The following is a 144,179-nucleotide window of genomic DNA, read 5'->3' as shown; positions in this document are numbered from 1 at the left end:
AGATGGGTTGTGCAGTTCTCCCTGACTTAAACCGATTTGTGACAGAGCAAAGCAACACGGCTGTGAATTGCACCTGATGGGGGCTTTGAAGCTCGGCACCAAACACTGTTCTGCCAGTCAGGAGCCTCAAACGCACCAGTGGACTTCCCGACGAGACCAGCAGGGCTTCCATTTGCCAGTGTTGCTCTCCTCTATTTTATTTGCCTTTTTTTTTTTGTTCCTTACATCACTCCTTTCGAGCTTTGTGGTCCGCTGCTCAGCTCCGGCTCTGCAGCGTGTTTGAATTAAGTCAGGACTACGAGTCAGTCGTGGAGTTTCGGAGTGGATGACATCACTCCCACCACCTTTCACCCTCTCGGCCTGAAATGCTAATGCTGCATGTACAACCAGCAGTAATAAAAGTCATCAAAGGTCATGGTCATTACAAGGGAGTTCGGTCAGAGTGATTTGTACTCTAACATCTGGCGGAGAGTACGAGTAAACACGACAGATGTGTCAAAGCCAGTATACACGTGTGCTGATAGCATCGTCTTCAGTGGCCGTACTTCCTCACGCAGGTCCAAATTCATTTCTGCTATTTTTAGTCCTTTGTGTGTTCATCTTTTGTGAACAGTGTCACTGTTTAAATCCCCTTTTCATTTTTTCTTAGCTTGGTTAAGGTTTTTTTTTTTTTTTTTTTTAACAAATATTAAACATTTAAAGGACATTTTCCAGGGATCACATCCATTCTACTAGTTGGCGATGAAACGCATCTGAATCTTAAATTAAAAAGACATTACATTATGAATCTCGCTCACTCAAATATCGAAGCAGTCAGGTATCGCCGGTCGAAGCTAATATTGAGCGCTAGCGCTATGATAGCTGTTGAATCAGCCTTCAGCATCATGCTCAGTAGCTGTCTTCTTTTTAAAGAGCTACGCTTTCTGTCCTGAATAATGCATAATGTTTTCCCACTCTCCTTCCCTCGCCTCTGACTTGGGCACAAATTATTGATTGATGACAGTTATTGGCAGCACAAGGGCAGAGCACAGAAAGCAGCGGTGATTTGTGTTCTGTCATGCAGCAACACGAACCCGGAGTCTGACCGGACACTCTTTGTGTCGCCCTTATAATAAAGTGAGAACAATGAGAAACAACACGATTTGTGGTGCGATACATCTGTCTTGAACATTGTGATTTAAAGTTCCAGGAAAAGACTCGTCATTTGCCTGAAGTCACCGCTGACCGCAACGGTTCTTTATCCTCCCATTCGATTTTGAAAAGGAAAGTGAGATTCATTATAAAAGAAAAACACAAAATCTAGTTCTGTGACATTTTTTATTTCTCAAATTAACATAAAACAAATGTGAAAATCCCCTTTTGACAGATTTTTTGTTTTAAATAATTTCCTGATCAAGTACACAAATAGAAACTAAGCACAGTTTATTTTAGAAAATGTAGTCGTGGTAACAGACTGTAGACCTGTCCAAGACTCTCTTTTTATGTATTTATTTTTTGAATGTTAATCAACATGCTGACCGAGACTGGGGGCTTCATTTAATCCCTGCAGCGCTGCTTCCATCTGCCGGGCTTTGTGGCGACCCTTTGAATACGCGCCTCCAGGATCTCATGCCCGGAGAAGAAACGTCATTAGAATATCCCATCCTGCCAAGTCTATACGTTTGATAGCTGGACGCACAAAGAAATATCAGCTCTGGAAACAGATGGCTTTGAGTTGCTGCTTGACAAACATGGGACTCTTTATTGGCTGCTCTCAATTTCAATAAGGTCCTATTTCTGTTTGCATGAGGTTAATATTCTGTGTTTGGGAAAAGATGGAAACAAAGCCTTCATCTTCCTGTTTGTCAGTCTTTCAAAGCAATTGCCTCAGCTTGATTACCTCAACACCGTCCATCGGAGAAACAAACTGGATCCTTTGTGGACCAACTTGGGGGGGTCCAGCCCAACCCGCTCGATCCTGTCGTTCCTCTGATAATCGGTCGTCTATTAGCTGTCAATTAAGATCCTCTACAAACAAATAATCCAGTATGTTACCACCTTCTTTAAATGACCCTTTAAAGAATGTAATAATTGCCGGAAAAAATGCAAAAAAAACAAATTATCAAGCTAGAAACACACCTAAACAAGACAGTGAATATTCATTAAAGCCTGCACTCCGCTAAAGTATAAAATAAATTCTACGCAAGTGAATGAAGGAGTGTTTCTGGATCCTGTGTAAATATATGAGAAGAGAAACTTAAAAACATGTCATTTCAAAAAGTTAACGACAAGATCAGTGATTAATGACAAAAAATGAACTCACGCTTTCGCAGTTTATTCTCTGCCCTAAACGGAGGTTAGTAACCTTGAACATTACCGTATCATTAGAACCAAATCGCACTCTCATCTCCTCAAGATTAAAAAAAAAACAAAAAAAACAGAAACTCATTCATGTGGCACATCTCAGGGAGAAGATTTCCGCACTGCAATATTGCATTGCAGATCTAAATGGATTTCAAAATGCCTTCGCACACATCACCACATCTTTATGCTTTGTTTTTTTTTTTATGTAGAAAGCAATATTACTGCAGTGGAAAAGGGGTTGCGGAGGTTTACTGGTAATGAAGTCGCCGGTGGTTGAGTAATTTATCGCCATGTCCCTCTCTGTGATGATGGTGTTTTGCCCCGTTAAACCGCATCGTGTGGGCAGATATTTTGTGTTAGGGGTTAGCCGTGTTGGTTTCACTTGGGCTTCAGGTGATAATTTGCTCCTTCGTTCCATAAGCTTCACATATTGGCTTCCGTAACATACGGTTATGGCATCCGTAATTAGTTTTATAATTCATGTTTATTTTGCCTGCACATCAGCAATATCTTAACCAAAATGCAAGCCCGTTTTAGTCTGGCATCGTCATCATTGGGAGTGGCATTCACACATCCGTATTAAACAATGCTCCAAACCCAAAAGCAGGAAGTCTAATTCAATTTCATTATCCTGCCGGATAACCCATTAACCGTATCTTTAACCAAGCTAAGGGGCGGTCCTTAAGACATAAAGCACAGGTCATTACTTTTAACGGCGGCGGTGATGAATGATGGTGGGGGGGGGGGGCAGGTGGATAAAGTCGGAGTGCTGCACCTACCAGAGACCCTGTAGGCCGGGTGTCTAAGCTTGCTGGACAAATTCACTTCATATTCTTTAAAAAAAAACAAAAAAACTAAAGAAATACCCCCAGTATGCGACCATCTGCAATTATTTTGAGGCACTCAGTTGTCGCCATTTCCCCAAAGCCGTTGTTGTTATTGCAATTTTTTATCACGCCTGTCGGCATTTCCCTTTTTTCTAACACTTTAACGTCCATGATGTACTCTGTAGTGCTCAATTCAATAGTAATTTCATCAAATATGTGAAGATGTTTTAATCGTATATTCATTTTCAAGATGTTTCTATGTATTTGTGTATTTTATTTGAGGTTTACAGTATAATATACTCGGGATGGCAGAATTAAGTCACTAGAATCTTTATGGAAAGGCAGAATTTGTGCAGACTTACAGGAAACATGATCCCTCATGTTTGCAAATAAAGACTTTCATTATTACCGGAATGAAAACAAATTGGATTGAGATGCAAGATGTGTTGTGTTCTTGTACATATTGGTGTATATCGTAATGCGAATACAAAATACTGCAAATAATATGCGGATGTTCTTTTTGAAATGTGTGTAGGAGCCGTCTTGTTCTAACCCGAGATGGAACGGCAGCTATAAATTCTCCGGGTCATAGACTTCCTGAGGCGCCGTCACCCTGTGGGGGTAGACAGTTACACGATTGCGTAACCATCTGAAGTCTGCGCTGCACACGGCATCTCTTTCAAGTCGCTCTCACGTTCAAATGTTGTCGGAAAAGCCTTTCATCTCTCCTACAATTAACCTGTTAAATGAGTCCTATTGAGCGCTCATGCATATTAATCAGCTTTATTACGGGACTCGGTTCAGATCTCGATACAGAAACGAAGGTTTCGGCTAGACATGCTGCTGCTAGTCTGGTGTGGTGAATACAGACAGGCAGAATGAGTCGAGTGGCACCGTGTCATACAGTAACACTGACAGCGCAGACAGCCGGAACCCGGCATGAAATCAAAGGCAGCGATCGGGCGCTCAGAGACATATTGTTTCCAGGCCCACATGGCAGAGCAAATGGGTCATCAAGGCCGGGAAGCAGCGGAAGAAAGCTCGTGCTTCATGCACAGAATAAGAGACTTGGAAATTTGTGTCATTTAAAATTGCGTTAAAAAGAGTCATTTCTGTATTTTCTCACTTGAGTAGCTTTGACGAATCAGTAAACTTCTGCTTAATATTAATTTGCAACCATTAAAATTAAGCAAGTGAACAATTAATGCAGCTGGACCCGTGACCCGCAAGGTGGAAAGGCGGCTGTAGATGAGACGATCGTCTCAACTGCAAGACAATGGATGGCCATCATTGGCGAAACGTCCCTATAAAATAAAACTAGTTGAACCTTCTGCTGAAATTAAACATAAGTGACAAGAAAAATAAATAAATGCATGAACCAAACAATTAACATCTACTCCTCATAACCAGACTGGACACTGGCCCAGTGCGGAATAGGAGTGACAGTCAACTGTTGATCCTGTTTCACACGTTCATTGCTTTACCTTGATGCAAGTGGCTAATGACGGGACGTGGGGACAACGGACCAATCACAAAGACGTTGGACCACCGCTGTCATTGAAATGCTGCTGCTGGACCTTTATTGATTTATCCACCACAGACCGATTTCACTGCGTTTGATTGACTGCCACAACCTGCTTTAACGAGACTATTTGCCAGGTCAGTCAGAGGCGATCGAACAAACGGCGATTATTTTAGTATTGAAATGTGTCTTCAAATCAGATATTAGAGCTCGGGGTTAGAGAGCTTCCGTCATAACGCAGTGGAACTCTGTTGAGGTGCTTAGTCACGGTGTGATTGGCTCTTTTTAAACGACAAACCCAGCAGACGAGCAGTGGAGACATTTAAATGGGACAAATGACTGTGAGTGGATGTGTTGGCCGCTGATGGGATTTAACCTGTGACTTTCTAATTACAGCACATTATCTTTAAACCTCAAGGGCGTCCTGTCGTTACCGAGGGAAATCAGATTGTGTGGAAGATTTTCCTCCCGGTGTTTGGGAGGAGTTTCTAGTCCTCACTTGGCCTCCTTCCTCTCCGCTACATCTCCTCCTGCTTTCCGAGCTGCTTTGATGCTCCCAGGTTTGGGTTTCCTGATCCGCCCCCCCCGCCCCCACCCGGCGAGCCGACGGATTCTCTGACAACCGCCAGGATTAAGGCGTGCATCGCTCAATGGGGAGCACATCGACCTGATGCTGCCAAGGTGAGAGGTTCACAGTTGTGATAATAGTCAAATACAAATGACTGGATCGCTGCTATATTTCTGTGTAAACCTGCAGAATTCAACTTACAAATGAGTTCAGTAAAAAAAAAAAAAGACGATTCCAGGAAGTGTGACAAAGTTCACCGATTGTGAAAAAGATAAGAATGACAAATGAAGTTCGGTTCATTTGAGAAAGAGCAAGGATTTGTGATTTGCAAGGCTGACAGCAATCTGCGTCAAATAAATGTATTATTTCTAAAAATTGTCGGGAAGTTCAAAGATAATGAAACTATTTATTACTTGCTTAAAAAAGACTGTAAAAACTCCGGTCTGTGTGGCTTCTGGGAGATTACTGAACCATTAAAAAAGAAAATAGATGATTGTTGCGTTCGGAATCCTTGTTGTTTTGCAACAGAATGAACTTTATGCGACGCCATTATCTGTAGCCCATAAAAACGTTGATTTATGCTGTATAAAAGCAGAAAATGTATTCGACCACATGCAAACACCCTCCATCCTCCCTGTAATTATTATTCTCTCCATTCTCCGGTTCTATATTTGTGTCTGTCTCTCTGCGCGTTTCTCACTCAGGGAAAGTTATTGATTGTGATTACCCACTCCTCAGAGCCTTGGTGTTTCTGCACATCGCGGCGTCCTGCAGGACGGCGCTGTCTCGTCCACAAAGACATCCTCATCGGCGCCGCTGTGTTGAGAGATGATCTCCTGGTAGGTTTTCCATCCTTTCACACAGACACGTTGCTTCAAGACGGAATGAATTGTGGAAGGGTGGTTAAAAAAATAAAATAAAACATGGCACGTGAATGCTTGCACATATTCTGGTGCATCCTCACGTGTGGGGAAGAAATAGTTTAAATTAATAAATGCAAAAGGAATAGCCCAAAAGACATTGCTCATGTAAAAAGTTATTAGTCAAAAAGACTCTTAATTAGAATCACAGACATTCTGCAAATTAAAAACCAACCGCGACCACAAAGTTGATATTTTTTCCTTTTTTCACTGAATCTAAACTCTGTGCTTTAAGGGTGGGGATTTTTATGTCTTTTTTGTTTTTTTTACTAGCCTTGGTCTTGATTGTGCTTTTGTCATCCTGGGTTGTTTTATGAGGTGGTCTAGACTGGGAGGAGTTTCATAAATGACACAAAGAAAAGTGAAGCTCATGAATGAACGCGACAATCAGTCTGGGAAACGAGAAGACAATTGGAGGTTCATGGAGGATGAAAATGAGGCTGAAATATTACAGCGAAACAAAAGCAGAGATGAAGATGGGCGAAAAATGGACCGATGTAAGCTCGAAGTAGTAATTAAATCGACATGCCGATGAGCCATGCAATGTTCCAAGGTCTACAATATAAGTGTGAAACCTCAGCTGTGCATTGTGTCTCCCATCGCCACATCTCTGTGCCATGTCAAAAGCAGAAAGTGCATCACCATTTGCTGAAGGAAGGAACACATGCACACGGATATTTTAAGAATCCAGAGGCTCTTCTTTTTAGGGTTGAGTGTACTGCTTCGGAGATTTAATTAGGTTATATCGAAATATTTTGTTCTGTTTCAGATCTGGTGGCACTCCTTCTGCTTTTGAGAGAATAGTAAAAGACTGAGACGTTAAATGGGGACACGGAGCGGTGTAGTAAAGGCCCGCGGGACGGATTTCAACCCGAAAGGACTGATTTTAGGCGCAGGACTTGCATGTTTACCGTTGAGTTATCTTAGCCTCTCCGAAAAAGCCACACTGGGAGTTAGAGGATGAAGGAATGCAGATTTAGTTACTACATTTCTGCTCAATGGAATGTTTGCTTATTAACTATTGATGAAGCTCTTATTCAAGTATGGTTAGGATTTATATAATTTATTATCAACTGACCTTAAACTACATGGAACTTACTTAGTGGAACTACATTATCTATTTCTATTCTGAATCACATGCTACACATGCTAAAGAAAAATACCCAATTCTGTTTTTTTATTTTTTTTATTCTTTATCAGCACCATCTGGTCTTCATATCTTGTGTGACGTTGAATTGAGGGCATCATACATCTACGAGGAGACGTGGAAAAGAGGGATGTAGAGAATTGTGTTGTCAGCGTTGCATCTCAGCAGAGGTGAGATCCACAGAATCCAACCCGTTGCCTCAGGTGGCCGTTTCACCCACCGCCTGTGTCTATGTGCTTGAGTCTAAATGATATGAAAAGGCCGTTATGAGATCCCACGTCTAATCCTCTGCTTGAGTTATTCATATTGCTGTGTTGCCACGGCAGGTCCAATCTCAGCTTTCGTTCTCTTTCATACACGGATGGAGTGAGGAGAATAATGTTGCATTTTTAAAGCCCTCATGAAGACAAATCTGATGTGGATTTGACCTTTTCAACGCAGCCCCGAGGCGGGCGAGCGAGCCATGCGATGCCAAAGATAGACAGTCAGCAGGAGCTTGACGCCGCTGCCGCCCATGAGCAGGAGGGTCTGGACTCCGACGAGGCGTCTGGGGAACAGAGCTCTGTTTGTTCCATTAGTCTCCTCCCCCGGCACATCCCATTCCTTCTGGGAATTATCCTGTCGATAGGAATGTATCAAGCCTGCAAGGATGGGAAGGATGGAATCCATTTAACCAGCCTTTTGTTTCCAACAATTTTCAGCCGCCATCTGGAAAATGTCATGGCGACCTTATCAGGAAAGTCACACTCTGTTGAGTCGACAGGCGGCTTCTGAGAGATAGAACAGTGGCATGTCGGCTGGTGTTGGGTCCAATCGAGTTCACGCCTTTTACATTTAGCTCGTCCTGGCCTGACGGCGGCAGTGAGGGGGGGGGGGGGCCCTTGTTGGTTTGTTCATTCTGTTTCATTTCATTTGCACAGGTATATTCCACAATTATAAGTGCAGAAATGTTCCATTCAGTGCACTGAGTATGTTGCAGAGGTGGTTAAATCAATGGAAAAGGATTCCCAGGGGACCGTCTATGCTGACGAGAACATCGCACTCGGAGCATCTTGCTTATCTGTGTGCTGACAGGGCGTTGAACAGGCGTGGAATGGAAGTCAACACGATGTGCAGCTGTGTCCCTGTGCTGTGGATGCAATGCACGGCGTGTAGGATTTCCCCTGCGACGCCAGTGCTTGCAGGATCAGCAGATCCTGTGTTCGCAGAGTCTTGCTGAGTTCCCTTTGAAATGTTCTCCGGATTCAAAATTCTTTCTTTGCTGGTGCCGAGGGTTCTCGTCCGCCAGTATGAACGCCTGTACTATTATTTTATTTTTTGTCCAAGTCAGAGGCGTCAAACCTGCCGATATCTTGTGTTTCCCTACGCTCAAATATCCAGTTTAAGTCAGTGTGGAGCGATTCAGCTCCATCCAACGTCTTAAATGTCATTTTGTCTCGTATATAATTATGTTAATAATCAGTAAATGGATGACATTTTATGTTTGGTAGTGAATCTAGATGCTTGAGATCACCCATACATATTTGGAGGGGGACGAAGATGCCAATTCCATCACCATACATGAGAAGACGCCGTAGTTTTACTGCTCAGAAGACTTCTAACGCTACTAGAAGCAGCGTTCTGGCGGTATTACTCGCTGTGAATCAGACAGCCATGCTATCTGTCTTGTGCTGCTGTGCTTTCTTTTGTATAGCAACACTGTTTTTAGGGCTGCGCTCTTGACCTTTCTCATGCATGTTGAGGAAACAGAGGCTCATGATGTGTCTACTTTAACCAACAGCTCCCGGAGACAGCAACCCCCTTATTTTTTAGAGCGAATCCTTTCAGCAATTGCCGAATGTCACTGTGCAGCAGACAAGCAATTAGTCCACAAAGGCCAGACAATTACACAGACCGCAGCAATACTTCAAAGAGACCGGCGCATAAATCCTTAAGGGCGCAGCATATCCTTGCCGGTTTTGGCAGTGTGTGATTTTGCCTGCTCCTATAGTGCAGAAAGCTTGCTGGAATGTGTTAACGTGAGTCTCCGCTGAGATGTAGGCGAACTCAAATGGCAGAATAGTCCTGCGAGCACAGAGACAGAGGCCTGTTTGTAATGTCGGTGGAAGGTTGTGACTCGCACTCGGAATGCACATTTGGATGTAACTCAGCTGGCAAAAACGTCCAATCTGTTGCATGTGAAGCTGTTTTACTCATGGAAGGTGTTCAAGGGTGCAGCTACCAACGCGCTGTTCTTAAAGGCGAAGGTGACAGAAGCAGAAAGCGTGAAGTTTAGCTTCTTGTCTTTATTGCAGATATTATTTTGAAGCGAAAGAAAGCAGAAGTGTTCGTAAGAGCCAACATTTTGAGAAGCAGCGGCGTCGCCGGTGAGGAATCGCCCATCTTACGATGGGAGGAAAAAGAAAGACTGTCATTAGATTAAATGATGACCTTTATGTGCCCTCTGGGATATATGTTCAAGCATGTCAGGTGTTGTTTTTCACACTGGAAATCCAGTTTTCCTAAATTCCGTCCTTCTTCTTTGTGTGTTTTAAGAGTCAATCGTTAAAAATACCGAAGCAGGGATTAGAAACCTTGACGCGCAACAAAACATCCCTGTAGAAAGGTTTTGCATCGCTGGCATTTGTGAGACTCGTGTGAAAGAGCATGTCAGATAAACACACCTCCAGCTCTTCATTCACTTATGTGTGTCACTGGCAAAGCAGATGGAGATGGAGAGAGCGATGCTGCCTCGTTGCTATCCGGCATCCATCCTGTTGTGCGCCGAGAAACGGCTACAACACAGTCGAAAAATAAGCAGCGGGTTGACAAGACAACAAGCTGATGGTTCAGCCAAGCTCAGCTAGACTTTGACAGTTGCTCTGAAACTTTCTGAAATACATCCACAGATATTGGCCTCGGTCGAGATTCCGCTGTTAAGAATAAGAAGCATCGTATCAAATGCTCTGTATCCCAATCTGTCACTTCTTTAAAAAAAAAGAAGAAGAAGAAATAACCCTTTATTTCATCTCACGTCTGAGTAATTTACATAAATACGCCAACAATAAAAGCAAGCCGTGATAAATAACTTCATTTTCATCATATCCTTCATTATTGGAGCCTTAGATTTGCTATAACTGTCCTATTTCTGGTTTATTTAATTGCTGCAAAAATATTAATAAAGCAATTAAATACCAAGAACGTGCAGAAATTGGATGTAAATGTTGGTATAATAGGATATGGTATACACAGCTCCACTGAGCAAAACGGTTCCACAGTTTAAACAAACCTCAATTCATTTATTTTTCTCATCCATAAATTCCATTTAATATTGGAATATTCTTATCACAGAGCCACACATTTTCTAGAACCATCACCACCTCATCTTCCTGCACTGACTGCTAACCTCTTATCTCGGGCCCTGTTGGTCACCTTGTCCTCCAGGATGTTAGGTATATATATATATATATATATATAAACTGTTGTCTTATCTTTTTTTCTTCCTTGCCATTGGTCCTCCGTTTTTTAAAAAAAGGTAAACTGGGAAAATTCAGAAGGGTTAACTATTTCTTACGCTAAGGTAACAGCCACATTATTTTTGCTTGGTTGTAGCTTTACTCATCTGATTGGATTAATCCTCATGTTTGAACACAGTAAATGAAGGGTTGCTGTTATACCACCAAAAATATGGAATTATTGGGTCAGCATGATGACCCGATAATTTACTGGCACTCACGAAAAATTTATGAAATAAGACGGTGCAATACAAATTGACTTCAAATGCACAGACTCTGCATAAGAAGATCAAGTAGATGATGATATACATATTTAAAGTTGGTGACAATACACCAGTGAGGAAACAAAGAAGGAGGAAAACCTGGGCAGGTTGATCGGATCGTTGATAATCCCATTGATAATGATCCTGAGAAGTTGAGGAAATTAACATTTGGATGTTAAAAATGAATATATAAAGACTTTTAACATATTAAGATTCCGATATTGAACTTGCAAAGATGCAGCGATTGTGTGGAATGGCAATCCATAAGAAGCTCCATGATTTTGGCATTGGCATCTGATATATTTGGAGTGTGCTGTGGGAGTTAAGAGAAGTACTTTCGAATTAGCTTTAAAATACTGTTGTGCTGCGACTTGTTTGGCTCAGCATTGAAAGCAGCGTCATGCTAACTAACAAGCAAACAACGAGCCCTTGATGAAAGCCTTACCTCCTCCTCAAGGTAATTACTACAATTAATCCAGCTCATCCAGGGCAGATAACTTGCAAGGAAATTAAGACACTCCGGAATGGGAATCCCATTCGTCACTCTGGGGAGATTGGATGTTGACATTTGGGGCGGCCCCGTTATTCTGACCTTTCCTTGTATGTGATTCATCATGGGAAGTGCCTGTTGATCAGATAAGCTGTCTGCTTCAGCTTTGAAACATATATATCAAAGTTCTTTTTCTCAAATCACTGGAGTGCAAAATTACAGCTCTGGTTACCTGACAGAGTCCTATCAAGTTTGTGATGAGGACTCCAACCTCAACGCGATCCAATATCCGGCCAGCAGGCGCCCCCCTCCCGCTCCCCGGTTGATGATATGCCTCCTTGACATACAGATGAGTCATGTGTCAGTAATCATCTGTACCACTTCCATCAGACTGAGTGAATTCAAGGGGCAGGGCACCCGGAAACTAACCGGTGACATGCTCTGAATATGTAAAAGGAAAAGAAAGAAGTCTGCAGTCTTGCATCGCTGCATGAATTTTCAATATATTCACTTTTAGAGGTATTCTTGTCCGTGCCTGCTTTATTTCACTCCCGCACAAATTACACATCCGCTCCCCATTAACCCGCCGCTGCGTTCTCACCGATGCTACATGCAAAAACTGACCAGAGAAGCAGAAAACAAAAGACAATATCTCTGTCACTCCTATTCAAAGCTTACATCCGAGCACGGCGTTCTGCTCGACTGGATTTGTCTGCCAGCTTCCCTTTTGCCAGAGCCAAATATAAACTGAGTGAGGGAACGGAAAGACAAATTGAAGGAGAGACCAGGAAAGCTTATAGCACTGCCAGATGCTCACAGAGACGAGACAAAAGAGCGCACCAGCGGGTTCAGGGTAGCGTGATCATCTCTTATTTCGCTTCGTCTCATCTTTCTTCGATAGCCTTTTAAACTGCGTTGCAGGTTTGCATCTCCACAGGCTTCAGATATTAAAGCACATTTACTGTGGCTTTTGGATCCCCAGGCTCCAGCTAAATTAGCAAAATGCTAAAAAAAAAATAATAATAAAATCCAATTTGCTTGGGGAAAACCAAGATGGGGAGAAGTACCCAGGCAACCACTCTTTAGGAAAAGGAGGCGTCACACATTGCGGTTGATGATTATTTTGTAATTAAGCACTGATTACCACATGGGCCAGCTTTTAACAAAGCGGGCTTTCATTTATTTCGTTAGGGAACCATGCATGTTAAATGAACTGAAGGCTGTGCCGTCACTAGTAAGTTGCGCAAAGTCGTAAAGAAAGGCTGGATTAATAATTAGTTTTCCTTCTTTCTTTTAATGACTTTTCACAGAAAACCAAATAAAAAGCAATTATTGAAACCAGCTACAGTGAGTTAATAAAAAAAAAGTAGCAGTCGAGTCGATCTTTATTGGAAGGATGAGCAAACGTTTATCATCATTGGACCTAACAAACCGGAAACTTACCGGTTAGAATCTGATATCGGGTCTCCCGTCGGCCAACTTGCTCATGCAGCGCAGCAGTTAAGAGGGATGAGTCTGGATGACAGCAATGCTAATTAGAGCAGAAAAGAGGAGGAATAGGAAATGGGATAATGAGAGAAAAGTAGAGTAGAATCTGGGTCGGAATACTCTGGGAGGGCAGGAGACTGGAGTTAAAAATGAGCTGATCCGTTCTGTGGAACTATCAGCATCAGGGCTGCAATGAACAACTCCTGGTCAATAATTATCAACCAAAAATACAGTTTACTGTTCCTATTATTCAATTAATTACTTGGGTTTGAATATTTTCTCAAATTTCTGCAGGTCTTTTTAAGACAAACGGTCTCATTTTGCTAGCTTGAAATCCAAATGCTACTTAAATGATCAATCAGTATTGATCAAAGCAGCCGCTGACACTGACTGCAGCTGATGCTACTCGTAGTCATGCTGCATGAAAACAAAACGTTAGTCACATTAACGTCACTAATTCAGGATGATGAGCTCGCAATCATCGGGATACATATCCGGATTGGGAGACAAATGGGACTGAAGGGAAGGAAAGGTAAAAGGAAATGAAGGAACAAAGAGGCTCTGAGACTTTGGGATGTCTGCCCTGCTGTAGTAATGTTCCTCTGGCAGCTGAGACAACTCTGGGAGGGTGTTCAGGATGCGGAGATCCTTCACCATTAAGGCTGCTGCAGTGATGAAGAGGCGGGGTATCATTTTAATCCGGGTATTATAAGGTTGGTCTACAAATGAAGCTTTTCACTCAACAGTGCATATGTGGTTAACTTTCATTTCACAGGCATGAAATCAAAATAATCCGTCAGAGATGCTGCAGGCGAACATCAATCTCTTCGTCTGTCAAATCGACATTTTTCACGACTACTGCATCATTGTCAGCTCAGTCCGTGATAAAATGCATGATGAAAGCGCAGACTGACACCTGATGATGAATGCCCGGGCTGCTGAAAGCTGACTGACTTTTTTGCGACCGATGAACCTGATGGAAGGGACGACTACAGCCGGCGCCATCCTCTGTGTGGTCAGGCCTCGGGCGTGGTCGCACCCAGAAGTCAAACAAGTCCACAATGCTCACGACTTACCTTGAAAGTGGGATAAGCATCTCTTTGATTCATCAAGGCTTCGAAATGAGGTGCAATCTTCTTTCCAAAAGTTCTTCCCATTGTGTTCCATCTTGGTTCTGTCGGTTCCACCAATATGCGTTCCCACCGGGGTCAGCTGGGATAGTCTTCAGCCAACCTTGCACAGGAATTGAATCCGTATTAAATTGAAAAGTTAGGATCCCACCCTCCGTATCATGTCGGCAGGATAGAGCGTGTCTGTGCAGCTCATCCCTTCACAGCCAGCACGGAAACAAAAAAATGGCACGAAGACGCCAACATATATATTTAAAATAAATTATGTATTTATGCTGGGAAAGGAGAAACCTATTTATAAAGGAGGTTTCATGAATATCACAGTATCATTACACTTTAATGCGAAGATAAATAGATTTCTTAATTGAATGTGCTTGGAGGATAGATGGAGCCGCAGAGATGTATCAGTCCTCTACTCTGTCAAAAGAGCTCCAGAGTTGGACTGGATTCCAATTGGAATCCAGCTGGAATGAATTGGATCGAAGAGATCTGTGCAGCTGGATTTCAAGCTGATGTCTGTTGAACAGTGTGTGTGTGTTATTGGTGTGATTAGAATCTAATTTATTGGGAAAATTCCCATGTCCCCCCCCCCCCCCCCCATTTTGTTTTACAGAGGCTGTGATCTCTCCCGAAGATTGAGCGAGCATCTTAAGTTTCTTCATCATAACCCTGAAACCGCTAATGAAGTCGGCAATAATAGGAACGCGGAGGCCAAGTGCTGCGCCGGCTTCACATTAAGGAGGGAGTATGCATTAAATACCCAGCCGGGCGGATTAATTGCGGAGCTGCGATGAAATGCTTTTCTATTCTGATGCGTTCAAAATAATAATTCGGTGCCGGCCGTGAACGACCTGAGGATACGTGTGATCCTCCGTCTGCAGGATGAAGACACTGCGGACTCAGGAAGAAGTTCAAAAGTTAGCAAAGCTTTCATTATCATTGAAAACTGCAGCTTGGTATGCAGTAGCTACGAGATTTATGTTTATGCTGCAAGAAGCTGCAAGTATTTTTTTGCCCGTCATTCTCGTGAGAGAGTTTTCGGCCAATCAAAGCTTGCCATTCCAGTCATTCATTATTTTCATGTAAATCCCCCCCGACATGGTGAATTAAATTGGCTGAGGAAATAGGGAAAGTCAGCATGGCAGCTAAACCTCACACCTCAGTACACTGTAAGGCGTCGAGGGAGCAGGTCCTGCTTTACATTCAAGGCTGAGTGGGGCCATTTCAACCAAAGGTTATACACCTCATCTCAGTTTAATGAAGTGGGCAAGTGAAGATAAATGTCAAAGAAAAAGAGAAAACTGCCAAGATGGGTTTTTTTTAAAATAAAGTCCCAGCATGGTGCCAGATTTCCTATACGGCTTTCTGATTAAGAGGACGTCCAAAATCAATAAAGGTTTGTTAAAAGAAATATTAATATAACCAAACTTTTGTGCTATATCAATATCCGCTTTTAATATTCCTTACAAGCTGGAAATAACTCTTGGAAAAGCCTTTTTGTGAAACAGAAAGCCGATGATGGCTATAAGTGACTCAATCAATAAACCAATCAAGGAGAACCAAGTGGTTGGAATAGATTTAGAAATAAGTGAAAATAATAACAGAACCTTTGTTGCTTTCTTTATCCCTGATTGCATTTTTGTTACTCGCTATTATTCTTGCACAGAAATGAAATATCTATTTGTTCTTTCTGCCAAGTGCTAATGCCTGTTTACAGCCCTGAACCACAATGAAGTGTCTGCAAAGAGTAACTGCAAGAAAAGCACGTGATGATGATGCTGCCACTGTAGAAACACACATTAGTTCAATTTTTGGCTTTGTTGCCTGAAATTGCCTGCATTGTGCTGTAACTCACACTCGATTTCGGTTTGACCAATTCACATAAATTGCATGTTTTTGGAGGTGGGAGGAAACTGGAGAACCCGGAGAAGACACGTGGAGAACATACCAAGTCTGCACAGGCCAGGAACCCATTACCTTACTGTGCGGCGACACAGCGCCACCCGCTACGCCACCGCGGCGCCAAATCTGGCCATGTTTAAGGTAATTCCTTTAGAATTCTACAAAATGCATAAAAATCTTTTTATCTTACGCACTCATTATCATTCTGCCGCGTTGCTGTCCTGGAAAGTAGTTTTGTGGAATGATATCTGGGCCTTGAGGGCTGTTTAATCTTTTCAACAAGATGCTTGACGGTTGAGATTTTGAATTATAACTTTAATTTGCACGAAACGTCTTTATGCGCAGCCTTTAATCCACATCTTTGGTCAACAGTTACCAATTAAGGCTCCTAGTGCTCATGTGAAATGTGATATGCAGCTGCGGGAGGTTTCAGCTCTCTTTCAGCAGAACATATGGAGAATAAATGAATAGATGAAGTGCATCATTTGCGTTTGTTGCATATGGGCTTTAATGGGGAGTTCTTCTTGTTTCTTGGCCTCTCTTTCATTATCACTGTAAGTGGGCTCTCTGACTGATAATTAAATTCCGTTCTGCAGCAGAAAAATGTAAATGAATGGGGCAAGCAGAGCAACAAGTCTTTAGTAGCTCCCCGTGGACATGCCAAGAAATGATTCAGAAGCAACAGAGACGACAGCTTCCTGCTTCATAGCGGGAGAGGAGCGTTTCATTTTCTGCTGTTTGCTCTGTTGTTGAAGAACATGACGAACTACTTCACTTCGTTTTGTAGAGCGCCGGCCTTTGACATCTCTGTACGTGTCAAGAACAAAATTAACTAGAAACTTAACTAGAGAGAGCAGACCTCCGCCAAGCAGCTCATTCCCCTCCTAGTTTGATTTACACCATTTTAGGGTGTCAAACCTGTCCGGTGGAGGGCCGAGAGGCTGCAGGTTTTCTTTCCAACCATCTCCAGCAGCTGATCTCACTAATGAGGTCCTTCTCTCAAATTGGAGGAGGTGTTGATAATTAAAATCACCTGCTTTAGTAACCGGCTGGAAGTAATTGGGCTCATTGTCTATGTAGATTGTGTATATAATAAATGTTTGACAGATGCTTCACCTGCCATCCTTCTTCCGGTGTCCTGTGTGGTTACCGGTAATGAGCACGCATATAGCATGTGCAACATTGCACCGTGGATTCTCAAAGTTCAGTCGAATTCCTTCACACCAGTCCAACACAGCTGAATAAAATTACCGTGACCCTCAGATGATTTCCTCGTCCAGGCAGACCTGAAGAACTTGCCAATAATAAGTAATGAACGTGCAGCCCCATGAAAGGTATTTCTTTCTGCAATATATTCCCAGCAAAAACTTTGAAATCCCAGGAGAGGGAATAGCGGTGGGTTTCGCAATCAGGCAGGCTATTGGAAAAATGCTGCAGTATTTCCAGGCTTTATCTTATTCTGGGAAATATAAGGTGTCTCGCTCCATTGAATTTTAATTCCTTCGAACTCAGATGTGTGCAGCATTTCCTGTAAGGAGCAACATTTTTATAATTGTGCTGTATGCGCTATTTTTCTTCCCTTGACATATAAAAATAATATTATTGTCATATATAATATGCTCATATTCTTTTGCCATTGAAACAACTATCGCTTCGATCGTTAGCATCATCGGAGATGAAAACCTTGTCGATAAGACAAATGTCATTGACGTATTTGATTTGATTAGGTTAACTCCCACAATATTTGATTGTGTTATTTGAAATGTAAGCCTGTGAGTGGCTCGAGAAAAAGGGAATGTGTGCGTGAGATCATTTCAATTTTGACGAGCTGTAAAGGTGGGTCTCTAACTATGTGTGGGAGTTTCGGTGCACTCGCTTACGTTCTGGCCGTATGCAGATACATATGTTTGCAGTTCATGTGCGTTGCATCTGCATGTACGTACAGTTCCGTAGAAACGTTTGTGTATATGAGTGGGTGTTGGAGAACTAAATATATTTACTCCATTACAAAATTGCGGTCGGGTAAATGCAAGCATGTCAGGACAAGTCCGCAATGGATCTGAGAGGGATCAATGGAAATGTCTGACGATCAAAGGGTCTGCAAAAAAAGAAAAAAGAAAAAAAGATGACGGCATTTCAGTAAGATGTTCATGTCATACACAAAGTTATGCACGGCTTTTAAGCGAGTGTCGTGCATTTAAAGGTTAGCGGCGTAGAGATGTGCTTGCGAGCCATTCGGCGTTAAAGAATGAAATAGAGGTCGTTTGACTTGCTTTGACAAACAGCAGAACAGGCAGAATCCCAGAGGGCAGACAGAGAGCAGGTAAAAGCGACTGACACCAACTTATGACATGCTGTCATAATTAAAGCCATTACAGTGTCAGGCTAGCTTCTGTAATGTTGAGGTGGCATCCATATTCTGGATTGTACTGCCTGCTTTCGCTGTCAGGTAGATTGTGAACGGCAGCCTGCAGCGAGAGCTTATTAGCCTCGGGGGGCGACCGCTTAGATCTCACAATGACATTTGAAACTTGTGACCGTAATTTACACACAGCATCCCCTTATAGCCTGACAGGTTATGACGTATTGCGGAAGTCAAGCGTGCGCCTTGGACCGTGCTAAGTAGCAGTCAAAGTCGTACTGGAGCGAGAGGGCCGAGTAACTTGTTGATGGGCCTGCATCCATCAAAGCTTGTATGTATTTTTATTTTCATGCAGGTGTTCTTTGCTGTGTATTTGCTCCACACGACATTGATGTAAAACACTTTATAACCTCTGGATCAGCAGTCATATAAATAAAGTTTACTCGCTTACCTTACATGTGCCGCATTAGCTGATCGCTCTTTAACGAAACGCTCGGCACACTCGCTCCTCTCACGAGAGCTCTGCAGATTGGAGTCCCCGTCGGCTTAGAATCCAGAGGACTTCTCTATGCACTCTCTTAACAGCTGGCTTTTTGGCTGAGAGCCGTCAAGCTGGAGAGTGCTGTGCTTCGTTTCCTCTTGGCAGTGATGGAGCTGCTCCCTAGGAGGTCCCCCCCGCCAGTGCATGATGCATCTCTCTCTCTTTGGCAACCCAAGAGACATGCATCACATCTGGTCCTCTGCGTGGTAGCGAGAAGCAAATTCTCCTAATGACAGCTAGCTGGCCAACGGCTCGGTGCGCCACGGCCTGGGTGTAAAACATGCCTCCCGCTCTAGCGGAGAGAGAAATCCAAAGCTGGGACCTCCTGTGATTTGTGATACGCCACCTTTTAGGGGTTTACACTGAGTGCTTCAGTGGAAATAAGAGAGGTTTAAGCAGAGCATGTTGCTGCCTGTTCCACTGCTTAGTCTGACATGTCTTTCTGTGACCTTGGAGGAATCAGGCAGCAGTTTGGTTTGAGAGTTGAGTCCTGATGGACAGGACTGCTCCCAGGAAATCCAAAACGGCCATGATTGGATTATCATTGAGCAATATAGAATTTATTTTACAGATTAGAGGAGAGTAGATTGGTGGCGCAGTGCAAATTTAATCCGAGTGGTGTTGGATCCTGCATTAAATAATACAGGATCCAACGGGTCAAGGCAAGAAGCTTCAAAGATACATTTTGAAGACTTTGGGGACATAAACATTTTAATTTTAAGCGTTTAATGAAATGATTTTGACTGAAGCCATTAATGCCACTCTCATTTCACAGCTGCTTTATTTTTTAAGAGTGTGGCTGGCCTTGGATCGACCTGCCAAACTGCCTTGTTTTCAACACTCTTCGCTTCTGTAGTGAACATTTTACGTACCGGTAAGTGGAACTACCACGACACACACTGTCTACATTCCTCCCTTAATGTTCCTTGACAACGGAACGAGCTATCGCTGGAAAAGCAACCAATCCTTTAACAGCCATAGCTGTGCAATGTAAGGGGAGGTGGCGGCTCCTGCCACGGCTGAACCGTACGCTATCGGGTCGGGATCAGGCGGATGTGTCTGGATGACAGGCGTCCCTCGTCCTCAGCAACATCGCGGCCCACTCGGCATGAAAATCGGACGATTAAAGGTGACGATTAAAGGTGACAAGGTGTTCGCCGTCGGCACCTTCAACTATCCTGGGCTGGTGCCATATGTTCAATGTGCATAAAATTGTACCTGCCAAATGTTTGAAACATTTTTTAAAAATGAGTTGCATGATAATTCAACATCTCCAATCAGCGGTCTCCGAATGCAGACATCAAAGATTTACCGAGTGACCTTTTTAAAAAAGTTTTGTTATTTCCATTTACGGCCATCCGGATCGGTGAACTCTCCGAAGGATGGCTGAACACCGGCTTAATGAGAGGAAGCTCTAAAACTGCCATCTGTTGAAATCAGTCAGAACTGAGGGGAGGCGGTAATGAGCTCAGAGGAGACCATTTGGGGTTTGTTTCAAAAGTTGTTGTTTTTGCATGGTTCGGAGAGGAAACCCCACAGACATTTGAACTTTACGAAATCTGATAGAAAATGTTTGACACATTATAAAGGAGTTTGGTGGAGGTGCTCAATTGTTTCAAAATTACATTTGCCCACTATTTTGGGGTGTACCTCCTTTTAGCAAATATTAGCACGCTGACACAAATTCATATGTTGAGCAGAGAAGCCATTACACGATTTACTCGATAAACTCGCAGACAGGCAAAATCATTCTAGTTTATTAAGCGAGTTGAAATCCTTCCACATTTCAACTTTCCTCATGACGCTGGGACAAATCCATTCGGTATTTTAGGAATCCTTCTTTCCCTGAAGGGAAATCCATTTTTCTAATTGCTGCAGTCCACCGGCATGCAAAAACACACTGATTATATACATATGGAGAGAGAGCTGACAGGAGCATGCAGGAGGATAACCTGCAGGGAGCAGCCCCACCAGTGGCCTCAATCAGTCACTGGGTTCCTTCCTCTAGAAGGAGCAGAGAGGTTTCACTGTTGGCAGGACCCGGCGTTGTGATTAAGGAGCCGGCAGTATGATTACGCCGCTCATCTCGTGAATCGAATAATAGAAAGAAGCAGAGCCCGATGTAAAATTCTCCTGATGGAGGCGAGAGCGTGAAGGGGGGGAGTCTGCGCACCTCCCATGCGACTGGGAGAAGATTAAGGCCTGGCGATAAGTAATTAAGGAACTGCCAGCTCCTCATTCTTTTTACTCTCATGTCTTGTTTATTAAAGGGGATTTTCTTTAAAGGAAGAATATTAAAATAAACTTCCAGCCTGTGTCACCCTGAGGTGAAGATAAAATGAGACTGGAGGGGGGAGAAGGGGTGCATTAAGGAGCTTTTATGAGGAGCGCAGAGGCTTTGGCTCCTTTTGATCTCTGGTCATAATAATAATAATGCATTGGTATTTTATGGCGCTTTTCTGGACACTCAAAGATGCTTTACATTGTGCATTATTCATTCACTCCGTACTTGGTGGTGGTGAAGCTATAGCTTCAGCCACAGCTAACCTGGGTTAGACACAGCTGCCCCAGGGTAGACTGACAGAAGTGAGGATCGGCCCTCCTGACCACCACATTCACACGGGCAATGTAGGTGAAGTGTCTTGCTTAAGGACACAACGCCAGTGTGCACATGTAAGGGATTCGAACCTCCGACTTCATAGGACAACCCACTCAACCACCTTCTTGCTGTGAGGCAAAGGCGCTAACCACTGCACCAAGTAATAAGAAGCACACCAATGTGGATTTCTGCCATTTTTCTAATAGCACTTTGCAGTTTGACTTAATAAATTAAATGAAGTAGTTTTTGTTCCTGCTTAAACTAAAATATTACAAATGTGTAGCCATTATTGAGATTTTTGCAACCGTAGGATTTTTAGTCATTTATTCAACTCTTCCTCGTCTAATGTTAATTAAGCTGCTGGAAGACAGCAGAGTCTTGGCCTCGCTATTGATGTACGCTAACAGGCAATAAGCAGCAGACAGTCGCTTTTTCATGGTCTAGTTTTTATTGTCGGGTAAAATGACAAGTGTGTTTGTCTATATGAATAACAATCAAATGAATAGTAACATACAAGACGCGGCTATAATGAGAAGAAAGCAGTGTTGGTGATCACAACGTGCTCGGGTACAGGATGTCGATCATGGTGGCTGTGTTTGTCTTTACTTTTTAACAAGGACTGTGATTTCCAGCTTTGGAAAGGAAAACCTTTGTAAATCTATAAAGTGACGGGAAAGTTGCGCCTCACAGTCGGCCTCTATGTACAGAACACGGAGAGGAAAGGTTAGAGGTGTGAAGTCAGGTTCAAAGGAAAGACAATGGGACCCGGTGTCGGGGAAAGGGATGGCATGGATTACTTTATATAATCTGTACACCTCAACATCTGTACTGAAATGTTAGATCCAGTCCAGTTGATTAACAGAGTCAGAGTACCAGGGAGAAGATGCATAAAACGAGCCCAGCTAGGTTGCGCAGCCTTGTTTAAGTTTAAGTCTACATCGACTGCAGAACCATTTCTCCTAATCGAAGCTTACCCTCAAAGATCCTCTAAACAACACAAGCGCCACTCTCCCACACCCCTGCGTGCTAACTCATCGTTACTTCACATAAAAGCACCCACTTCAAGCTTGCTGTCAAACAGAGCAGACAATAATTCTCTGTGTCGCTCATCCAGTAATCGCACATGTTTCTTTTTTTCATTTTTACTTTTGGTCCAAGGATGTTGAAGTTGTGCGTTTTTAATCATGCACAAGTGCTCCATTGACTCTTCTCTAAGGAACATTTCATATTTCAAAATGTGTAGTGCATAAAGCTTGTGAAGTTTAGCGAACATTGCGACCGACTGTCTGTTCTCTGCTTTGTACTAAAAACCAAAAAGGAAGTGTATATTCAGATTTAAAAATGTTCCAACGCCGGCTGTAATTCTGGATCAAAGGTTACAGATCGCACAACCGTAATGAACCACAAAGTCTCTGGGACTGCACTTCAAACAGGATGGGATCACAGCGCGGGCCAGCTTTAATTAGACCGAGTCGGTCGCGTCGGGCAAAGAGCGAGAGAAAACACATTCACCGTGAACAGAGGGGTCAAAGGAAGCGGAGGAGTCTGCAGCCACACTGGGAATAAGTACACTCATTCCTCTGATGGAGGGAAATCTTCCTTGAAGGCACAGGAAAAAGTTGGGGATGGATTAATTTAAATTACGAGAGTTTATCCATAAACATACGGTGTATATATTTATATCAAGTGTTTATCGATTGACGCCAATTCACTTAAATTTGACTTGTTTCCAGAGAGTATCTAAAGCGTTCCTGCACACTAAATAAAACCAATGAGACAAATTTGCACAGATTTGAGAATTCATGCCACTTTTTTTTGCTGAAAGAGTTTACCAGCAAAGAACCTTCCTGTGGACTCAAAGGTGAATCACGTAAAGGAATGGATTTTTGGATATCAATTAATTTTTTTTTGGATGACGATCCCTCATCAAATTTGGTTTAAGAATTTGTGGCGTTCACTATTGTACTCCCACAATAATAATAATAATAATAATAATAATAAACACACTCTGCAACGGAATTCAGTGCAACAGTACCTTTGAGGAAAAGAAAGCTCATTGGGTCTTGTTGGATGACCTAAGACTCCCCAACCCACGCCACCACATTGCCTTTGAAGACGTCGGTGATCTCACAGTTGAGCTTGTTGAGCCGTCCGTCCAGGATAAAGAGGGATTCCCTAGACGGGGTCATGAGGTACTGTCCGAACAGTCCGCTGCCCTCCATTGCCCTGTTCCTACTGCTCCAAGGCCACTCGGATTGCTTGGTGGCCTCTTTCAAGCTCTTGATCATCTTGACTTTGCCGGTGCTCAGTTCCACAAACAGAGCGTCAGTTTGACGGCCAGAGCTTCCGAAGACATTGTACTGGTGGACTTCTGTGAAGGAACGCTGGAAGGCCAGATCGGACAGGTGGAGGTTGGTGTGGATGTCAAACGGCTCCTGGATTTCTCCTCGCTCTGAGATCACCTGGATTCTCATCAAGCCGTCGCCGTCGTCGACCGTGACCAAGTAATGACCGTCTGGAGACACGTAGGGCGCGCCGATGACGTTGTGGTTTTGCCCAATCACGGTATCTGTCACACTGTCCACGATGAGTTGTGGTTGTGTGGCGCCGGTGGAGTCGCACCTGCAGCTGACGAAGTAGTAGCCTCCGAGATGGGTGTAGGCTACCGACTTCGGGATGCAGTTATACTCCCGCAAGCTGATGTTCTTCACATACGACGTTGTCTCAAGGTCGATCTTGTGGAGAACAGGCTCATTTCGATGAAGAATGAGTCCGAATCTGTGGAACATATCAAGACAGAAACAAAGATTTAATCAATAACACATTTTGACATCTTGAAAACCGAAAATTATGACAGATGGTCAGTTGGTGCAGCACAGACTGAAATATATCAACAGCTATTGGACAAACTCCCGTCAGATTCATGGTTCCCAGAGGATGAAGCCAAATAACAATTACGACGGCCAAACCTAATTATTGCTCCATTAAAAAGTTCTAATTGGAAAAATAAAACTGCTGCAATTGATTTAAAAACATTTTACAAAACCGTAAGTAAGAAGGAGATACTTAATTCCCTTTGCTGTTGTGACGTCACAAACGAAACGCGTGCTGCTTGACATGTTTCAAAACACAAACGACGCATGACTGGCTGGATTGGTTGAATTTAGCAGCTTTTGGGTCGGTAATGACCCGAAACCACTAAAATAGTCGTGTAGAAACATGAGAAACGTGTTTTTCATTATATGTCCCCTTTAAGACTTATGAATTCTCAAGCAGAGGATGGTTAGAATTTCAAAAAAAGCCGCACACAGGTGAAATCGAACCGAAAGAAGAAATACAAATGAATTTGCGACGGGTGATTATGAGAACTGAGTCACCATAATATTAAAAACAAATTCAGGGGAGAAAAGTAAAGCTGGCTTAGGGGTGTATTTAAATGTTTCTACAGCCAAAGTCTGATTCTTTACAGTCCTAGTTTGGTAGTGTCGTCCACAGACCCCGCCCCCCACACACACACACACTGAAATGAAAGCAGTTTTATTTTATATAGGCATTGATCATAACATGCTCATCGTTACGACGCCCCAAAAAATCTGTTAATGGCATATTACATTTTAACAGCTGAACCAGGTGGAGGGGGGGGGGGGGGTCCAAGGCGATGGCAAGCCTCAATTAAATGTGAATAACGGCTGATTGATGCTGACAGGTGCTTCAAACTTGCCATCATTGATCCTTTTTTATGCCATTTAAACATCAAGCTGTCGCTACCTGCGAAGAGAAAATGGCTGTTTGAGACTCCATCATCCCCACAGAGGCGATTATCGATCCAGAGACTGTTCCGGGATTGAGCTCACAAAGGACACAATCCTAAGAGGGGATTTGGTATACATTTCACAAACGCTAAGCTAAATGAGTAGCTTTGCGCTTACATTCAGTGCATGTCGTGCTCAGGGGAAGTCAAAGTGTTCCTGGCGATTCATTTCATTTCAAAAGACAACAGCCATAAACCAGCCGACGGCGACGAAGCAATGTTCGACGTAGCATCACAAAAGAGCGGTTAGCGAATATTAGCCTGGCGTTGATAAAAGATGGGACTCGGCGGAGCGTCTCTGGGTACCTCATTACTTAAACAACCATGATCAGAGTTATTCATTTGCAACTGACGTATTGACGAAATGAACGCACTGTTTTTCAGATTTGGTCGTACAGATGTGAACATACGTGCCGTGTTATGTTTGATATCCAGATACATGCCATTTAGAGCTTTTTATATTTATCATTAAGTCAAACCGTGGTTCAGAGTTCCTGGTTTGTTGTTGTCATTCAAAGTTGCCTTAAATATTTTTTCCTCACATTTGACAGTTCTCCTCCAATTTGTGAAATTTAATTGTTAAATAATTCCGGCTTTTTTTTTTAAATAGCTCCTCCAACAATATACCGAAAGTCTTTATTCAGTGAATCCTTCCTAAAAGCTTAAAACTCATGAATTTAACCTGATTTTAGATTTTTAATCTTCTAATAGTTGCATTGGGTGATTACATTTCTCCAAATGTGCATTTTGTGTCTTCTGAAGCTACATTTAAGCTAAATTTAGACTTTAATTAAAGGAAGTTCTTCAACAGTGGACTATGATTAAAAATAAACTCCAAGGTGAGATTTGAAAGCAGCTTAATTATTTTTTTTTTGCGCTGTTTGAACTCGAGGAAAAGCATTTCCTTTTCCTCGCCCACTGTGAGACGCAGCTGGTTTTCGATCAATATTAGCACTAGCTGTCAAACACCATTGAGTTGTTTTATTGTGAATTGTGTTCAATATTGTCACAGTCGTCACAGATCAATGATGAGCGCACACAAAACACTGGAAACACGCTCGGAAGCTGAAGGTCAACAGTTATCCTGCAATGAGATTTTATTTCCAATGGCAGCGAGATACTTTTCACCACATATGATCAATTAATAATCAGACACTGTTTGGAATTGCCTCAATGTGGACACAGCTGGGTTGCCTCATTGTCAGACCTCGATTGCTCTCATCCAAACTGACAGCTGCTGTTTGTCATTTGTACCAATGATTAATGCATTAAAGCAACTCGCCGCTTCTGCACGACGGGATTTGGATCAGCTACTTCACATTTCATCATCTCATCCTTGTGTCAATACTTTCTATTTAGAGACGACGAGCATTCAACCCTTTTGCGCCGCAGTTCCGCTAAAAATCCTAAGGGTTCCAGAACAATGATCGTTAAAAAAAAAAAATCTACAGCACAGCAACTCTTGTTCCTCCATCCTCCAGCAAAAAAAGAAAATAAAAATACATCGAGTCATCACCTCACTCGGATCGTTTTGCCCAAAGGCAGTCTGGCAGGTTGCTGAAGATCTGGGCAAATTGAGAAATAACATATTTCTTTTTTTTTTTTCCTGCTGACATGCAGAGTTGTCTGACTTCAAGTCGATGGTTTTAATGAATGGCAAGCCAGCAGAAGTTTCTGCTCACTTTACAATAGTGGCTGAATGAATCCCCGGTCATTAAAGCATCCCCAGAAGTTGCTGAATATATGTCATCCATTCTTAGGCCGCTCATGCTGTTAAATCGACAAATCAATGCTGTGATCCTGCCAGCAAACAAACGGCTGAGTGGGTAGCAGATAAAAAAAGAGAGGAGCAAACCGCTGCCACGAGGCAGCAGTTGAATTAAATGTTTGTAATATCCGTGACAAAAACAGCTGTATGAATAATAAAAAAAAAAAACAAGGATGCTGACTTACATGAGTTTGTGACAAATCTACATTGAATTTGAATATTGATTTCATTCTTTCTGTGCTGCAGGCTCTGCTGAAATGTTGCTTCTTTGGTGTTTAAGTTACACTGCCACCTGCTGCCCTGGAGTGCATGGCTCTGTGTTGTAATAATCTTCGTCATCTTCAGCATCATCACGTCAACTTTGTCACGTTAATGTGGAACTTTTTTCCACACAAAGAGAAAAACTGCAATTTTATTGCACCCATAAAGAGGCCACGAGAGAAACATCAGTATTTATTATTTATGTAGTATATTTAAGAAGCGCGGGCAAAACTGGGTTAAGGCTACATACAACATTTAGTAACCACCCAGGTTGCTTAGCAACATAGTAAGATACATCAGCGAGGGGGGAACAGAGAAGATACTGTTTGTAATTCTATTCTGTGTCGCCTTAATGTTGTTTTTTCCAACCTTAAACTAACGATTAATTTCTTCTGCATTTAGACGGTTGGACAATAAACACTTGATAATGTGTGCAAGGGTTGGTCACGGGTCAGCCTTCACTTCACGGGTCGAACCGGGGGCTGAAGTATCCCCCCACTGATACGGGTCTATGCGGAGGAACGAGACGGCCGCTCCTGCATTAATGTCGTATAACCGGTTAGAAGTAGCTCTCGTGATGTTCTAAAGTTCACTTTGTTGTCATCCCCACTGACAGGCTCGGAGAACCAAACCTCTGCTAATTAAAACAATTGACTTTTAAATTCAGAACTAGAAAGTTAATTTCACAGCAGGTGTGTTTATTCTTAGTCGCTATTCCAGGTAATCTGCCGTGTTTCCTGCAGCGGAGCTGACAACCGAGCCTTTCTCCAGAACCCCCCGCCCCCCCACCCCACACACATACACACACCCACACACACACCCACCCACACACACACACACACACAAAACGCCCATCCAGCTCATTATTCCCCCCGAAGAGCTCTAGAGAAGGAAGTGAGTATGACGCCAATGGGGCGAACTTCTTTGAAATCAATCATAATCATCAATCCATCACAATTTGCATTAGGCTTGAATCTCACTGAATGTACCTGATGTGATTGACGATGAGGCTGGAGGCGGGAATGAAGAAGTCGTCCACCCTGTCGAAGCGTCTTCCGACCGGCTGCGTGTGCACGGTGTGGTGGGAGACTCTTCCGCTGGCCTGATTGATCACCTAGCGGGCGCCGATGGAGAGGGAGGTGGGTTTTAAACAGGGGCTTGATAAATTCACTCCGTCCTGCTGGTTTCAATCTCTTTAAACCTGCCACTCAGAATTATATGCAGCTAGTAAGCAGACTGCTTCCAACTGAAAAGCTGCGTTTCAGTTTCAATTTGAAGACAGACACTCAAACTGGCTGCGGCGCACGCTATGCTATTGTCATGCCTCATTGCTGAGATGTTCCGTGTGCTGCTGGCGTCCTAATAATAGCTGTGCGTGCACGGAAGCCTGCAGAGGTGCTGTCTGTGTGAAGGCGGGGTTGGCTTTGATTGTGCACAAAAGCAAATTGCCAAAGAACAAACTCTTTGTTGTGAAATGGCATACTGGAGATGACAAGCAGGGTGGTCACACAAGTGGAAAATGCGATGCTCATTCTGCATCAGAGGAAGCAAATTGTACCTTTAAAGTGCTCCGTCGCACGTATGCAGAGTGCATTCCTATACCCTGCTCTTCAAATCCGTCACGTTTGCATATCCCACAATGCAACTGTGATGTGATTTTGACAGTGGGTCATTTTTGCGCTGCTGATTGTGTAGTCGAGTGCACAGGAACTGGAATGCAACAGTAATGACGCTAAAGTGCTGACTTTTGAATTTAATGATATATACATACTGTTTTTTTCCATTTATAATTAGGTGAACAGTGTTGGAATTCAAATTTTTCATTGTTCCCCTGACAACAAAAACCTCCTTGCAACGCAGGGACCGGCGCTAGACAATTAAATTGGTCCGGTAATATTAATTATTGCAGACGATGCAAGTTCGCGGGAGGAGAAATCGTTCATTCTTATCCACCCTCCTCCCAGACCTCATGCAAACGTCCGGCACGTTTACATGTTGGGATAAATTCACTATGATGTCCACTTAGTAAAGACATTTCTATCGGACGGGCCACTTTGGTTTTAACCTGAGTGGCGCTCGTCCTCCTCAGACTTTCACAAGAGCATTCCAGTTACAACCGTAAAAATAATAAAAATAAACTGAAATGTTCTCAACAAAAACCACTGAAAATGCAACAAATCTTTAAATAATGCACCCTAAGGGGCCAATTAATTAATTTCCCGTCAAGCGAGACCAGAGGTCGAAGTGATTAACACCAAATGCATGCCACTTGGAACAAAAGGATGAGTTGGAAGAGTTTAAATTTCAATCAGCCTTCCCACGGAGTGATTATTAGATTATTCATAAAATTTATTTTGCTGAGAAACGGCTCTTTTAAAACCATCTCCAACAAAAAGCTGCTCCATTTTCACTCTTTCAGTAAAAGCACAATGTGTTTAAGGCCGTTTAGGCTTTTATTTCTATGCCTTTTTAACATTACAGAGTAAATAACATACATTTAAGCGCAATAAATGGAATTTCCAACTCACTTGCAGCGTAGGGAAGTTTTTCTCCATGTCTCCCCAGCTGAGCAGCCACACCTGATCGTGAGATTTGTCATAGTGAAGCTTCACTGGATGCGGGTCGGTCCTGACCGTCTGCAGGGTGACACACACACACAGAACCAAACTAGCCTTTATGAGGAGCAATGCCACACAATAATGATTCACACGCTTTAGAAGAGATCCCTCCTTTGATGTGCGGCAGCCGGCAACTTTCCCCCCGCCGACGAATGCATCCATCCGGGGACTCGACAGGAGCCAGTCTCATTTTTAACAAGGCGGGTTTGAGGTATTTTGGCATTGAGCTGTATTTCAAATTAAGTGGTGACAGACACGATTGCTTTACCGCGATGAAGGCATTGCTTTCGGTCTTTATCTGTTTTCTGACGCCCTCGCCCAATTTCCAAAGTCGTAACGACGGCTGATTTGCATGTGGCAGGAAAGCGCTCCTCTTGCGTTACGTCCACCCGAGTTCAGACAGAAAACCGGCTCAGGGGAAGAAGAAAGACTTCACCCGCCACGGCAGGAAGGAAAAAGTAATCATCTCGTTGCAAACCACAGTTCCCACAGTCCCTTTTGTCCGCAGCATTAACGTTTATTCATTTCCTATTGACTCCTAATAGCATTGTTTACCTAGGCAAAATATATATTGCTTCGCCGAAAGAGCACACCAGCTCCTGAGAAGATTACTGCAAATAAGACGAGAGTATTTGTAGAATCCGAACAAATCCCCGAGCATGTAGTCACCGGAGAAAACAGGTGTTCCTGTTGTTCGTCTTATCTCCACTAACAACTTGTTTCTGACTGAGGAAGATTATCAAGATCCTCAGCAAATTCCAACGCTGACTGCTGATCTGTCGGCGACGGAAACATCACAGAGGCGTCAAACGTTTATCGGTGTGCACTGGAATTAATTGGTTATAGAGCGCAAAATACAATCTGTTTATATATATATATATATATATATATGAAGGCCTACAGGAGTATCTTAATTGGTTAGAAAAAAAAGTTATTTCCACATTATTATTACTTTATGAATGCCAATCATATGAAGGATTCACAGACAGCAGGGAGAGTAAAACGCGCTTAATATTCTTCGTTGGTTCAGGTGGTTAATTAACGTCTGCTAATAAAATGCATTGAAGCTAAACCTCCAGGCGACTTAAATAATGAGCTTGTGACAGGTCTCTGGGACGGCAACTTGCTTTCTGGCAGGTCCCCGAGAGGCTTCGTGAGATGTAAACAGTCATCATGGTGTCAAAAACATCTGCAGTAACCCTGGATTAACCTCACACACCAAAACACGAATAATTGAACGCGATGCCTGGCGCTCAAAAAGTACTGGAGTCTGTCACGTGGGGATTCTGCTGCTTCCTGAGGCAGCCTTACAGAACAATATTCACTTAAACACACACACACACACAAGAAGGCACGCCATCTGTTTGTTGCACGTTCTATAAATGGTTGCCAGGTTACAGAATCCATGGAGAGGTGCATCTCAGGGTTAAGCTCAGCCGAGGCCTTGACTTACTGGAGTCAGTACGGAATGAGTCACGTAGGTGACGGCAACGTGAGAACGCTGATCTGAAAGCTGAGAAAGCTGTCAGTGCGAGTGACACAGCAGGAATGACGCACACAGCAGCGAGAGAGCTCTTTACAACGTGCGAAAGCGAGAAGGCAGTTGTGAAGAACGCGTGAAACCCGGCATCAAAACTAGTCGACCTACACTTATCGGTTTAGAGGCATTTAAATAAGAATGGATATTTGTTTTTTGTCGCCATACCTTGTAAGGTTTAAAGACATTTGGAAGTCAATAAACTGTTAGTTTGATTTGTACAGACTGTCGCTGCAACCTGAAGATATGAGGCGTCTGATCAATTTGAACAAAACTGAGACGAACAAGAGCAAATTGGGGATTTCATTTCTGAACTAGGATCATTATTTTATTTTTTGGGTGAATTTGTAAAAGTTCCCTCTGGACGTTCTTCCTGAAATTGATGTGACATTTAAGATAATTAGAGCCTTCTTGTTGTTACTCCTGTTGAATTTTCTGAATTTAGTCTGGAAAGCTACTATTTTTTAAGAAGATGAAGTACGGTACACCTTCCTCACCTGGGGAGCCGCCTGACATAGCATATTTCCATTTTACATCACCGTGAAGAGAGGGTGAATTTTTCCACCAAGGCCAGCCTGTAGCACAAACGATGGCGATGTTGCTATAAGGTCAATGCTTTACTGAAAACCGTACTTTGTGTAATAATAGCAGCAATTTCCTTCCCATTGTAAACAGGAAATCATGTCATCAACTTGTAAAATATCTTTAATCAAGGTTGCTCCCTTTCAGCCTTGAGATATTTTGCCACACAAGACGCTAACATAAAGTGCTTTTCACCGTTCGGTCTCAAATCTACCTGGACGGCCTTCTGGGACTGGATGTCCACGATGAGCACTCGATCCAAGGTTGGCTGCGTCGCGTAAATAAATTTGTCCTTGACGTTGACTGCTGATGACCACACACACCTCTGAATCTCTTCTCCTGGCGATGTGGGGCACACCTCCTCCTGGGGGGGGGGGAATCAAAAGTGTTAGCTAATTGTCTTTCATTTCACAAGGACACATCTTTCTTATCGCCCGTGCTGATGGGAGTCGTGTTATCTTGGCAGCTCAGATAAACGAGCTTTGCAAGGTCCTGACAAATCTGTAACCGCTCCTATTTGTCCGCCCGTAATCCACAGGACAAAGCTTTGCAGACAATCTGCGGCTGTTCAGCTTCCAGTCCTGGCAGCGCTCTCCTTCTTGTCCAAAGGGAACCTTAACTGGCAGCCTTCCTCCCCTTCGCCCCCTCGCCCCAACCTTCCAAGCCTCTGGACTCCGGCTCCCTTTTCTGTTCCAGGCTGTTTGGCGATTTAGGTTAGCCGCTGGCCTGCAAGGGTGAATGAAGGGCTTCGGCATGGTAGGATGAACCCCTCTCCCAATTTACAACCAATACAGGCGGTCCTTCTACCAAACCGGCTCCTCCACACTTCATTCAACTCTACCAGGAACAATGGCAGAGCTTTGATAGCACGTTTTATTTAATTTCTTCTGCCACACCCCCTGTATTTGATCCATAGAAAAGCAGGTTCATTTAAAAATGTCTGAAACAATAAAATGTAATAAGGAGGCAGGGCTCTTGTGTTATGGGCTTTGCAAGGTTTATGTGCTGTCCAGCTGCAGAGGCTTAAAACGTCCCCGTGTTCCAGCCATCCGTCAGTGGTTTCAATCTGAAGCTGAAGCTGGTGGAGACGCTGCCGGCTGAGGCAATGGTTATGAACCCTGCGAAACGCCTTCAGGCACGCGGTGGTCATTTTGTGGGACAGCGCTGTAAATATTTTAGTTATCACAGGTTATGAGGTGAGAAATCAAACATCTGATGCGAACGGGGGTGGTTGTAATCCCACCTGTGTTTACGTGTGGCTCGCGTGTCTCAATGCAACCACGTGTATGACTTATTTTTGTAACTCGCAGCTTCTTAAACAGCAGTCTGCAGAAATAGAACAGCATGTTTCATAGAACGTTGCAGCATTGGAGTCCTGCCAGGAACAATACAAAAACAAAAAAAACCTCCTGCAAAACATGATGTCTTCTCTTTTCGTTGGGCGAATGTGCTTGGCAGCGTTTAAAGAGCCGCGTTAAGAAATACAAGATTCTCCAGTTAAGCTACTGGATGATTTGTAGCGCTAATATATTTGTGACAGAACATCAGCCCTCTGCAGGGAGGGCTGCAGAAAACACTGAAGCGGCAACGTCCTGAGAGTCACAAAGCAGCGCTTTACAGAGGTATCGAAACACTTAGCTCCACTCTCTCCAGGTGTTTCTGCGAGGATTAACCCCAAACTGCTGCGCACCTTCTCTAATGCCAGGTATCCTTAGCTCACCTCAACCTTTTGAACCCAATAATATCACCAATCTGAGCTTCTGATTCTTCAGATGTGAAGGACTGTTGCCTGCCAAATGTGGGAATATTGAAGCAAAACGGATGAATATATCATGTGCATTTTTCACTGTGTACAGAATGTATTCCAAAAAAAGATGTATTTCCTGCTGTGCAAACTTGTCAGCATAATGCTTAACAATAGAGCAAAGACACTCCCTATGCTGTCTCTGCTGCATTTGGACGTCACTCTGATTCATCAGCCACCGCGTGTGTCACGGTAAAACACTCTGTTCGGTAGTTAAGGATAATAGGAAAGCTATGCAATTAGCAGAAACAAATCAATCAATGATCTTCTGGAATGTAAAAAAGTGAGCGCCACGCTGAGAGCTGCTGTGCACACAGCAATCCGTGAGGACAGCTGCGGATTGATATCCTGATATAAGCACGCCTTTCTTTTGGAATGATTGGTGTGCGTTCACGTTGGGTTTGCAGGGAGCGAACGCTCCCCTGAATTAAAACATCGGTTCAAGAACCCATGTAAATCTGATAAGTATCCATCACGCTTTCTGCGTGAATATTCAAGGATTCTGTCACACCTTGAGGCGGGCCTGTGTCATTCCACCAATACCTCTCCCTGTCTTCCCCTCCCGGTGCTCCTGCAATCAGTTCATTCCTGTCACCTGTGCTGCCGTCATCACCTGCACCACATCAGTCATCAGCCCGGACACTACATATACTCTGCTCACACACCACACCCCTGCCAGATCGTCTAGTGCAGTGCTTCTCAATTCTTCTCTGTCACGCCCCCCCCTAGGAAGAGAAAAACATTTTGTACCCCCCCCCCCCCAAACACTTTATGCAGAACCCTCGTTTTTATGAAAGAGCGTTCCATGTTTTACAGCTTAATTAATAAAAACTAATTTATAGTCTCACCATCCATGAATCTGCACTGCCAGTAAAAGATGAAATCAAGTTTATGACTCTATTGCTTTATTTGATGATTAATCTATTTTCCTTTAGGATTTTCTGAGATGACAAAAATCAGACTCTGTCATGTCAGTGGTGAAAAACGGAACCTTTATCTGCCTGGTTTCACTTGATTAAGATTATCAGCTAAATACCAGTCGAATCTTAATCGGCTGCTAATGATCGATTGCACTTGCTGATTGCAGGTCAGAGAACAAGGTGCTTCCAATGTTGCTCGACAAGACACGTGCACGAAATGCACAAGCATCACATCATCACGCACAACACATGGCGATGAGCAGGTGGCGTCTAGTGGATCTTTGTCGCTGTGCTATCTGCTGCAGCTGTCACTGAGATGTGAACCGGAAAAAAAGCTGAAAGACACAAAAACGCCTGAGAAATTCAGTCTGGTTATAAATCTAGAGGACAGGAAGTGGCTTTTATCTTTTAGATTATTCAAACATAAATTCAGTGCAAAATGACAGACCTGAGTTTGAATTAATAATCATGATTTTTATATTATTGTTAAATTACACCTTGTTTTCAATCTTAGATCATGAAATCCTGATCAAACGTAGTTTGAATCATTTCACTTTGTATCCATCCTGTCTGCACTTTACTGGTTGAGTCCCTCGTAGATCTCAGAGCTGGGGATCGCGGGTTTCGCCAACGGAGGGAAGAAGGTGACCTCTCTGTTGGGATTAATTGATATCTGGGAGAAAAGAAATCTGCAGTTCCAGATCCCTTAAACTTTATAGCAGGCAGTAAAGGATGATTTGTGCCCACAGTCAGGTCCGAGTGCTCCTCCTCACGGCTTCATCTTGCACAGATGGCTGATGGTCAGATCGCGTTCAGAATGAATCACAGTAAAAGTGAGTCATTGTTGGAAAGACATTCATAGCTGAATGTTTCCCGACTCACCTGCAGAGCGAGCAGCTTCTCGCTGGGTTTGATGTGCCTTTGAATCTCACATGCCACCGGCTGTATAACTTTAATTCCGTCTTCATAGAACACGTAGAACATGTTGCCAATGCCCAGACCTGCAGAGGAAACCAAATGTATTACTAGTGCACGCCCAAAAATAGACAGTGGAGATAAGCCGGCGGCGGCGACAGCGCTATCTATTCTCAAATCATCCAATCATTTAATCCTTCTCATCACAGTTCAGTAAACCAATTACAAAAAGAATTCAATTAACATGCATTAATGAATGCTAATATGAAGCCGGAGCGGTCTAGACGTACCTTCTTCTCGCCACAGAATGTTTGCCACTGTGAAGAGAGGGAGGAAAGGACGGTTGGAAATCAGTGCATGGATCGATGCGGTCCCCTTTGTGAGTTAAAACCCGAAACACTAACTGCTGTTGAGGCTCACAGGAAAGCAAACCACGGCAAAGTTTTAAAGAAACTGTCTCTCTGATGTCCGGCGCAACAAATAACCAATAGAGACCCCTGCTTGGATAACCTGCCTCAGATGGGCTCAGATGATGTGATGAGCCACCAGGAAGGGTGAATGTGCTTTTCCTTCAGTGGAAATAAACCGTTTGGTTTCCTGGAATATGTAAATGAGTGGTGTCTAATGGCATGACATTTTAAACTGAAACTATCTGGACTGATTTAATTGGAGACCTACAACACAGACTAGACACTGGGTTTCCAACCGGCCAGTTGCAACTCCGAGAATAGATGCGTCAACTTAAAATGCCATTGCCAAGGTGAATATTTCAGTCACTTAAATAAAGTTAGTTTCCACGCAAATTTCAGAGCAGATCCCAGTTCTAAATCCGTCTAATCCTCCAACCTACCAGCGGCACGGTAGACATTTTTTTTTTTTTCCCGTGACCTTCTCTCATTGTTCTTCTGTCCCGCTGTCTTCCCTCGGCTTCCACCCGATCTTCCATTTTCAGCCTACGAACCAATCGCCTGCCCAATTCACACCCGATTCTAATCTCGCCTCATTCCCACAAGCCTCTGGGCTTGGCTGGACAGATGTGGAGAAAGAAAAGGAGGGAGACAAAGCCAACTCGACACCGCTGCGCTGCGAGTCAGTCTTAATCTCTGGAAAGTGCTTTGTCAAGTGTTTCCGGCATGCTCTTGCATACCTTTTGTGCTCATTAAAAGTTACACAATAGAAGTGGGATCCATAGATAGAGGGGCGGGGATTGGAGGGCAAAACAAGAATGGAAAACAATGCAGTTTATTCGAGATGTGGCAAAAATGGAAAGTGGAGAAAATTGGAAAGAGGAGTTGAGATGAGATCTTGCGTGCCCGGGTCTTCACCAATAGTCCACGCTATTGATGCTATTCATCACTCGGCAGAGAGACTGTGGCTGTTCTGCACATACAAGGGAGCCATACATCAACTTCATCGTCCATACGGCAAAACGAGCTGGCTGCCACTGGAGGCAGGGAGTTCACTCTTTCTGGTCATAATAACTGTTTCCACGGAGGGGGGGGCGAGTAGGCAGGCCGCACTTCCTCCCCGTCAGCAAGGCTACATAAATTCCATTTGTTTACAAGAGCAGCCAAACAACCCGTGGTGCTCGCCACAGTGGCGTGGAGGACGACAGTGCATGCATAATACAGGTAGAGTAATCGGGGCGCAGAAATGCAGAATCCCCCCCCCCCACACACACACACAAACGCAGAAAGTCCTGCATCAAGCCGAAGCAGTGCTCATGTATGTTATCACCGGGTGGTGAGAAGCCAAGTGCCCCCGCAGCGCCGTAGGCATCGAGATCAATAAAGCAGAGCAGGGATGCAGCACAAAGGGAAGAAAATATCATGTTTTCCTTCATTTGCATTGAAACGAGGCCGGGCAGGTGCGCACGCACATTCCAGCAGTCATGCCAGAAAGATTATGCGTACGCCTGCCAAACGCTCAGTCCACTGTGGACCCGGGCCGGGATTACGATGTCTCAGGACTTGCCTTTGGTCTGAACCAGCGGATCGGCAGGAATCCGCCTTCATCAGCTGCTGCTTTCATAGATGTTCCCGTTTTCAAACGCTAATTCCCTTTCCTGTCTTCAATTGTGCTACTTCATATTTGGAGAATAAAATGATTAGAGTTGCCAGCTTCTTATTTTGTCCCGCCTAGTGATCAGGTCACGTCTCTAACCAAGCATGATGTCACGCTTCACATTTCCAGTCAGATTAACCTCTGTCCGTTTCTTTGAGATGATCAAAGCCCGATGGTTAACTTCGACAATACCGTCCCAACAGGACTGCAGAAATACCAGTAGAGAAGGAACGCATTTAAAAGAACGGCACCGACGGCAGTCCAAAGCCCGCGGCGAAGTGAAGGCCGTGTGATCTGTTTAAGAAGGAAAGGATTCAAAAAACTGAATTTTTGTAGAAAAATACGGGAGCGAATAAAATATTTTAAAAAACAGTTAACAGTTTCAACTGAAAGCTTGAAGTGCCGAAGCAAAATGCAAAATCGATATATCATCACATTGATCAGAAGTTATTCAGATAAATGTTATAGGTGAAGTATACACTAAAATAAACAATTATCAGTTTGCCTTATCATTTTATGTGCTGAATTGTGTTTCTAACGATCACTGTGTTTTTTATTACATCACTCCTTGACGGAATGCGTCGGCGGGAATTTTCATAAGATGCAGAACCAGGGCTTAAAGCTGTTTATGCTCACCACCGGATTTACAATTCTCATTTCAGAAAGCCTTAAGCGTGAAACACAGCTGACAGGCGGGGGTGTTGTGGTTGTGTGTGTGCCGGGGGGGGGGGGCTGTTTGCACTTAGGAACAGCGTCACAGTTGATGCTTGTGTCCAATACTGCAATAGGACGAAGTGCCAGGGTTTGTTTCTGAGGCAAGTCGGATTCTTTCTCACCAGTTACTAAAATCAAAAAACTGTGTGGCAACTTCGGCACCTCCCCAATATATTTGTTTTCACAAACTTCTGCATGTCAGCGCTTTAAATGGAGATAAACTCATGACGACAGGATGAAATAACCCTGCAAGCATTTATTTGTTTTTCTCAGCACCGTGACGCAACGATCAGATCTAGATGTCGGAGCTACAGAACAGGCTTGAAAGTTCTGGGACAACATCTTGCAGATTTCTCTTCAGTGAAATCAGGCGAAAACAACTTTATATGAGCTTCTTAAAAACGTACTGCTTTATCTGGTGACGTCAAGGCACCAGACGATGGAAATGTTTTCCCCCTCTCTCTTCCACGTTTAAAACTTTTAGGCTCAGCGGTGTTTTAGACTTTCTGTTCCTGCTGAGGTGTGTGAAGGTTATGTGTTACTCAACAGGCCTTTAAGGTGAGTCATGAAGCACTGAGTAATAAAAGCAGTCACAAACAGTAAAGAGTGTCGAGTCGTGACTCCTGAGTCAGGACCAGAGGAGGATGAAGCAGGGATAGGAACAGACGTGACGCTAGGAAATAGTAATTTACAAAATTACCTATATTCTAGTCTATATTAAGTGGATTATAGTCTGTTTTAAAACGGCCAACACAGTCACTTTGATTTACGGGTGACAATACCTGCATTTTTCTCTGCATTGACAACGACTGTTAATTAAGCTGTTAATTCATCCCTTCATCAAAAGCGATGAAATAATAGGGCTGCCAAGCCATCAAAATTACCTTTCTAATATTAAACAAGATTGAAATGAGCAAGGACACCGCAGATCTATAAACTAGCTGCTCAGGGTTATATAAAAAATGAGAACATTTTTATATCAGTATAAAAAACCAGAAGACAAAAGAGGTGCAAATAGAAAAAAAAACATTTCCTCATTAGATCCTGAAGGACACTTCAGCTAAAGAGGTCAAAGGGACAGACGCTTCGGTGCCTGTTGGATTTCCCCTATCCGCTGAATTTCCCATTATATTGCATGAAGTGTGGCCTAATTTGGAGTCATGTAGTCAAGAGACTAAAGCAACAAATGCTCATTCTCAGCCCCGCAGATCCTCTGACATTGTGAAAATAATTGCCACTATGGAGGAAGGCAGATATTTATGCCAGTTTAGCAGCAAACTGTGAGAGATTGATGGCGCTCCGCCCGCCGGTAACAAAAATCTGTGTTAAAGACATCGCAAAAGAGTGATGGCTCAGGTTTTACAAAGCAACCAAGCACGTGGGTAAATGCGAGAGAAAAAACTATTCACAGGAGAAGAGGTTCTGACCTTCGAGCGCCTCTGTGCCGAACCACACCTCACTCATCATATCATGTTTTTCAGTTCGTCTCTCGGTTAAGACCTCATTCAGCGCTTTGACAACTGGCTTAGTTACTTATTCAGCTCTCGCTTGTATTCCTGCATCTAAATAATAAGCCCACGGCCGATCATAAACACGGCGTTTACACGGGATGAGATCATCCCTCTTTTCCAAACTCAGATGCCTAAAGGATTCACAGTGCGTCGTCTCGATCTATGTCTGTCTCAGATCGGTGGTATTAGATCAAGGGCAGTCTGGGGCGGCGGCATCCCCATCAGAATCTCAACTCCTGTGTGGGATTCTTGGCCTACACAGTCCTTGATTATGCTACAAACGGTGCTTTCTTAATATCGAGCATGTCTTGGCCCAGAGCTTCAAGACAATTAAGTCAGCACTTGTGGACGTTGGATGATTGCAGAAAAAAAGATGGGAAACCATCCGGACTACAGATTAAAAAGCAACTGGGAGGACCAATTAGATGGATGTAATCTAGATCAGAAAAAGGTGTCTTATTTCGAAAAACAACCGGGTTTTATCCAGCGTAACATTCGGCTGTGAATTTGCTTGGTCAAGTGATACGTTACAAAAAAACAGCCATAAACTAGCAAGAATTTATTTAAAAAAAACCCAAAAAAAGGTCTTTGGAGAGCTTCTTTGCTAAGGGGAAAAGTCCAACTGAGGAGGAAGACGAGGAGGAGGAGGAAGAAGAGGAGTTGACGACCTCCAAGAAAAGAAAGCTTCTTTTAACAGACAAACCAGGAGTCAGACTTAAAACACGGGTTTATCTTCAGCTGGCTGGCTTCGTTAACGAGGCAATAAAGGGTTAAAAACTGCTTCACGTAGAGACCAAGAACCCTGGATTAAAACACAAGAACCCTGGATTAAAAAACAAGAACCCTGGATTAAAAAAACGAGAACCCTGGATTAAAACACAAGAACCCTGGATTAAAACACAAGAACCCTGGATTTAAAGATTGTTGAACGTATCCACATTCTTGTATCTCCGAGGTCGACCTCTAGCCCTGTTCCTCTCTGTCTGTCCTCTCTGGACTCATTATCACTCAGTAATCAATTTGCCTATCAAATTAACAGCGATGAAACTGTTTGCGTTTGAGAAAACAGCAAAGAGGAGGTTTGGTGTGAAAACGCCACCGCCTCCTCAGGCTGTCCTCATCGCTCCGCTCTGGCCTTAAAGGCTGATGTGTTGAGAGCAGCTGGCGGCTTTCCATGACAATATCACCCGACCGACCCCATATCAGAGAGCCCAATAAAAATATCTGTCCATCCCAGCGCCCAATCAAATGCCACGATAATGCAAATGAAAGGAGAGGGTCAGAACAGCAGCCGAGAGATTTAATGAGCTGTTGTTTGCTTCTCCTCCCTTTATGAGCAATGCTGCGCTCGTGTGCGATGTGCCGACGCGATCATCTGGTTTCATTATTTCACATCTTCTAAATATTGATCTCATTAGAATTGATTGTATCACTATTTGAACACGTCGGAAAAGGAAACATTTTCTTTTTATCAGCAATTTTTTCGACAGGCTGAAAACTCGTCAGACTCTTGACTGGACATAAAACACCTTAGAATCTACTGATGCTTTTACACCTCTCTGTTTCCACGACACGCAAACCCAGTTGTTGGCTGTAAACTTTGTGATTGCTTTGCCGAAGTACTTTCCTACTCATTCCATTTTTAAAGTGCGCTCCTTGTCTTTTTGTCAGTTCTGGGTGAAGGAGCTCATCATCTTGGCAAATGCAGCTGCGGGGGGGTGATTTCTAGAAGATTCAGTCGTCAACGATTAAAACCTTTGCTGATGTTCACAAAGATGCCAGCGCCGAGGGCCAAGCTGTGAATGTCAATCCCACGCCGACAGAGGGCAGAGCAAAAACAACTAGGACAGCCTGTGCAACCAAATGGGCCGGCGATGTTGACCTCCCATACCAGAAACCTCTGAGGGAAACCTGGGCGGCAGCGGAAAGGCAAAGAAAGCAGAACTGTAGGCAAAGGCTAGAATTTCATGAATAAGAATGAAGCCACCCTTCATGTTGAAGAGTGTTCCGGGCTTTGCTATTAACATGTCGACATTCATAGCTTATTCTCTGGTATTGTTTTTCATAATTCTACTCTTCTAATAGGGCGCCGTGCTTGAGTTTCCTGCCGTGCTGCACACAGTGGTGGGTTTGTTTTTTCCTCTCCATCTTCTGTGGACACGTCCGGCTGTCTTTTGAACCACTATCCTGTGGGGTCCAACTCCAAGTACCATTTTGGCCCAGGGTAGAGCTTCTAAAGCTTCAAAGCACAAGAGTGACTTCTGACCCCGCAGAACACGATCCTCTGATAGGCGGTAGGCGAGGTGGAGGAAGGGTTGTGCCGAAGAGATGTCATCTAAATGCATTGGTTTTAAGCGGGGGGGGGGAGGCGGCTAGATATACAGATGTGTGACTGGAGTGCAAAATCTCCAATTGCGCCTTTTGGAAAATCGAATTACGCACAGGAAAGTACAGGGAAGGGAAAAAAATGGCCTCGACCCCCGAAGACAGATTCTGACATTTCTGAGAAGGTCAGAATTAATTACTGGTTTGGACTCTTTGCAGTGGGCAGGTACAGGCGGGGATTGTTTGGCTTCGGAATTGCTTCCAAACAAACTCTGACTAAGAATCAAACCCTGATGCTACAAAACTGACAATTGATGACTTGCATCAAATACCACCGTCAGTCAATTAGCGTGCGCACGCTCAAAATCAATGGTGCAGAGCACGGAGGTGGGAGTGCTAAACAACAAGTCCGTTTATCACCGACAGAAAACAACAAGTTCGACTATGAAGGTCTGTAATTTATTGAGTACAAATGTCCAACCTTTACTGGTTCCACTGTGAGGAATTATTATTTTTCTTTGAAATTATTGATTGGTGGACACAACAAATGGTCTGAAAAGTGCCGTCCCAATTTGTCCCAGGACCAAAGATTGGATTAAAAGGTGTGAAATGATAAACACTCACAATTTAGAGGCAAGAAAAGAGGCGTTTCAACCCTGGGGTACCCCTTCATGGGGGAGATATAATTAGACTAAATTGAGAAAAAGAGATTTGCAAGAACTTTAAATTGTTTTCCAAAATAGGAAATGAGTACAAAAGGTGGTATCGCCATGAGAAAATAAATTACTTAGGACTCCATTCGGAAGTCTGCTCATCATCACGGCTTACGTACACGTTTTCCGAGCAGAGTCCTCCACAAATAGCGATGAGATGTCCTCGTCCACGCCTGCCTCGTTCCTGGCGATGCAGGTGTAGGCGCCGGTGTCTTCAAAGTGCACGTTGCTGATGTGCACCTCGCTTCCATTAGCTTTGAGCAGCAACACAGAGAACAGACAAAGAAGCAGTTGGCTTTCAGAAAAAAATATGTTTTTTTTTTAAACGGAACTTCCAAACTACCGTCCTCTGACTTCTCTAAAACGTCGGGAAGGAAGGTGAGAGGTTTGCTTTAAAGTTGAAAGCGAGAATGTGTCACATACTGTGATTGTGGGAGCGCCGGGACGGGGTTCTGATGGAGTGTTTTTGTGCGCTGCCACAAAGGAAACACATTTAGCTTCCAGTTCCTTTAAAGAACAAGGATTCCAGAGCCGTGACGCTTTCAATGGGAACATCTGAAGTCTGTGCCTGCGCTCATTTTGAATTATAATGGAGGTATAATGCTCCTTGGCTACACCTTTAAAAACAGATAAGTGTTTGATGCACTATATCAAAAGAGGTAAAGCATTATTAATATGAATCGCAGTTTCTTGTGACTGCTCGTTACCAGCTATAAACTCAGCTATGACTGACGGGGCTTAGAATATTATTATTACTACCCATGCACAGAACGTTGCATCACTATCATTCGTAGCGAGGGATCACACGGTGTCATTATGGATTATGGATATCATTCACATGCTACAGCAATCTATGGTGCGTCTTTGAACTAAATTTACATATTTAAAAAAATCACACTAACCAATGACCTTTAACCAGAGGTTGAACCGACCAATCGTCTTATTTCACTGCTCTGGAAATGTTCAAATGCACGCATTGACGTTTAACCCATAGAAACAGTAATAACAGTCAGATTTGCTTCACTGGCAACTGTAGCAGTAAATGTTTAGTAACTGCGGTCGTAAAAATGAAAGTGTATGTATTATCAGCGGTAAATCCGTTGGTTCTCCGTACCTTGCAGGGTGAGCTGCTTGGATATCTTGGATGTGATGTCCATGCCATTTTTCAGCCAGGACAGCTGAGGGCTGGGAACGCCCTCGGCATGGCATCGCAGGCTGGCAGTAACGCCAGGTTCCCGGGCTTGGCTCTCCGGGTACACTTGGATGACGGGAGGAACTGGAATAAGAGAGACAGAGACGAGGATATTTAATTCATGCGGTAGATCCGACACCGTTGTAGTGAGATGATATAATTTCATCCCATCACGCGAGTGTATTTGTGAATAACTTTAAGCGTAACGTGAATCAGATAGATAAATAAAACGACATGCTTGTGGACGATATTGACATTGCACGGTTTGCCAGTGACGTTCTTTAACCTTTTGTCAGGAAGGAGGTGAAATGGATAGCAGCAGAGAGCGCAATGCTTGAAAGAGGACAAAGCAGAAACGGCATGCCGCTGTGCCTTTGTACAGTCCTGTGCCACTGCGGTGCTGGAGTTTCACTTATTTACCCCGCAGCAAAAACAAACAAGCAAACTTTCTTGTATGCCGTACTTCCAAAAAAAACATAAATCAACATATTTAAAAGAAGAACTACACAATTACATTAATGCTATGCATTTATTCATTCGCTGAGTATATGCCATGAATTTTTCCTCCGTACCCAACGGCTAACTAGTTAAGAGTCTTACTCCACAAAACATAAAAAAATAATATGCCCCCCCCCCCAAAAAAAACAAAAAACAAATTTGAGTAATCCCTAAAAAGGAAGAATTCTACTCTGAAAACATAACAGACACGGTGTGTCTGTGGAGACTCTCCCACAGACACAGTGATGAGAGTTGGACAGTGGCTGCTTACAGAGCAGCATTGCTCATTCCACACCAGGCTGTCATGTATGAGGAGGAAAACATTGCAGCACTGCAAGTAGGGACGTCATCTCGTTTGAGAAAAATCCTCATTGCTTTTCGTGGCCTAAATAAGTGTTCCTCCTCCGAAAGGCTTCAGAGTCTTGGCGGAACCAGAGAAGACAGACATGCTGTAGAGACCACTTCCTGTGGGTGCTGGGATAGAGGAAGTCTTTACTCAGCATGGTGAGTGAAAGGACTGAAGACTGTGTGGCACGGCCATCTGGTAACCACGGCACTTCCGGGCTCTGGAGCTCACGTCACGTTGAGTGCCAACATGCCATTAGCACAGGGCTTTAATGGCCCCCGGGTCAGTTTACCAAGTACAGCTGCAGAAACACTGCAGAAACACTGTAGTTACACCGATGCCTGCAGCAGCATCAAAAGGGTGACTGAATGAAACCAATGGTGACGAACTGGGTATCCGAGAAAAGGTTAGGGTTCAACGTCAAATGCACAAAACGTTTGGTCCCGTTTCTCTTCATTTGAATATTTTGCTTTGACAAACGTCCTTTCATGCGCTTTGGTGCATAAAGGCAACGTGTGAGGACCGGGGTCGAGGTTGGGATTGAAGGTGGATTGGGGTCACGGCACACATGGCATCCGCATTTGTTTCCATCCCAGAACCCCAAACGTCCAATTAATCAACAGCCGTGTAGCGCTGGAACGGATCGACCGGTTTTCCCTGGAGCGTCTCATTAATAAAAGCTCTCAGGCAATCTCCCAGAGCTTGTTAATTAATGTGATGGAGCTAAATCAGAATAGATCTGCATGCCCTTTCATTCAGAATCAGCACCGCCACCATAGCGGGCAGTAATAGTAAAATCCGAGTGGGTTTTAGTGACACTTGAGTGAAAGTTTTCAGCGCTCACATAAAGTGCAGCATATAGTTCAGAGCAGTAAATGCATCCCTGCTGCTCTGTTTCTCGCCCTGTCGAGCCCGATGCATAGTTTTGCAGAAGCTTCAGTTGGAGAAGGTCATTTTAGATTTAAGGACTTTGTGAACTTGAAGATGTCTTCACCAGTTTTTCCTCCGAGAATGGCACGAAAACGGAGATATTATCTGGATGCGCCTCCGCCGCCTGCGTCCCAGAGGTGCTGTGATGGTTTAATACACTGATCTACTGAGCACGTTTCTCAGTAATTAAGTGAGAGCATCTTCACTCACCTGAAAAGGTATCGAAATATGGAATGAATTAATGCAGCATCTGGAGGGAATGGAATCAGAGAAGGACAGCGGATAGAGGAACAACCGACCAATCGAAGCTCAGCTTGCAGGATTGGTAATGAGGAATCCATGCCTTCAAAAGGTAGTGATGAAATCCTTTTAATCAATCAATTCATTGATTCTCACTTATTAAATTGGGACGTCTCACTGCGATGAAGAACTGATCTCCCTCCACAATAACAGTTAATTCAATTGGCTTGAAAGTTGAAGGCATAAGTCCCTTTCTGACCTTGGAGACTTTGACTTGACAATCACATTACTCTCTCTACTCAAAGAAAGTGAAAAAAATAGAGGAGTGATGGATCAAACTAAGGAGACCTCTTATCATGACACTGATAGCCAATTATTGATGGATAATATAATGACAAACATCAGCGAGCAAGACTCTTCACTAAATCCTGAAGTCCCGCCTGACTTCAACACAGCCGAGAAGCTTTTTGAAAAGCCGCTGCAGCGCAGTTTGGACCGCAAGTGTCCAATAGATTCTTCTGGCAGGAATATCCGATGTACTAATATCCACTGTCAAAGTGTGACTGCCGTCCATCAGTTACCGGCTAGCACTGCTGCTCAGCGGGGACGGGGGGGACAGGCAGCAATCAGGGACATGTAGGAGCCGAAAGCCAGAGGGGATTGCTGCAATCCCTGCTGGCAGCCCATAGAGATAAATAAAGGTCATATCTTAGTCAGAGGCGCGAGAAAAGTTCACGCCAATGAATTCTGCTGGTGGCTGAGTGGGAGGGAAAGAACTTCCAGCGAGGCGGCTTCAGTTCAGGCTAGTTTCCGGTGACGACGACTGTTTGGCAAATGGAATTATTTTTAATTAGATGACCTGATGTCACTGTTTTCAGGAGTGTTACATGTTGCTCGTTCACAAGACAACAGCCGGCTGGTCTTTTCAAAAGGTTTCACAATGGAGCAGATTTTCAAGCAATGGCACGTTCAAACATGCAAATGTGAACCGCAGGGATGTATAGTATCGATGAGCACAATCTGTAGTAAAGAGCGGGCAAAGTGGGTGACTGCTTGTAATCAATATATCCACGCGCTCGCTGAAAAACAAAGCCCACGCTCAAGCACTTCAAACGCAATCCCATCATGCATCTGTTAAATAAAAGATTTCATCGTTTTGTAAGAAGTGTTTAATTTTGCAAAAGATGCAAGGCGCCTTCTCTCTCGTGTCTTTGTGCAATGTTTTGTTTAAATGAGCTCTATTTTCAGAATCGCTCTTTCAATAAATGCTTTACCTTCCCTCACAGTAAATCCACATCTTCTGGCAGCTCCCGAAGAACCTTATTAGCTCCAGAGAACCGTACAATTCTTCTTTCCATCCAAACAAGACAAAACAAAAATATATATTCTGGGCTTCTTTGAAAATACCCACTTACATCCTCCACCATAGTGCATGTGTAAACTCAATTCCTCTGTGCAAATCTCCATTTCCTTTGGCTGGTCGTTCCGTGGGATTTTGTATTTATTTTTTCCCCCGCTCAAAACTCAATTCAGATAAGATGAGAGAGGAGTTGCATTCTGACGTGCCTCTGAGAGCGTCGGGAGAGCCACTGCCAGGAGAATGTGACGCAGCAGGGCTGACAGCTCCACCATAAAGCTCCCCAGCCGCTCGTCAGTCACTCAGCAAGGCCCTGGAGACGATGAGCTGCAGCACGGACCCAAACATGCACGCAAGAGCAAAGACCACACAAACACCGGTATGGCGCCGAACTACAAGGAGATGTCCAGGTGCGCCTGGAAGACGTCTGCAACTCATGAATGAGATTAAAGTTGGATCTTGAAAGAAAACGAAAAAAGGGAGAGCATTGAATCCACTGAATTTTGAGAAGTGACCATGCAGGTACCAGTGAAAAGCGCACACACACACACACATTTTAGATTTGAACTAGAGATAATGTTTATTTTAAACCCACAGAGCTTTGGAACTGATACCTCATATATGACGGGGTTCCGTATTTCAAGTTGTCGTCCTCTTAAACTTAGATCTGGGGCGACACGGTGGCGTAGTGGTTCGCGCTGTCGCCTCACAGCATGAAGGTAGGTTTCATTCCTACCTGTGCGGAGTTTATGTGTTCTCCGCGTGTCCGTGTGCATTTTCTCCAGTTTCCTCCCACCTCCAAAAACATGCAATTTAGGTGAATTGAGTGTGCATGAATGCACACACTATCTATCTATCTATCTATCTATCTATGCATGGCATCTAGATGTGCTGGCGACCTGTCCGAGGTGTAACCCGCCGCTCGCCCATGGCAAGCTGGGATAGGCTCCAGCAACTCCCGTGACCCGCAAGGCGGAAAGGAGGAAAAAGAATGGATGGATGGAAGAATTCTGATCCGGCAACAGAGATCCACACCAACATCTGTGCCAGGTGTGCCGGTGCCAGTGGTAGTGGTAATCAGGAAAGGCATCAAAACGAGTGTGCAGATGTGAGGCGACACTAAATCAGAGGCGATCAAGCTTAAAGGGCAAACGAAGAGCATAAAGAAAGCAGAGATGAAGTCGCTAATGACATTTTATCTTACGCTGTTTTATGACTGCTGGAAAAATGTTTTGGCCTGTGTGTTATTTCCATTTTCGTGGACCTTGGAAGACAAACGGATAAAATGGGCCGCTCTCTAAATCAGTACATGCAGAATTCCTGACAATGCTCTCATGTGTATCCCTACATCAACCCAGGAACTCTTGTGAACTCTGGAGATGCTGCTTTGCATCGAGGCAAGCTAAAAGACTATTTATCCACTTATTTGCAAGTGCTGACCCCCTTCCCTGCAAAAGTCCCAGGGATCAGCACGTCGCCCTCCACCTCCAGCTAACCTTGCAGGCTTACATGGTCGTAGTCGTATTGCCTCCTAATAAGGCCACAGGGGCTTAGGCTCAACCTCCAGGCGTATCGAATTTCTGTGTGTCCCCTTCCCTTCCCAAACTCCTGAGTCCCAAAAAATGGCCGTTAACTCCTGCGGCAGCACTCTCAGATTCACCAGGGGCAGACAAGAACTAGATAGATCCGAAACGCGTGAGAGCGAAATAATAGAATGGCATTGACAAAGAAAGGTGCACGCATATTGCATTCAGTAATCTTTGTGTTGCGTATCATTAAAAAGTTCCAACAACACTTCCAGGCAGAAGTAAACGCAGCATCAGGAGCCGTGCCGTCACATCTTACCCTTCAGGAATACTTTATGGTCCAAATGACGTGTTCGAAATAAATGCAACTTTCAAGCAGCAGAGTTTTCCGGCAATTTGAGCAAGACTTTCATTAATTTGCTCCAAACATTGATGTGTATTCTGCCAAAGACAGTGGACAAAGTTTGCAGCCACAGTACAAATTCGATGTAAGTTTATTGATCTGTGCGGGTGAAATTGGCTCAGTGCTTCAAAGAAAATGCTACAGATGATAAAAAAAAAAATGAGCGGATGCAATTTACAGAAAGCAAGATAAATAGGAATATAAATGAAGGTGAGCGTTTCAGACTGTTTGTATGTTTTACACAAGCACGTCCAAAGCTCCTCCTGAGGTGGCCTCCTGTCCAGAGACTGAATCTGTACCCTGTATCTGAGTGATAAACATCATCCTGAATTGACATTCTTAGAATTACACTCTTTAATTGGGTTTTGTAAAGTCGGGGTACCAAGCCTGGGTAAAAGCCGGTCCAGGGAGACTTGAGTCAGACCGAGAATGTGAAATTCACAGTCTTTCGTTAAAAGGTCATCCGGACGCTTCCTTATCAATTATATCCAAACGTAATTGGTGTAATTTGACTCATTCTGTTGCTGTAAACACAGTATTTTGGTGTAACGCAACCTGTGCAATCAAACTTGGAATAATCTTTCAGAAGAGTGATGATGAACTGCCAAATGTAACGAAGACGCGGAGCTTAGTCAACTCTGATACTGATAAGCTATAATGCCAGTTTTTGACGATGCAACCATACGATCACCTCTGTGTGGAACGCTAGACCCACTCAAGTTGTGACCAGTGTGTAGCCAGTGCTCCCATCATGCCCTACGGCTCATTTTACCAGTACCACCAGCGCTAAGAGTGCTGTCGCAGAGAAAACACGCTTTTCTTCTGAGTCAGAGCTCAAAGGGAAAACGATATTCTGTCGTATTCTGTCTTCCTCTTACCATTGACTTGAAGAGTGTGGGTCTGGAAGAGTTCCTCATAGCCATCGGCATGACAGGTATAGTTCCCCATGTGGGTCGTAGTCGCCTTGGTGATGTACAGCGAGCCGTCGTCCCCAAAGTCCTACCGGGTAGGAAAAGACAAAGAGAAGCAGAAACTTAAAGGAGATACTGCTGGCTGTACTACGAAGGTGCAGGAGTGATGGTTGAACGTGCTTTTTGAACGTGCTTTAAGTCTGCAAAGTGTAGATGAGAATACAAACATGCATCATGGAAAAGGAAATCAAAGAAATATTCCCCAAAAATTGCCCATTGCAGAGCAGAGCTCATCCGTCTCTGTCGGGCGTTAAAGCCATTTGGTGCCGCAGAAAACAAATTGGTTCTCCAGAAGGAAAATAACTGTCAAAATCCCAGTTTAGAAAAATAGTTTTCCAGCCGTTATCATTTTTCAATCAGATGAAAACAATGTGATGGAAAGTGACTGAGACTGTAATTGATTAGCCTGGAAGTTACACCGAGTTAGCTGCTTCCGACACCAAAGCAGAGGAACGGCGGAGGAGACACACAGTCAATCAAGATCGGTGTCCCTCAAACCGTGAGTCGCTGCCCTGCGGTTTCCCCATGCGTCACACAAACGCACACGGCATGGCGGCTTCCGGCTCTCGCACGGGGGGCCATGATCGGGGGCCATGATTTGCAAAAACGCAAAGGTGAGCCATGATCTCAAGGTATGCAGAGCCAACAAGGAACATAATGAATCCATGCTGCGGTGTGATTACTGGACAAGTGATCATGGACAAACAATGAATGACTCAGCTGTAGCACAGATAGAAGCCCCCCCCCCCCGCCAAAGCTAATGACTCCATCGATGGCGTGACGGCTCAGAGTGAATGTCTGCCACCTTATTAAGATCACACAGTGGCAAGAAGTCATCTGGACCAGTCTAGACAAACCAATTTGATTATTATTTTTTGTCCATTTTATGAAACATTGTGGTATTCCTCCAGTGAATTAACTGCATATAAAGAATGGGCCTTAAAGGATTCCTTAAGACGAAACAAAGCCGTTCCCCTTGTTCTGGGTTGATCATCTCCGACCAGCAAAAAGGTCATATTTTAGATTTGAATGGAAGATAAAAAGTAAAGTTTTTAACTCCTACTTTCAAAAGGAATAATGAGAGGCATCCATCAAGTTGTCCCATCATTAAATGGCTGCAGCACAGACACAGAGGCAGGCGTGGACTGCCTGAGACGCTCCTGCATAATATTGCTTTAGCCATAATGAATAATTGATGTGAAGAAATGTGTAATTCAGTCATTCAAAATATCCACTTTCCGAGCGATTCCATTATCTTTTGTCGTCGTGCTCTCTTCTCTGTTCAAACTTGTCTTTATTTTTCTTTTCATTTAATTCGGCTTCCATTAACCGTTCCCTATTTCTAATTTTGGGGCGAATAACTTCTCATATGCCCTACTCTTTACTCTTTGGTGCTGGCAGTCTTCCTTAACCCAAGTTATATACAAACTTTATTTATTTATATTTATTTATTTACTTTATTCCAAACAAAACATTTTTTGCATAAAAGCTTCTCTCCACATTTGGGTATCCGGTTTTGCTGGATCTCATTCACAATCTATTCTTGTCTTTGTTTTGTAGCTACACTTCAAATTACGGAAATGGAATTCCAGAAGATGAGTGCCTGGGTTGTTCTGGACTTTGACGCCGTGCTTCAGCCAAGGCCGTCCCTGCATGCGCCTGGGAAGATGATACCGACGGGCCGGTGGGCAGCATCCAGAAACGGAGCAGCCAAAGATCTTAACTCAAATTGCCTTTTGATGCCAACAGCATCCGTCTGCTGCAATGCATTTCATCATTGACTTGTTGAATGCTATCCACCCTGCTAAGCCAGAGGGAGCGTCGGCGCTTTACATCCTGGTCATACGACCACAGCGTGGCGATGGATTTCATGTCACATGCAATGCGTCCTGGACACGGCGGCGCAGCAGGAGAACACAAACCGAGGAGTGAACCGTTTCAACTGATGGATTTACAACCAGCGCCGATGGGTCTAACTTTGAGCATCATTCACGATGAAATCTCTCTTCAAGGCACTGATAAAATAAAATACGATGGCCATTTTAGCACATTTTTTCAAATTATTATCTGACAAACCTTTGGGTTACAGTAACAGGTGCTCAGCGATGCTCATTTTCTGCACTGCGTGCTGAATGGATTGAAGGTGCGTTCTTTCTCTATTGTTGCAGCGCATTATACAAATAATTCCGATATCTCTTTGTGCTGTAAACCTTAGCCTTTGAGAATATCCATGATTTGACCCATGCTCCTCATTTATTATAAGCGAATGCAGCTTTATTTCAGGAACAAAGAACAGAGTGCTAATTAGCAGTCCTCTTTCAGAGGAGTTCAGAGCATGAAAAGTGAATTTCTCATTAAATTACTTTTAATATTTCAATCATATTTTAATTTTTTGCTTTTTCCATCTGGGCATTCAGCCTCTCTTTAAAGGCCTCCAGACAAGCGAGGGAATTTAAGTAAGGTGCTTGCAAGGATGCGGAATGTTCATCAGTTCATCAGTCCCGGGTTCGCTCCGATCTAACCGACGAGCTCGGGCTGAGTGAAGCGTTAGAGCTTCAATAAGAGTGGAAACCCATGGCCCCTTGGACTGGGGTTGGGAGAAATGAAACTCAGAGGGGCAGAACGAGTCACGGCGGAGACCGGCGACATGATTCCCATGATCTCTGCACCCTCCTTTGACTATCAGCGGCTCCCAGCAGACTGAGCAAGGGGAGCGCGCGACCGGGAGGCAAGGGCAGGTAGAGGTTGATTTACAAATAGGCCATCGAGCTGAAGAAACTATAATTAATAAAGCTGTCGCTCCCAGGTCACCTCTGAATGGATATTAGGGAGCCACCGCATGGGAGGTCTGACCTCTGGCTGTGACGAGGCGCTTCGGAGAAGCTTCCTTCTCGGCTTGCAAAAATCCAACACTCGAAAGACTGTGAATCCCCACAACAATAAAGCATGTTTTAAAAGTAACTTGGAAGGATTTCAATCTTGATACGTAAAATATTTGATTTTTACTGTTCAATCTAGTCGAAGTTAAACATCACGAATGGAAAGCCGAGAGAATTTGGGAATCTTTGATGCTTTAAGCTCTGCAGAAATGAGACGTCACATTGTGTGTTCAATATAGCTGGACCACTGTTGAGGCAATTATTTTGCCTTTTTTAAAAATGTATTATATATTCCTGTACAGTATTTTATTTCTAGCTAAGAATGGACAGGTTCAGAGAAAGATAGATAATAATATTCTGGTTTGGCTATAAATAAGAAATAACTGAATGCATACTTCTAATTTTTTGTGCATTTGTTGTCATCTCACACACTTTGTTGGCTTTTGGTGAATATGTGATAAAAAAAGCAAAATGTTTGCTTAGGCATTAAGAAGAAAGAAAAACAGCCTACCTGGGACGGGATCTGTTGGAAAACAGGCCAAACATTGAGAAGTTTAGTTTAATCAAAGGGATTACAGCAGACAAAGAGATCTGACAGCGGAAAGGCCACAGTGCTGGTCAGAAATGAATCATATGATGTCACAGAAGCAAAATAATCTCCAACCCAGATCAGGATAACAGTTTAGAAATGTGGATTTCCTTCATCCCTTGAATACAACACGGAGGGAATGCAAACTACACAACGGCAGGTGGCGAATAAATGTGAAAACCCATATGGATTTAATGCTACATATGGTACATCTCCACAATGCACATATGGGATAATGAGATAGTGTGAACGCTGCCAGAATAAGACACCAAAGCGTCACTGAAGAGATTAAAAACAGCTACTCACAATGGAGAAGCAACTCAGTTCCCATTTTAGCACTTCAGATTTACTCCTGCTGAAGCTTCAAAACAAATGTTTACATTTTTGATGATCAGAATGATTTTTGCATTGAATGAGACACACGTTTAAATAACTGGAAAATACTTTGCAGTAAATATTTCCCACACACAGAAAGAAAAACTATTTTGTTGAAACCGTTTTCACATTTTCAAAATATAAAATGCATTCCAAAACAATTTCTGTGACCGCATAATCTTCATCCTCAAATCCACACGCAAACACACACACACACACACACACACACACACAGGCGTGCATGCAACATGACTGTCTCTGGCTCGGTCAGTTGGGGGGGGGGATTGAAATACTGACGGCCTCGGATGATGATGCAACGGCCAGCAACTGTCAACTTCATGGAATTACACTAAGCTGCTTTTGTCAAAATTCTGAGAGGCTCTGTTGCATTCTGGGATACAAGCGGACGGCTGGGATTAATGCTCGATTCACTCTGTCCGAATTTTAACAAAATTTCTAAAATAACCAAGTTCTCAATTTGAAAGGCCTGCGAGATTAGAATACATAACCCTCCCATATGTACTCACAGGAGTAGCACTCTAATTGAGACCGGCAGTGGATGCTCAACTTATTAAGAGCTAGCAATTAAACAGAAATTGGCTGCAAGGCAGTATATAATTAGTCTGTGGACTAAGTGCAGACAAAATTCATTCTCCTCACTGGGCGGAGCAATGTTTATTTGTTGGCGACTTTAGAGCCCCCTCCCCAAAAAAAAAGAAATAATTGAATATAGGGCGGGGGCGCAGAGGCTCAGTTGAAAAGAAGCAGAAATGCTTCTACTCAGGTGTTGCCGACCACAACGGAAGTGTAAAGTGAGAAGCTCGTCTGCTGACTGCAAATAGATTTGCTAACTTTTCCTTTCGCAACTTCGTTTTTCATTTTGCCCCAGTATTTTCAGAATCCGTGCTTTATTTTTTATTTTCCCGTATTTACAGATTTCCCCGTACTAATTTCCAGAGTACGGCGTACTGCTCAAAAATCTGATTTTCCCGTACGAAAATACAGGGAAACCGTATCAGTTGACAGGTATGCAGCCAGTTCTCAGTCCGGACGGACGGATTAAAATCCGTTGCTTCGTCACGGAGCTGCATTGGCAACATGCCGAAATGCTCTATATAGCATAGAGACAGTGGAAGTGTGAATTTATGCAGGGATATTAAATGGAGGCAATATAAAGTAATTAAAATGCAGAGTGTGAAATGAATGCCTTTTTTTCCAGAGTTCCATGGAGGGAAATCATATCTGGGTGTTTTCTTCAGGGGTTTTGATGGAAACAAACCACAAAAGGCCACGTTTTGTTTTCCACAATCACGACAAAGTAGACAAAACACGTTTAATTTCACAGTATCAATGTGGAAGTTACAACAAATATTAACACTGAATTATAATCAATATTGATGCAAAAATTAAATGTCAGTAGTCAAATGAGGCTGAATCTGTCACAAACAAGTAAGACATTATAATATATATAATATGCTGAATACAATATGCGATGATTGTATTGACAATGATCCCAGCGGGTCCGCACACTGAACCCTGTAGCACACCTTCAGACGATAATAAGGAGATGAAAGAAAGACTGCTATACTAAAATTGCAGAAACAAATAAGAAGTAAATTACTTCACTGAGAAAAAAACATATAGGAATGAAAAATACATTAAATCTTTTTTGACCTCATGCATGGCTTTCCTTCTCCATTATAATTTAAAGGTTGCATTTTTTTTGTTGCATCCTTGAACCTGTTTACAGTCTAAAACAGGAGCCATTAGAAGATGGCGTATCCCCCGGCAACAGTCGCAGGAGCAGAAATATGTTCTGTAATAAAAGCTTTGATAAAATATAACAAAAATCTTACCAGCCTATAATGATGCCTTCAGTTCGATATTATCCCACTGCAATAAAAGCATGGCACTGAAACTGTAAAAGCTGCGTCCTCGAGTTATTTTACTTTTACAGAAAATGTTTTATACAAACACGTGGCAAGTTTTTGGACTCATGCTCATCAACTACAATCTGTTCTTGTGTGTGCCAGACTAAATGTTGAACAAGGGTCATCAACATTTAATGATACATTCCCGGTTCCACCAGATCCCCTTTTATCATCTGTGACACTGGTGGCTTAATTATGCACAGCAGCATCGAACTAATGTTGGTGAGCCCTGACACAGGCAGAGGAGGACGGCCTTTTCTCTACCTCGCCACACAAGTGTACCTGCTCCTTTTGATGAGGATGAAAGTGAGGCAGAGGGGATGGCTGGGGCTGTGGCTGAGGATTAAACCACACACACACGCACATGCATGCATGCATACACACACATTCTTTCTCAGAACTGCAAAAGTAGGTCCTGAACCCCTTTGGAATACCCCTTTATCTTCTTCCTTTGTCTGAAATCCCCGTCCCTCCCAGCAGTCTCTATACACAGACGCCGAGAACACAAACTGACATCCCGGATTACTGTTAGACCTTCAGTACAAAAACCAGCGCCGACAGTCAAATAAAATGCGCTGAAAGTCAGAGCCGCCACTGCAAAATAAAGTGGAAAGACGACCAGGAAAAATACAGCATGAAATTATATGTAAATTTATAGCCGCCGCACAAAATGGGACGGCCGTTAAAATTGATGATGCTTCACAACCTGAAAACGAAATAATTAGACTGCAGGTGGCGGAGCCATTTGACTATAAATCCCTTTATGTACTCATCAATCAAGGAATCTATGCATCAACTCCTCGTCTTGTAATCAATATCCTTCTTATGTCCCCATTCATAAACAATGAATCAGAGCGGATGATAACAATGGGCTCTTACGTTGATGTCTTCCAGGCTTAATGAGTTCAGATCTTGTTGGTTTCTCTTCCACATGATGGGAGGCCTCGGCTCCCCGGCGATGCCGCAGGTCATCACGGCGCTCTGGCCGACGGTTATAGTGGTGACGCTCACTCTCTGGTCATCTGGGAGGGTGAGCAGGTGCACATCTGTCGGCGAGAGGAAGGAGTCGTTAGACGAGGAGGAGGCAGGAAGTTTCAAGACATTAAAGGGCACTTTTCAAAGCTTATGAGGAAAACTGTTTGAGTCCGAGGGTGTTCTATGTTCTATTTAAGTGAAATTTGGTGGATGTTTCTTTTTTAATTTCGAGGAACACGCCTGCCGAGATGCTTCACAATGCCAGAATTTGTGTTTTGCCCACATTTCTCTCTTAATGAAGCCTAAAAACAAGATGCAGGACTCTCTCAATTTCCAGCTGCTGTGAGACGGAGGCAGATGTTTTATTTTTTAAAGCTAATGAGGTAATAAAAAAGGAATTACGTTAAATGTTCTGTAAATACTTTGCATAATTTTGGGGAGTTTTGCTCTCTGTGGACCCCGGGTCCGCCGTCACGTGCAAAAGCAACGGTGCGGTTTGGAATGTTTTGAACAGGAATAGTCTTGAGGCAGGAGTATAATAAAAGTTAAGAAGGTTGTTGTAAAAGGTGAAGAGTGCATCCTTTCTAGCTTGAACTGCCTGTGAGGTTTCCCGTGGAAACGTGATGACACAGGATAGTGTTCCGCTCTGTTTTAACCAGCGACTCAACTACTGAGGCCGGCGCGGCTGCGGTTGATTAAAGACTTTTCTGGATCCGGCATTTGGATGAAACTGAGCACAATGCACATTCATCCATTCTTCCATGGTATTTTGTAACATGGCCTGCGAGAGAATGCGTTTTAATCCTCCTCTTATAGGTAATGAGTAATGAAGCAAAAGGAAACAGAAACTCAATTTGTTCTGCTCCTGAGGGCATGAAATAAAAAATGAAAGAGTGGGTCCGGCAGACAGCCTTCACTTTCCACAGCCCGGAGAATGAGGATGAGAGCGCCTTCAATTACAGCTCGACTCCAGTGGACCCGAGCCCACTGCCTCGGAATGCTTCCTTAACCTTCTCACTTATTTGCTGTGTCTGGTCCACTTGTTGTGTCTTTGACCTTTGAACTCAATAGACCATTAAATCCAGTGCAATCCGACCAGAGCCTGCAGACAACTTAGGGTTGTTTTTAGTTGGAGGCGTTAGGAGTTAAGACGTCTGATGTATCAGTTGGCCCTTCTTAAGCCTGGGAAAATCTCTGCAAGGATTAAAGTCAAATTGGAGGATTAATAACAGCCATTCATTCTCCAATGCACTTGGAGTGAGGCTGTTATACTCTCAGTGGAGCGGTGGACTTTGAGGCTGGTGTCGGGTTGTGTTAAAAGAATACTGACTTTCATTTAACTCGGGGTGCGCAATCATTTTTCCATTTCTGATAGAATATTCTTTTGTGTACTGAGCTTATCGTTGGATTATTTATGTTATAATATATGTGTATTATTACTGCAGCATCTACTGCCATGTATTTGCACAAGTATCTGAGCTTAAAATAAGTAAATAAAGCAATGAGAAAACTTCAGTAAAATTCATCGGGGAGCCAATCAGTATAAAATGTATGAAAAGCTAAAACAAGCCTTTTCCTGTTAATAGATCCATCCTGTTATACATAACCCATTACCTCCATCGTTCTGCGAGGCAAGGGTCTAAATGGTACGTGAAAAGCAATAAGAAACTTTATTGAGAAACGGAAACATTCCCCCTGCGGACATCGTAACATGACAAAAATAATACGAATTTGATGAAACAAGAACGGCACGACGGCATCGGTGTGGAGACACGAGACCCGACGCGGCCAGAGAGAAAAGTAATGAGTGGAAAGAAGTGAAAGAAGAAATGTTCCCCCATTAAAATAGCATTTTGTCCACTGAGGAAGAAGAAATATTCGTTTTGTTCAAGTTCAGCAGAACATTAGCTCTAACGGCGAAGCTTTCAGGCGCCGCTGCCCTAAAACTCGTCAGACTACCAAAGATCCTCGTAGCAACGGTGCTCTCTCTTGGCTGGGAGGTAGAGCGAAAGTCGGAAAACTGAATGAAGCGGCGTCTAGTGTGACATCACAAACCCTGACGAGGAATCTCGAGCAGACAAATATATTTTATTGGTTTGTCAACATTCATGCGCTCGTTTTCTTTGTTAAAATAACACACAACTGTTCTCTCTATATCGTCTCTCTCTATATGTATATGTATAAATCTAAGTTGTTCTGCTTCACACCACAGAACCGTTACATTAATTGGCTTTAGCCTGAATCGGAGCTGCTATTCCATCTTCCCAGCGTCTGAAGCGCGGCAGCTGTGAAGACGATAATGAGAACCTTTCTAGAATGGAATAAAGTGGTCGTTTAACTATCTTCCCTATATGGTGCCAGCTTTCCCTCACTCTGTCGTGTCTTCGTCCCTTCACTCGTCTCATTTGCTCTGCTTGAGCGGCTCACAAGTCTGCAGCATGTCGTAGTTTTCGGTACAGTTGTTGCTTCAAACCTTCCAAATCTAAAATCTTTTTAACGCTTCAGTCCTCCAGGGTAAAGAGCTTTTCCACTAAGTTTAAAATGTGATCTTAATTTCGCAGTTGGGGAACTTTTAGTTCATATTTTTAAGCATGACTTTTTACTGTAAATGGAATCCGGTCCTCTATTTATCATCTGAAAACTTTTCACGACTTCCTTCATGTCATTTTAGAGTTCATTTGTATAAAGATCACATTTTGCAGCATATCCTAAAAATATCAGTGAATCATGAATCAGTGAATTAAAAGCAGCAGAAGGTGAGGAACCACAGAAAGTGGATCTCCCACCAGTCACACATGGCTAATCCAGGATCCCCATCCTCTCCCAGGATACTGATATCGCTTGCTCAGCAGATCAGCACGTATTCCACCCCGCCAGAGTTCTTCGTGAAGCCGAGGTGGTGGTGGTGGTGGGTGGATACGCTGACAGAAAGCTCCTTCAATAATGCCCTCCCTAACCATTCAATTACAGCCTCCTTGAATCTCAATGCTTTTGAAATACGCTGCGAGCAACAAACTCAATTTGCAGCTGATCCCTCTTTGGGAATAGAAACGTGTCAAGCTATATGGGAGAATTTAAAAAAAAGACAGTGGGCGGGCGGACAGACGGATGGGAAGGCTCCCATCCATCCAGCTTTAGCTCCTGGAAGGAGGACGGCTGGGGAGGGGAGGAATGAAGCGAAGGCGAGTACCCGACCTGAATCAGAAACTCCTGAGGGAGATGAGAGTCTGGCTGTTTGAGCCAAAATCAAACACTTCTGAGGGCAGCACCTCTTCTGCGGGAGATGTATCAGAGCAGGAAGTGGCCTTGGCTCTTTTTGGTCTGCTTCCAGGCCCGAGGGGACTCAGCCCTCTGAGAAAGATCAACCTTCAGTGTCTGGCCTGTAATGAGTGATTAACGGTGAAGTCCAGACTTTTGATTGACTCCTCTCTGCTCCCAGAATGGGGATGTTGGTCGGCACCACAGTGAGAGCTAAATCACCGATTGCACTGGAGTCAACAAGCTTGTCAGGGAAAAGAGCATGGGCCTGCAGGATGCTGCGACGGACTGGCTGCATGAAGACAAATTGCACCAAGGTCGCTTCGCCAACCCTCCTTACTTCATCCTCTATCAACGCTCCGTCACTCTCTTTCTCAAACACACATTTGCCTGCTCTGTCACTCTTCAGCAACTCCCTCATTCCTCTAACGCAGTCTCTCTCTCTCTCGCCATGGTGTTCGGCTTTACTAGTGCTGAACAGATGTGTGCCCCCCCCAATTGCTTTGAGTTTGACATTTTGAAGTGGAGATAAAAGTGCCCCCCCATGCAGGGTATTCATCGCCCATGCGCCAAGATTCAAAGGAGGGAAAAATACAAGTGGGAAAAACAGAATACATATTCCTGTGAACATTCTCAGATCTCTCTTTGGGAGAGAGTTTTTCAACAAATCAATTCAACCATTCAAGCAGAATAGAGTTTCTGTTTTTAATACCGAAGATGAGTGACTCAGTGGAGTTGGATGTTTGATGGAGAAAGAAAACAGTTTGAATACTGAAACATACTCGGAGGGCAAAAAATCTAAAAAGTCCATGTTTACTTTTGACGTTGAAACTGCTGCCATTAAGTTGCACTGCTGAACAAAGAGGTTTCCTGCACGATAAGATAAGAATAAAGATTTGTATTCCTTGTAAAATAGACAAATGTTGACGGGGAGAGCTCACACCTTTGCACAGGCTGCATTTCTGCCAAAGCATAGAACTGAACCGTGAATGGAAAAAACATCTTACACATTATAATTTAAATCACGCAGGCTGCAGCTTATTGGGAAATTCTGTGGTTTATAAATGTATATATATATAAATAAACTACATAATGCACCGCAACCCAGGAAAAATGTGCACATTAACACTAGCAGCTCAAAGATGTTTAACTTTCAAACTTTATTTAGATTCATAAGCGGGGGAAAAAACAGTGATTTTGCATCTTTGCAAAAACCTAGAGACTTGCAGGTGTTAAGTAAAATGCACGGGGCTATTTATTACCCTATTCATATCTCCTCCCACAAACATTCCAAACATCAAGATGGCTGTAAAACATTAACAAATGGCCTTAGTAAGTGCATTACTGCAGGATGATCAGCCTCAAGTCTGTTTCCAAAGGAGCTGTTAAGACAAATCCTGAGGGACAGGCAGCATTAGTATGCAACAGAGTCTGAGAGGAGCTCTAATTGGATTAATTTTTATCACAGCTACCTTGTGGAAAACAAACTAATGAAAAATCCCCTATCTTATAGCTATAAGTAAATCATAGAGCACTTAAGTTATACCATTCAGGGAGGCTGTGATTTAATGGCTCCATCATATTCCACTTTGTATACTTTGAATCAGATGGCAGTGTTTATAATTTTACTGAAGGTTTAATGCTGATGGATATGTTTCTGCAAAGATTCCGAGTTGGGTAGGAAGTCTGCATTGACGTTTTTGTCTGGCAAAGGAGAAACCCTTTGCAAGTGCATCAATCCACGTCAGCCGTCATCAACCGAGAAGGAGGTGCGCTTGCAGGATGCTTCCCTCCAACTGTCTGCACAGCTGGAAACGGTGCAGGCCAACACCTTCATGCGGATGACAGGAGATGGTAAACGATGAGGAAAAGAGGATGGATGCAGAACTCTTTTTTACACCGAACTGCTAAAAACTCTTGACAGCCAGAAAAGCACGTTGATCCCCTCCGAGTCAGAGGGAAGCCAATGTAATCTGAGAGAGGGATGGTTTCTGCTGAATGTGCATTTAAACTGGTTGTTGTGTAAATATATTATTGTGTCATCAGTTTCAGGAAAAAACAAAGATACTCCTTTAAGAATTGCTGAGGAAACAACAACAACAATAAAAATAATATTCAACTATGTGGGAATAAAGTAATGTTAGAAAAAGAGAACCGGGAATCATGAAACCATTTTCACATTATCCCTCCCGGCATGCAATTGGAATGCTCAGCAGGGGTTCTGACAAGTAAGAGACTGAGCATCCGTTAATTGTTGCTGTGCCACGAGTTCCGAAACACAGCAAACCCGCCTTAATGGCAGGAGCCATCCCAGGGGCAGGCCGGCTGTTGGTCTGGGTGTCTAATTATATTCTTCACAGCGGTAGAAAGAGCTTGTCAAACTTTCTACAACTGTAAATTATGACAGATTTGATAAATAATTAATAAATAAGCATGAACGGAAAGCGAAGGAAAGAAATGAATCACAGCGGCGCAAGCCAATGTGACATAAAGCCTTAAATAGAGTACGCTCAATAGTTGTTTGGTCTGCTTGGTGACGGCGGTGGATGAGTCACCGCATCGCATCTCGGCTTGGAAGCAGCGACGTCGACGATGCTTCAGAACAAACACAGTTTGAGCATCTAGACATCTCCGATCTAAATGTCCAGAACATACAGTATATATATATATAAAAAAAAAGCAAGACCCCAACTTCAACTCCCGTAAATTACGCGAGGGCTGTATAAACGCCGTAACATGATGGATCGCACAATAGTCCATCTCGGTTTCCCACAGGGCCGTCAGGAGCCTAGCAGGTATAACGAGACATGTGGTCTCAGCAGAAATCAACGAGCCGGGTCTCCTGGATGTGTGTGTTAAGTCAGGAGGTGTCAGGGTTTCCGATCAATATCGGCAGCCAGGAAACAACAAGCAGCAGCTAGGGATGTCCCACGGCGCAGCACAAATAGTATTACCACTCTGCTTGATAGAAAAGTTCAATTACCTACAGCACACTGGAAAAACTTTACATTCAAGATACTTAAGAAAATTGCTGCGCACCTCCTCCAGGAAGACTTCTTTTTTTGGGGGGGCCAATGAGGATCTTGCCTGAGGGAACGTTCGGACAGAGAACTCATTCCGAACGCTTTTGCGCATTCCTTTTCACTGTTGTCTCCAAAGCAGCATGTGTAGACGCTTGCAGAATGCATTCAGCAGGTGCAGCCAGATTAATAACATGAAACGGCGTGATGCACCAGCAGAGCACCTCGTTACTGTCCGGCCAACTTTAAAGAGCCGAGGCGCATTGGCACGAAGATGCTGTCGCAGTCTGCTCCCAGTAGCAGCCTTGGAAATTCTTCATCTGAATGCTTAACAACTTAACACCAAGGTAACATTTAGACTCCGCTCACACAGGGCTCGAATGGCTGAAATCAAGCACAGTCGGCGGTAACTCGAACTTCAGGAGCGCTATGTTCAAGGCTCCCTGTTTTTTATATTCAGGTTGAGATATTACTTGTGGCAAGCTGTGAGCGTGACCTTTTCCGAAGTTCATTTCACAGTGATCACAGACGCCAACTGTTCTGGTTGTCTGCAGCAGACAAATCAGCCTTCATCCCTCTCTCCCTGCACAAAGGCCGTTTCAACTGTCTTGTTCTTTCAAAGTGCATGACTCCAGAGACAAAAAAAACAACAAAATAAACACATGTGAAAACGAGCTAAATGTGTTCTCGGAATGCTCCCGTGTCACGTTACCCTGAATGCCTCCTCGAACTAATGCTGCATTTTATTTGAACTAATGTCACAAACAACCATAGCGGCTAAAATCCACCACATTCAGCACAGTTTAATTTCCATTTATTGGAATACAGGGTCCATATTTGTGCAGCTTTACATCATCCGCTGAAGACCATTTAAACTGTAGTGTGTTAATAAGGATGCACGGATACTAAATTGTGATGCAGTGGGAGTGCTTTTGACTGCACTTGTAATGCATGATACTCAATGTCAACATCCATAAAACCTTACAGATGCAATTCACATTGAATTATATGTGCTATAACAGTCCTAGCTTTATCTTAGGTTGTCACTGCATGTTTAAATAAAGCGAGTACACGTTGATGGCTTATAATAATGTATGCAGTGAGTCAAAATGCAATAAATGTTCCTTTGCTTCACGTGTATTTATGTCTATGCTGCATATTAAGTGATTATAATGAGGCAGAAGTGTTGAGAATTACAAGTAGAACTTACCGACTTTGATAAAAAACCCATGCGATACATTCAAAGTTAGAAAACTAATTGCGTCAAGCTTCATTTTTACTATGGGAGGAAAGCAATAAGTTGCAATGAAGTATGCATTATTGAAGATGCATCAGCATGTACTTCATGGTATAAATAAACTTCATAAACTTTTATAGCATAGTAGCGCTTAACCACTTTTTATTGCTGAGATGTGTCTCTGTAAGACCTCTGAACTTATAATTCATTATAAGTGATGCCTATAATGTTTTATGACAGTTAAATGTTGTCATAAAACAAGATATAATGCACTATGAGCACCCGAGTAATGAATTATACAAACGGACTTAGGGGTAAAAAAATAAAAATAAAATGTTAGCGTGTTGGCTTCCTCATATTCTTTCATTGTGGAGCGATTTCTGTCATATGTTAATCTCTGCGCCAACATCCTAGGAAGCTCTCTGACCAAAAGTTAATGACACATTATGATAGATGACGCCTTATCTGTTTACCCATGATGCACTATGCCATCACTCGCCAAACTATTCAGCACTGACGAGGGCCTGACTATCAGCAGCGCGGCAGACATCAGTCACATCTGTAACATCATCTAATTAAAAGACATCATTTCTGCCAGACAGTTTTCTTACTGCTGTGCTGAGGCAAATTGATTCTCAACCCCCTTCGAGTCAATGCAAAGGAGTCATGAATAATGCACGGCCATTACAGTCTTATCTTCTGTCCTGACAAAAAATGTCGGCACGCTTTGAATATTCCACAAAGGTGTGCGAAGCCGTCTTATTAGCCGAGCAGCCGTCCAGGCGCCTCGTTCTCGGGGAGCCGGTCTGAATTTACGGCTGCTTCTTCCACACAGAACCATAATTCTGGAGACACGGGATCAGATGATTTACTTTCACGACTCAGCTCATTTAAAGCAGCGCTTAAGGTATTTGCATATATTTTAATAGCAGCCACTGACAGCTTATGGTGGCAATCAGCTGAGGAACTGTAACTTTGCCTCCGGCACAGTGACCACGGTGTCATGGCCTCTGCCGCTCTGACACCGTTCTTCCATTGTCTTGCCGTGTGGGCGTGGCCGCGGCAGGGCTGGCTGAACACCTGGAGACATGCCTGCCAGAAATGTTTGTCTAATATAAAAAATCTAATATAAAAAAAATAAACTACCGGGGAATAGTATTTTTTTTATTATTACCATCAGTTTCTCATGATGCAGCTGGTTGCAATTAAAAGCTTTTTTTTTTCATTCTTGTTTGTTAACTTTAATAAGATATTATATTACGTATAGCAGCTGCTGATCAGCCTGTATCAAATTCAGCATTTAATTTAGATTAAAAAAAAAAAACTGAATTATTTGAATAAATAGTTTCTGGTAGAAACACTCAAGCTCATACATTTGTACACATAAAAATCAAATGGAAAAAAAAAGCTACTCAGCCTGAAGTTTACATCATATTCACATAATTGGTCTCTTATATCAGCAGATATGATTTTGGATCGATGCTTATCTTTTATTTTAAAGCCTTTATTGACTGAACAATAAACGGACAAGATTATGTAAACAGGGAAGTCCATCACTTTGCTTATACTCAGTCCAACAAGAATCGACACCAGAATCCACAGCGGTCGTGCAATCTACTAAACCTCTTTTAGTTTCCCTAGTCCAAAACGTGCCTCTCTTCCCTTGGGACTACATGACTGGTGATGTATTGAATAATCCAGGTCGTTTGTGTCCTTTAAAGCTTCCGATTAGACTGCGATATATAAGACTTTGATAAATCCCTTGATTAGACGAGAAGCCTCAATCGAAACGAGGGGAATTGAAAGGTTCAATAACGTTACTAATGTCTAGAGGAGGTTAATTTGTGACCCTATTAGCAGCCATCCTTTCTCTGCTGCCTTTCGGGCCCACCGAGGGCCCGTACTTTAGGAATGTATGCATGCTATAGGTTTAACAATGAAGAAAAGAAGGAAAAGATCCACAGAGAACTCCACTGATCACCAAGTAAAAGGAGGAGAAAGGGCTCGACGTTCAGCAGCAACTTAGTGAAAAACGTGGTGCAATATAGGTAGAAAACTGAGATGTACGAACAATAGACAGTAATACCTGGACCGAGCTCGTAAGTCTAATCACTCGTATTTTATTATTAGTTTTGAGAAAGACGGTGGGGGGGGTAGTTTTAAATTATACCACTGGCTTTCTTTATAATATTGCTCGTGTCTTGCAACACTCGTATGCCGAGGCATTACTGGGATATTTTCCTGCTGGAGGCCTGCAGGAAAAGATTCCGAAACTGTAGTTGGAGGAAATATTTCAAGTCAAGTCTTCCGGGAGCCGCAGCGCTCCACAGACGGGCTTAGATTGGCTCCTTTTGCATGATTTGCCAGGAGGGGTTTGCTCCCACATTTGGCAGATTACGCGGAGACTCCTCTGCCTCTCCGACTGCCTCCGAGAAACGCTTTAAAGACAAAGGCCCAATGAGATGAATTTTGATTATGAATTCTCTCCCACTGCTAAATGTGTCAAGGCAGCCAAATGTCAGAGGACGTTCTGTCAGAAGATATTGAGCGGACTGAAAATGTCAGACGGGGAGGAACCTTGAAAGGGAGCATGATGAGGAAACAAAAGGAGGCGGAGGAAGCCGGCACACAAATGTTGGTGTGACCCAGTTAGGGAGGAGTACCTGTTATTATTAGGTTGCCTAAGAAGGAAGGATTTGTTTGGAACTATTGTTTTCACTGGTCTCGAATTTGACTTCCTTTGGCAACAACTTCCCTTAATCAATCGGAACTTTATGAAGACTGGCAATGAATGTAGCCGGCAAACATTTGGCTGGATGTCAAAAACTATTTATACGATTCACATTGGAACTGGTGTTTCCAACAAAACGCACAACTCTCAAAGGAACTTGCTGTGCAGATTTCAAAATAAAGCGTCACGATGCCAAAAAAAAAAAGGTTCCAGCCTATCAAATCAATTAGCCACAAAAGAGTTTAACAAATCATTATTTTTGATCGTTTCGAAAAGGAGAAAAACAAATTCCTGAATCCGCCCCTCCATTCCTCCCTGCCTGTCCAATACTCCCACCAAATATCCTTCCAGTAGTGTTTGTGTAATCCTGTTTACAGTCAAACAAACCAAAAAATGGTCGCTTATCCTCCCTGGCAGAAGCTAAATCAAACAAAGCAACCGGAGCACTCAGTTTCATCCCATGCCAGAACGGCTCCAGCGATTCCAGAGATATTTAAACTCTCGCTCTTAAAAATAATATAATTTACAATTTAAATCTCACAGGAGCTGCAGCTACTGCAGGGGGGGGGTTGTTCCAATGACTTAAACGTTTTGACTAAACTCACCAAAAGCTGCGTAGAACTCCTGCCTTGTCAGGCGCTCGTCGTCGTCTACGTCGTTGTACTTCAGCAGGTCAAACAATGTGCAGTCGGAGACGTCCCTGAACAAACCTTCTTGCTTGATGACCTTCAATGAGAATGGAATCATTTTCAAACACATAACTTACTTTTCACTTTGACATTTACATTTACACACTACTCATTTGTAAACGCAAACACCAGACAGATGCAACCTTCAGCTTAATGTTTAGGGGGGGGGGGGGGGGGTATATTTATGCCGGGGGTTTATCTGTCTGTTTGACGGTTAGAAACACAACTCAAAGAATTACTGAGGGAACTTGATGACATTTGCATTAAACCAAAAATTGAAATTTTAGCTTACATTGCACATTTTATTTCTCAATACCTCGGTTGATTATTGACCGATGTTTATGGAATTTGACACACCCATGTAGGGTGGGGACCTCTATATTATTGGATATTATCGAGAGTTTTCTAAAAAATGGGGGCACACTTTCATTTCGGCTAACGAACGTCGTGATTTCATCGGGATCATCATCATCGACATTTTGAATGACTGAACCGGTGCTTTCTTCTCAGTACCGTGACTCCTACTCTCCAGTGTTGTTGAATATCAAAGTTGAAGAAAGGGAGTAGAGATTTCTCAATAGATGGCGATAAGGCGCCGAAGCTGAGGATTTTCTCTTCATGCTGCTAAAGCCTGATCCTGTTCAACGCCCTCTGCATGCCCCCCCCCCCCCCCCCCCCCCGGCAATCCGTCATGCGAGCTCGGCTGTCACAATGCTGATTGGACGGCTTTATATATCATGTCTCATTTATCGGATCGGTTCACTTCTGTTTAGGAGTCACCCGTGTACCTGCACACAGCGCCGGTGTCTTTGACCCGCACGCCGTTCTCTTCTGTCTCATAAAAAGGTTCATCGTTTCTATTTGATATGCCTGGAAACGTGTCGCTTCTCGTATATTCACCTTTAACCTTTAATCTGCTCACTTCAGATTTCTGGCTCGGCTCCTCCTGCAGTGACGCTTTGCCCACAGCGAAGGGGAAACCGTGGATGAACTCACCGGCTCCCAGCAGACCATGTGAACTAAATGAACTGAGACGCATCAGTGTCTGGATAAACGGCTGTAATGTTTATCCGTGCTTCCGCCTTTTTCCAAATCTAAGCTTGAGCCATGCAACCAATGGAACATCGGCTGCTTAGTCAGATAAATCACATATTTCACAATTACCGGCTGGAAGGCTCGTTTTGCTACTGGTGCTTCCTGCTGGTCGGACGGCAGAGGCATCATCTGCATTCACGGCAAGCGGCAAAATGGTGAGGAATCTTACAGCGCCTCGTGAGTGGGTGTTGTCAATGATCCTGTCAGTCTTTATGGAATATAATACCGATTTGGTCCAATTTTCTGGTGTATGTGAGGATATGAACGGTGTCAGTGTGAACGTAGTGGTTTCACTTGAAAAAACTTGCACTTTGCACAAAATCTATGTCTCTGGCTGCGAAGATAAAAATAACGAGTGTGTGGGGTGGTAAATACTGGTACCTACATGTGACTAGCAGGGCAAGGAGATTTGATTCTGTTACCACATAAGTGAAATAAACCAGGGTGAGGGATTTCCATCCAAGACGTGGGAGCAGGGAATGCTCCAGTTATAAAATAGTGCCATAGGGCATGAGGGTGGCAGCCATGGTGTTTTGGTAATTGCTGCTTTCAAATGGAGATGTGCTTTTTGAGCGATTCTTCACACCGTAATGTAATCTGCATAAATCTTTTTCCTGTCTTGTTGCTCTCCGGTTCTGTAGAAGCTAAAGCAACCGAGGTTGAGACTAAGAAGCTTATTGCCCTGACTGAATTTCAACTTGACCGTGAGGTGCAGGAAGAGGCATCCGAGGTGCATTCCTTTAGTCCTGGAAGACGTGCTATTGGTGTAGTAATTGTTGTGTGCACTTCTTTCTAATGTGTATTTTGTAAGCTAGATGCCCCATCCGGATAATAAAGTTTATATTAAAGTAGCTGATCTCTATCGTAGTCCCATCCTTTGAAGGAAGCAATAAATAAATAAATAAATAAGCAATTAAGGAGCTGAATTTATCTAAGATGGTATTTAACACAGCGACATAAAAAGTCATTAAAAATGCGATCCATAATTACAACCTTTGTTGGGTCAACTTAAACCCGCCTTTGTTTCGTAAGTTATTGATCAGGCTGATTGGGCCGTTCATCAGAGACGCTTATCATGAAACTTCTTTTTTTTTAATCTAAAAGTCAGAGCAGACCAAAAACAACACCCATAAACCGTCTATTAAACGTAAAATCCACTACATGCGTCAAGGATAAAATGGGGAGGGAGGTGGAAAGCGGGCGCTCCTGTCGCCATCTGGATGCTAACCGACTGGTTTGTGTCGTTCAGACGCCTGTAGTCGGGTCGAGCGGTACGGCTCGGCCCGGCGTCGAATCCAAAGCATTCCCAGAAAGGTCTGGCAATCTGCGCGGAGCAATATTCACTAGGTCAAAAGAGCAAATTCAAATTCACACTGATCGTGTCAGTCATGGCATTCATTCTTCTGATATTGGCATCATGCAGTTGTTAAAACATGTAAATAATATGTAAATAATATGAGACCATGGGAGAGAACATTGCTGTTTTTTAAGCAATCATTTGAGTTTTGAAGTCGGAATAACAACATTTATTCAAATGGGTCCGACAGCTCTCATATCGGGACGGGGAGGCGCCGACTAATCAAGGTGACCCTGTGCAGAGGGAAAGACTGGATCAGCAGGAAGCTGACAGGAGAACAGTTAATGGTTCCATCGTTCTGGAGAACACCGCAGGGCTCTGATGCCTTCTATTATTTAAACGCCGTCTGAACCAGATCAGTCCGCAGGTACTGGGAAACATTATTATGCAAAATACTTTATTCTCTTCTCGCGACGGACGCAGGAAGCTCATTTTACAAGCATCTCTTTTTGGCAGAACTGGTCAAAGGCTGCGGCGGTCCCGTGAGCGCGGAAGCTTGTTTGACCCAGAGAAGATTTCCTTTGAGCTACGCGCCGCAGCGCCAAGACGGAAAGTAAGAAGAGGAATATCAACAAAATCATTGCGGGCATCAGGGCGGCTCTAAACATCTGAGGACGCTGATGGTTTGTTCGTCTGTCGTCCCTTCTCCAATGTGTGTTTACAAGGAAATAACTCATTCAACGGGCTTTTGTATTTATAAATGCATTTCTTGCAGCCGTCTGGGTTACGATGCTGCAAGGGAAGACATGTTAGACAGGCGCTCTTTGATTCTTACCTGTGACAGCTCGCCGGCGTCGATTTGACCGCTGTGATCCGCATCAAAGCGCTTGAACATCCCATCAACCAGTTGCTTCCTGGCAGCCATGCTGTCTGGGCGGGCAGCGTGCACGTTAGACCCCGTGCGTCGTTTGTCATGCAAATCCAGTACTTTGGTTTTCAGCCGACGGTAGTCGCTCAGTCGGCATTTATCATCTGCGAACACACAAGAGAAGAAGAACGGTTAGGAGGTCAGGATGTTTGTTACGGATGCGGGGGGGGGGGGGCAGAGTGTTTTTGCTTTGTTTGGATAATAACTTAAATGATTCGAGCCAAGTGTAATTGATATTTAATGAATGTAAAAATGATTTCCAGGTGCTGAGAGTTTCACAATAGCATTGATTTTGTGATTCCTAAAACTGGATGCAATGCTTTCAAATCCCGGCCAATTAGTGGCTGTGAGAAATAGTCTCCCCCCTGATGACTCACAGCGTTAAATAATAAGCTGCATTGTTACATGGGGGGTGAGAAAGCATTGGGCCCGCTCCTGATTCCTATTTCTCTGCACGTCTCACCCCAATCCGTGTCGGATCTTCAAACAAACTGCGACATGAAACAAAGACAAATTATAATTATCTTTTAACGAGGCAAAAAAAAAAAGGTTATTTAACACCAACTGGACCTCTGTGGAAAAGGTAATTGCCTCTTTAGAAACGAAATGTAAAAAAAACAAACTGGAATAAGTGATGGGCTGCAGCCGGTCCAGACACACCCAGGCCCGATTACAACCAAAACCTACTGAGTCAGATTGAAAGAACAACAGAGGCTGCTACAAAATACAATCCAGAAGCAATAATGGGTTACAAAGCTATCTGTAAGGCTCTGGTGTTCCTCGGATCCACAGTGAACTACGCTATCCTCACACGGAGGAGACTTGGAAAGAGTGGCCGGCCTTCCAAAATTGCCCCAGAGGGTCTGGTGAATGCCCGTTCAGGAAGTCAAAAAGGAGTCAAACAAAGCATCAGAGGAGCTACAGCCCCATGTCATCCCAATAAAGGTCAGGGTCCGTGGCGCCGCTATACGAGAGAGACGGGGAAAGGGGAGGCTGTAAGAGATACTGCAAAGCAAGCAGAACAGCGGGGCCGTTTGAGCTTCCCCACAATGCACTCCGATGTCTCTCACAGCTGTTGGGAGATTTTTGTCATGAGATGATGAGTGGAAACGTGTTTGGAAGACAGGGGTCCCGTTACGTATGATATAAATCCAAACAGAACACAGAAGGATGCTCATGCCTACAGTCAAGCGGTGCAACGTCGCAGGGCTGCTGCTGTGCAGCGTCAGGGCCAAGACGATTTGCCATAACGGAAAGAAACTATAAATTTCCTCCCCAGCAGAACATTCTGGAGGAAAATGTCGGCTCATCAGCCAGAGAGTTGAAGCCCAAGTACAGACGGGTCACACGAAAGTGAGTTCGGCAGAACACGACTGAGACGCTGCGCTAAAACGATTCTAAAGAGTCGCCTAAAATCCGCATCACAGTAACGTCCGACACTGATCTCAAGTTATAGGGAGCGCTTGGTTCAGTCGTTGCTGCTAAAGATGGAATAACTCACTGAATCATTTCAGACGTGTTGGTTGCACATAAAAACAGAGGGAAACACTGTGGAGGAAATCTGTGCGTGTCTGTGATTGTCTGCATCAAAATAACAAATGCTAAGTGTTGTTCTCCCCAGAGGAGCACAAACAGTGACAGTTGTGCAGTAATTTGTTGCCTCAAACCAAGAAGATAAAAAACACAGGAGCCCTGTCAACACAGGGAAATTGACGTACAAATCCATCATACCGGTGCCAAGAGCTAACCCTGACAGCAACAGAACGCATGATGGTGTTGTATTTACAATCCGGCGATGGAGGCTCTAGATCAAAATCCTCAGTTCCACGAAAGGCTTGACAGAGGATGGTCGAAGCAAAGACAAGCCAAAGGCATAACTTCTTAGGATTAGGTCTGGAGCTGCTGCTTCTCTAATTATCTGATGTCAATGAAGTCATAGTAAAAAAAAGGTACATTAAAAAAATAACTAGAAAAGCAATAGGAGAGCAAAAAATAACCTTTAGCTATGGGATTCACATTGATATCATTATTCTGGATCTAGATCCGTAGCTTTTGAAGACACAACAAATCTGTTTGTGCACTACTAATTCTACCGTGTCTTGGTAAAGGCAGCAGAAACAGAACCTCCTCTGTGGAGGTAATCAGAGAGAGATTAATGAAAGTGTATTGGAAATGTACCCCGATTTCAACTGGATCTGTTTCCTCGGGTATTAGAAAAAATCAGTTGATCCGATGTGGAATTGACTCACCTATAAGACGACACTTGTTAGAAAACATCTATCTCTAATATTAAATGCACAGGAGTCAGAAGCGCAAGTGTACCCCCATTTTTAGCAAAATCTCAATAATATCCCAAGTCCGGCTCAGATCCGGATGAAATTCGGTGGTGAGATAGAGGCCCCCCATAAACATCAGTCAATAATCAATCAAATATTAAGTAACAAAATGTGAAGCTTATTTTACTGCAAGGTTAATGCAAGTTCGAAAGTAATCCAGAATCCAGCATCTCTTCTGGATCATCGCCAAAATGTAAACATCGGTTCCTGGTCACATTCCCAACAGTTCCTGCAGATGTCATCAATATCTGCCCATAACCTTTTGCATTATGTTGCTATTTGACAGACAAACAGACAGACAAAAGCAACCTCCTTGGCGGAGGTAAGTGATGTGATGTGATGCCTTTTAAACCTCAGGAGAGGAAGGTTCCGTATCAAATTGTGTAATAGCCCGCTCTGGAAACTATGGAATAATAACTGCAGCACAGTGTTTGGCGAGACAAATGAACTTTGGTGGGGATGATCAGACAGGAATGAGTAACTGAGGACAGTAATGAGATCTGCCTTGGGCTCACAGAGAGCTGATGACTAGTTAAGCTGAATCAGAGGCACCCCGGGAGACCAACGGTGCACCATTATCGGATGTATAGGGCTTGGAATTCTTTCAGCTGCGGCTTTGGAGACGGAACAATGAGGGGACGTTTAAATGAAATTCTCTGTGTAATCCTGGAACCATCATCTGGGTTTACGAAGCAGAGATCACTCCCGACGCTCTGCCACTGAAACCACTTTCACAGAGACTTTGGGGACTTTGATTTGCAAATGTTTAGGAAGTATTTGCAAATCTTTGCAGTCTGCGGGGTGCAGACCAAGAATTTTTGTAAATAAATGTTACTTCGGCTGATTTTGGTACGGTGAAACTCAAGGGTACCGGTCCGTGCGCCATTTGTTACCGGGCCGCACAGAAAGATGTATTGATTATTAGATTCTGACAGGTGTTTTAGTTTGAAAAACAACTGGCGTTTCTCTAACGTAACTTTCGCTTGTGAATCTTGACACGTCAAGACGCTTGTCTTGGTCATGTGATGCAGGCGTTTCTTTCGGTTTCGTCAAACATTTGGCAGTAAAAAACAAAAAACGACTGAACCTCCACACAATCCGCTGCACAAAGAGCCAGAGTTCATGCCCAGGCAGTTACAGCCTCATAAAGAACTGCAGCTATCGGAGATTTCCATTACGCCGGAGACGGTCTCTCTTTCATGCATTTGGAATTACAACGATTGGCAAACATTACCCGATCTGATTTTACCCCCAGTGCAATCATAAAAAAAAAAAAAAAAAAAACCTTCATCGTCATTTGGAGTCTGTTCATTTCTAAACACAATAATGACAACGTGGTCCTTTTGTGCAAGATCCAATTACAAGCTCAGTAAACACTGTCCAAGGGTAACTGTGTTGTAATAGAACCATCAGCAGCACGACTCCCACAGGAAGGCTTCGGCGTAATGCTGCTGTTGTCAAAATTATTCATGGGTGAAACACATAAACATTTCCCGATGCCAAAAAGGTTCCGGAGAAAAAAGCTCATGCAGCTGAATCGGGTCAAACTGGGCCAGGCTGGGAGCTTGTTCCGTTTCACCACCGTGTGTCATTTTAAAAAAAATCCGTTGCCACAGCAGCACGAATGGGATGCAGCATTGTCACGGCTGCTTTGCTCTTTGCTTTGACAGTGCAATGGCCTTCCTCATGACGAATGCCCCCCTGGTCACATGGGCGCCATGTGCCGCTCGGGCTCCACTATGAAAAGGCATTGCTTCTAATTAATTGCCTTGAACTCTCCATATAACGTTGAGGTCAAGTCCCGGATACACGACAGCGTGCAACGACCCCGGTGCTTTATCGATCAGGGGCAAATTATTTATATGACTGGAGCCATTTGTCAAAAACAGCAAAAAAGTAATCGGAAGCCGCCCTCATGAGAGGGAAGGGCTTTTGTCATGAAAGCCAAGAGATGTGTCGCTTACGCCCGCTTTTATTGCTATACTTGTTTAATTAAAGCTACACTTGGAAGAATTGGGTTTGACTTTGTTTTTCAGCTTCGAGATACAACAAATGTTAATTAATTGGGTGGAGTGTGACTGATAAATAGACTTGAAAGTTTGCTTTAGAAGTTATACACTGCCATTTGATTTATCTTTAAGAGGTCTTTCTTTTTGAGGGACTCTCAGAGAAATGATTTAACACATCAACCATGTCTGTTTAGAGATTTTAAGGCGTATTATTGCATATTTAATACAAATACAAAGGAGGGGCTGCCGAAGGCAACTCAAGACAGAATAACCATTAGATCAACGATGCTAAAAGACTGCAATGACAAATTAGACTAGAATAGAATAGAATAGAATAGGTCTTTATTGACATTGCAACAAAATTGCAAAGTCCTCCATACAGTGCAAAGTAAAATGTTAAAATAAGATAAAAGATAAAAATAATAATATATAATATAATAATATAATACCATTGCAAATTAATGAACCACTCATTAATACTGATATAGGATGGATACATGAAGGGGTCTATTTCTTGCACATGCAACACTTTCATCCAAAATATGTTTTGTTCTTTTTATCGTTTCAATAATAGCAATAAATAACATCAAATGATTTCCTTCTACTTTGTCTGAGTGCCTAACAAGCATCTTTCAGGTTCTTATGATAAATTGTATTAAGCTGCAAATAATTATTCCCCACATGTGTCTCAGGGCTTACGTTCCAGGCCGTATTTCTTTAGCTCGGCAGTTTAAAGTGTAATTTAAATGGAAACGCCTCGTGCTGCAGCCTTGTTGCATGCTGCAACAGCAACAACCATGCTACGTACACGCGGTTGTACGCTGAATTCATTTCTCCAGGAGCCCACTCAGTGAAACTATTCTGGTCTGTTCTGGAACATCCAGATCTCCACTCAGTGCTTTATTTTAGTTTGTATTCCCAGGTGAAAAGTGCACTAAACATCTTCAGAACGCTCCGTAAGAGCAGGAAGAAGAAAGAAAACCTTCATCCGTCCACTGTGACCACGAGTGAACCCGCCGCCCCTTCATCTTTAAAAGCGCTACTGTTTTATTTATACGCAGGGGCAGAAAAAGACGGCTCAGCAGAGTCAACTCTGCTGAAAGTGTCCCATCTCTGCGCCGCGGAGCCACCCCACTGCCGGCGCCGCCACCTCCCGGTCGTCCATCTGTGTCTCCTGGGCCCAGGGTACTGCCACGGCTCACAATACATCAAGACGGCACAGCGTGACAACTGGGTTACCTAAATCAGAGGTCGCTGATTGCAATCTTTAATAGCAACTAGAGGTGCCACTGCGGCAACACCTGACTGCATCTGAAATGGATATCAAGGCGGCGGGGCCAGAAACGACTCACAGCAGCTCTGGCACGTATGAAAAAAAAAGTGAACCGATTTCTACTCAAATTATATTCATAGAGTTTAGGATGGAGGTCTTGCTCTCCACCTGCTGAAAACCTAAAACGCTGGATAGTGATTAAAAAAAACAAGATGGAGATTCATTGTAGGTTTTTAAAAAGCATGGAAACGACAGTCTCAGGTCCGTTAATTGAGGAGCGGTTGTTAAACGTTAAATCTGATCGCCAGAGGCAGTTCACATTTGTGATTTTGTTTTGCAGAGCGTGGCGTTTGCAGACTTTCGTGCCGCTGCTCGTTGCATTACCTGCAGGTAGAGATGGGCGGAGCTATATTGCCTAATGCCTTGCACCTGACAGCTGGACCCAGATCTAAAGAAAAGGGTTAATAATATGGGATTTGTTCTTACTTAGCATTCCTTTTATTAAACTTTAACGGGAAAAAAAAACGTAATTACCATAAGAGAGAGTCTCAATAGAGTTTGTTTGTGAACTTAACTTTCTGTGTATTTGTCGGGTTCCCTTCCTTTAATTCAGTCCCTGTCGCTGCCACTTCATCCCGGCATGCAGGTGTAATTCTCTGTCCCCGATCTTCCATCACAACCGCTGCTCTTCTTCACGTCTTAATCTGTGATGTATTACACTCCACCCCTCCTCTCTCACCTTGAATGGGGGGGTCATTATCATAGGAGGCTTGACTCAATCCGCCTCACACAATTCACCCATCCAGACTTAATTTCCTTCCCCGTGTCCTGACAGGAGCCCACTGAGCTGCACAGAGCCTCCGAGAAGCCTTGTTAGAGAATCAGACCAGACGATGATGCCTCCTGACTCCTGCTTTGTATTTACAGCACTGCATAACAGTGCTGAAAGCTGGAACTCATCTTAAATTTCTCCACATGCATGCATAATGCAAGGAAGCGAGGCTGTAAAAGAAAGCACAATCTGAACCGTTTTAAGGCTTAACTTGTTTTGTGCTTTTAGTCGTTATCGTGATTATGTAAAGGATGCAGTTCTCTTGAGATTCATTTCCATCTGATTTTGTGCCGTCGCACATCCACAGGAACGGGAATGACACGGGGATAGGATGAGATAAAGTCAGACAGAGGAGATAGGAAGAAGGGAGGCTTTGTTCACATCTCAAATCTGATCCCAGTAGAGCTGATTACTCTATTTGTCCTCCTGCGGTGGCAGGTGGTGTTGATGGCACGATGGAGGGCAGTGACCCAGCGGCTGAGAATACCCAGAGACGTCGCATCAGCACACTGCTGCAGGTCTGCGTTCGGACCGGACCGGAACAGAAGGCATGGAAGCCTTTCTCAGATGGAGAATTGGGAAGATATTTGAGATTTATATGAGAAAGAGGCTCCGAGTAATTATGTCCTAATTCAAAAAAGCATCCCTCTCTTTTTCTGAATTAATGACATCCTGTCTTCCGTTTTTCGTGTTATTTTTAAGTCCAGCCTTTAAGTCTTAGCCAATTATCTAATTAATTCAGAAATTCTGTTTTTCTGATCATAACGTGATCGCATATTCAGAAAACATTTCCATGAAAGAAATAACAATCTGCTTATCTGAACTGAATATCTCATTAATTCAGAAAATGAATTAACCAACAGAGGTGTAAAACAGCGAACAGATTGATTGTAGAAATAGAACATAAAAGCTTTCACGTGTATTCTCTGAACGCGCAATGATTATCGAGCGCTATCTTTTAAACCTCTGAATTAAATCCACGCGTGGACCCTGTCTCGCCTCCCATGCGGCGGGTGCACTCGTGATGTGGAATACCTCTTAGCTGCTGTGCTAACCATGAGAGACTAATTACATTGACGTTTTAACCAGGTTTCTCCGGAGCGCTCGACAAAATGTTTGCCTCTTTGAAGCGGCGTCGGTATTTACCCAAGCCGGGGAGTTTGTTTTTGTCCCCCAGAGAAGCTCAGCCTCTGAGAGACATTTGTATGCATGAATAAAAATCCTCATCTCTCATAACTCTGTTTGGTGGTCTGGAGGGAAACAGGGATTTATCCGGCTTCGCGTTGTGGCCGGAAGTCCATTATCGTCATCGATGGACACAAAACACACGGCATTCTCCTTCTCGGAGTCTCAAGCAGAATGAAGCGGACCTTTAGAATGACCCGCGGCAGCACTGATTATCACAGCTCCCCCCACCCACCCACCGAGTCCATCTTTTCATCCCACAGCGGGGTCAGCATTAGGTTAGAGGAATCCATTACAATCAATCTGGCAACCCGGCTCATAGCTGGAAACCGTGAAGAGTTGAATTCCCATAGATCTGCTGCCCGGGATAAGCCATGGTCTCCGGCCTTTATTGACCGGGTCGAAAACATTCTGCTTCACCGACAGGGATGGAAACAAGATTGTTTTGTCAGGAAGTTCTCCTGCCGCCCACGCGGATCTTTGGATGGTGATGATGATGATGATGATGATGTCTGGTTATATTCCGGTGCAGCTGAACGCCGGCGATAGATCAAAAAGCATTTTTCAATAATGATCGACAATGGTTTCGGAGAGTGTGCTTATTAAAAAAGTTCCAAATGACAGACTGATATTTGATTTGGAATATGAGTGTGGTGTTAACCCTTTCTGGTGCAAGACATGCGCGAGAACGTTTTTGAGGATTTTGACCATCTGGCAGGCAGCGGTTGCATTTTCTATCACAATGTGCTTTTGTTGCCTCAAGCAGACCAGCGGCAAGAGTTTGGACCTTGTAGAGCCTCCATTCATCACAACCTCCACCCAGCTGCACTGACGGGGACGACAGCAAATGAAACCGCTAACTAGGAAGAGCGGCAAGTCAAACAGAGTAGACCGTTGGAGTTAAAGCGTCCACAGTGTGCAGAGACAACAGCGGCTGCAAACACGACCCGCTCAGCTGACGGACTCATTTAGCGACAAGCCGGGGAACATTTATCAGCTAAAGAGCGGATATTTCCCTCAAGACTCGGAAGAGACCAAAAACAGTGTTCAACTAGAAAAGCACTCCGAGAGCACAAACCTCCTCCAAGCGGCTCATTTTCCCCTCGTAACTGGATTTACACCGTCCACATGGTGATCTGGATCATCACCAAAATTTAACAAACTGTTCCTGGAAACATTCCAAGCATTTCCTGAAAATATAATCAAGATCCTTCCGTAAATGTTTGAGTTATCTTGCTAACAGGCAGACAGACAGACAGACACTGGGCGACTGGAAACTTTACCCCACCTGATTGACGATATTTCCTCCTATAACTGCTGAATGTCAGAGCAAAATGCCCTCGTCAGATTAAACGCTGATGATGTCGCAAGGAAACCTATTTTTACAGGTTTAAGCATCTGAGCGGAGGAAAGTCTCAGCGCACGGGGCCGTTCCTCATCAACTGGCACAATCTGGCGACACAATGTTTCTTTTTTAAATTGTTCCATCTTCCTCAAAAGAGAGCCATGACTTTACTGCACACATCTGTCATGTCATTTGTTCAAACGTTTTGCTCTATACATAGATTAAAGTCACCGCTTTGATATCGAACACGCCCACAACGATGCAACCCCATCACACTCTTCTCCTCTCCTCTCTGTCTTCCTCCGACACAAACACACCGCTTCAAGCGATGCTGACTTCTACACATTTCACCAAATTGTTCAAAGGCTCTAATATCCAGGATGAAGAAAGTGGGTGGAAATGAGGAAGGGGGAGGAGGACGAGAACAATGCAGTGATTCTTTTTTGCTTTCAAAATAATGGCTTGCACAGTTAAAAGGCTTTTAACCGATGCTTTAATGGAGAGCCATTCTCTGCAGATCCTGACGAGGTTTTCGGTTCCCATTTGCTCAAAGTAAACACAATTAAGACGATTCAAGTGGTCAGTTCACTTGAATCCATCTAAAGACTTCTGTTGAAAAAGTTAGACCCCAAAATGTTGGGAAAGTTAGCTACAACTGCAAATGTTCCATCCAGGAAGGCCTGCAGCCAGTAACTCAAGCAGTGACTCCTGTGCAGTGGCTTCATTCATTAACTGGATTCAAATTCGGGAACATCAAATGTGTCTAATTGGCTAATTTGTCATATGATTTTTGTTGATCTGTGACCCCCCTGTCTTCTGATTGGTCGTTTTAGGAACACCGTGAACACACAAATTAATATTCACTGCTCTGAAGCTGAGCGAGCTATAAATAAAAACAATCGATCAAAGGCACCAGCTCTTTTTCTCTTTGGAGAACAAGCCTGGGGGGGGGGGGGTGTTCCGATGTTGTCCAAATATGCACTAATCAGTACTGCTCGGTTCCGAGCCATACACGCGCTGCGTGCATGTAGGTGCAGATGTAGAGGCGATATGTCGTACAAATAACTGACGACGTAAATTTAGATTTTTCCTTTGCAGACTAGTGCAGACACACAGATCAAAAGAGTTGAATTGAAACATTTCTTTACGAAAGGATCCTTTTAAATATCAAAGCCGGGCTTGACACTCTTCAGACGGATGCAGCTCAACGTACTGCAATATTTAGCATGTTCTTGTTTCTCTTTGAAAGCACATCGTTAACATTAAGGTAAAGCTTACTTTGGGTTAAACACAGGATTTGGGGTTTTTTTGAAAGAGAGACTTGATTATTATTATTCAGTTAGTTAAAGAAAGAAAATTCCACATCAGGCTTGAGTTTCTATTTTTTACTGCATTCATACCACACAGATCTGCTCCACCATCACACCCCATCTCATTCTCGCCCCTCCCCAACCCCACCTGTTTAAAATCGCTTTTAATGTCTAATTGTATCTAATTTGTCTTCATGTTTTTATTTGTTTGTCTCTATTGCCTTGTTGCTTTAATTTATGTACCGTTTCTGAAGCGACTTCGAGCGTCTGGAAAAGCGCTATCCCAATAAAATGTATTATTATTGTTAGTTTGGTCTTACCTTGACACGCCTCTCCAGCTTCAAATAGAAACAGCTGCTTTTTAAATATCTTAGCAAATTCGGGATGATATTTGGCAAGACATTTTATGCACAGTTTTGACGAACCGGAGGGGTGAAAAAAAGAAAAGAAAAGACTTTAAAAATTGATAATGCTTTGCTGCAGACAGACTCAACCAGACATAAAGTTTAATGACACACATTTGAAAAACCAGAGGGTATAATGATCCTTCCAGATTTTTTGCATGAAATACCAGGAAGGTAAAGTGAGCAGCAAATTAAATTGTAAACGACTGTGATTTAACAAGTCTGGTTGTTGTCACAATTAAATCCAAATGAATGAGAAGCATAACGGCAGCGGTTGTTGGGTTTCTTAAACTCATGGAACAATCCGTGTGGCCGTTATCGCTCCGTCTGCAAACCGACGCTCCATGATGGGAACTTTGAAATAAAAATGGTCAAAGGAAAGGAAAGCTGAATTATGAACATAAACAATGAAAACAAACTCTGAAGAAAGGAGGCATTTGGGATTAAAGTTACATTCGTGGAACAGCTGACAGGAACAGCCCAATGATTCGGAGATTCACGGCCGGAACTGTGGATCAAATTAAAGCGGCGGGATGACTACTCTCCGTGAAGCAAATGCCAGAGGAAAAAGGTGTGCTGGATGTGGAATTATGCTGAACTTTCCTTTTAAAATGTTACGACACTACTCACACACCGCCGTCTAATGCCTTTGCTCAATGTGTGGCAGCTTCAGCCTCATAACCCGAGCCGAGCTGCGACGCCGCTCCCCCTGTAAAGAGCCGGTGGGATGGTGAAATGTAGCTCAGCTCAATAATGTGGCTCATAAATATAAAATCGTCATTATCCGCAATGTTTCCAATTCGATTTTTTTATCTAATTGGCTAGGGGACGCTTAATTGTCACAGCCCAATCAGAAGCGGCTGGAAGTTGTGCAATGCGAGCTCAAGTTCAAGAATCTGTCATTAATGATGACCTCCGGGTGACTCATGAACCCAGGGGTATTCCGAAAAGGGCAGAAGGTCCATATATTGCAAGGTGCAAGAACATCGAGTCATAGTCAACAGTAATATGAATTCAAGGCGTCTCCCATTCCCCACATTGCTCCTCTGTTTCCCATTCTCTTCGTCTTCCGTGTCTCGGCAACGACTCCATTAGACCGGATTTGAGAAAAAGCACCAATATTTAACTGGCGAGGAGGTGGAATATTTTCTACGTATCCTTCTGTGTGTTATAAAATTAGTCATCATTATTGAGGCAAATATTAACTGCATTACCGGAGGCAATCCCCCAGGAGTAGAAGCGGTAAATGAGCCTCCGCTGTCTGTGCCATTTACACACAAAACACAGTAGCTTAGCATTATTAATTATTAAAATCTCCCAGCGCACAGCCAGGATCTAATATTAATCTAAATTCCACAAAGCCAAAAGGTAAAAAAAAAACATTGTCCGGTGAAAGGGTTGGGAGCACAGCAGGCGGAGGTTGGTAAAAGTCCCCCCGCCGCCCGCCGTGGTTGGTTAAGGTTTCCCTTCAGTTGAAATCTTTTTTTATGTTTATCTTTTACATTACTGGAATCACACATTAATTCAAAGTGAGCATTCCAGGATGTAGAAAAGCATGCATTTTATAGAAACGTCTGCTTCTTTAGACGCTCTTAATCTTTCATCAAGAGGCAGCCGCCAATTCACGATTCTTTTTAATATCGCCCTAAAACATCTCGGAAAATGTAAAAAAGAAATGTTTTGCCTCAGAAAAGCAGCTCGTAGGATAATGTGCAAACCTTTCAAGCCTCTGCCTGACTGCCTCGGTTTGAATCAAGGTCCTTCCTGCTGTGGAGTGGGAAACCTCAAACTTGCAATTAAAATTTTGGAGTTTTGGTTTCTGTGTCAGTCAAGAGACTTTGGATTTTGGTTTTGGAAACACTCCTTCGGCGTAATAAAAGAAGAACAACGCAGGAATGCTGTCATTTCCGGTAGCTACTGAAGGCATCAGCCTTTAACAAAATCCCACTGACAGGAGCCGCTGGATAAACCTTAACCGAAGACTTCCTGGCTAATTTAGGTGACACATTCGGGCTTTGGTATTTCACCACGCTGAGAAAAACTGAACTGCTGCTTTAAATTTAATCCACTGCTGCAGCTCATGCTTGTCAAACAGCAGAAGGGATAGCTGCTTTCCTAAATACCGGTACTAGCTGTCATCGCCATCTGCAGCGACTTCCACCTACATTTTTCCCTCACCAATCAATAGATCCCCGGATATCAAGCACAACAAATGCTTCGGAAGTCATGCTTTTTTGTTAAATTAAAAAAACTGAACAAGTACTTCTGAAAGCCGGTGGTGCAGAGCCCCGAGCAGGAAACTGGAAAACATTTGCAAGGGATATTGTCTCAGGAAGCAATTCTACTTTTCTTTTATGGATGATAGAGTTAGGTTGGGAGTTTTCATTTAAGTCTCCATGACATTCCATCTGCGTTTTCCATCTTTGAAATGGTCTTTAACTTTTGACGACACGTTAACGCCGCTCCAAAATATAAAACGCTGATTTAATACCTGTAATTTAAATGTCGACTCAACCACCAAAATGACCCAGCTCTAAATCATCTTCTTCTTTTTTTTATTAAAGATAAGCTACTGTGATTGCACCCAACACAAGAGAAATTAGATGTTGCGCCCAAACGATGTCTCTGCGTTCATATTTTTAAATAAATACACACAGGGTGGGTTATTTGGGGTCCCGCTTTAACACTTTAACATTTAAATATGTGCATTTGAGCAAAAATGCAAAAGGAAATATTCATCTTGAATCCTGTTTTTGTATTATTACCAAATGGTGTTCTCATTCCTCTCTCAGTGCAATGCCCTCTATTCCCTCCAGCAAACGTGCAAAGAGTGATGAGACTATTGTGCGTTGGAATTTCCCTGACCATATCAGTTTCCAACAAATGGGCCAGAGCCACGCCCTCCAGCTATGTCGTACATCCACACCGCTTCTCTGCTGCATCTGTCTTCGTGCTGCGGTAATAAGGGAGGCTAATGGTGCCATGCGCTGGGTGATGTGGCTATCATTAGAAGATGCCTGTCTCAGAGACAACAAAAAAATACAAAACTCCCTCATTTCAATGTCATGTCCTGGTGCTCATTTAGATCGCTCTGGAAAATAGACCTTTGGAATGTCTCCTATTAAGATGTAGCTAAACGGATTCCTCCGTTTCCTTAACGCTGTTTCAGCGTGTTTGTCCACGTTTTATCCGACAAGCCCGTCCTTGCATTTCTCTATTCTCTGCACCGTCTTACTTCTTTTACTGACCATTGAAACTGACACAGTTATGACTGATATGGAGCCCATGCAAGTTGAGGGGATTTCCAAGGCTGAGGATACTTTGCATTCTCAACTTAATCTTTTATGTAATGGCTTGCTTGTCCTTATTTTGTCTGTTCCCTTGAATGCGATAAGGCTCCTGTCAAGAATATCCATTTTCAAGGTGACAAATGTCCCAAAAATGTGCGATAACATGCAGTGGAAGCCTTTTTTCTTGTGTGCTGTGAATTCGCAGCATCTGTAGCGCTCAGGTCCAACTAATAATTATAGTAATAGAATTATAGCACAGACCTCCGCCAAGCAGCTCGTTCCCCTCATAACTGGATCTACACCGTGCACGTGGTGATCTGGATCATCATCAAAGAGTTCTAGATTGGTCTTGGTGTCTTTATACACCAACCATGAGAAGTAAAAGTGAATCATTTTTAACTGATTTTTGATTCCCTAAAAGGGTTTTAATGTTAAAATGTATGAAATTCAGCAGTAAGATAGAGATTCACCACCCTACACGATTTTCTCAAATTCCATAAACATCGGTCAATAATCAACCGAGATATTGAGAATCCAGGATCGCTTCTGGATCATCACCAAAATTCTGTCTGTAACGTTTTGAGTTTTCAGACAGACAGACGGCAAAAACATAACCTCCTTGGCGGAGCTAATAATAATACTAATCCAAGGATCTAACTTACATTAGATGGGCATTCATAACTCACCTGAGTGTCTCTGTTTCTAAGAGAAAAGTTTTTTATGTGTGTGTGAATTATTTTTTTGTTTTGGTGATTGTGACTCATGATGATAATCGTGATCACGCGGTACGGTTCACGGCCTCCGGGGGCGACCGGCGCCGACGCCCCGCAGGTGACAATGGCTCGTACGTCCTTGCAAACTTAATGATCCACAGGTCTAGATTATAATGAGGAGCCTGTTCTTTGGCGCCGCTGTTGATTACAACTGCAGGTCTTGTGCAGAGGACGAAGCATAAACGGCACCACGGTGCCATTAAAAAAAATAATAAAGCGAGAATGCACAGGAGGTTCTGAAGATCGGCGTACACAAGCCGGTCTCGCCGGAGCGGCTCTCTGGTGGGGAAAGACGCCTGCACACCAGTAAGCTAGGACGTCGCTGGGGGCCGGCAGCTATGATGCCTCATGAGCTTGTTTTTCTTGCCGGGTCCCAGGAGAGTCATGCACGGAGCGTTTGTTCGATTGAGCTGCCAGGGAAACAGCCAACAACAAAAGGACTGCAGCTCGACAAGCCTTTTCCTTTTTCTCAAAGCACTTTAATTACAGATGTTCATTATGCTTAGTGTTGTTGTGCAGCATATGCGCCTTATCTTATTATCTAAGAGTGAAAATTTTGGAAGAAGTGTTTGTTTGTTTGTGAAGCGGCAACAGTCACAAAAACAAATCAAGCCAAATGTCATCCCAGGTAATTTTTTCTTTTTGGGCAAATGTCAGACACATCCTGTTTATACTCCCCATTTCATTAGCATATGAGGCTGAATTGTAAAATACATCAGTGCAAGTTTTATTCCCTCCTCGATGTATTTTTTATTATTGCGACATCCAAGCTTGATCAGTTATACGAGACAAAACGCCGACGCTGGCTCTGACCTCGCTGCTGTCATGTTTCCAAATGACGTTTGGGATGATGGCCGACTCCACAGCTAATATATTTTGACTCCAGGCGTACGTTTCAGGGGGGGGGGGGGGGGGATCTGAGTGGCATGTCCTCGTCACTGTCAAACATGTAATGATTTTTCCCTCCCGATGGTTACGCTTCAGAAGTGATTTCTCATCTACCGAAGTTTAATTCTCACCCTCTCTTAAGAGAGTCACTTCACCTTACATCCCCATTCCTTCATATTCAGCGACAGAATAGATTTTACCCTCGAGTCAATCGAGCGCAAATCAAAAACGCATCTTCCCTTAGATTTGCTTTTCGATTATTTTCTCTTATTTAATTGCAGATAATTTTTATTCATCTCCACCCTGTGACGCTGCTCTACGCACTCCGTTTCAGGCTTCAGTTTTGAGCCGTTTGCAGAATGAAAGCTTGTTGTTTTGGGGGTATTTGTCATGATCTACTGACATTTTCACAAACCGAACCATTAAGCAGTTAATCAACACGATAGCGTGCAGAATAATTGGTACTGGAACAGTCAGTCGCGGCTCTAACTGCAGGGAATGTCTAGCCAACACCAAAGGAACCGCAACGAGGATGCTGGTGAGTTCATTAATATCGTACAGGAAGCAGTCGAGGAGCTGCAAAGACATTGCAATTATAAAAGTGAAAATGCTCATCTTGGATCCGAAGTGTTGATCACATTCTGGCAGTAATTCTAATGTATATTCAGCAGCCCATTCCTGATCGAAGGCCTAACTCTAATTAAAAGTAGAACATCATATAGCCATCACCTGTCACATGTAATAAGCACCTTTGTGTTTCACACTTAAGACATTTAGCTGTCTAGATTAAGTGAAATTTTGAAATTCTGCCGCTCACAGACTGTTACGTTTTCCGTAGCATTTTTTTTTTATCAGTGTAGCTGAGATGTAATTCAGCAATGGATGCTGAAACGATGCTACGGAAAACTTTAATCCATGTTCCAGTCATGTTCCTAAAGGAAAGTAAATAAATAATGCAGCGCAGCCTTGATGGTAAGTAAATAGAAAATTGAGAATCTCTGGCATGCAAAGTTTATTCTGAGCCAAGTGTCTGGAGGTTTTCTGGATGTATGATCTCCCGGATAATTAAATGCACTGAAGACTCTCACTTGATGTGCTGCAACCTTGGCCCCGATTGTCTGTTGTGGCGGTTGCTCGCCTTTATGCACACGTGTGCAGATTGGACGGGCTTTTGTGCGCCACTTAATTTTCAATCAGATGCGATCCAGGCTAAGTTGTCATGCATTATGAGGGCTAAATGCTGGGTCACATGCTTTCCTCAGCGCTAATGAGAAGCTTCAGTCAACACGTGGCTGTCATTTTCTATCATGTCTTCTGGAGCAGAGGACAGTCTGAGAGAAGATAAGCCTGACGAGGCCTTTCCCTTCCCGATACAACCCCGTCCATCCGGGCCAATCGTGCCTCGGCTTATTGTGTATGGCTGACAGTTCAAAAGCAATCACTTCGTTTCTGATGGCTCCAAATTTCAGCTCGCCCGAGGGAATAATTTCATGTCGATCAAATTAATATAAAGACAAATCTTTTCAATAATCATGAGACGCCCTGGACTTTTCCACTGATGATTCATGGTCTCATTAAGGGCCCATGTAGGCGTTTAAATATAATGGATTATTGTACAATCTCACAGGGTGAATCACACTGAAGCATATTCTTCCTCTTCTTCCAGACTCAGCTTCACCGTGCGAGCATTGCGCGATGAGACACATCGCTGGCACGTCGCTGTCTGGATTTCTGAACCGGAGGAGGGTCTGTGTTTAATCACTGGAAGTGTGGCAGCAAATTTCAGCATGAAGACCTGCACATCTGTTCCCATCGATTCTGCAGCCACCGATAGATGAGGCAAAAAGGGCTAATGGCGTCCGGCGGAGCCCGGTTTCGTCGGCTCGGTGTAGCTCAACAGCGAGGAAAGTGTGAGCCAACATGTGGCAGTAGATTACAGCAGGTTGAATGCATCGGATAGAAGGAAGAGCATATGCCGCCATGATGGAAACAGCTGCGGGCCACGTTTTCAGTTTGGCCTCAATCGATCGGGCCGTTCGGGTCGCTCACAGAAAAGGCCGGCGCAGATGCACACATCTGGCTGTGCTCCACATTTGTGCGCCGCTCGTGAAGCATTCCGAAGCAACAGCCTTATTCCCGAGGTCGGCCTCCGCCGTAGATTAAAGAGCGAACGCCCGGCCCATGGATGTATTTTTTACTCAATTAAATGAAGCACGTTGAACAGATAACAAACATCACAGAGCGACAGAAACAGACACAACTGGGACCCAAAACACAAACTCCTTTGTAGAGATATCTAATACTGAATGTAAATAACAGCGTCAGGTAAATTGAACCCATTACAAAGAGGATGCATAATTGAGTTGCACATTTAACATTCGTTTGAGGGAATATTCCATTTTACCCGCTAATAACGCCTCCGAATCACAATTACATCTCCATGTGGTTGAACGCTCTCTTACATTTGCTTAATTATCTGTTCCCCCTGATTGTCTTGGTGTCTTTTGCAGTAGCAACAAAGAGCGAATCCTCTGGAGCTGTGTAGCATTCGAGCAATCGCTCCATTTTGCTTTATGGCAATTGTTTTGTTATTATTTTTGCAAGTTCCCCAACTAGTGTCTTTAGCAGAGATTACTAACGGCTCCAGAAGGTCCCCACATCCTCTCCAGGGAGCTCCAATCCAAATCGATTACATATCAATCACAGTATAGGGAGAGAAAAAATCCGGCCTGGGCAAGAGATGAGATGAGATGAGAAGAAATGAGATCTGATATCGATTGTCTGACATTGGTCAAATATTCAACTCGGCATTGTGGATAGATGCTGATTGGGGATAGACGGGGAGCCTGATGGGACATAAGAGAAGCTGATTAGGATTGTCGCTCGAAGGGAATGTGCCATCGATCCGAAAGACTTTTTCTGTGAATGTGATGAAACAGACTCTTTGGTTTTTAACCTGTACCGTTGCTACACGACTCGCCTGCAAGGTCGCCCGGTGAGATAGCTTGTGCTCCGGCTGCTGTATAATGCAGGGAGCTGCTGTCAAAGCCCTTTCATGTTTTTTATTTTCTGTCTGAGCAGAGGCGGAAGAATTCAACGAGGGCGATGCATGATTTTTTTCTTTGGAAGGTTTCGGCTCTCCGATTCCTCTCCGCAAGGACGCCGGCAGAGAGATTCATTGGCAACGACATCTGTGCGAATCAAAAAGCCAAGCCCAGTGTTCAATAAAGTTTGCCTTTCAAAGGGTACAAGTGAGCTGGGAGACTCACTCAATCGCTCATTGATGGCATGAATCTGCTGTCCGTGAGGGATTTGAAACTATTCCTCTTTGCAGTGAGGAAAGATTAGCAGTGCAGAATGTCAGGATTTACTTATCGATGTCTCACTTTACAAAAGAGCGCCGTCTCGTTTCCAGCGCCTAAGAAACATTGGGTTCATACAATCAGTGCTAGATAGCATGCCAATGCTCTCTGGAGAAATATGGACGCTGCAGTAGCACCCGCTCCCGCTTCCGAGCCAAGCTCTGCATTTCAGAAACGTCCGGCTTCAGCTCTTTATGTTTCATCCACTATACAACCCTGTGCACCGCTGTAGCTGTCAATACCGTCAATGCACGTTGCGCGTCTTTTATGTTACACAATATCTTGATCGTTCTGTAGACATCGCGTTGTTCTGTTTTTGTATACTTCGATACACAGCATGCGCCTGTATTTCCTTTCATTCCAGATTTAGTGTACAACGTGCATCGACTTCAGAACGGTAATTGTTTTGCTGAGGACACCAGATACGTCCTGATTGCCATCGCTGCTTTTCATGTTTCTTCTTCTTGTATAAAACTCCCCACACGGATTCACTGACATCATTATTTTTTATGACAAGGCGGAAATATAGAGGCTGGAGTGGCACTCCCTTTAACGGAGCACAGCTTTACAAAGAAGATGAAGCATGTCTTGTTAAACAGAATCTCCAACCGGGAGAAAATAAAATGCTTTATTACGGGTATTTCTCCTCCATCTGACCTCACATTAAAGGAATAGTTAGGTTTCGAAAATCCTCTGAAATTTAAAAGAAGGAGCGAAAAACACAAGAATGAAATTAAAGTTGTGTGTCAGACATTCCTGTCGAAGAGGACTCGTATTCGTCGCTGATTGGTAAAATGTCCCTTCTTTGTGCCGAATCAAGCCAACCTGCAGCTTCAATTTTAACACAAAGATAAGAAACTTTAATCTCCCAAATGCAAATTATTCCTTTAAGTCCACAGCACCTAAAGCAAATTCAACACAAGCTGCTCGATCCCAGGACCGGGCTCACGATCAGGGCGTCACTCAGCAACATCGCATAAACACAGCTCATTGATTGTGCGCTTTGTTCAGCGATGATTCATCTTCACTGTTCTGTTTCTGTATCCGTTTGATGAGATCAATAATTTAGATCCGGTGGTACAAATATTGTACGACTGTAAACCGAAATGTCTTTCACTATTTTCCCAGCCAATAGGATGGAATTACCGGGCATTCTCTCATGATGATTGGTGGGCTGCCAAAGCGGAAAGCGGCATGAACATCCTTGGCAGCCAACTTTATTCTCTTGCACAAACAGTTGTGTTGCTTTTTGACGTGAATTCATTCTTTTTTTCATTCAAGGTAAAAACCGCAGCAAAAACAAAAACCACTCAAGCTATATTGCATTTAGCCATAACGGTGCGTACGCTCGCTCCAAATGTTAATGCCGCGGGTGTCTCAGGAAGTTCACCTCACAGACAGCATCCACTGAAGCGCAAACATCCCGATAAAGGTCGCAGGAGTGCTTACCTTTGTAGAAGCACTCCTCGCTGTGCGTGATGGTAATCTTGTGTCCTCTGAGGCATGAGGCCCGGTGGAACTCGCAATGGTTCTGGTACAGCCTCCCGTCCGAGCCGCACACGGGTTTATAGTGCGGCTTGCAGTGATCCAAGCACTTACACTCCCCTTCACCTGTTTCGTGGTTGACTGCGCAGTGGCGTCCCAAACCGCAATACTTGTGTTCACACGGACCGGGAGAACCAGTGTGTCCCATGAAACCTGCAGAAAACACAACAGAAAACCGTCTGAGTGAAAGTACAGCCGGTTTGCACCTGGGCATCAACTCTATTGTCCAGTTCTGCTGAGAACCCTAAACCGGTTCTGCAGTTGGCACAGCGCTAGCGGTGAGTGCAGCAGCAACCGGAAGAGAAAATGCTAAATCTATGCCCACTAGCACATTTAGAGGGATCTTAGGGAAGACTTCATCAACAAAAAGTCTTCAGATGCAAAGAATTTCCTTTCCGAAATGATCAGTGTGATTTTATTCCACGGCAGCATGCGGTTGTGTTCTGCCACTTCGACCCGTATGAGCGGAAATGTGTTTTGACAGGCCCCCCGGATCAGTCGGCGTGGCAACCAATGGACCACGTCAAATGTATTGGCTTTTTGTTTTTTTTACAGCAGCACACTCTCTCTTAGATTGCCCTATGGAATAGGGCAACTCTTGAGGAGTGGGGTATGAGAAGCACAGAAAAATGAATGCAGGTTTGTCTGTTTCTTATTCTATCTGTGGGAAAATAGTGCTACCATCATTTCGATGGAGGCTGCCAAAGTATCACAATTACACTTTTCCTTTTCTTGACGAACGGTCTAGCAAATCCTCAACACAGCACAGGTCCACTAGCAGGCCGAATGCTTCAGTAAGTTTAAAATTATGAAAGGATGAGGCCAGCCAAGAAGAACACACCGGTTTGGAGGTTGAAAATGAGATCAGGTTCTCATACCGTGTCAAAAATCATTACTCTGCAGCTCCAAAAGTGCAAAAAGCGTATATTCTTTTGAGGAAAATAGTGTGAGATAGGAGCGTGGCAACATGGGAGATGGAATCTTTTTGTTACTCCCCTTGTTTAAACCTCCGGCTCATTCTGTTCTTATCAGGCTTCCAAAGATACATGTCGGCTTCACTCAGGCTTTGTGAAAGATTCCTGTCTTTGTTTCAGGCTCCAAACCAAAGGGCCCAACGTTCCCCCGATACGCTCCTGAATCAGAAGGTAAGGTGCCCCGTTCGGCAGAGGCTTCTGATTGGCCTGTACCATTCAACAAGACCTCCTAGAAAGCTCATGTGTTAAGTTTCAAGCACGCTACAGTTGAGAAAGGATCGGAGGATTGTATATCGATGTCATGCACTTTCAACTCAGAGCCGTGGACCACAAACCCCCGCTCAACGATGAAGAGGCTTTAGCCTGTTAGTAATGCAAAAGAGATGCATGCAATTGTAATTTGTAGCATAACTATAAAAGCATGAGCAAACCGACTGTGACTTTGCTCTCACCGCCAACCAATGAATATCGACCGTGAGTGGTGCTTCGCTGCATTAATTACAATCTATGATGCGTTTTTATCGTTTTGACTCTCGGGGGGGGGGGGGGGATAGCCTCCTGATAAATACTGAAATACTCAGAAATCAAATCCAATTAAAAAGACGTTTTAGCAATGAGACAATAATGCAGAAGGACCGACTTGAAGGCCCATTTACGTCCCTAACATCGCGACACACACACACACAATCCTGCATTATCCTCCAGCCGTCAAAGAGGATATAAACAAGATACGAGTGTGTACACTGTGACCCGATTGGAACCAGTCAATTTACTAGTTTATTAAAATCCCACTGCGGCCCGGCGTAATGATTATTTGGTGAATTTGTGTCAGCAGGCATCCTCTGCCAGCTGCGGGGTCAGCAAAGGGCACAGTCGATTCTTATCGGTAAGCACATCCTGCATCCTGGTCATCAGCTGACAACAGAGGCAAATGGACGATTGCGCACAGCCATTCATTTATTGATGATTTCTTAGGGTTTTTTTTTTTCAAGCACAGAGTGAGCCTGATTGTTGTGATGAGAATTTTCAATTGTAGTCTGCACTTAAACGCCCACGAGGAGCACAGATCACGCGAGGGGTGGAGGCAGTGTAATTCAGTGTATTGCTCAAGGGCACTTCAGTGCAGCAGGATAACAGTGTGATAGATTGGAGTATGAAGCATGCATTATTATTTTATTGAAATAGCTCTGTTATGTGTACGAAAATCTTTCCGGCAAATCAAGCAAACATTTATCTATTTTTTTATTTTTACAATTAAAGCAATATTCATTTCTAAACGTTTTAAGTGACACACTTACACAGGGCTTCATAGTGCTGCATGATGCGCCATGCGTACAAACTGAAGCTCACGTCTCACAATATTCTGACAAGTCCTAATTAATTTAGCATGATGCTAACGCTACAGCTGCTGGAGTAAACGGAAGCTTCAAGGCCTCAAAACAATGAGCTGCTTCAGAGATCCTAATAACAAATGATCAGATTTAGAGATTTTACGATATTTATTCTTGTAGTAAAGAAGCCAATTTGCCTGAGAAATTCCGATAAGTCTGTTTACCTGCTATTTATTTGATAATTAAACGACAATAAAGTCACAAAGGCTAAAAGCCAAATAAGAAATTCCAACATGAATTGAAAAGACATTTAAAAAAAAAAGCTTCTGGTATCTTTTACATGAAAGTATGTGTGGAAGAATGAGTTGTTAAAAACAAAGTGCTACCCTTCAGACAAAGCATGATGTACTCGAGTCCATTTTGCGTCATCCTTCCGTGCATGCATAATGAGGCGAGCATGTGCAAAAGGACAACAGATGCTTTTGTACATGGCCGATGCTCAGATTGTTATTCCACATGGATCAAAGGTTCGCCGTCGCACAGAAAGACGCGCACTGAAAACATAATGGGAACTGGCCTCCACATTCATGGATCAACCTTCTCTTTCTGTAGAGCAATTCAAGCTGCGTTCAGCGTCGCCGATACTCGTACGGAATGTTAAACGCTCACAAACCACTCAAGCTATGAGTCCCAATGTTTTTGAAGCACATGAATCTTGTTTTCAACAAGCTATTCTGCATTTCCTATTTCCAGCGTGGGCTTTATCTTCACTTCCTAAACTAGGAACGTTCGTCTGGTATCCATCAGGTGTTTCCCATTACAGCCGCTCGGGGTCCTGGGGGAGCGAGCCGACTGTGGCAAACAACAGTCAGAGGCTCAGAGCTCACTCGCTAGCCCACAAGGCCTATGAAGGGGAATAAGGGCATGCAAATCAGAATAAACTACTACTGACACAATGCTAAAACTTTACACGCTGCACAAACACTGTCACATTCGCTCCCACCAGCTGACACTTTGCTCGATTAAGTCCTTTGAGAGTCCCAGCAGACGTTAGGAGGAGACATAAGGCTGCTGATACTGGAATACGGAAGCAGCTGCAGCAGCGGCAGCAGCAACGTGTATTTATAGCCGACCTGTTGTCATGCAAATCAATAAAAAGTTAAAGTAGTGATCATATTTCATTCAATCTGCCATCGCATGAGATTTTCCTCCCACAACTAAACTGGGACCATCATCTTGTTTCTAAGGGGCAGACTTGCCGTACGGAACAGGCAGCAGGTTAGCATCGCCTGGAGGCAAACCTGCAGCCATAAGACAGTCTACCTGTGAGGGATTTGCAGCATTGAGCATTAAAGTCACATTTATTTAGAATTTAATTCATTAATTTTGTTCAGTTTGGGTATCAATTCCGCACCGTTACTAAAACCATGCAGTAAAGGTCATTTTTCTGACTTAGAGGCACTCCCGATGATTCACTAAAACCAATTGAGTCAAGATTTGACCTGCTGGGAGACTCGAACCCAGCGACGGTATTACGGAGGTGTTGCTGGATTGTGCTCACTCCTCCTATTGTCCTGCTCGTTGCCACACTGTGGCGACACTTGTAATCCTGGCAGCGAAAACAACTTGTGAACATTTTATGAGAAGCTTTGAGGCACAAGAGCTTTTTTAGCCGCTTAAATCGAAATAACACACCATGATTGAAACATTGATGACTTCTTTTCCACCTCGGTGAGTTCATCCTCTGAAATGCAAAGCGTGAGATCTGAAAGGCTTGTTCGGCCATTTTTTTCTCGTCTATAACGAGTCACTGTCTGGCAAATAAAGGGAAACATTTTACAGCAGGTTTTAGTTGATAGCATATTTAGACAGTGTTGTCATTTGTGTGGCTCTGTTGTCTTTCGACGTTGAAAAATGTCATTGTAACTGTATGAACGGAGGACAAACCCTCGATATCATCGAAGAAACGAGGCCGGCTCGTTTTTTAATGAACGCTCTGCAACCTTCTGATCTGAAGTGGTGCCAGCCTCATTCTGCATTTCTGCTTTCTAACCATAAAAAATGCAACACTCACGATGAAGTGATGCCATTCGCAGTTTAGACCTTTAGCTCTTATACGAGATGACTGAACAGTGAAATGCAATTTCCTCTTTTATCATTAAAGCAACCATGGGTTAAAAAAAAGGAAGAAAGAAAGAAAGTGCAAGGGTTAAAGCCGAATCGTGCTCACAATAGAAAGGTATATAATAAAAGAACCGGGGGAAAAAGGAGAAACCTAACATGTTGCATAAAAAAGCAGCGAAAAAGACAAATAGTTTTAATGGAGGAATAGGAGTTTCCTCCTTTATCCCACACATGACTTAATCATATAGCTTTCCGCAAACACAACTGACAAACACAGAACAACAACATTAAGTCAAATTTATTCATCAAAGCTGTCAGAAAACACAAATAAAAATGATAGCCATAAGAAAAACCACATTTGGAATATTTTCAATATTTTCCACAGGATTACAGTTATTTATATCTCCAGCATAGTTTAAAATCTATAACTCACAGCACAGTAATTACACAAGTTTGACACCGATCCACAAGGAGCATAAATGGCAAAACATAAAATCTTTGTTTTATCAACAAGGTTTTGAATTTATGCAGAAAGTAAGGCCAGTTTTTTGATGGAAGTATTTTGTTCCGGGACTTTGTTCTACATCGAATGTTAAATTTTATTTTTCATTTATTCTGATTCCATGTCTGGTTCACGCACATCGAATCTGTAATGCATATAGCAGTATTTTATATTTTACTCTTAATTTAAGTGTAAAAGTTCCACTCAAGCAACGAATCTGATCGGAAGGTTTAGGTCTTGTCAGATTTGTACTTGATAAAATATTGTTGTCCAGTAGCTAGTAAGGCTAAATTAAGTAGATATGCTGTGAATGCTCTTTACTGATGTGTACAGGATATGTGTGTATATGAATCATATATAACTCCTCATGTAATAAAACACATAAAGGCTTGTTATTGACTGGAATTGCACCCATGAGGAGCGTTTATTTCTGTTTGTCCACTGGAACAGCACCCTTGGGCGCTCTTTGTTCTATTTGGCACCTCAGAGGGACATTTATCATGTATTGTCCGCTGGAAAGACGATTCTGTCCCCAGTGTTGCTCTTGGGTCGCATCGCAGTGCGAAGCTGCAACGTCCAGTAACACGGCTGCATAGCTCTTAAAGATCTAAGTGGATCACAGCGATCCACAACTACTTCACAGCACCTTAAATCAAGTGGATGCGGACTCGGCTCCGTGGGCGGCCGTCCCGGCAGAAATCAGCATCAACTGCCTTTTCTTACTCGGACTAAATGATGCAGTACGTCGTGACATCACTGCCGCTGTCAGCCGGTGCATCAATGCAGTATCAATATGTGGTATCAATGTGGTATCAATGTGGTTTGATAGTTTCATAGGAAGGATACATTAATATTTAATCAATTCTAATGAAACATAAGCATTTATTCATTCAATTAAATTGTTTCTGCTACTGTAGTGTGGATAGTTATCTTGTCGTGTGTGTGTCTGTGTGTGTGTGTGTGTGTGTGTGTGTGTGTGTGTGTGTGTGTGTGTGTGTGTGTGTGTTCATGACGTTACATAACATAATTATTACATTAATGCAAAACATATTCATGTGGGATTTAATGAACGTTGTTATCTGCATTCAAACATCGGGGGACAAATGGGTGAAGGTCACGCGTTGGCAACTGAAGCTGTTCCAGAGCAACTGAGCTGCTTTGTTTTTACATTCAAAGAAAGGGGGGGGGTAGGAGCCTTAAATTATTCTGTAAGTCTATTTAGACAGGATAATTTTTAAAATTATCCTGTCTAACATGTATTTTCTGTTGGTAAAAGTGTATTTTAATCAGAAACCTGAGAGCAATTTTGGGCGAGTTCTTGTCAGTGTCAGATGCATTTAATTTAAGTCCTCGTCTTCTGCTCGTCGCTTTAAATCGTTCGACTGCCTGTCATCGGCATTGTGTTTCTGCCTTCTCAACAAACACAATGTGATTACAGGCACAATACTCAAGTGCGTGTTTCTCACAAATTACAGGCTTTGAAGCTGAAACCAGGTTCAAAGTATCTGTTCAGGAACGTATCTGGATTTATTTCTCTCTATTGTCCCTTTATTATCAAGTAGAATACAATTATCTTGATTGCAAGAATGATTTCAAAAAATAATTTCTGTCAAAATGAAGCAAAATATTCTTCCACGTTCTCTTTTAACACTCAAAAGTTGTAAAAGAATTCTCAGAAGGTTGCGTGTGGAAGCAACGGACACTTTTCACGCTCGGCGGCCCCTACCTTGTCCGTGTAGCGGAAGGGGAGGGGCTTTGCGAATTGTTTTTTAAGGTGGTGAAAACACAACATTACAGTGTTTAAAATTCACACACAGGACATTGCGTCTGCTACATGGTTGAGAAGGATGTCATTTGAGAGCGAACATGTGTGTGCTCGTCCCCGGCGCATCCGCCACATGGGGGGGGGTACCTGGCAGCCACTTGGGATCTTTCCGGGCCATTTCATTCCCTCGGCTAACGACCGGACGTGGGCACGTCTCCTCACTCATCCTGAGAGAGCGCTTCCACCAACAGTCCCATTTATCAGGAGATTTCAGACTAATTGTAAGCACCCCCCCCCCCCCATTACTACTATTACTATTACGGAGAGCTGTCTGGTTGGCAGAAAAATGCCGAGTAGTTTTGCTTTCCATAATTCACATTTGTGTTGACGTCCTCACAGAATGCTAGCTGAATATGCTCAAGGGGAATTAAAATTCGTGGAGAAAATGGTTCTCTTTTTGCCAAGCATGGCTGAGACTACGAGCAAACGCTGTTTTGAAGTCAAAACATGCGATTCCACAAATCAAATAGGAGTATAATATAGCTGGTATTTTATTTTGTAATGGAAATGCAGTTTTTTTTCCCTCTGGTTTCATTTGACGGGACTAAAAGAGAGGGATCAAAGCTTTGCTGTGCATCCTTCACAAGGCTGGACTCATTCAACTCTTTTCAGAAAGAAATACAGAATATTGAGAAAATACAGCAACAAATTGATTTTGTGTTTGTTTGTTTGTTTGAACCATCGTGAAAGGACATCTAAGTATGCAGCCAACAAATTAAAACTATCTAACCCCTGCTGTGAGAAATACCATGCAACGTACAACAAGCTCGCTGTCTGTCAAGACACAGCTTTATACCGGAGATATAAATAAGGAGCTTTGGAAGATAATCTGAGATGCCAACAGAGATCTATTTGGAAATTCGACCTTAGATTATTATGGCTTTTGTCGCTGTTGTGAAGCAATTAAAGTCAAGCTCCTGGAAGAAGTTGGATAAAGCTGAGAGACTTTTCTTTATTGTTCCGCGGGGATGTGCTTCAGCTCTTGCCTTTCAAATAAAGGCTACATTAAATTTAAACCTGGTTGAGGGCAGGTAACGTCCTTCAAGATAATCTCCCTTTGCATGAGCACAGTGTATGTTGACCTTCAGATATATATAAAAAAAAGAACTTTTATTGGTATTGCCAAGTCCTCATCATCATCCATTGCAAGCGCCGCGGATTCTTGTAGATCGCTAGGAACTGTTGATAAATCACAATTAAATTTGTCTCACTCCATTTAAATCTAAATATTCATGATCGGGCTTTGCCAAAAAAAATAAAAGATAATCCTTAGCCTGATTTATCTGCTGAAAGGTGAGCACCAACGGTGTTGTTCATCTTGCTAAGTGCAGCGCAGCTTATGCTTCCCTTGGCAGCGCCCACGATGACACCTATCGCTCTCGTTCTTTCACCCTTGGATGTCTTATTATTTTCAGAATACGCCGTTTAATATTCTTTGAGAGTTCATTAAGCAACTGAAAGACCTGAAAATAAATAGCATGCCATAACAGTTTAATATGGCCCATAAACATTATTCTTACGGTCTGTGAGAGCCGATCAGTCAATGTTTGGCAGCATTAAAAAAAGAAGTCTGCCTGAAAGTCAGGAGGGGCAGAGACTTAGAACTTTAACCTTTTGTGTCATCACATCAAACCTAAGTTTTCAAAGCTAAGGCATTCAGTTGAACAGTTCCGACAGAGTCATGTCGAGAGCGGTTTCTGGCTTTGAGCTAAAGCGCTAAAGGCAATCAAAAAGCTACCTCGCTGTTCAAAACGTGCAACTTCAATCGCCGTTTACAGCAACGATCATTTCTCACGGATAGAACCTTGTTGGAAGTCCGTGCCAAGGGAGGAACCAGCCCGGTAGTTCGAGTTCCGCTTCAACGGATTCAGATTCCTGCTGGTTTACATGCTCGTCATCTATAATTAGCAGCCGACTTGCACCTGGAACACCAGGTGAGCGCAGTTACAAGCAAGCGAGGTGGGAAAACTCGTCTGGGCTTCGCCGCACCAGTCAGATACCCCCTCCCAAACGAAGGTGTTTAGGCAGGCTGCTCCTCCTGCTTGGAATCAGTTGCTAAATGACCCCGAACCTGAGAGAGCTGCTCCCACAAGAGGGATTTCAAGCTACCGGTACTTTAATTGACTTGGATCCAGTCAACTCTGACAGCAAATGCTGTTGGTGGCTCACGCAGCAGCAACGAGTGCTCTGTGCAGTGCGACCGCGAACGGTAAATGGCGTTTCCTGTTTGTGATATAGAAGCTTTACTGCACACTATTTAGGACAGAAGCAGTTCTTCCCTTCTGGATTAAGTGGGTCAAGGTCCGTAAGTGGCCTGTCAAGCTAACCGGAGCATCCCGTGGAAAGCCTTTTTTTTTTTTTTTGCACCACGTCGGCGGTGTTCAAAAGCAGCAATGCAGTGCCATAGTTTATATTTGAAACCCACCTCTCTCCCATGCCTGGAAAAGGACTTTGAAACTGCATCATCTTGATTAAGACTTACTGTATGACAGCTATTACAAATTAAACCCAGGCAAAGCAGCAAAAGGGTCGATGGAGCAACAGGGAGAACGCCGCTGCACTCCCTGCACCTCCGTACGGCTGTGGAGAGTTATTAAAACTGTAACCCAGGCCCAGGGGGGTGGCGTGTAATTTTAGAATTAATATACAATTTAGGGCTCGGTGTTTGCAGCCTCTGAATTATTCAAATGTACTTCTGCTCTGGGCTTGGTTTTGGTGGGGGGTAAAGCAGCTGCTATACATACAAATTAACATATTATGTCAGTAAATGAAAGAATGGGAGACGACAGATTAGAAGAGCATAAACATCAGCGCCAGGCAACAAAACAAGATGTTTGCTCTTGTGCTCAGTTCGAACCTGTAAGCTGCGCCACACTAATGGGAATGGTCTGGGATGCCAGATTGCTATGAGAGAGTGATATTGCAGTCCGTCTGTGGGGAAATCACTCTTCAGTGGCCATATTTGCATGCATGAAGACGTTTGCGCGACTCAGCACATCTACATGTACTGACACGTGCCTGCCCCCCCCCCCCAGTTCAAAGAAATCTGATTTAAAAATATTGATTTCTCCAGTATTATGCAAAATCTCACAAGGTGTATCTACTGGAGGAAATAAACTGCTTCTCTCCTGATCAATTCCCCCAGTCCAGACATCATCCCACCCCCTTCTGTGTCCAGCTTACTGGGTATCTGGTCATCTTCGTCATGGTAACCAGCTATTTGAGCTGTCCCATTTTGTCCACTACACTAGCTGGTAGGAGGTTGATGATGATCATTCCACTTTCGAATCCTAATCCATATCCAGTTGATCTGGCTGAGGGGGTTCCAGCCTGAGCAGGGTCAAGCCGAGGTTGGCTGCTCAGGTCTTTGGTCTGAGGTGGCTTCTTCCTAGATGGTTCTGTTGGGTCCACTTGCCATTTACGATGCCTCTCCCTTCCATACGTCAGTCAAATATTGTCTTCCGGTGTATATCAGTCCTGCATGGTAGTACACCCTGGATGGCTCTTTGGACTCTTGACAATCTTTAGCATTTATATGATAAATCCAACGGCGAATCCACAAATATCTGATATTGTTGAGATTACACTGAGATTTACACTGACCATAATCTGTAAACTCATCTGCACTGCCACCGCTAACACTTTTAAGAAGGAAGATTTTATTTTTTCTCCGTGTAGAAACTGGTTAGCAGTACAATTTCTAGCAATTCCATTATAATGTCAAATTCTATACACTCGAATGGATAGCTTGCACTTTGCAAATAAATTAGGTGCAAAGAAAAATCATATGTGTTCAACTGTCAGTGCTACACTAATATTATATCCATCTGATATTATATATATAGCTAAATCAGTCTATTTATTGCATGAAATTGTACTTTGCCGACAGCCCAAGGACTCGCTGCAGCCATAACAAGCTTGGTTAGTGTAGCACTGGCTCCTTCTGGGACTCCAATTACGGAGCATCCTGGAAAAGGGCTGGCATTTTTCTGTCTTTGTCTCTTCCGTGTTGACATTCAGTTAGAGTTTATAGGGCGGTGCATTCGCATCAATATATTATTATTATTATTTTCTGAAGGCGTATAATGTTCATCCATCCATTTTCTAAACTGCTCATCCTGTTCAGGGTTGCAGCACACATTAGGTGACAGATGGGGCTCCCTGGACGTATCGCCAGTCACAGGGCGAGGGATATTACAGCCTCAGACAGTTGAACACATTCAAGTATATGTACTTTAGGAATGAGTAGAGGGAAAGACCGGGAGGGGACTCACAAAGCAATACACCATGCCAAAAACTGAAGTATCAAGACATTTGCAGGCTGTTTTTTCTGCAGGAATTTGAACTAACTTTTAGCGATAACCAACTCCAGCTCATCTCCTCTTAGCCGCTCAGCCATCTTTTGAAAATAGTTGTTGACGTGGTTGGTAAAGTTGCATTCTTAACCCTAAATGGATCTCCGTCGTGTAATAATGACAACCCCACGATGTCCAGGGTTATGCTTGAATTATTTATGACTGTCTCTACAGTTTGCGTGCCTCCTCATTACCGGGGCTGGGAATGAGTTTGCTGAAACCGAGCCAAAGTGAGATCGCCCCTCTTGGCTTACAGAATATGGTGCATTAAAGTGAATCACAGCAGACAGCTGGGGCCGCCCTTTATGGAAATGCACCCTCTACAATTACTGCTTCGACCTTCCCCAGTGAAGAAAAATGGGGAGATGTCCATTTAGCGGCCCTTGCTAACACTTAGTGGCAGACATGTTGGCCAGCACAATCACCTTTTGCCTGACATTGACTTTTGTTTGGAGGAGACACGGAAGACATTAGAAAGGTGACAGGTTGACGGAGGAGATGCATCTGTCAAACAGGAAGAGGACGGCGGCGCGTCGTTGCTGCCACACTGCCCTCTAGTGGTGGGTGAAACGGCTTGGGGATAAAGGCGATGACTGCAAATCCCCGTTATCGTCCCGACGGATCAACCCATCAAGTGGATTGTCTGTAAGGAATCTCTTTGTTAAATGGTGACAAATGAGGAAAGTCCGAGTTTCATTCCTGTCTCAAAAGTTAGAATCAAGAAAAGTCACAACTTTGCTGACGTTCTCCACATATGACATTTTTTGTATATCTTATTTGTCATCAAGTTGGTTCGTCTCGGTCTCTGATCGTCTGATAAATGTCAGACTTGTCAGTCATTCAAATTACAGCTATCTGCTTAACGGAGCAAAAGAACGATCCGCGTTTAAGCGTTTGTTTAACTGCCCCGTGCTTCAGTATGGGAGACGGGGCTGGATCGGGGCATTAAGCTCTGACAAAATTACAGTGACACAAGCACAGATTAGCATCTAGCCTGGCCTCCAAACACAAATGAACGGTTGTCCCGAGTGAATTCTATTAAGTTGTCGAACAGCAATAAGCAGCCACAGTGCTCTATTTTCAGAGAGTCTGACAGTTGAACCGCTCGTCATGCTTTGGCTTTAAGATGCAAATCTCAAACAAAAGTCCAAGCAGTTTTTTTCGTGCAGCTTTTTGTGAGCAAATACAATTCTTACAATGTGTGTTCATTGAGCACCTTTTGAGCTACTCTGTCTAGCTGACTTCTACAAAGTGGGCTGTCAAGTATAAATCACAGTACATCAATAAATGCCTAGTACTCCTGGTCCTCAGGGTCATACATGATCAAACGCACAAAACATTCACTCTGATCTATAATTCAGCCCTGACGCTACAACGGGCTTCACAAAATCTTTATTGCCATCAATCAGTTCCTGCACCAACACTGCATCGCATAAACTACATGCTGCTGCGTTACTTGAAGCTTTAAATGAAGAACATATTTCACGTCTTGTGTTTTCCACAGTGCCCGTCTTTGACCCACTATAAGACACATTTCCTGCACGTACAAGGGTTTGGCCATTAAAAAATGACGGAAATATTTTTAGCCCCTTTAGCCCCTTTTTAGGCTGCCAACTTTCATTGTGTGCAACTATAGCAATATCCATTGCCTTTCGTTTGGGAGAGGTAGGAGGGGAGGGAATGAAACATGGAAACTCACCCTTTATTTTCAAGCTCTCTGGGATTCCGTCCTGCTGGAACAAGAGAGAAGACAAAAAGGAGAAGACATCGGCGTTATAATAAACCACCTGATCACGGTTTCAACAACAATGAAAGCTGTTTCTGTTCTGTGGACCGCCTCATGTCTCTCTGCAGGAAGCTCCGCTTCCAGCTGAGACAAAAAACGTCATGTTCAGCTCCGAGGATTTCAATTTGAAGCCAAAAGGATGTCAGACACAATGTTCAAATGGCAATTAATGATGTAGATATTTATATGATATGATGTTAAGTGGTCATTTGTTTCACTCTCATGCACAATGACAAACCTTTGAATGGTTACCATAGTTACATTCCTTGCATAGTTAGATGCATTACATTATCTCATCATATAAACGCCTTATATTTCTCCACCTCTTTTCAAAGCGGCGTCTTGCCTCTCAGGGTGCGTTCAAACCTGCCAGGTTTTCCAAGCACGGCTGCCATAACTTTCATTTCACCTTTGTGCACGGTCAACAAGTGGTCCAAGGCCCCCTGAACAGTTGGGCATCGGCTCACTTCTAAATAAACTCTGGTGCAGTTCGACTGAAATACGAACAAAATGCCAGAAACAGTATGATTAGCCCCGCACAAATCCAACGAATATGCTCTTAGGCGCAAGAACTGTTACCAATGTCCTGAATATGTTAAAACTGTCCAATCGGGGTGTGACTTTAGCTTGTTGCCTTTTATTTTCGTTCTTTTGGTTCAATGTCAAAAAATGCCTGTGTGATTTACAGTTAATTGAATTAAATGAACCAGGACTAAAAAAAAAAATCCAACATTTCTGCCAAGAAACTTGAACTGCAAGCGTGAAGACTGGCTGTCCCTTGATCCCTTCTTGAGTTAAATTCCTAGCTCACAAAATTGACAGAAGTAAAGTGGAAAAAATAAAGACACATTAAGCGACGGGAAATGCACTGACATTTTTCACTAGGCGATCATCTGCATTTAGCAGATGCATCGTGACGATGGTTGTCGGAATCGCTGTTATGGGGACTTCGTTTCTGAGCAGCCGCTCGCCACAAAAATCATGAATACCACAGAGAGATGCATAAATATTTGATTGCTCTACGGTGAAATATGCATAGCTCATCCTTCTCGTTCTTGTACAGTCTCTTTCCAGCGGCTCGAGCGGTGTGTTGCTATGAAGAAGATGCATTATGCAACAGGTCTACAGTCAATAATGAACAGTGATCCCTGACGGGCCCCTACAAACGGAAGATTAACCAATATCTGCGTCCAGCGACCAAAATCTGCATATTGTATAATTTGTTGATAAATATGCTGCCAACTCAATGAATATGTGATTATGTGGTACTGTATTTGGAAAATATATGGACATTGCATCTACAAGATCTCACCGGCTACAAATTACATTTGATTGCGGGGATAATTCAGCTCAACTCGCTCATTATGTTGTAACATTTAGCCACATCTTCTGTCTCGTTTTCTACATATTGCCATTCAAACGTTTCATCAAGCCTGCACTGACGCCTCACACTTGCGTAATAATAGCCGCTAATAAGACGCAGATGAGCAATAACGGACATTTATTCAGTTTGAGGTTGAATGCACAGATTTCCTGTGGCAAGTGTTTATGCACCGCAGCTGGAAGTATTGTTTACTGCAGTTTTTACGACGCCATCACAACAGAAGACACAATGAACACCATTTTTTTTGCAGTTCATAGTTTGGGTTTACAAAGAGAAGTAAGTCGCTAAATCTGCACCTCTGAGAAGATGAAAGGTGAATTTAATAAATTTATGTCAACCGACTTTTTAACTGACTCAGCATTTAGAGATGAATAGCGGTAAAACATTGTTGACTGGCGACCCAAATCTTCATCAAAAACACCTTGGGCTCCTTGACATTCTACGAATCCTCCCCACCCTCTGGAGGAAGTCACATTTTGAATTACTCTACAGGTAGGCTATATCAAATGGGACCTATTTGCATCCAGCAGACAGTGTTCACACTCCATTTGTTTGACGGAAGTGATTTCCCTAGGGCGGCTAGCAGACCTGTCTCCAGACTCTGGGGACCAGGAAGCATCCAGCTGCACAACCCCCCCCCAGCTAGATAGCTAGCCGCCCACATATCTGTGTGACTTTTTATCTCATAAGACCTCTTTCCACCTTCCCCTCTCTTTCTCCTGCTTCAGATCTCACAATCCTCACTCCTCCACATCATCAGCTTTCAAGCACCCTTCAGCATCTAGCATAGCTGCAAATTGCAATGCATCCCTATGACAAGGGTGTTAATACACAGCACCTCCGAGCTCCTTCATTCACTTTAAAGTCTCGGGGGGGGGGGCATTAGACACCATTAGACACCACCTTCTAGCGTTTCAGCCAATGCAATCGATCGATTGTCTTTTTGTTTGACTCTCTGACGGCGGAATTTGCATTTCCGGATCTGGTTATCTTAAGTAACAAAAATAAGTGGGTTTAAAAAATCCTGCATAAAAACAAATGGACGATCTGATTCCTCCTTAAAAGATATTTAGCATTGCTGTCACATTGATGTTTGTGAAATGTCTTAATAGTCACTAGATGACCCAGTTTGTTGATTGAACCTGATATATGTGCACCCAAAAGGATGATCTCACACAATTAGAATACAACAAACTATCTCTTTAATTAGTCAAACAAAGAAAAGCACAGATCCGTGCCCAGCAGCGTCGAGCTCAGCCCCGGTTGACATCCTGTCACTGCTAAAGCAGCGTCTGCTTCTTGGACCCCTGTGGAGACTTCGGAGAGGCAGGTACCTCAGCCTCAGGCTGGCTTCCATTTGAAAGTAGACAGCTCATCAAAATGAGCGACAAGGGTTGGGGCTTGGAAGAGGGTGGACGAAACACTGACAGTCACATTTTAGCCTCCAACTGCTGACTGAAGCTAAAGCTACTAAATCAGGCTGTTCCAAAGGAAATGTATAATTCATTCCTGTTATTCCCCCCGTTCCATGTTTATCTCAATCTCATTTACCCAACCCCCCCACACCCCCTGCTGCTCTCTCTCTCTCTGCTTATCCCCTGTTAATCTAGATTTGCCAGGTGGCCAAGCCGGTCCAGGGTGGGTGGCGTTGTGCACACAGTTGTTCTTGCCTCCATTTTGTTCGTCCTGACAGCTTGTTGTCAGAGCAACAAACGCCTCTCAGAAACGCCTTTAGTCCCTCTTGTCGAGCGACCCTGAATGCTATTTACCAAAATTTACAAATAGCACATCGAAACCTCTCCATCAGTCCGATGGTGAGACGCGACTTCAAAGAGCTTTAGAACAGCGACACTTTAATATCGCTGTAGCTGGACATCATAGTCGCTTCTAATGAGGCCTGGATCGTACCGGTCTGCAGCCATGACCTACAGCTGACCCCGTGGGGAAGATGTCATGCTGAATTTCTGAAACAACACCAAGGGAATTATGGGTAGAGCATGTGACCAGCGGTTTGTGGCCGAGTGCCTCCTGGTGATTGAAGTCTTTGTTAGGAAAGCTTATAGAGGTCGCATCCGATCCTGTTACTCTTGTCAAACGCTGTCCTACAAAGCAAAGGAAGAGGCGTAGCTTTAGTGTGCCGGCCGCTGGAAGATCATAGCGTGTGTGAGAACGCAAAGAATGTACATGCGAATGAATGCGACAAAGAAAATTGATTAAATCATGTCATTTAGATTCTAAATTTTAGAAGAATTTGCTCTGATTCACACTGAGTTTTGAAAAGAATCTAAGGAGGCTATTATGCAATTAGATTTGTCTGCTGCAATATTCTAACGTGGGGGGGGGGGGTTGTCCTTTGAAATGTACAAGCGAATATAAAAATATGAGTTGTCAGACATGCATGTTCTAAAATTCTGTATCGCCTTGCGACAGACTGCAGATATCTCATTTTGAAACAAACCGTTCCTGAACGCTGCTCACCGGGCTGTGTTGACATTCGGATAACACAATCCTCCTTGATATGTAGCTAATATCGAAAAGCGATGGGGGGGGGGGGGCAAATCTTTGAGATTTGAATTTCTACAACCTCTTCTGACAGACTGATAGATGGGCGGAGTTTACCTCTGTCCTCTCGCGGGATGGATGCTAATGGTGTGGCGCGCTAATTTCATTGCAGCGGAAAAAGGCATACATCATTTCTGTAGTGTCTTATCAAAACATGCGACATGCGCACACACGTTCAAAGCAACACCCCTCGCTGTACATATAGAGCGGCAGCGGCTCTACCGGCACAGGAATCATGGTGTCTGACCAGCTATTCCAAAGTATTTTGAAACTGCATTGAGAACTAGACGAACAGAAGCTGATTGGAAAAGCTCAAGTTGATGTTTGGGTGCATGGATAGACCACGGATTAGCATAAAAATCGGTGAAGTTCAAAACTGTACCTAAAAATGTAAAAATCATGCAAATTGGTGAAACCAATTATGAGACGCTTACCACAAAGGGACTCTGCAAAGCCTGCGTGAAATTTCATTTAATTCTGTGTGACATGTCGAGAGAGGAAGCTAAATGAGCTCCTGTTAGCAGGGGCGTAATAAAAAGAGCTTGTTACTGTTAGCCTCTTTATTTAACTCAACGGAGGCGGCCATTATCAGTGCAGCTCTGGACACTCTGCGAAGTTCAGCCCGGATTGAGGTCACCTTTGCTGTTCGTGTTCTCACTCCTTCCTCTCTTAGCTGACATTTAATCAATGCCAGGCCAAACAGAGCGTCTCCCCATCTCAATTTCCCTAGCAATGAAGCAGCGCCGCGCCCACCTGATGGCGGGAAGCACCATTGTGCCTCGCATAATTGCAGAGGGTCTGTGGAATTTTGTTTTTCATGTTATAAAGGAAAGAAGAAATTATGAAATAATTTTCAGTGAATATTTTGCGACATAATTATTACACTGTGAATGTAGAATTCCTTTTAAAAATGTAACTGCAGGGGAACCGTGGACAATTCTTTCCAACGGTATCGCCGTAAGCTGACTCGGTCGTAAATTGACCCATGTTAAATTACCATAAGTATATTACGGTGCGCCCTGATTCTGTAAATGAGGACGAGAAGAGACAATGTCCTCTTGGTAGACATCGTAGCTGAGACCGCAGAAACTGTCATGCACTCGATTCGCTCACTCGCTTTCCGCTATGTCGTAAGAACACATCGTTTTTGAACCACGTCTCGGTTATAAAAAAATCTGCTGCTGATTTATCTTTTTTTTTTTTACATCATTTTACAGATGCATGTTTAAATCAAGGTTGTATTGTTATTCATGAATAACCATTAAAATGACATTTAGAATAGCAGATGGCCTTCGGGCAGACTTTATAGGGCGTGTCATTCTTGCATCAAATATTGAATTTCCATGCAGGATGTTGCATGCATGCCTGCACTGAGTCATATTTTCACACCTCATTGTCCTCAAATTTGATAAATATTGGACCAAAGGGAGCGGGGAGTTATTTAAAGATTCCGATTCAGTCTTGGGGACAGGGCTTTGGCAATCGCTCAGGATTGGCGTGGCGTTCACGCCCGACTTCTCCGCATAGATCAGTTACATTTGTTTATAAAGAAATGCTCTATCAGCGTCTGATATCTTCCACCCTCAGAAAAACCCCAAAGGCGTATTTTATCCTCCTTATCTAAAAGCTTTCTCTTTACAAGCTAGATGTGTGTGGCACTGAAATATGAAATCCTCTTTTTTTTTGTTGGAAGATGTTGAACAAAGTATTGACAGCAATGCCACAAGTACATAAAGATAAGGGATATATCTGGGTTTAGGCAATATCATATTGGAGGGTTGGAAGGTTGTGTCTCTTGACTTCCTTAACAAACTTTGCAGGGTAGCGCCGGTGGCTAATAATAAGCAGAGCTGCTGCAGATGTGGAATCTGTCTGTTACAAAAGCTTCAAATGGTCAGTGTGTGACTGTTTGCGCCACTCACTGCTGGATTAAGGATACTTAAATGACAACAATCTCATTTCACTCCAATCTCAGCTTCATCTTTCCTCCGCATTAATCCGATGTATCGTTCAGAAAGATATTCCCCCGGCGTGGAGTTAAGAATGAGGGTATTTTTCAGCGGGCAGAATAAAACCACAACCAGAAAAGAGTCAGCTGAAAGGAAAACTGACAGTAATGAGTTTCATACTTTGTAAAAACAGCGTAGCCCCCTCCCCTTGTTAAGGAAGGCAAATTGGAAAAGTCGACGGTTAATACCTTGTGTCGGAATCTCACAACCGGTCGATAGGGCGGCGGCCTGAATCCCTCCTTATCAGGTCTCCCGTTGGCGCCGAGCACAGCGAGCCCCAACAGTAGAATTGCCGCCGACCCCTTCATTGGTCTTCTTCTGTCACAAACCAAACACAAAGAGTGGTGAGCGCTCGACTCCGACACGCCGGAGCTTCAACACAGTTTGGGTCAAGACAATGCATCAAGTCTGGCATAATTAGTATGGACAACGAGAGCGGCAAAAGCCCGCCGCTAGTTCAAGCTAAAGCCATCGATACGCGCCTTTACAGTCAGCGGAGAGCTTAAATCGCCTTTTGAATCTATTAAGGGGAGAGAGAGACGTCACGAGGAAATCAAGATAAGGGAGACAAAGGGCCGATATATTAAGATCATTAAAGCGAGGGCTTTGGATTAATTAGGCTGAGTGTCTAAGACAAGCAACTGTGATGTAGAGGAGCGATTACATCTCGAGCAGTTTCCTCACGCCCTCACAGCGTTGCAGTCGAGGTGCATTTGTTTAACGGACTGTTCGCGCTTTGCCTCCAACGTAACAGCGCTTTCAGAAAACCCTTATGCTGTATAGCAATGCGTTTGACCTTTTGCACGTCGTGCATTTAATAAAACAGCGCGTGTGTTGGGAGGGAAATGCAACCGGCGAAAAATGAAGCGTGCATTCGTTTACAGGAAACGGCAATGTTCAAATGGGAAAAAGGCACGAGAGGAAGCGGCGTGAAAGCCTCTCGCACGAGGTTTAGCACACGTGCAAATACGCAAACACAAGCTTTATGTTCACATCTGCATTGTGTTCGCTCCTTCTTATTTTTAGGCCGAGTCTTTATCCATATTTACGTTCCGTTCTTTGTGCAGCACGGCGCGAGAATCCCCTTTGTTAGGAGGGCTCTAAAAATACATTTGACACAACTTGACTTGATGATTGTCGCAGGCGAGCGCTCAGCAGCCCTTTGTAAGCCGTCTCAGGCCAGCAGAGCTTGCTCATCATCCTCCAGCGGAGGAGGATGACTGGCAGCCGGCTGGTGACCTCGCTTCCTTGTTCTTCTGGAGTGACGCGCCGTGTCAGGCAACAATGGCGACGTTTATGGCAGTTCTGTGGGCTCACATGCAATTTGAAGGAGGTCACGGGGGCGGTGCCAGAAGAGTGGCGTGTCACCGAGATGCGCCAGATGAAATGTGAGCCTTCAAACTTTGTTTTGATGACTTCACAGGACTTTTACAACCCTCTTGAACCGTCTGACACCTGGAGACGTCCTGTTGGGGTTTAGAAACGTATGCAGGTGCGTGCGATTCACGCCAAATCTATATAAAGGATTTATATAGATTCCACCCTCATTCCTTAACCTTCCGGGGCTTTCCCATGTTTACAGAAACATCCGATTTCTTAACTGTACCGTTGTGGCATCGCATCCGATTTCTGCTATGGGAAGCTAACAAAGCCTACTTCCTGCCTCTTTAATGTGGTTGTCTTCATTATCTCTGCATTCCTAGACTCTTCAGCTCCAGGTAGGAAACCTACCTGCAGCAGATGTCGCTCTACTTCCCCGCTAACAAAGTCTCCGAGCCACCTTGGCTGGATTACCATATAAGCGAGCACAATCAATCAACTTCTTTGAGACGTCCCCGGTGTTAAATGGGTTATTAATGGGAACGCTTCTGTTGGATGCTGCGTTCGGGACAGAGACATATGCCTGGGTTTTAGAAGTGCATTTCCTTACAAACATTTAACTCTATAAAATCAGTCAAAGTTACAGGAAAAAATAACAGTTTTTTTACTAAGTGTCAGCAATGCTTCATTTGCATGTTCAAAAAAAGTCCCTTTAATAAAACACAATGAAAAAAAACTACATTTCCAATGAAGGCAAGACGGCAAACACCATCGGCAATCGAGAGGAAGAGGATTAGAGGAAGAAGAGGAAGGAGAAGCTGGTAAACGTGGCATTGGAGCTCGCATATATCAATGGCAAGAATGTCTCAGAGGGAAAATCATATATTATGTGTGTGTGTGTGTATTAACCTTGATGTACCTTATTCATAAGAAACTCCGTATAATGTTTTCACAAAGGCTTCAAATAAGGCTTCAGCAATAAGAGCCTATTCCGACTGACTCAATGAAGCATTGGTATTATCAGCCGAAACCAAACCAAAAAAAAATATCTGTACTGTATTGAAAAGGCATGTAATATACGTTCTTCCATGTGAATGTGCTGCTCCCTGTCATTTAAACGTTTTGAAAGCACAGGAAACAGGATTCTATTTTGTATTTATTTTTTTGCCGGACCCCCTCGGGAGGCGCCGGTGCAACTTTGGCGTATGTTTGAAATTCCCCGGAGCTGGTCCAAGCCCTGGCATTGACTTTCAAATGAAGACTACCTATTTCCTGCTATGTACACAATGCATCATGTCGCTCGCTTCTAACCCCCCCCCCCCCCCCAAAAAAAAGCCACCTGATTCAGCAGATGCTTGCCATTCAATGCATGGAGCAAACAAACAAACGACAAAAATGTCCAAACGTCCCTCTTAGAGGCGAACGCTGAGCTCTGTATAGCATTATAAAGTGACCGCTGCGATTAACGGCTCTGAGTAAATAATTCACCATCAGCTGTCGTGCACGTTTTAACCACTCAAAGATCTGGAAAATAAGAACACTCTTTTAACCACAGCGTACATTTTCATGGCTTGATGGATGATTGCTCAGCAAAATGACAAACACTGAGGAGCACTCAGACCCCACATGGCGATTATTCAGCTTAGACTAATTCTGATTTGCTCGCTGATAGGTTTTCAATTCACAGCTTTGTGATTACAGTCGGCTTGTTGCAAATATAATTAAACGAAACCCTTGAGAAATCAAGAATTCTGAATGTGGCTGAAAGTCCGCCGGGAGTTTGCTGTGTTTTTCCCGCAGTATGAGCTTCGGTACAGTCTAGACAAGAAAGTCCGAGAGCAAGCCAAACATGTGGCAAAGTTTAAGCTATTTCAACCTTTCGAACCCAACATTTCCCTCGAGTATCTGTTTTGCAGCTCTTCTGCAAAAGTGGAAAAAAAAAACAAAACAGGCTTGGAAAAAAGTTTCATTCCAGAAACTTAAGAAACAAAAGAAGCAATTTAAAATTGCCAAAGTAGCAGGAACGATCTCGCTCTTCTGTGATTGGACGCCCATCCCTAACATTAGAAAGTGTGATTCAAGTGGATTTGCAGATCTCTGATTGAGTTTATGGAAATTAACAAAGAAGGAAAAACAACAATTTCTATCCAACACTCCCATCAGTAAAAAAAATGTTGTAAAAGATTTGCCTCTTCAAACTGTTTGAAGATTGTTTCAATGACATTTCGAGAGCCATTCTTCAGATCCTTGCAACAGCCTTTCGTTCAATTACAGCTTGTTATTTTTTTATATTATTATTATGTTATTGCACCGCTACGTGAGAAAAGAGAAAAATGGCTTTTCCATTGGACGCATTGCTATTTATCCATTTTACTGAGCATTGTGAGGTTTTACTGAAGCCTCCCTGTTTCAGAACCGGCCGGTCGTGCAGATTTACATCAGAGAGAGGTTCGGCGCAATCAGAGGTGTTTTACAGCTCATAACACAATTACTTTTAGAAATGGAGGCTCTTGCAGATTTGGATATCATTGAGGATCGGACAACTGGCATCGGCACCGTTTTATTTTGGCCAATTTTAAAAGACAAATTCCTTCTTCTGATTTTTGAAGATTTGCTCCTGATGTCCAGAGGCTTCGATGTTCCAACACTGCAGCGAATACAAGAATGTCAAGGTGAATAGACCTGCAGAGCCTTTGTGCGTGCGTGCGCACGATTCCACTCTCCTCTCATTGGTTCAAATTCAAGCTGTCAGCGAGGTCACAGGAGGGGACCTTGAAGTCAGCAGATAAACACACACACACCTCCGGCCTCGGAGGCTCCGGGTGATATCCGTGACCTCCTGCAGGCGGACCTCTTTAAGCACGCCCTGCGGTATTTGTATGTGCGGATCAATTTGGTTCGAGTGCTACAGTTTGTCTATGTGTTATCTGAATTACTGCCTTCGGTCGGCTGCGCAAACACTTCGCTGCAGCATGTCTTCCATTGGCTGGAGTGATCATGGAACTTCTCATACTCATAAATCCCCCGCAGCACTGTGCACTGATAAAGGACTCCATCAAGTTCAAAGCAAGTCCAAAACCGCAGGCGACTTCCCCGAAGGGTAGCGCTTCCCTTTCTGGTCCTCATTTTATTTCCACACACACACACACAGAGAAAATGCTTTGCAAATCTCTAAGAAGGAGCAGTTCCCCGCAACACAGAAGCAGAAGAAGGACTTTGAACGTCCTACATGGCTAAACAAGTATCAGATATACTCTGTTACTTCCCTGCATGGCGTCTGTGTTGGTCTTCTCCACGCCCATGACTGGGCTACGGTTATTTGGAAGAATCAAGCAAACGTCAGCTGCGTTTGTACGCAGCGCATTTATGATGTGCATAAACATGAAACATTCGCGGCCTGAAGAGAGTTTCTTGCAAAGCGTGAGGAAGAGCATTTTGCAGCGGTTTCCATGGAGGAGGAGAAATGTTCCAGGAATTAAAGAGACCGCCTGACATGTCTCTCTGGGAGACTTGGCGTGACGGTTATTAGATGGCAAAATGGTTTCATGAAGAAGGGGCAGCGCCTGCCTAAATGTTAAAAGAGTAGTCAGAGATCGCAGACCTCCGCCAAGCATCTCATTCCCCATATATTGTGATTTACACCAAAAGATTATTGTCCTACATTATTATTTATTTTGATTTTGAGCTATGTTGCTAACGGACAGACAGACAGGCAGACAGAGCGATAAACACAACCTCACTGGTGGAGCTAATCACACGAAGCGCATAGAATCTCAGAGAAACAAGTTCATGTCAATTATATTTATATAAATCCCAACACAACACTTCTCTATTAACTACTGCCGGTTCCATCAGCCCGTTCTCCTCTGAGGTTCCGTTGACTCGTCTGTTTATTCAGACACTGTGAGTCTCGTTGCACATGACAACTGCCAAACTGATGCAAAGCTGTCACAGCAGCTGGAAACACGAAATATCACGAGTACGCCCCCCCTTAAAAAACACTGTACTCTTATTTAGATATATATTTAGAACTTCAAATGTGAACGCTGAATAGAATATCTTTTGGCTTGCAATTCTGTGAAACAAATTGGCATTACAAAGTAAAATGTTTTCCAAATCGATTGAATCATATTTTTATTTTCAGTGAGAGTCATTTTATGTTGCTGGATCCCAGTTTTTGCTCCCAAGGTTGTATTTTCTCATAATTTCGGAGCTAAAATGAGACTTTTAGAATCACAGACGCGTCAAACACAAAGCCGACACTGTGACAGATTGTCTATCCAACATTTATGGACACCATAAAAAAGTTTGTATGGGAAAATCTATTGTAGCTCTTGAAGTGCAAATTAAAGCTCTATCTAACTTTTCAAGTGAACTTTAATTAATTTGTTGGTTGTGTTACAGAAAAAAACAAAAATAAAAGCTTTGCGGCTCGGGACCTTGCCTTTTTGGTGAGTTCAAAGTCCCTTTCTACTTCGACACATCTCGTTTTCAGCGTTCTTTTGATCCTTCGGTTGCATAAGCGTCTGTGCCACAATCATTCTTAGTCCCATGAGAATTTAGCTCTTAGGACTGATTTAGTAAAAAATCGGATTGCATGAACCAGAATAACGCATGACGTAGCGTCAGCGCTTCCTTTCCTCAGAAGAATACGAACGCTGGAAGAGTCTTGTCATCCAACCAGAAGTCGGCAGATCGGAGTCACCTCCTGACAAGCCATCGTTGTGTAATCACCAGCCATTCATCTGAGGTGGCGCGGAGACAGATGTTACGGTGAGAGCATGCACTGTGTCTTTCTGCAGACGCCCGACTGTGCCGGCAGCTGTTTCTGCTGACAGCTAGCATTGATTCTGCTTCATGTGCAACATAGAATTTTCTCTATTTTTGGAAATCGTTTGCTTACATTCAACATATTTAGCTCAGGTTCCTGCACGGAATAGCTCAGCGGTTGCCTCTGGGGTTTTTTTTAAGAATAAGTGGTCCCTGCTGATATACGAGGAGGACATTTTGATGGATTACGCTTTAACCCTCCGGGGTCTGAAGTCACACCAGGGTGATCACCAACTCTCGCCCAGCATTTTTTTTTGGGGGGGTTACAGAAAACGACCCCCAAACGACATGTTAAAAGGATTGATCCTGATACATAAAGGCTTAGATTGAGGTTGATATCCTCAATTAGAGGATATAGAAATGAAAGATAAGATCAGTTAAAACAGAGAGTTTATAATATTTTCCTTTGTATTCATTTTAATATTAGGTCTTTTAAAGTCGAGGCCTGTCACTGACAGAGTCTTAATCAACACTCAGGTATTCTGTGTCACATCCAGGAAGGAGCCACTTGAGCCGTCTAATATCCTTCCATAATCACCATAATGTATTAAATGTTATGTTCTTATATTAAGAAAATGAGCTTATTCTTTAACCCGATTAATCAATTACCTTAATGAATTAGCATTAGGCCCAATTCATATATTTTATGCCACAATAACTGCCATCATCATCATCATCATAGCGTCCATCCATTGTCTATAACTGCTTTGTCCTTGCAGGGTTGCTGGGAGTTGGAGTCTATCCCAGCTGACCTTGGTCAAGAGGTGGGGTACGCCCCGTCAATTTATCACAGAGTCAGCATTAGGAAGACAACCAACCCCTCGGCCCACCAGTCTGCAATTAACAGTCACCAATTCAATTCCATTTGGAAGACGTGCACTCTGAGGGACCCCCTGAGGGACCCCATCCAGAATTGAAAGGCCTCGGGGACAGCTCTTACCATGACATGACCGTGTCAGCCTGCCATACGACATGTGAGAGTCAAAAGACGACACTTATCAACCTGAATGTGGCTGACATCATCACCCTCCATTTGGGCTAATTAATGGCCAGCACAATAAACTGCGTGTTACGAAGCACGGCGTTGCTCGGCCAGAGTTCATTAATGGCGTGAGAAACCGGATGGCTTGTCCCGGCTCGAGATATCACACAGCTGGCGGCAAGGAGCGTGAGTGGCAAGGAAGGCAGCGGAGGATCACTTCGGTTTGGGCCGACCATCGGCCGTTGGCGGTGATCCGTGAGCATGAGTTCAGCATGAGTCCAAGCGTTATTGCTGAAGAAGATTAAAGTTCATTTGGAGTAAATTGCCCTTATTTTTTTTCATGAAATCCTGCACCTTTCAGCACTAATAACTAGACTCCCGTAGCTGAAAGGAAACATAATGAGCAAGAAAAGGCAGATATATGAAGGCGCACACAGGGGTGGAAGAGATCAACAGAGACTCAAAGCTACAAATGCACCGAGCGCTGAACGCGGACTTTTAAAACACGCCTTTCTCTCGGGCCTCCTGCACATTTCGTGTCATAGCACGGGTGTGTTTGAAGGGTAGCGCAGGGGTCTTCAATTAAAATTGGAAAGGCACCGCTGCAACCACCTTGGAGGCAGATGGGCCCATTTTGGCCCGGCACAACTTTGCTTAAACTGGTAATGGAATCGCAGTGCGGCACAGCACGGTTTGACTCGCAGCCATAAGTCCTGATGGCAAATTCTCTGCACTTCATTCATTCACTTTGAGCCGATCCCAGAGGAGACTGGTCGATGCTTTAGTTTAGCTGTAGCCATGTGGTGATGAAGGCGTAGAAATGTTGTTGGGGCAGAAATGAAGACGCTGAGATTCTCCTTGGGAGTGACCAGGTTGGACAGGATTAGAAATGAGACAATAAGAGGGACACTGAAGGTTAGACATTTTGGAGACAAGGTCAGAGGACAGACTTTGATGGTTTGGACATGACCAGAGGAGAGACAGGGACTATATCGGTAGAAGGATGCTTAGGATGGAACTGCCAGGGAACAGGGCTAGAGGTCGACCCAGGAGAAGATACATGGCCGTAGTGAGGGAGGACATGAGGACATGAGAGTGGCTGGTGTTGGGGAGGACGATGCAAAGGACAGGGTGAAGTGGAGAATGTTAGTTTGCTGTGGCGACCCCTGATGGTTCAAGGCGAGAGTATAATAGTAAGGCTCCCGGAATAGTGGATGAGAAGAATGGTTGGGGGTTTTTCAGCACTGCTAGTGCAGAAGCTGATAGCTAAATAACTTTAAAGTTAATCTGCGATAAATCCAAGCAGTCTAAATCTAGGCCGAGAAACTTTTAAAAACAAACAAGGAATTTAAATGATGATCGGGAAAGTAGGCGCTGCACCACAATACAAAAAACAGCATCAGAAACAAAACAAAAATCAAGCGAGAATTCCGGGCCTCCACAACGGCAGAACTTCATGTTAAGTCTTGGATGACTTTTGTTTGTCCGGCGACTGACACACAGCGATGTCAGCTGTGTGCACACGTCGGACTTAGAGCAGCGAAAACACTCAGGGAGTCACGGGGGTAACCGGAGTTCAGCTGGTCGATAAATGGAGCGTTAATGAGCCTCTGATGTGTCTCTAACACGGAAGCACGCTTTGTTCTCTGCTGGCCCGCTGATGGTTGGTGCTGTGGACTGGTGGCTTTTAGTGATTATTGAGACTGATCCAAATGGGCGTCGCGACAGAAACCTGGTCCAAAGGCACTGGACGCGATTGATCTGAGGATTTCAGTCAACCGATGGTCTGCTTCTTTTTAAATTATATCACTTATGACCGCGATAGAATTCGCTCTGAACATCGACGCCAGCCAGACGACCCTGTTTGAATTGCCATTTTGTTTCATCCACCCTTGGTAGAGGTCACCTGTAAAACCATCCCCAGTTCAAAAGTTCAAAGGAGCTTTATCTGTCATATTTTTACACATTTGCACATGCAAAAGTACAAAATTGGACCCTGTTCCCGGTTTCAGCCATAAAAAGTACAAAAACAACTTCAAAATCTACACTATATACACAACAGAATATACACTATTAACCCGGCGACGGGCTGGCAGGCGGGATCTGACAGGACGTTATGTTGAGATCTAAGTGGATGAAAAGCAGGTATGATTAGATTGGAGTCTATTTCTTCCTACTCCTTTTGGAACTTTGATTTGGATTACAAAATTAATTGAATTGATTCATTGTTGTGTCAACAGCGATGTTGGACATCATCGCTTTCATTTGTTCCTTGCACATTTAAGGGATTGTAAAAATGCAACCTTTTTATACTTAAGACAGTTCTACATCTATATTTAGGACAGTGCTGGTGTTAATTCTCAATTTCATAGGTTTGGTTATGATTGGCTGATTACTGTGAGCAATAGAAATGCTATTTTTAGATGAATAGCCATGAAACCGATCCGATTAGGGAAGAAAATTACTTCCCCAAGAATGCTGCAGCTGGGGCACGATGACCAGGATTGTGCTTTTGGCACTGGAGCAGTGGCAGTCCACCAGACATGTTGCCAGCGCTCCACAATAGTGCATCTGTGCCAGCATTATGTGGCCAGAGAAAGAACGGTAGATTGCCCAAAATGACGTTTCCCAGAATCAGGACTGACGCCTCCATCTGCCGCGTATCAGAAGCAGGTTCTGAACGGCCAAAGAGTTCTGGTACCCACAATTAACCTGGATATGACCAAAGCAATATGAAACAGGCCTGAGGTATTATTTTAGGCAGATCCCGTGACCTTATGCTGGTGCTGTGCTCCGACCTTTGACGCAACGGTTATGGAATTGCCCGGGTCAAGACACCGAAACGGGCTGCAGGCCGCGCCAATCCATGAGGAAGCGGATTCCAGTTGGTTCTGTCTTATTGTATTTTGTACTAATTTAATTGGAATAAAAATTAATAAGGAATATAATTTGGGGTGGTATCTTTAAAAGACTCGAACAACCCAAACATATTTGTTTTGTTTTTAAATCCCCGACATATATTTGCTTAATTTTCAAATGAACTGTTTGAATTTTTAAAAATACTAATTAAATGAATGAAAGCTTGCATTTTCCCTCTGTATGTAATTTGCTTTTAATCCACTTGTGCAGCCTTCTAAGAATGCCCGATAGCTAACGATGGCCAGCGCCCGGCTGCCACTTTGCACTTTATGAACATTTTTATTCATTCTCCCTCGGAGTGAGCCCATTATTCACCCTGGCTCTGAATAACCACCCAGCAAGAAAATGAAGTCATTCTAATAAATCTTTCGTCACACACCGAATGTCTCGCGTGGCGTGACATCTAAGCGTTATAAACAGCCTCCTGCGTGCCGTCGACGCCGATCCGGGCCTGGAAGTCATCCGAAAAGTCACATTTACTACCAATTAAGGGAACGTTTGCATGTGGCATATATGATATATCAGTTGCTATGGTTTCAGGGCCGGATGATGTCGTAACGGCAGCTTTAACTTCTCCGCTGCAACGTTTTGACATTTGGGACTTTACGATGGCGAGAGCCTCCACATGGGAGGTGTTTGCAGGAAAGACCTTGACGATTCTTTTACAGCCATTTCATTTATAGACCAGTTCAAATGTGAGAAACAGGCTTTTGCTACAACTCTGCAGAAGAAAAGCCTAACAGGGGCCCCCATTGGCTCGCCCGTAGGTAGCAGTCATTACATGATCATACAGATCTGATCAACTGAACCGCAGCCCGATGCTGGCCCGCTTGGCCACGGCGGCCACTGAATGGTGATGCCATTAAAATGCAATGCAAGGCCAGAGCGCCTAAACCCCCGCCTCCCCAAGAGTCTTACGCTTCCAGCAAACAACAGCATTATCATCTCACTGGGATGTCTCTTATCAAGCTTCAGTACCACCAACGATTCCAGCCGGCGAAACAGAGTTCACAAAGCCTCAAGTCACATTTTCCATCAGCCTTCTTTTAGCACAGAAACCTAGAAGGATTCTGTTGACCTCCCATCCTTGAGGTTTGTTTAGCTCCTTTTATAGTCTGACCATCTGCCAAAGAGCACGGATGGACAGGAGGAGGCGTCTCAATGCGTCACCCAGCGAGCCACAAAACGCCTCGTTGCCCCGTCCTGGTTACGGCGATAATAATATTGCTACCCGCTCAGAGTTCAGTCGAGATGCAGCGTCTAGGAGGTCGCGCTTCAGAGACACCAAGCTGTTTGGAAAGTCGCAAGGCGGCGCTTTGGATTCATCTTTGAAGCAAAGAATAAGCAAATATCAGCCAGTGGAAATGCTTCACTTCATCGCACACCGAGCAAACATTCTCAGGCATTATTACACTGCACCAGGCGAGTGCTAATAATCTCAGTGATGTCAATCATGTCAGTTTGTCGCACGTAATTGTATAAGGCACAATCGCAGTGAAATCTGGAACTGCTGCATGCAATAATAAATAGAAGACTCTCCGCGGTTGTTGGCATGCTTTCAGCAACAGTGGCTTCATAAAGAGCAAAATCCAACGTGCACAATAAAGGAAAAACTGGTTTTCACAACGTCGAACAAACCCCAGCCTTGTCGGGGGACGCATGAATGTCAAGAGGTGTCTCCTAAATGTGGCAGTGGGATAACATACAGTCCCTCTCTGTGCGGGTCGACTTCACAATAAAAACTCCACATAGTGAAGAGGGGAACAACAAAAGATAGACACAGACTCGCAGATGGGAGCTGAAAGAGGTTATAGATTTGCTCTGAGTGGGGGGGTGGGGGGGGGTGGATTGTTATTGTTGAGGCGGGCGTTGGCTGAGCTATTTATTGAGAGATGAAACGTGACGCCCTGAAAATTGAAAATAGATTGAAAATGGATGAAATTTTGGGTGGCACATACCGTAGTCAGCTGGGATTGGCTCCAGCAACCCCCCCGTGACCCGCAAGGCTTGCTAGCTCTAAGTGTAGACACGATGGTTGAGGTCGTTTCCTGGACGGATGGATGGATGGATGAAATTTAGTTAGAAAGAAAGCTGATTTTGATAATTCAAGATGTTTTGTTTTAACTGTAAATGCTAATCTGGATTTTTATTTACAAAATGTGGTGATTGTCGCAAAAGGAAGACGATTCATCCAAACAAAGAGTCGCTGGTCAATTGCATGGGGAGGATTTAAGGAAGTAAACACAGCCCAAATAGTACTGATGGGCCCATTATGAAAAGGCTTCACTCTATATTGCTCCAGTGGAGTCTCACGCTGCTGTAATGTGCAACTCCCAGGTGTTAATGTGTGTAGCTGTAACTCTGGACGCAGGCATCGCTTAAAAATTATGCTCTGGATAAATGTGGGGTTATTACAGGTGGAGTCTGTCGATAAATTCAAAGAAAAGATTGTTTGCAGAATCAAAGGAATACTTAGGAGGAAAACTTCCTGACTTTTTTTATTTGTTTATGCTTTGATTCATTTCTTGCTGCGGCGACTTCTTGGACTCGTGTTTTTTTACTGCGACGCTGTTGAAGGGTGAAATTTTGCTTGTTAATTTACAAAACTACATTAAGAGATTTCGGGGTTTTTTTACAGGTTAAACTAAAACTAAATGGCAAGCTTATTATGTAGCTTAAGAGTTGGCTCATTTTTTATGTTTGGATGGACTCAAGCTAGTTGTTTACCCCTAGCCCCGTGCCTCTATGCTAACCAAGGCTAACTGCCACGCAGCTTTGCAGAACAAGTTGTTGAAAGTCATGGATGCCAAGCAATGGTGATAGCTTTGTTGTTGTTTTTTTTGCTCAAAGTTTTGAGCTATCCATCGGCCACCACCTCAGTTTGGGAGATGTGAATGGAATTGTATTTGTAGTACTCAAAGCATCCACAAGTTTTCCATTTTCCGTAGAACTTCTTTCTAGCATAGACGGAGTTAGATCAAATGAGACATAAAGGTATGTGTCAAAGCTGAATATAACGGCTTGCATGAATCCCCGAGGGAATCCAAAGGAAGCCGGGAGAGCTGCAGGCTTGTCGTTTGATGCCCTGTGAATGTCGCAGTAGAAACCGCTGGGGAGGTTGGATGCTGGAGGAGGACCGGTAACATCATAACATCAGTTCTGATATCTAACATTCAGACCTGATTTAGCTTTGAAAAGTGAGCTGTAAAATTTGACAAAGCATCCAACATCTGCGACGGCCCCAAAAGTAACACTTAGAGAAAACGGAGCTTCTTAGAAACCAGTTTTCTCTCAAAAACATCCCCATAAAGAGTCCTGAGAGGTAATTGGTAAAGATTTTTGGGCGTGCTGTAACACCAAGACATTTGAGATCATTCCAAAGACCCGAAAATGGTGTCATTTTCACTGTCAGTGTGATTTTCAACCAAAACACATAGCTTTATTGCTGTATCATCCCCTTCTACTATAGCTACCATTACCGGGCTCCCGCATGTTCTAGAGTCCTCCTTTCAAATGTGAAGTGCTTTGATCAGTTTCCTTGCATTTTTCGTCTTTCCTAGTGAACAGCGTTATTGACTAAAAAGCCTTTGCCTCCCGCCAGTGAACGGAGAAAGCCATTGTAATAAAAAGCTCCATCCAGAGCAGCTCCATTAACAGCACTACCTGCTCAGCTGGCACCGACCGCTACCTGTTGTTAAATGGCTTGATTGGATCTGAGGGTGGGAGGTGGTGCGTGGGGTGGGGTGGGGGGGGGGGGGGGGGGGGCGCAGTATTTCCGACTTTGATGAGGTGGAGAAAAAATGTTTCCCCAGTGAGAACACAGTCTTTGTTGGAAACATGGTGGGTTTGAATATGACTGGGAGAATCAGAATGATTTCACGGCAGAGAGCGCACAGTCATTTCAAAAGTCGGCACTGCATTATCGCTCTCTTTGCTTCCCTCAACAGTCAAAACAAGGGAAAAAATAATTCCAGTGTACACACACTGCGTCCTGCTGATGTGTTTCTTTACAATGATTTAGTGAGTCCAGCACTGGAATACACTCATTCATCTATTGTGCCGCTGGGAATAGATCAGGTTGTGTTGTTTCCAGAAGCCTTTGCAGTTAAAGTGAAAGGATTGTGGGAATACATTGTTGTTGTTTTTCCAATCGCCACGTCATAAATACGGTTTAAAGTGACACTTTGGAAGTGTAATTAAGCAAAAAATTTAAATGACTCATTAGACCACTGTTTTTATTATTAAGATGAAGGTCGCTCGAACTTTCACATAGCGATGCATCGTGCTTTTATCAACCAAATAACCTGCATGAAGCTACACAATATCCCACAGCAGCAGCCTCCCGAAAGGATTCCATGCAGGCTGTGAATCTAAGTCGTATCGATGGCGGGACTTAATCTTCTTTTAGGTTCAGCTCCAACTCCATTTGCTGCACCATGGCCGCGGACACATTAAAAATAAGAGAGCAAGGACATCAAATACAAGTAATGACTGTTCCCTGCGCAAGAGCCCGCATCGAGAGAGCGCGAGAGAGGGGCGCAAAAATGAGGATGAAAAACAAAAGTATAATCCGTCTGCAGCTAATGGTGTCACTCAAGGATTAGCACACCAAGGGGGGGGGGATAACACGCTAAGTACGACGAGGACAAATAAAAGGCTCTGGGTAACGCGGCGTGTCTCCAGCCGTTTCGGGGGGACGCGTTTATGCGCCCGGGCGGAATAACGGCGACAATAATCTCAAGTCCAGGTTTCCTCACATCATAAATGAGACTGCAAGACCCGGTGACAAGTAAACATAAACGGCAAAAAGCCCACAGAGACATATTCTGAGTCGTGGAGTGACCTGGTGGATCATTGGAGTTGTGGCGCGGCTCTTTTCTTGTCTTATTTCGCCCACAACAAACTAAACACACTAAACAGAATCATATTTTAAATGATTTTTACCTTTGGGTCCAGACGTAAACCATCAAGGAGGATAATCCAAACGAGATTAGCAGCGAAGCAATACTTCAACAAACTAAAATCCGGTCAAATCCACGGATGGTGTCGCGTAATTTCCGATGCGATGTCCTCGGGAGAAGTTTTCACCTACAAACAGCCAAAAGGAGAGGTCGTTAATCCTTCCCCCCCTCCCGTTTAAGAGTATTTGAAGGAGGACGAGGGGGAATTTGAGAGGGATGCGGAGTTTCAGCACCGCGGCAGGCTGGACAGCTCCGACGGCGCACAGATCTCACCTCTTCCGCTCTCGGGTCTCGAGTGCGCCACCGAGGCAGGAGCCGCCAGCCCCAAGCTCACCTATACCGGCTCGGTCCTGACGGGATTTACACGCAATCACGGGGGGAGGGGGGGAGAGGAGTGGGGGGGAGGGGGGAACCAATGGCAAATATCCTGTAGCGGTGGAAGAGACAAAACGAGGACAGACGGGATGGGAAGCGGAGTCAGTCCTGCATGCGCGCCACGCGAAACTGTCCTTGGGTAAGGAGGGAGGAAAGGGAGAGGGGGGGTCGCGCGGCTGCCCCGCTCACTCACACGCACGCGCAGTGAGTGATTGATGGCCGCTTGATCCACTATTTAATTCAGCAGGTCGCCCCACGAACTGTTACTGCGTGACCTCGTCGTGTCAGCAGGATGACCTCTAATCGCTAAACAGTTAAATATATCACATAAAGGACAAACATCATGTCATTATTTATTATTCATAGAGTCTGTTTTCATCGTGCAAACTCCAGTCCTGGACGTTTTTATTTTTATCTTTTTTACTTTTTAGTCTTTATGATACACAAACGTGTCTTACATTCACAGTGCATCCAAAGTCGTGTTTTTCTTGTGTGTAAATGTACTTATTTATGCATTTTGTCATCGCTTATTCGTGTATTTATTTCTGTTTAGCCTGCATTTTTGTGCCCAGTTTCTCTTCATATCAATCTCCCTTGCTCCCTTTACACTCATACAACACTCGTGTTATAATATTAATATAATTTCATCAGTTCTCTACATAGCCCACGTGTTTTAAGTCTTAGTACCTCCTGCATCGGGTTTATTGCACAACCGTTCCTCTCCTGCTTGTAGGACAGGGCAGCCACTGTCGACCTCGACATGTCTCTTGTCAGGGAAATGCATCACATCGGTGATTTCAGGCATTTCAACAATCAATGTTGTTTTCTTGTAAGGGCGGCCGTCTTTGGTGCTGCAGCCCGAACCTGACCCGAGACAAATCCCGCCTGGCATCATCTCCTGCTCAGCCTAAGGCCATCACTAAGCCTTATAACTCCATACGACTTAACTCTTTCTACCCCACACAGACATTTTAAAAAGAAACAGAAGAAACTAAAATTCAGTGTGTTTTCACTCCTCTTCGCACGCAGCCCGAGTCACGTCACTGTAATCGAACACGACGTGCACGCCCGAGCGCATTCTGCACGTGCGCCTAATGTGTTGCCTCTCCTGCAAAATGAACTTGTGGCATGATTCATTAAGGCGAGTAGGAGGAATCTCTCCCTTGACATTGTTCCTGCGAATACAGAGATTACTTTGCCACATCTGTGCTTATAAACAACCCGTGTGAATATGTCATGCGGGGGCTGCCGAGACGTGCAGCAATTCATCACTCGGACGATTAATACCCTGCATGTTAACTAAGGGAGGGGAGGAAGGGAGTGTCTCCACAGCAGGTCGAGACTCTGCGGCTTTGTCTTTCAAGCTGGGAGGTAATTGTGTCGGGGCGGACAGCATTTTGTGGGTGTTTGGTATGTGCAGAGTTGGGATGCACGGGGCGGAGTGGTGGAAAATCCACTTCTGAGTGCGTGAATCCAGTGTGTGTGGATCCTGGGTGAGAGTCGTGTGTGTCTGTGTGTGTGTGTGTGTGTGTTGGGCATCTGGTGGAGACTGTAATAGACTGTGGCATATTGCATGGGGAACCTCGGCAGCAGCGCGTTCACACAGATATGTGGCCAGTTTCACATCCCATTATCCATTAAGCTGCAAAGTGTCGTGCAAAGCCCCAGATTGCGATGTCAACCCGATATGCATTCACTCTGACTGCTGTGTTAAGTCTAAGCATGCATATGGCTCCCACTCTCCTTTCCGAGACTCTGCTCCGGCGGAGTGGCATTAGTTTGAATCTATTTCCCCGAGCTGAGGCATTTCATTTGACCTCTGTGAATTGATGCAGCAGATGTGCTGAGGAATCTGTCCTACGTGCAATATGTGAGAGCTAAAAAGAGACTTGAGGAGTGCACTCGCTCATCAAAAATGGGGTTTCTATTCTAAGTGATTAGAATTGAAAGAAGATTCTTCAGTTAGAAGTTATCGCATACAATAATTGAGATGCTGCACAGTAATTGAGAAATTAAGCCTGAAACTCACTTGTAAAATTGACAAGACTTGCATTGCATCCAGAAAAAAAAGCAATGTTTTAAATGCAGAGAGGTGTAAAAGATTTAAATACGCGAATTCAACTGCATGAGACGCAAAGTGTAAAATTGCAATGAAATGTCAACCGATCAGCCCCGGAAAGAGGTCCGAATATATTATGGTACTAGGCTACTTGAGTGCAACAAGTCTCTAACTGTATGATAGTTACTGAATGGTGCAAAGGTTGGGTTGATTAATCACTCCAGTTATTGATCAAGCAAACAATTCGAAAGCTCTAGCAGTTTTTTTTGCGGTTAGAAATTGATTCTTTTTTTCCCCTGAGGATTCCGAGGTTTTACTTTTGCGTTCCGAGAGTTTGTGATGAGCATTTTTCACCGTTTCCTGACACGCCGCTGAAGTCAGAATAAAAAGCAACCCCACTTCTTTGTGGAATTAATGCAGCGTTCTCGCTTCTTTTCTGTGACTCAGCGTTGACTCAATGAGGCTCCCGGACTTTGCTGTCTGATTGAGTCTGTTCCACAAAAAATGCACACAAGAGCAGATTTCTGATGATCTATGAGATGAACTGTGCATAATTCCATTGATTGCTCCACCATCATACAGAGAGTGAAAAAAAAGGACTAAGAATTGCAAATGCTGAGCCAGCATTTTACATCTGACGAGCCTTCGCTTCACTTTTTCTGTCTGAGCGACGAGAGAATATCTTCTGAATGATGGTTTAATTTTGTGATGTATCTTTTAAATATATATTTACTTCACAAAGAGCCATCAGATGCACACAGGCCTGCTGTTGCCATAAAATGGAGCTCTTGGCATCACACACATGGCCTTATGCAATACAGACACTCAGACACAATAAAGGTCGAGTGCATCTCTAAATATAAAGTCAGGTTTCTGCTTTTTGTGTTGACAGTTGGCATGTTTCGGTGCTCCTGAATGCTTTCGGCGTGGCTCACCCACAACTGCATCGCTCTAGTCCTTTAGTGATACTTTTCATAGGAGTGGAGTACTTCGCTGAGTCAGTCCTGATGGAATGCTCTCCATCTACATCCATGATGCGTGACTTACATCGCTTTTGGCTCTGGCTCAGAGGTCAGAGTCTGCACGTCGCTTCAAGAGAGTCACGCCACTGAAATTATTGCATCCTGCGAAAGGCATCAGTTTCAATTTGCATGGGGGAAAGCAAATCTGTGCACAAAATACTGATTGATGTTAATAATAATTAGGAAGGATTAATTAACTAGAGAGGAGAGGGGGGAAAGGCAAACAGTTGAATGCTGCTGATGATTTTTGTGCATGTTTCATTACTTTCAGCGCCCCTTTTGCAATATGAAAGTGGCTCCTGAACATCCTTGCTGCTGTTACTACGGTAGCCAAGCATCTCTCCCAGAGGATGCAAATCAAAAGTGGATCACCACTGATCAAAACTTCGCATGGAGGCTACGGCTGAGCGCTGCGGGCTTTTGAAGTGCGTCCCGGCTAAGCACCGTTTCCCCAGAGGATGTGTGGAGGAAAAACTCCAGACTATTCTCTGACACGAAAGCAAAGCCGTCCGGATTCAAGGCAGGGAATGAGATCATTGGGGGGGGGAGACAAAAAAAAACAACAAGTAAAACATCAGGGAAATTACACTGAAATTGGATCCTCAAAATTCTAAAGAGTCTAGAAAAGCATTTTCCAAAATAAAAATGGAGTAGGATATTTAAATATATGTACACAGCTCCAGGATATGTTTTCTAAGCACGTACAGTTTGATCTCAGAGTTTTACATTTGGGATAATCGTGTGTTTAAATTCAAATTCAAATCAATTTATTTGTCCCAAAGGGGCAATTTAAAAGGGCCTGAATGCATCGATCAATAGACATAAAAATCAACACACACGCTGCAACAGACAACATTGAGGGATAAGACACATGAATTATTTATAAAGTGTCTCGATTATAGCTCGCATTTGTAAGGTTGTGTAGCTGCATTAGTGCTTATAACTGGGTCAGTAAGCCTTCAGGCACCGGACCGCACAAAAGAAGTACAAAAGTACTGATTTCATTACGGGAGTATTTTCAGCAAACACTCTCAAAGTATCAAAGCAAAAGTACTTGTAATGCAGTAAAACATTTCTTTGACTGGTTTCCTGTTACAAGATCAGATTTTTAATTCAAGCAGAGGTTCCCAACCTGGAATGGAACCTGAGCTTTGACCAGCAAAAACGGCTTTTGAGTGTATATAAGAATCCTACCTAACGGCGAGGAGCAACAGAGGAAAGCTCGGGTGGTGAACGAAACGGGGGGGTTGAAGAAATGAAAAAGCAGATTTGGATTGGAACCAAAGTCTGGCAAGGCGGGAAAGTAATGAAGCATCTTTATCAAAATGGACAAGCCTCCCTCGCCACACGCTTTAGACGCTCTGCACAAAGACAAAAAAAAATAACCTACACATGGATGTGTAGGTTATTTACACAAGACGACATAATCATACTGTGCTGGCAAACAGAGGAGCTACGCTCACGTAGCAACACAATGCACATATACATAAAGATATTCTGACTCAGTGCTATAAAATGAATATGTGGTGCTTGCTTTGCATAATGAGATCTGATCACAAAGTTGTTGCTAGCTCCTCGCCTTTGCTTGCTTCTGGTGATTTGAGGCTACGTCAGTTCGCATAGCCCACCCAGCTGTGCTATTAGCTGATTTTGCCTCCTCCAGCAGGTAAATCCTTTCTGCCCCTGAAATAGCCACAAGCGGCATCTTGACAGACATTTTGAAAGTAATTTAGTGCTCAAAAGATGATTGGAAGCAAGAAAAGGAAAATTGGCGCGGCTTGATTCAACGTTTCTCATACGAATCGCCTCAATTCTGAGATGCTTTGTTTCAACTATGCCTTGGAAAAGTTTTATTTCTGAAAATTCCATCTCCTCTGGACAATAAAACAAGCATTCATCAGTTCTCCTGTCAATTTCTCAATGCCTGCTCAGCGCGCCGATGTGTAAAATCATCCCTCGCATTTCAGGCAAGCTTATCAATGGCCAACTTCTCATCAGAGAAAGCTCATTTCATCGCCTAATCATTACAAATTAAATAAGCCTCATCAACTAAGAGCATGCTGTGTCACAGCTGATAAAAGCGGTGAGGAGAATATGCAGATTAAAGCAGGTTTACACTTGTGAAGCTTGAAATGCTCTGATCTCGTGTTTCACTTTCTGAAGAATCAGGTGAGCGGAATAATAGACACTGTTTATGGCTTAATTAATAATTACGATCGTGCGGATGAGAGTGAACAGCTGTGGCATCGTTAATCTCAAATTCCCTGGCACAGATGTAGCGATCCTGCTCTTGATTCTTGCCCAATTTCTTCTTGATCCTTTCCTCGCGCCCAAGAAAGTGAGACTTCAATAAGAATCACACATCGGAGGTGATTCTCTGGGCTCTTACCTCCGATCTCCCTCTAATCACAGCTCCGCTCCCCTCCCTTATGGAACCATTCTTCCTGCTCTCCCTCCCACCAGGCACAACAGTATTACACTTTATTGCTTCTCCACACTGATCTCAAGTCGTGCTCCAGGCAAGACGTACTTTTATCCTACATCAGCCACCGACGTCTCTTCCTCTGTCTACCCCAACTCCCCCCCCCCCCTGTAAAGGGTTCATAATCCACTTTGGGGTCAGCTATTGTGAGATCTGAGACACTGCACCTGTCAAGATACACCATCTATTCCTGTGTGCGCCGATCACCTGGCCCACAGTGCACTGGGTCGGTAAACAGCTTCGCCCTGCATTTGGCCCAGGCGTTTAGCATCTTGCCTCCCGTTAGCTGCGTCGCTGCATAATCGGTGCGATCTTTCCATTCGCATCTACGACGCATGCTCTCTAGAGGCGTGATGAAAGTGCATGTTTGTGATTTAAGCCCGAGATCCAAACAGAGCGGTATCACAGGCGGCGAGGAACGCTCAGAGCTTGAGCCATTTTGGTTTTATCAAAGGCTCATGGGGACATCTAGTGTCGACTGAGGGAAGGAAAAGGAGAGCATTTTATTATGTTTTTCCTGTAGGATGGTTGGAATTCCTTTGACCATACTTAGAGAAGTAAAAGGGGGCAGAGGAGGAAGAGGAAGTCAGGATCTGGTAGCTCATTTGCATGATTGCCTTTATGACTTGATTAACGATAGGATAAACCATCGCTCCTGAATACTGAAAGTGGAAAATCCAGAAGCAGTTGAGTAAATGTTTTAAAAATGCATTTCATTCTTCGTCCATTGAAATATTTCCTGATTTGCAGTTTTGTTCCCGTTATTTATCCTTCCCCTGATGATTTAACTTGGGTGGAAAAAGAGCGGAAACGCCTGCACTAATACAACAGCGCTGCAAAACTGCCTCCTCCGAAATTACAAAGTTAAATCACGGCCTCTCTAAACCACTATAAAAGGATAGAACCGGCATGAAGGGAGGTTTTATTGCAGTCCACTGGTGTTAGACCGCATTACCTTTACCTGGCTGTACCTAATAAACTAGCAACTGCGCGTTTGTATACCTCAGCAGAGGGACCATCCATCCCCCTCTCCGTGTTCCCTCTTTTTCCTGCCTTAATGATCCCCGTTTCCCCCTGCTTTGATTAACTCCCATTAAGAATCCACTCCAAGCTGCTCAGCTGCCCAACACACTCACAAGTCATAAAGTACTGCAATCAACAAATTCGCACCCGGCCGAAACTCTCCAAGTGCCCATTTGGAGACCGCCGGAATGACACAGTGAATTCAAACGGCAACCAAGTAGTGCTTGACACAGTTTGCGGATGGAACGGAAGAAGCTGCAGAGGATTTTAAAGCAGGGAGGACACCCCTGGGGGAGCAAAGCAATGCCTCCCCTTTCAAGATTGAAGTCCAAACAATGTGGCTGCCGCCGCTTGGTGCAACAGCCAGAGACCGACAGCAAACAACATCGGTCACTGGTAAAGACGGGGAAGTGAATCTAACTGATTCCACAGGGGGGGGTTATCCACATCGTGAGGAAATGAAAGGAAGTAAACGGAATAAATTGTCTTCACTGTGGATCTTTTATCGTCTGTTTGGTTGATTAAAACATTATTTCAGGGGGAAATAAGATTTTTTTTTTAGCTCAGCATGTTCTCAGTGCATCGAATGGAAGTAAAGCAAGGAGGAAGATGAATTGGTTTCATCTACCGAATGCAGAATAAGCTGTCCAGAGAGAAAGACTAATGACTTGATGCACACGCCGTCATAGTCCTGGGGTGGATTTACAAGGATTGTTTGGATCCAATTTTCTGCTCAGAGTGAAGCGGAAGTGCAAATGATTTCAGACTTAAAGGTTTCTGTCCTTGTAGAACACAGCATAGACGCAGTTTGTCGAATACTCATGAAATATAAACTACATGTTTTGTGTACACATTAGTATTATTGTTGTCCTACTGAGACCCTAAAGAGAGATTGTTCCTTCATTAATTTTGTTCACATTTATTTAACCAGGAAGTCTCACTGAGAAGCCTGAAGGTAGCAGCCAATCACACGCTGTTTAGCTAAAGACTATATTGCAACTTCAAGTGTGAATTTTGGTCGAGCGATGAGAGCATTTTATTCTTAAGTATCTCATTATCCTCATCAATTTTCCATGGTTTTCTTTTCCCAGTGTGTGTGTGTGTATGTGTGTGTGTGCGTGTGTGTGTGTGTGTGTGTGTGTGTATGTGTGTGTGTGTGTGTGTATGTTTTGCAGGGCTATCTCCTCTAGTGTCTCATCAGGTGTAAAGCCTATCATGTTACCAGAGATACCTCACACCTGAGGTGCTTTGCAGAAATTAATTACTGATGGATGGAGCAAACAAAAGAAAGAAAGAGAGGATGTTTTTCTTTTTCATTTCATGTCCTGAGCCTCTGTAGACAGAGCAGGGATAAGTTTTTTGTGTGTGTTGGAATGTGTTTGATGCGTTACATCTAGACACCAGTGTCCTTATGCACCATTTAAGCTGCTGGAATGAATCTGTGAAACAACAACTTGAGGATTCTGGTCCCAAATTTCATTTGCCCTATTCCTGCTCCTGAATTCCAACCGCCGTCCTCTCAGTCCTCTCGTCCCATCGATCACACCAAGTCATGCTGCTACTCCTGCAACAACAACTGCCGCTGCTGAGGTCATTACTGCATCCATGTCGATGAGATACCGGAGCTGCTGACAGGTACTCGGCGCACACATTTCTACGCAGTACTTAACATTTTGTATTTGTCAGCTGTCAGAAACCCACCAGATTTCTCTTCCACGTCTGAACCAGACAGTCGGACAGCATTACTGTGTGTAACCCCCCCCACCCCCACCCCCCCACCGGTACGTCACCCACCCTTAGAGCTGGAGCTGGAGTGTGTTCAGCCTCAACAACTCCCATCAGCAACACACATCCTCCTCATTTCCCTCTCCAAAATAAATGTACGTGCATGAATTTCATAGCTTTTATCTCAGAGATATAGGAGGCCAGATATACTTTTGTTTACATCTGTGGAATGTTTTTTCACTCTTTGTGTGTGTGTTTGTGCGGATGTCAGACTAGACAAACCAGGTATTTATTCCCTGTAGGAGAAGTGTGTGTCGTATCTAGGTGAGTGTGACACGTCGGGGGCTTCACTACAGCGATGGGGGAGCCGAGGCCATCGTGCTTGTATTATTCATGAGGAAGTCTTTGTTGGCATGCTGCTCTGCACAGCATAGCACAGCAGCACAAAAATAATGGGATGCTGCAGCTCTCTTTGTTGTCATCAGCTTAACAGCCTTACAGCAGCACCTAGTGGTCAGTGCACGCAATTTAACACAGCTACGCATTCAAATATGAAAGGTGCCTTGCTGCTTAAAGACAAAAGAAATAATAATTGCTGTACTTTAGTCGGGATTTATGTTGTAAATTTACAAGAATATGACAATGAACTATTTCTATTTTAAGTCGGTCTACTGTGCATCTAAATAATTTTCATTTGCAGGTGAAGCTGCTGCAGGTTAATTGTTGTCATTTTACAGTGAAAGCTTTTACTGTGTAGTGATGGATTGGATAAATTATTCTCCATTTTGTCTGGATCCCCTGGGGGGGGGGGGGGCACCGCAGGGCCCTGAAGCACAATTTATGGATTTCGACTGAAAATACAGCAGTTACAGTCTGCGGCTGACTCGAGTGTGACAAACAGAGCAACCCACCACCAGTACACATTTCCCTGATTGGTCCAATAGAGGCATGATAATCTAATTCCACCATCTGCTGTCTGTCTGTCTGTGTTTCATGCACTTTGAGGGATGGAACACCATGGCGTCTTCGTGTGCACCCAAATGTTAAACGTGGTGCGTGGGCGCAAACTGGGACCGCAAGGTTCTTTCATACGCACCATAATCAGATCAACATATGCAAGACAGGCTGGTGAAAAAATACAGAAATACAGTAAACAACATCTAAGGTTGCCACCTTTATTGTGGAAAAGTAAAATGACCTATAGGGGCATTATAAGAATAAAATGCATTTGAAATGTGAAAACAATTGTTTTCACGAAAGATGAGAATATTTGTAAGGAATAGTTTCCAAAGGTTTTACATTTATTTTTCTCAGACACACACTCATTTGCGCAAAGGTTTTCTTTTCAGAGAACTGCTAGCTATAATAGCATGACAATAAAATAAGGTAGCAACAGTTACACATTAGCGAAGAACCACTTGCCTCAATCTGAATTTGGCTTCAGCTCATGTACAGCAAGGTTTTATTACATCTCTTAATTTGAAACGCGAGCTTATTTAGTTTACAATTTCCTGTTTTATTTTGAAAGCAGGGTTCTCGTGTTGCGTCCCGTGCTTTGTACTTCCTGTATTCCTCGCTATCCTTTTGTTTTCGGCTCAGATAATCCCTTCGTCCTCGGTAAATCACTTGTTCCAGGCTGCTTCCACGGTGATTTCTACATTTCTTTGTTCTGTGGATGTTTGAATCTGAATGTTTTTTTTTTTTAGAGACCAAAAGAGAAAGGAGGTTAAGAAGGAACAATAAATAAATTAAGCAGGGACAGAGGGAGAAAATTAAGACAAGAAGGGGCTACAGCTGTAAGATTTACATTTTTATTATAGCGCTTCAGGCATGAATCTCTTCATTACAACCAACCACCTGAATATTATAGGAGGCTATGGGATCAACCCCCTTATGTGAGGTTATTAATTCTCCCCCATCTATGCCAATACTTGAGTTTTTGGTTTATATGTGCTGGATTATATATTACTTGCTTTATTTACATATCTGTGAATAATGTCTCTCTTCGACAGAATAGCCTAACATTTAGAACTACGTTGACTTTAATCGTAGTTTTGTGTTTTTTGGCAGGTTCTAGCTCCATATATCCGATTTGAGACCTATAACGATCAAAGCAGTAGCCCGTGAACATCCCGCATGACCGTAAGCGGTTTTTCCTACAGTCTTTGAACGCAGACTTGTTGCCGGGCCGGAGACACGCCCCCTTTCTGCCCCTCCGCTTTTGAGCTGTAGCTCGGCAACAGACAGAGCCACACTGCTCGCTGCTAACCGGGGCTAACGACATGTCCGTCAACCGGGTGATTGTTTACGGTGGAAGAGGCGCTCTGGGCTCCAAGTGTGTCCAGTATTTTAAATCTAAAGGATGGGTAAGCGCCAAAAAAAACACCTAACTCCTAATGCTAAGTTGCTAAGTCAATGCATGTCAACGCTCTTTTAAATGCACAGTGGGTCGCTAGCATCGACATGAACGTGAACGACGAGGCAAACGGAAACGTGCTGGTGAAAACGAGCGACTCTTTCACCGAGCAGGCAGAACAGGTGAGCGACAGACGGACACGTTTTAGCCTCCGCTGCTACCAAAGAGCTAATAACCGGTCTATAAAGCACATTAAAGTCCAGCGCGGCGCGGGGCTCGAATCCAGTCGTGACGCGTTCACGTCTCATTGGAAAATATAGGTTTGTTTTGCCAAAAGCTTGTCTCAAGTTTCTGTTCGTGTGACTTTCAGCAATTACAGTTTAGTCATTTTAATGTTTGGTTTGAATATTTTTTTTTTTAAGGAGCGTAACAGGTTTCCCCCCCTGTTAATTTGTTCTCTCCCCGTGGCTCTGTGAGGGGGTGTCGTTACTTTTCTTTCATTGTGAGCAGGTGACGACCGATGTATCGTACTTACTGGGGGGGCAGAAGGTGGACGCCATCCTGTGTGTGGCAGGAGGATGGGCTGGAGGAAGCTGTAGTTCCAAAGGTCAGAGTTCAACTTCTGTTTGCTGTAACATCAATCATCTACCAAATACATCCCGCAGAAAGCTGTATTTAAAATCACTCCTAAACTTACAAATGTATTACTATAATTTATTTAGTTATCTATCAGTCCAGTAGATTATTTTCGCTGGATGTGGTGGACCCTTCAAATGAATTTACAGTGCATTTTTGATGATTTAAGATCCTAGTAAATTATAGTTTTCCCTCATTTATTTGTAATTTTACATGTCTTTTTCAGATTTATACAAAAATGCAGATCTGATGTGGAAGCAGAGTGTGTGGACCTCGACAATCTCCAGCCAGCTGGCCTCTCTGCACCTGAATCCAGGTGGACTGTTGATTTTGGCCGGGGCCAAGGCGGCGCTGTCGGGCACCGGAGGTGAGGCACGCGTTGTAGTCATGGCGACCTGGATTATGCCGTGCGTCACGTCAGGGTTGCAGATGGGTTGGGATATAATGGAGACGTTATTGTGCAGATGTCCGACCTGGCAATTCAAATAATGAAGATACATTTTTTTTTTAAAGCTGCACGCCGTAGACGAGAGAATCGACAGGCTGATCAGAGACGCGGGGAATGTTTTTTATTCATTTTTTAAAGCGAAAGGAAAAGGTTAATAAAATTGATCCGCTGGGAACAATGGTCTTTATCGTCCCACGGACTGGTTTCATGCTGATCAATTTTTCCGCTGTGTGTGTGTGTGTGTGTTCTTGCATGAGTCACCTGTAGGTAAACCTGTATTTCTGTAATTATTATTTTAAGTGTGGCTCCTGCTATTGTCTGTTAAAAGAAGCGTTCTTTTTTTTGGAGGTTGTCGGCTCCTCCTCTTCCTCCACAGTCGGCAGTTTCCCCTTCGCAAAGACGCTCTCATTTTCTCTAGTTTTATATATACTTATATTTTTGAGTAGCATATCACAGGGGATTGCTACGACGGAGAAAATCCAAATCGTTTTTCAAAATAAAACACCTGTCAGACTCCAATCGATATACGATGGAAACACGATAAATTATTTATTGTTTCTGTCCGGGCCGGTAACAAATGCCTCATGGACCGGTACCAGACCGCAGCCCCGGGGGTTCGGGACCCCGGTTTAGAGTGATGTGAGCAACAAACAAACGATCAGAAAGGAATGGTCGATTCCTATATATTTGCAGAATCTGGAAAATTCCACCCCCCTTTGTTTTAGCCGCGGTTAGCGTGCTACGTCGGCTCCTAGAGAGCCTTTTGTGTGGTGCCGTGTGGTGTCCGGTCTCCTCCCTGTGTCCCAGCCAATCACGTGATGGGCTGAGTCCCAGCTGCACTGTACAATATGAAGCCCCGGCTCAGCAGCCAGCACAAACCCATCGTCCGCTGGCGCAGGGAGAGAATGACTTTGCGGTTGTTGTTGTTGTTCCACATCAACACATAATCCACGTGGACAGAATGCGTAATCTCCACCGACACAGTTGGAGTTTCTAATCTGTTGTCCTCTTTTAATGGAGCTTTTATTCATGTGGGAAAGGCGGCCTTTGCTTAGCATTCTGTGTCCGACTCGGTTAGTGTTGGTGGGGGGGTTGGGGGGGGGGGGGGGGGCATAAAGGCAGCAGATGCTGGACCTGCACAACATTCCTGGCAGTTCTCCACAGCTGGTTTCTTCTAGCTCATATTGTGTTTTTAACAAACTTTCTCTTAGCTTGAGTCTCCAGAATTTCCTGCAGGACACTAAACGAAATGTTTCATCTCAGGTATGGTCGGTTATGGGATGGCCAAAGCCGCCGTCCACCAGCTGTGTCAGAGTCTGGCAGCCAAGAACAGTGGGATGCCGCCGGACGCCGCCGCGGTGGCCATACTGCCGTGAGTGGTACCGGTACACGGGTCCACTTCCTCCTATTATCCCTCCCGTCTCTTTTTTTGGCGAGCGAGGCACGCCGTGGCCTCTGCGTGATGAAACCAGCCGCCGTTCTGTCACCGTCGTCGTGAGACGCTTGTAACGGCGTCTCCGGGGCGAATCCGGCTCCCACTCTCTGCCTTTGGTTGTTTCCCTGCCGGCGTCTCGCCGACGTGCTGTCACACGCGTTTAGCATTAGCCACATGACGCACATGTTTGTCCCCCCCCCCCCCCCCCCCCCTGCTTTACGATCATACGGCAACGCAATGTGGCATTTGTGGAAATCCACCAGACTGTCTTCCTGCAAAGGCTGCAGAACGGTTGAATGGTCCCCCCCCCCCCCTCGGAACACACACACACACACAAAATACCCACCTTCAGTGTTTGCATGGTCGCTTCAAAGGACACAAACCATTCAAACAATGAACATGATGACGACAGACGTGACTCGTATAACCCGTACACTGTCTCAATGTGTGTGTGCTGCAGCTAAACCAGCACACACACACACACACACACACACGCGCACGCTCGCTCGCTCGGATGATGCTGTCCTCTCTCTGATTGTCATCTGGTTTAATTTGGCAGCGTTACCTTGGATACGCCAATGAACAGGAAGTCGATGCCCACCGCAGACTTCTCTTCCTGGACGCCACTGGGGTACATCGCAGAGTGAGTGCTGAGAAATACGCTTGGATATTACAATACTGGTTTAAAAGCTGCGTGTCAATATTTGAGAAAGTGAAGTCGTCCATTTCTGCCTGGAAACATTGAGCTAAAAATCAGCCGAGTTGTTCTGCAGGAAGCAGCAGCCCATAATAATCCTCTCATTGTCGTTGCATTGCTCAGATTCCATAGAAACTCCATATCAAACGTATCTCGGATCACATGCGGGTCCCTGCTGGTGTCGAGCCACTTCCTCGTGGCGTCCATTAGCAGTAGCATGTGATTATGTAGCTGCGGGCCGATACCGCCCCTCTGATTCTTCATTGGTCCAAATGGTCCGGATTCTGAGACCGACAGCCCCAACATCGCCGTTAGCTCGTTTTCAGCTACATGAAAACATTCAAGGACGTTCGACGGAAACAAGACCGCAAGGGCTGCTCAGGAATGTTCCTTTTAGACTGTACTTGTGCCGCTCCATCCATTCTATCTAATAAATATATTCATCATTAAAGTAACCAGAAACTTCTAACAACATGCGACGTCAGTTGTGCAGATTTACACAACAAAAGACGCTGACAGAATGCAAAGCACCCTGATGCGCGCTACTTTATTTTAAACGGCATGTTCCTGTGAAATCACACGTACATTCATATGACGTTACGTTAAATTACACTGAATTAAATGGGCCCTCTGCTGTATACAGATACTTATGACTGCATGTCGGGTCTATGCTGTCCCTTGGTTTAAATGACTTTTAATATTATAATTAATTTCCTCTATTAGACCAGATGGGAAGGGAGACGATGGGACGGTTTACCTGCAGTTCGATGAATACAACAAAAAAATGTCCCAACTTTTTTTTTTTTTTTTTTTTATGAATCTTTGTTCTCCAGAACATTCTTCAACTGGGCCACACGGGTGGACCGTCCAGCTTCAGGAAGCCTGATGCAGCTCCTGACCAGCGGAGGGGAAACCCAGGCCGTGGCGGCGCCGTAGGCGAGCGACACGCGGAGATGGCGGCGGTGGAGGTCGAGAGCGAAGGAAGGAGGTGAAGAGATGAGGGGATGAGGAGAAGAGGTGAGGAGGAGCTAGGTGACACTGCATTTGTTGCAAATGCAGTGTCACAGCGCCATCTAGCTGCCAGTCTCTACATTTGGGTCATTACAACAGCTCGCTCTGTCGAAGGTCACGCCCCCCTCTTGTACATCAGTGGTCAGAGACTTCTTAAATGTATTCTTTCCAAAGCCAATGACATTTTGGAGGAAGCTGGTGATGTCTTTACATGTGTTATACCGTACGTTGTAATTTTAAATCATAGCAGTGTTTTACGACTACGTAGCACATCACTTGTATTTCCTCCCTTATTCTTTCACATGGAGCTCCAAAATACAAAGCAGCAACAAAAAGGAGAATAAATTCTCTGTCGAGCTTCGTTTAGACTCTCATCCGCCGCCGCAAGGTCTCAAGGCCGCCGGACGACATTGAAAGTGAAGTGGCCTTACTTTAGCTTCCTGTCTCTGAAGTACAAGTGTACTTGTGTGCGTACTACGAAAAAAACAATCCCTTCACTGTTGTTGCTTTTGTACGTCGTGTGTTGTAAACGTGTCAAAAGGTCAATAAAAGAGTCATAGAATGGATTTGAGGTGGTTGTTTGTCATTTGTGAGCATAGATGCATCCAAAACACAAATAGAGAAATAAACCAATGAAGTATGTTAAAATTACTTTGGATAAACATGAAGAGCAATGACGGATGTGTATTTAAACAAATACTAAAGTACCGAGCTTTGAACAGACCTCTGAGATAAGACCCTTTTCCATCCGGCCCTGCAGTATCACAGCGCCCACTAGGTGGTGCTCTTTAATAACCAGCGACTGTTCCGTGTTAAAACCCTATTCTGAAGACGCACTTCCATGCATACGCTGTTTTGAAATGAGTGCTTCTCTTCCTGACTCGACTGATTGCTGAGCATCCGGGCCTTTGACCTTGGCAGAATGCTCATCTCTATACGGAGGGGACATCTGGGAAGACATCAATTTAAATGTTGGATTATGATGAATGGATTATTTTCCTCCGGACACAGAATGTTGTTGTTCAACCGGCCCACATATTCACCTCCGGCGTGGGCCTGAATGCACATAAACCGACTCCGGGCTGGCTGTTGGGTCTCCGCTCGTTCTCCTGGCTGGCCACGGCTCGGGGGGGGGGGGGGGGGGGGGGGGGGGGCTGTATGGCTGTTGACAAGCACAATGCAATAAATCACCGTGCTGAGGATTAATAGGAAGGAGCAACGGCACCCCGGCTCACTGTAGCTGATGTGTATTTATACTGGATGGCGTTGCAATTCATCTCAGCGTCTATATACCCTGTGTGTGTGCGCGCGTGTGCCTGAGGGCCCCCGAGGCAAATTCAACACGTCTATGCATACATTACCTCCCCCGGTGCCAGCACTATAGAGCGATTGCCCATGAGGATTGAGTCAATGTTTATCACAGAAAGCGTTTCATCTGATCAAAGATTACCGCTGAGAGGCAGCGCGCTGTTCCCCTTTCAGCTGGGGCAGATCGGTTGCCACCCAGAGCCACAGATTCTATTGTTTTCTGCCATGCGAGTCTGTGAGGGAGCAAATGATTTTGTCTGTGGCAGGTGCAGCGGCGTGCTAAAGAGAATCCTCCTCTTTCAAGCTGCACGTCTCATCTTAAGAGCGGTGACTGTGGATTTAAAAATCACGCCGGTGAACGAGGTACTGGGGGGGTGGGGGGGTGGGGGTCGCATGAGGCCAGCAGAACCATTAAGTGGCTGCTATTGCTAATGTGGATAAAATCTAATTTTCAATGAAGGAATTTTAAACTTTGATGCAATATGATTAAAAAAAAAACATCACAAGAGGAACAAAGTTGTATATTTTTTGTACGAACCTTCTTTATAATGGGGCTCGAACAGGAAAAGTCACGGAAGACACACAAGCGCTTGTAGAAATGTTAATATCTTTGCAGTTTTAGGCTTAAAATGTGATTTTAGATCTGTTTTTGACAAAGATTTCCTACTTCAAATATTATAAATTGAGGCTTTTCTATTGTCATGTGAGCACAGGTAGTGCGGTTAGCAGGAGCTAACGTAGCATTGCCAATGAGTTTGATGTTGAATATTGTTAGTGGGTGCGCTTAATTTATCTATCAAAGAATCCCGAGCGAATCCCTTAAAGCCCTTCTAAACTGGCTCCTCGTCTTCCCTTTTGCCCGTTTTTTTAATTATCTTAAATGTCTGTTGTTTGTATTTCATACTAAACATGTAGCGTACCTGCTGCAATTACAGTGGCGTCGTGCTTTATCGCTGTAACGGGGTTTTCCTCTTAGTTATACAAGTTCAGTGTGAAACTAATGCGAGGTCAAACCAGGACATGACCTCTCCCGGTGCTTCCCATTGCTCGCTCCATTCCCCGGGGGGGGCTACAGGCGGCTGCATATGGAACCGTATACGAGATTACATTAGACGCAGAGAACGTGACGCCATTAGTTTTATGGACGGTGGGTTTCGAGTGCGTGCTGTCTGCGTGATTCATTGTGTGAAGCAGAGAGAAGAGCAGCGCCCAGTCCTGCTTACATGAAACCCCTGGAGGTGAATTATCTGATTAAAGCCCCTTAACCCCCCGCCCCCCATCCCCCGCAACACACACATACACACACCAACCCTGTCTGCCTGAAACCCCTGCAGTTGTGCGAGCAGATATGTGTGTGCGTCCAATCTGAGCGCGTGGGATGTGAGTGAGTGTGTGAATTAACGCCGATGTTTTGTCAGTCTATGGGGGGGGGGGGCATAATTTGTGTTGCATCTGTGTATCCAGTATTTGTGCAGACTTGCAAAATACACAGATGTTTGCATTCGTGTATTTTATGAAAACGGCATCGGCAGAAGGGCTAGAGGTCGACCCAGGAGAAAATACATGGACGTAGTGAGGGG

At 43.8% G+C, this 144,179-nt stretch overlaps 2 protein-coding genes across 2 annotated transcripts; one reads left to right on the top strand and one right to left on the bottom strand.

Annotated features, from left to right (window-relative positions):
* Window positions 1–23,671: 23,671 nt before the first annotated feature.
* fstl5 (follistatin-like 5) lies at window positions 23,672–111,318 on the bottom strand. Its single transcript, XM_068740654.1, has 16 exons — window positions 111,199–111,318; window positions 104,969–104,999; window positions 92,063–92,311; window positions 71,514–71,710; window positions 68,203–68,323; window positions 57,256–57,422; window positions 53,993–54,004; window positions 50,510–50,630; window positions 44,254–44,415; window positions 43,259–43,393; window positions 36,103–36,129; window positions 35,780–35,898; window positions 32,388–32,537; window positions 29,965–30,072; window positions 28,426–28,550; window positions 23,672–24,374 (listed from the first exon to the last, which is right to left on the bottom strand). Exons 1-16 carry the CDS (start codon window positions 111,316–111,318, stop codon window positions 23,672–23,674), a joined length of 2,547 nt encoding a protein of 848 aa, XP_068596755.1.
* A 25,643-nt stretch (window positions 111,319–136,961) lies between these two features.
* Window positions 136,962–141,851, top strand: qdpra (quinoid dihydropteridine reductase a). Its single transcript, XM_068740360.1, has 7 exons — window positions 136,962–137,074; window positions 137,154–137,246; window positions 137,575–137,671; window positions 137,927–138,067; window positions 139,412–139,520; window positions 140,143–140,226; window positions 141,114–141,851. Exons 1-7 carry the CDS (start codon window positions 136,991–136,993, stop codon window positions 141,214–141,216), a joined length of 711 nt encoding a protein of 236 aa, XP_068596461.1. The 5' UTR covers window positions 136,962–136,990; the 3' UTR covers window positions 141,217–141,851.
* The last annotated feature ends 2,328 nt before the right edge of the window (window positions 141,852–144,179 follow it).

This window comes from Brachionichthys hirsutus, chromosome 6, assembly GCF_040956055.1.
Source record: "Brachionichthys hirsutus isolate HB-005 chromosome 6, CSIRO-AGI_Bhir_v1, whole genome shotgun sequence".
Taxonomy (NCBI): Eukaryota; Metazoa; Chordata; class Actinopteri; order Lophiiformes; family Brachionichthyidae; genus Brachionichthys; species Brachionichthys hirsutus.
This window is presented reverse-complemented; position numbering and strand designations above follow the sequence as displayed.

What these genes read in the sequence shown, in the direction of transcription:
- fstl5 (XM_068740654.1), bottom strand. Translation starts at nt 111,318, where the DNA reads ATGAAGGGGTCGGCGGCAATTCTACTGTTGGGGCTCGCTGTGCTCGGC. An exon ending in CAAGCAGCTCACCCTGCAAG is followed by an intron (nt 43,394 to 44,253) that starts GTACGGAGAACC and finishes TGCTGCTCAAAG; the next exon opens with CTAATGGAAGCGAGGTGCAC. An exon ending in AGTCCCAGAAGGCCGTCCAG is followed by an intron (nt 30,073 to 32,387) that starts GTAGATTTGAGA and finishes GTCACCCTGCAG; the next exon opens with ACGGTCAGGACCGACCCGCA.
- qdpra (XM_068740360.1), top strand. Translation starts at nt 136,991, where the DNA reads ATGTCCGTCAACCGGGTGATTGTTTACGGTGGAAGAGGCGCTCTGGGC. An exon ending in AGGAAGCTGTAGTTCCAAAG is followed by an intron (nt 137,672 to 137,926) that starts GTCAGAGTTCAA and finishes TGTCTTTTTCAG; the next exon opens with ATTTATACAAAAATGCAGAT. An exon ending in GGCGCTGTCGGGCACCGGAG is followed by an intron (nt 138,068 to 139,411) that starts GTGAGGCACGCG and finishes GTTTCATCTCAG; the next exon opens with GTATGGTCGGTTATGGGATG.